Raw genomic sequence first — 121,896 nt, forward strand, 5'->3', positions numbered from 1 at the left:
TTTGAAATTGAGCTGAATAGTTAATGACTGTTAGTGTGAAGGAACAGTTAGGGAAGGACAGGAACAGGGCATAGCACTAGAAGCAGCAGTTGCAGCGCATCACAAACCTAGCTGGATATGGTCTAAGGGTAAAGAAAAAAGTTTGTTAGTAGACTTATTTCTGCTTGGAGAGGATATAAAAAGAGCATTCATAGTTATAAGAGCGATCCCTAAAGGTCACTCAAAACTTTTCACTCCAGACAGCTGCTGGAGCTTTGTGAGAGCTAGTTTTAGCAGCTGAAGTGAGACTTACAGCTCCTTTCTCACTTTCTTCACAGCTTTTTCTCAAATGTTTCTAAGTCTCACTGTTGCAATAATACAGAGATTTCACAGTTATCAGATCCAGCCCAGAGCTCTCATTGATCACTGCTTAAGAACACTGCAGGGAGTGCGACATACGACTTGTTTTCTTCCTTGCACAAAGCATTTCTTGCATGGTGGTCCATGACCCTGGAGACTAGACTCAGCACTAATTCCTTCTGTTTCTCTCTCTCTTTGTTTTATTTTTTATTTTTCTCTGAACTCTAGAAAGATATCTTCATTTTACACCTCCTAAACGTCAAGTCAGAACCTCTTTTCCAAGTAGCATTTCCAGGTTGCAGCAGCTGAGGAACAAGCTGGTCTTCCCTGTTTGTACTAGGTTTTGATTTGTTCATCATTTTCCTTTGAATGTGCAAATGTCTGTATTTCTTTTATCTTTTAACATATTATTTCATGGACATATTTTACATAAGTTATTACCCTGATGCTTTGTTTGGTTGCCTTGTCGCAGAGAATCTGCAAACACAATGGCAAAGACTCCTGAGGAATGTCTTTGACAAAGGAAGAATTCCTGAGTGGCACAAACCATTCTCTTTCATTCCTTGAGTGCTCCTGTTCTGAATATTTCCAGTGCAAAGGGAACGCAAACCTATTAGTTCTGTGATTCAGCTATTCTGACTTCCGGAGCGGCTTTATTTCATAACACATTTCTACTTTTACTTAGGAATTTGCAGCCTAGAAGTATAATTAAATGGCTGTCCTTCCCTTTCCAGGTACACCCCCTTAATGGATTTTTATTCAGTGTAATAGTTTGACACCATATTTTTTTCAGCTGAAGCTCATGACAGATCATCAGGTAGAGTGTAGTGGTACCGTACGTAATGGTTAAAAGGAGTTTCTGAAGGAATAAAGAAGGAAAATCAGACCTAAGTGGATTCATAAATGAATCTGCTAGGATACTGAGCATTTTATGTTGTCTGAAGATTCAGGGTAAAGTGTAGTTGCATTCATTTTGTATACTTGCATTGACTGATCTAGATTGATCAATATGTTACCATAGACAGTCTAGTGTGTAGTTGTGTTTGCAACTGCAAGCTATACACTAGAACATAAAGGGTGAAAGATCATACAGAAAACATTAAATGTCTGTATGGGAACCTAGTAAGCTGCATCATTTAGACTAATGTGCTAGTTACCCTGTAGAAAATTACTTGTGCCAATATAAAATCGAAGAGGCTAGGATTGTTTCCTATAGACAAGATGCTAAAAAAGAACTGCAACAATGAAATTAAAAAAGGTTCAGAGAGGGTAGTGCAGTGCGGAAACATTCATGAAATTTCACGAAAGCAGATTCAAAACTGATAGAAAGAAATATCAACATAATATGTGGTTGGGAACTCCAGCATTTAAGTCATGGAAGACAGAAATACAGCGAGAGTGGAAAAGGAATTGGATGTTTTAGGTAACAAAATAATGCAGAATTATTTCATTTAAGTGAAAGTCTTGGATGTTTATGTATGTATGATTTTGTTCCTTGTTTTGAAACTGCTGAGAGAGCATTTCAAGCAATACTTCCAACTATTCATTATTTATGACTTTGTGTTAGTTCATGACCTCACAGGTAAAGCTTCCGTAAGCTTTGGGAGGGGGAAAGCAGTGGCATTTCCTGTAGGTGCGCAGACATTTCTGGGCTGAACTTCTCTGAGTATTTATGATTCTGATAACTTTGCAGAATCTATGTGTAGCTAATGTATTCTAGTTGGCTTAACTGTGTATAAGACTTCTTAATTTTTTATTTTTATTTTTTAAATCTTTCGAACTTGTTTCTGCTGCTTATGGCTGAGGTTGCACTACATTCCTTGCAGGGATACCTTTTGGAAATTGAGCTGGAATTAGTGATAGCAGACTGAGAGACCCGGGTTTTATTCTTCCTGTCCTTAGGCAGGAGGTTTGAAGTAGTGGAAAACTAATAAAGGCAGAACAAAGAAGCCATATGTTGTAAGGCAGAGTAGAGGAGATTCAAAAATACTTTCAACAGGAGGAGAGAAGATAGAGGATTGCTTATATGATGGGAGGAGGTTTTGGTGATGAAGGTCAAAGACAGCGAGCTAAGCTGAGCTGAAACAATTCCGTCAGAGTACAAATCCTGTAGCAGTCTAGGTGGTTTCACATCCTCTGGGGAGTTGCTAAAAAATCCTGTAGTGTAGCAAGTAAAGGTGAATGGGTTTTGAATCTTACATGAAGCCTTATTTATATATCTGGCTGGTTACACATGCAAGGCCATTCAAAGGAGTAAAATGGCCCAGAGGAAAATATTCCAGTTTCTTCCACAGGAACAGGCTTTTGGAAGACAGTTAGCTGCAAGTTCAAAGATCTTTGTGGAATGACATCTCAGAGAAGAATCCATGCCATGGAAACAAAAAGGTGAATACCACAGAGTAGCCTACCCTACACCTTGGGAGTCTTAAAGTGTTTACTACTCATAATCTGAGAAATTCAACTATGTTACAGAGACAGTCCTTCAGGTTTTCATGAGTGCCAATGTAAATGTTCACTTTACTGGCATTTTGTTTAGAGAAATATTAATAAAAAGAATTACAAACAGGCACTACTAGTGTATAACTTTTATTAAACTGCTTGTGAATAATCTTTAGAAGTGTGTTTTATGCTACAGTGCCTTAGCAAAAATCTGTATTTTGGAGACTTTTGCTTACTGTTTAATATGTACTGGAACTTTGCCTACAGCTTAGCTTTGCCATCCTTAATATCACTACTGACTCCCTTATCTTTCCTAATTTGAATCTCTTACAATGGAGAGAAGTATTTTGAATGTGTACTCTGACTGTGGGAGTTATAGAAAGGCTGCAGTATAGGAGCCTGTCAAAGCCTAGGTAGCCTTGCAGACTTATCTCTTACTATTTTTAAAGGATTCACCTATCAGCTTCCGTTGTAAGTGTGCAGCGTTCATGTCTGCAATGTGTTCATATTGAGCTACTTATGTTACAACTAAGATGTCATAATTCCGTAAGCCTACAAGCTCCGCAGTCATTGAGATAGGAGAGATTCAGGTTGTGATTTTCCCAGAGGTACTGACCTTTCTTTGGGGCTGTCTGTGCTTTTCTTCAGCAGCTGTTAATATCTAATGGAATGATTTATTCAGTTGCTCTGTAGGCAACTTCTGGTCAACTTCCCTTATTGCATGCATCTTTTATGAGGCCTGTTGTAGGCCAAGAAATTGTAGTCGTGAACTATTTTTGACGTGTACTCATTACTGGGAATTGTATGCATCCTGGTGATCTATTCAGCATCTTAAATGATGTAGCATTGTTAATTCCATGTTGCTTTCTATAGAAAAATACTTGTTGTCTCATGAATACAAGAGATCAGCATGGCATGACTAAGATCTTTCACCTGACAGCAGGACCAATACCATGGAAGAGTCTGGTTTTCAAGGCACTATCTCTGCTTTAGCAAATCTAAATTTTTTTCATCACCAAACAAAGTATTGATTTTAGATAATTCTTCAGGGATGATACTGTAGTCTTGAAATTACAAGCAGATAACTTCTATTCTCAGTCCTACAGATCCTGCAGGATATTTTGACATATTTGACATATTAAGCTAATCCTACCAGAGTAATTCATCTCTTCAGTCAAATAAATCTTTTTCATAAGGTGGACAAAATTTGCTTGTATAATTACCTTGCAATTGATTTTTCTAGGCATTTTCAAAATATGGTTTCAGGATCTTCTGGGGGTAACCCAGTAAAAATATTCAAATGAACAACATCTGTAAGAATACTTAATGAAGACTAAGAGACCAACATAATGGCCTGTCTTAAACATCTCTCAGATATAATCGTTACTGTATTTAGCAAGTGAGTGGATCTGGGCTAAATTACTGTCTGTTAAAGCTGTAATTTCAGTGGGATTTCTGCAGATTTATACAGATTGTGATGTGAAAACAGTTTTTGCCAGCTGATACTAATAGAGATATATTGAACTGTGGGAATGTTCTGCATTCATTTACATGTGAATGATTTTTTTTTTTAATCTATGCATTTTCTCATTCACCTTACAAAACATGGAATTAGTTTTTCAAGCATGTGTTTGGACTAAAACATGAAAAAGAAAGATGTGTTGTCAGACCATTTGCTACATTATACTTTTCTTTCTAATAACCCATTTTGACAGTAATCCTATACGTTGGATTATTTTATAATCTAATCACCTTAAAAAGGTTTTCTGTTACTTAACAGGAAAGCTGGAAAAAGAACTGAGTTTGGCTGTAATATTTTAATATATCCTTTCTCTTACAGAGATTAATATTTAGATGTAGATAAGGATTTCCATGCCTTATTATTTTCTTTAAGTTAATGCTTTTCCATTTGAGATGTGCAAACAGTATTGAAGTAAAGCAAGATACCCTAAGGGTTGTATAGTTACTTCCAGTGAAGAGTGAGCTGTAGAAACTGACGATTCAATTTAAACAGATGAGAAAGGCAGATTTCTAGGAGAGATCTGTTTTTTTTCTCTGGTGAGCTTGTAAGAAAACGTTGAGGAGTTTTTAGAAAAATAAAAAGGGTTTAGAAAAAGAAAAAAAAAAAAAAAAAAAAGGAACTATGCACTTTTGAAATCAATGTTGTTTATGTAATTGTACGATTCCTGATGGTGTATTCATCAGCCTACAAGTGATCAGCCTCTCTCCTATTCCTCTATTTGGTCTCATGTCCCTGCCATGCCCCTGGTAACGTGCAGTCTGCTGTGGGTTCTATTATGGGGCCAAACGCAGGGTGCTTCTGCAGTGTAACATACAAGAATGGTTTAAAACACTGACTGCTAATATACTGTGGGAAAAGGGATGAGGAGAAAACACAAGGTTTAGTATTTTTGCAGTTTTCCCAAAATGATTATGAACAAGGCCATAGTTCAAAAAGGGTTTAGTAGCCATCGAGCATCAGCTTGAGAGGTTTTGGTGTAAAAAGTATTGCTTATTCATAAACTCACAATGAAGGTATTCAGCAAATAGGTTTTGAAAACATACAGTTATTGTCTTGTTTCTCTGGTGAGCTAGCAAGAGAATTATGAAAATACAGAATTGAGTCTGTGATGCACAAAGATTTTCTGTGTTGCCAGTGAGAGTCATAGAAGCCTTTTTTTTTTTTTTTTGTCGTCACCATATAACAAGCACCACTTCTTCCAAGCTGTGTAATCTACAAAACCGTTTCATTATTCCATTTTTTAAAATGGTTTTTTTTTTTATTGTTGTTACAATTAATTGTGTGTGGAATACAGAAAAGCTCTTCTTCTTGTGTCTAAGAATTAATATTACAAGAAAATCTGCTGCTTGGGACTTTGAATAACTAAATTTGGTTCTCTATCTTTCCCAATAGTTCTTGTAAGAAAAAATCTATAGGGAAATTGTGTGCTTCAGTAATTAATTGCTAAGAGCTGATAATTTGGGCAAAAGGGTCTCTGAAATATGCGCACCTAATTTTTAAAATACTTTTGTGTGAAATATTGGTCTTTTGGATCTGTGACTGATAGTTTCTGTATCAGTTGGTGGTTTGAACCCAACCTTACTTATAAATTTACAGATAGAAACTGACTTAATGTTAGTTAGTGCCTTCATCTAGCACCAAGTGTAATTTTTTTTTTTTCTTCATGTATACTCACCTTTAAATCATGTTTGAATGTTAGAAGAGAAAATGGAAATAAACCATCACTTCTCTAATTCTCACATGAATCTTAGGTAAAAGAGCAAAGGAAAAAGATTCACAATAGAGAATCTGATTACAAGGTCTGGTTTAGATTGCTGCTTAAGCAGGAAATGATCAATCTTGGCAGTCTCTACTGTGGAGCAAAACAGTGAAGAAAGTTGATGCTTCAGGTAGACATGAGGAAAAAAAAAAAAAGGACCTAGAAAATAGGATATTGCAGACATATTTCATTTTGGCAGAGCCTGAGAAATTGGTTATCTTTACCACTATTGTATGAACAATTACTTATCATCTGTTCTGAAGAAAAACAGAGGTTAATTCTCTAACCAATAGGCTTAAAACGAAGCCAGTGATTTGGGAATTGAGTGTTAGAATGAAATATATCTAGACTGCTCATTCTGTACCCAAAAAAGCATCATTTTTAGGGGAAAAATCATGTACTTGTTATTAGAAGTCAGAAGTTTGGAAAGCCCTCTGGGGTTGCAGTCATTTAGTCGTGCCTAATCTGAGTTAGTCCTTACTGTTGAAGGGACTCTCAGAATGAAATGACACAATTAGGAATTTATTGGAGATTAATATATCTTGCTCTCTGTGCTTTTAAGAAAAAAATATGGTGGTGTGCAGGCTACTCTTGATTATTATGCAGTGTTCTGTTGCTGTAGACTATGGAAACTCTAGGCAATAAGGGATAGTCAGTGACTCCCCATCACTCCGGGCCAACTCTGTGCTACTTGCTGGTTCTCTGCGAACAGTGGGAGATGTCAAAGTTTTGGTACTCTAGGACTACACATTTTTTCTGTTTTCATCACATGTGAAGGTTGAAGCTGTTTATATCCAAAACTAGCTGATGAGCAATGTTGTGAACGTGTTGCTAGAAGGGCAAGCTTCTTAATGATCTGACACCAAGAAAGGTGTACCTGAACTGCACCTGGAAATGTAACTGTAAAAAATATATATTTTTTTGTCTTGATGATACTAACTACTGATAAGAACCCCACTTTGATATGCTGTGCTTATTTCATAATTTGGTTCTGAATGCAATCTTGTCAGAAATGCTTCTTTTAATCTATACTGGATGAAAGCGTTGATTTGTATTGGTCACTTCACATACCCTATGTGAAAATGTGGCAATTTTAGTGCTACCTTGACACTTTTGATCTCAAATATCCTTGTTTCATGTAAGAGAGTATTTTTAAGGAGCTATGGTTGTCATAGTATTTTGCAGAGACAACAGTTGTTGACATTCACGTTTTTCAGGAACCACCATTTTTCATCCTTATATGAAACACTAGAATGAATGGCTCTATTGCATTGTGCAGGGGTGCAGGTCTGAGATAAATCTCAGAAATGTGCACAGCCTCCTTTTACATGTAAAATGAGTGCTGAATGAACCTTGGGAAAGTCCCATCTTCATCAGCAGTCTCTCAAACTTTAAATACTCATCTGTCTCTTAATCTAGATGGAAGTGCTTTGTAGCTCTGCAGAGCAGATCTAAATTATCTTGCAACAGACTTTCTGCTTTCCTGTGAGATAACGGGGGGAAAAAACCAAAATGTGTGCTGAGGAGAAAGTGAAAGAAATGCTCTGAATTTCTGAGGTGAGCGGTGACATCCAAATTAACTTTCTTGGACTTCCCTAGTTTGAGTATAAAATACGCTCGCATCTTGTCAGCTAATGCCTTGGTGCCCACTCCTAAGGCCAGACTAACCCCTGTTACTCTACTGCAGCCTGTAAGCCTGAATTTTGTTTGCAAAATTGTTATAGTTAAATATTTTTTTTGCTAGAAAACATTATCTTTCAGAAAATTCAGAGCACAAACTTTCCACTTAAAGACCATCAGTCTGTGGCTTATCCCTCAAAGCCTTGGCTTTGATAGGAATCTGATGTACTTATTGTACTTCCTGAAACAGTCTTTGGTTGTGTCAGCATCACAAACAATGAAATTATTTTCAACAATGAAGTTATCAGTTTTACATTCCTTATTGTTTCTGTTTTCATGTTAAAAACCTCCATTTTTGCAGGTGTAGAAGTTTTTTCTCTTAATCCTCCACTTGTCAGTATTGCCTCCCTCGTACAGGGTAAAAGCTATTAATACTCATCAAAGTGCCCATATAATGTTACTTCTGCCTAGCCCAATATGTGTTTGAAATGTGTTCACATATAACAAGAGCATGACTTTTATTCACAGCATGAGCCTGGCAGGCTTTGATTAGTGTTTAATTTTTTTGCTTCCGATTTGTTTCTGCTTGTTTCATTAAGGTAATTGTGATTTACTAAAACTAAGGGAGACTATTGGCAAAGGTTATCCTCCTCTTACTATTTGAAATCTTTGGATTGATTGATGTGATTTGGTAGGAATTTTAGAGGGCCTAGACGTGGACGTGTCAATGCTTTGGAGCCATTGGTTACTGTATTCCCACTGTTGTCTTAATGGTGTTGCCTTGAGCTCTGTTACAACGGGACCAACTGCCTCTTTAAATAAAAAAGAAAAGTTCTTAAATTCAAATGAAACCATGCCAGCCTTTACAAGTTTCTCTGGGATTTTATGGCTTTATGTAGAACTCTTAAAACTGTGTCTTTGAGAAGCAGCTGCATTTGCCACACTTAGAAATCCTTCCTATAATTTCACTACTCTTGCCAAGCTAAAATAAAACACCTCTGGTGCTTCTTCTGAAACTTTCCACTCCAGATAAGGCCAATAAGTATTTTTGGAAGTGTTTCTTAGAAAGGTTGGTATAATTAGGCTTGCTTTCTTTTTTCCCCTCTCTGTTTATTTGTTTGGCAGAAGATCATTTTTTGACATTGATCTGAAAGGGCAGTATTCCATCTGGCCTATGTCAGCATTCACCACCCCTATCATCAATCTGCTCTTGAGAAACTGTCTTGTACTGAAAGTGAAAAATGAGCCTAATTCATCTCTATGTTTATAAATAGCTACTTTCCAAGCACTGAGTTGCATGTACAAGTACAACAGGTTCTTGCTTGAGGAACAGATTTATTTATCAGCTTTCTTTTCTTTTGCGAGCTCTTGTTGCTCTTGTTTGTTTGCTGTTAAGGCAGTTGTGTCCTTCACCAGGTGATGTGAGCCTGGCTGCTGGTGCAAGTGGAGCTGATGTGAAATGAATCCTTTTTCAGTTCTTCTTCTGCTCTGGCTGAAGTGAAAGGGAGGAGTAAGCCTCCTTCAGGCAGTATAAGAGAGCATATGTTACATGAAAGTTTGCCAGCAAGGGTCTTTCAAAGATAAAGGCTTCTAGTAGCATAGGCTCTGGGTAACAGCAAAAAATGCTTGTGCTGCTTGTTAGTAACAAGAAAACACTGTGAATCAAAAACCTCAAATTTGTATTTGCTATTTGTTGTCCGGGGCTGGCTTTTATGCAAGCCACACCATGACTCACAAGGTGCTGCCTGTTATGAATTGGGTAACGTACCATGTCATAGTTCTGGCTGGGTTTCCCTTAAGTGATGCTGTGGAGCGTATATTATAATATAAATGTATAAAAGAAGATACTTCTTTCACCCCCAAAATGGGTGAAAATGTATACAAATTGATAACTATTTTTGCTGCTGATGCCCCAGATAATTCACTAGCCTTCTGCCTGCCTCGGAGATTTCTGTATTCTACAAATTTACTTTGAAGCATTTGTACTTTGCTTTGTACAGCTTTCTTCCATGGCCCTCTTAAAATAACTCTTCTGAAAAAAAAAGACTAAATTATTCGGATAGAAGGGGAAGGAGGTAGCACTATAGGAATATGGCTTTGATTTCTCTACTCTGAAGTAGAAATGTGATTGGCTAGCTATTTCTTTCTTCCCCAGCTAGACAAAGAGAGGAAAACAAAGACAGGAAAATCTAATGAAAAAAGGAGAGTCTAGGTAATAGAGCAAATACTACTGAAATAGTAATGGACTTTGTACTGAACTTGATAGTTGCCTGAACACAGGTTTCCCAGCAAAAAGTTTCTCTGAAATGGTGTTTTGGATAGTAAAAGAGAATTATTTGCCTTATATCAATTTTCTTGGAAAAAAGATGTGGAAGGAGATAAATAGGTAATAATTTGGGACCAAGTAACTGCACCTCCATTTATGTTTCATTTCAGCAATTTGAAACAATTTCTCTTAGTCATAGCTGTAAGGAAAATTCAGACCTTTGATATGATGCCTGCTTGCAGATAGATAGAGGTACAGAATGTTAGTTGCCCAACCCTCGGTATTTTGGATCAGGGATTTTATCTGTGAAATCTGAGATTAGATTCAATTTTTTCAACAGACCTTAGAAAATTCTGAACAGGAAAAAAATCCAAGTTTTGTTTTGTTTTTTAACTTAACCAAGCAATACAGAGTTTCTTAACCTACCACCACAGTGAACTCTGAATTTTGTCTTTGCAAATTCAGGAATGTCCCATTATGTCATTTTTCCTCATCTTGTCCTCTATCCTAAGTTTTCTTCTCTCTCTTGCCTTTCCTTAATTTCTCTTTCACAGAGTCAGCTCATGCTCACCAGAACATATTGCAATGTGGCAGTGAGCAGGAAATGTGGTAGGCTAGGACAATTGTGCTGCACTGGAGAGAGGAATCAGCTGGGAAGACTTGACAGTTCAATTTGTTTTTCTGCAGAACTGAGTAAAGGTTATATTGAATAGTGCAAGACACTCATGTAAGCAGTTGGGTTTTCTGTTCTGAAATAACATTGCTGTTATCGAGCAATGAGTTCTCACAACACTGAATTACAACTCCTTTTCTAGGGCTGTCTATGCTTACTGTATACTGTAACATCTCCTTCTTACATGTTAGTCTTACTAGTTTATACTACGAGAATTAATAATGACACAACTTATATGTGTTCTTCGAAGTGGCATAATTTAAAAACACAAAAACAAAAGCAAAAAAACAATGGCTCTGATTTTTGTTAGCATTTGGATGGTTGAAGTCATGCCCAAGATTTGGTAACTCCTATAAATCTTGTTAAGTCTCTTTGACTTATTTATCTTGTAGCTGTGGCTTTGTTCTTTTCTTTGGTGAGCTATTTTCTGTATCGTGCACTCTGTGGTCTTGGCAGATTAATCCATTCAAAGAAGATATTCTATATTATGATTACAGCAGCTGCTCTGCAGATACCTGTTTGTCCTGGCCAAAGTGAAATCACCAGTCATGAGCGAGTAGCATCAAGTCTGGTTGTTTTATAGACAACATTAAGCTCTTTCATATTCAGTGGTTACGTGAATGATTGATAGACCTCATTATTTTGAGGAACTATTGCACTGTAATGTTTCCAGATGTTCTTCAGTGGAAACTTGTGTTATTACTATAGGGAAGTATCAATCAGTAAATAACCTATGTCACTTGTTGTCCTTCTATACAATCACAGTATTCTGATCTTATGGTTTAGCTTTATTTACAAAGGAATCATCAATTCAAGTAGATTATCTTTGTACATATTATTACACAGATCGGCAGAAGGACAGTTTGTGCGTGTAATATTATCAGTCACTCTGAACCAAGTGGTGTCAACTGTGACCAATACTCAGGTGAAGAGTCAGGAAAGAAAACTCAGATGTTGCAAAAAATATTTCTAATGAGTCAGTAGAGGATGCTAGTTCATCTGATGGAAAACTTTTGCTTCACGTTTTCCTAAGAGGCATTCAACTGTAAAGGGCTCTTCTTTCATGAAACAATTTTAGTTCTGTAACCAGAGGATGCAAGTCTGATTTCAGCAGCTTTTCTTATTTACTGGAGCTGGCTTCAGTACTGTGAGGGATTGTAATTTGATAGCTGGACTGTTCCAATGCAAACCAGGAAAAACTGATAGAGCGGTTACTCTCAGAATAAGAATCAGAGAGTTGGAGATTTTTACTGTTTGTGGGCTGTCCCAAATTAGTAGACACTTCTAGGCTATAATTGATTACATTAAAATCAGTTAAAACTATGGCTTTGCAATTTTTTTTTTAAATACACGTATAACATGTGACGCCAAACCTTAACAGTGATGTCTTCAAATTCATTTAAAATAAGGATAGGTAGCCCTTGCAATCTTTATGATAATCCCAATAGTTTTTATGGCTATCCCATTTGTTACAATACTCTGCAAGGCACGAAGAGGTATGTGTAAATATTGCTGGATACAGTATCTCTCTTGGGAGCTGCTTTGCAGTCTTCATTTGCCACTTGATTCTCTCTGAAATTTGCTCGTGTTTCAGTATTCTCTCTCAGCAGAACCAAGGGTAAATAGATATTTCTGTTCAGCATCTCTGGACTTGTATAGTATGTGTTGATGATTTGTTTTGGGAGTGAGACAAAGATCTTTCCAAGGAACACTGGATTTGTCCTAGATCTGGATTTTGGGTTGGATGGCTTTACCACCAGTGCATTACTGCTGGAGATGGATTTTTGGGCATCCTAAAATAAATAGTATTTGGTAGCTATTGAGATCTGTTGTGAGAGTCTCTAACCCAAGGAATCAATTAGTTGCAATTGCTAATCTGGATGATCTGACTGGTAGTTTTATCGAGAACAGGGTGAAGCTTTTTTAAAGCAACATGTTTTTTGTTAATTTCTTTTTCCATTTGCAGGTTTTTTATTATGATACTTAAAAACCCATATTTGTTGGTCTTGTTTGTATTTCTTCAACTTTATTAGCATAATTTTACTTGATAGTGCAATTTCTGACTAGAAGCAATCTTTTTGATCAATTTTTTTAACAGTCTTGTCAAATTTCCAAGTGTCTGAAATGAATACGGTGACTGTATTTATACATAGGCTTTTGGAAAGTCAATTTTCAATACTGATGTCTTAATCTCAAATGTATCTGTACTTTGGGGGATGCTGACAAGCAAAAGAATGACATAATGTAGTATCCAGGTGTAGCGGATATGGAGTGCACCTGCTATGAATGAACCTCGATGTATTTGAGTTCAGGGGCAAAAGGATATACCTTTGGCTGGAGAGCAACACACTTTAAATTCATCTAAAGACTGTTACTGGTGGGATGGTGAAAAAGAAGAATATTTGGTCTTCAAAAATTAGTTTCCATTCTATTTTTTTCATCACACTTAATGGTTTTCATTAAAAAAAGATGAAGGTTGCTGTTGACATTGATGCTATCACTTGAAATTTCTGGCTTGTGTTAAGATGTCATCTTGATTCATTTGGTGGAAAAATGACTGTCCTGCCATGTCTGCTCTTTTCTAACCTTCATCAGTTTGTCATTGGACTTGTCCATCAAATGTAGCATCTGTTATGTGAAAATTTCACAGACATAAGAATTGCTGCTAGAGGGAATTTACGTATGCACATGCTGGGAACTGAGACTAAATGTAAGCCTTGTATATTTGGACTCTGTTAAGTATGAATGTATGAAATCCTTGTTTTTTTTTCTGTTATTTTTTTAATGTTTATTTCAACACACAGAAAGTTGAGCTCCTTTGAGATACCGTTGTGATGAGAACAATGTGGTTCAGAACATCCGCAATTGAAATGGTCGAGGTGACCTTACCTATGGGACATCAGTCTGCATCATAAAAACATGGCAGCATCTGGAGTATTTGTTTTGCTGGATGTGTCTAGCTTTAGGAAAATTGAAAGATGTTCCAGAGGTTGAACTCAATGAGAAGTATTTTCATTAACAATAATCCCTGAACAAATATTTGTATATGGGCACAAACTACTTGAAACTCTATATAAATGTTCCTTCTCATGAGACCTTTTCCTTTCCATATTGCCTTTGAAGTTTCTTCATAAGTTTAGAACCGTGTTCACTCTGAACCAACTGGGGACAAATACTGATTTCATTTTTGCTGATTTACTAATATTGCTTTGAACGAAACTGATACATCATGGCTTTTTTGCAATAAACATTTTCCTAAGGTATTTCATGAGTTTCAAATGGGCTAAAGGCCAAAAATTGAATATGTGCACAAACAGCCCAATCAACTATTCAAATATGTCAGAACCTCACAGTGTTTTAGCTTGGAAAAAAAAAAAAAAAAAAACAAAAAAAAAACAGCAACAGTGTGGGCTGTTTCTCAGAAATAATAATAGATTTATAAAGTGCTTTGGTTTTCCCTGAGTTGATTTACATTTCTGTGATGAATCCTTCTGTTGTAGCCCTGCACTAGGTTAGCAGCCTTTAATTGCCTCTTGGGAAATTCTTTTCTGTTTGTTGCATTTGCTTTGATTATTTTAGAGAAAGCAAAGGGTTTTAACTTTCCTACCACTAGAATGTCCTTGGTTCTGACCTTGGTTTTCTTAGCTATCTTTTCCTTCTTATATTAACTTCCATATTCCCATCTTGTCACAATCTCTTTTGTCCTTGGCAGTGGCAATATCTTTTCTTTCAGGCATGCTGACCTCTCCCATTCCCTTTGAAGCACTTATGATCATATCCAAGAGCTGCATTCCAGCTGTGGCGCCTTCTGAGGTACTGAATATATTAAGATAAAAAGAAATAAGCTGAGCCGTATTAATAAGAAGCTTAAATGTTTATACAGGCATAAGCTTTGAGAAATTAGATACAAAAAATAAGGCTTTACCAGGAATGATCAAGTAGCTAAAGTGGAAACCCAAAGAATGATGTTCTTTTTTTCTAGTGCATTCTGTCAGTCCAGTCAGTGGTCATTTAACATTAAAGAAGTATTAAATACTTCTTCTGTGTAAGGACATTTGAAGGACAGTTTGCTTGTGGAACAAAGCATGTAGGGGCAACTTTTTGTACAATCTTAAAAACAGTGGGAGTTTTCTTTTTTTTCCTTTTCTTTTTCTCTGTTACATTTGGGTGGTATTACAGAAGGCTGTACTCTGTTCAGAATCATACCTGACTGTGAAATTGGTATAAATAGGGAATGGGAGACCCAGGAAGAGTGAAAATGAAAGCGTAGTTTAATAAGTTGGCAAATCCAGCTTCAGCGTATTTAGTACAGGCTTAAATATGTCTTTGGTAAATGCTATCAAGGATTAAACTGATAGACAATCATTTTGCACATTGAAATGTGTTTGGAGAGGAGAATGTTTTCTCTGATGTATGTCATAGCAGAATAGGTGTTGTCAGTCCTTCAGTACCCGTCTCAAAATGTGTATAATGAAGACTTTGGGTAACTTTTGTGAAAAGCTTTTTGCCCACTTTGGTGGTAGACCAAGTTTTTGCTTTTCTACAAACTGTTATTTTGTGGATCTGGTATAGAATGTAAGGGACTTGCAAACATTTGGATGCTCCTTGGGGAAGCACGGAGATTGCAGGTTCCTTGGGTCTATTATTGCTGACTTTTTGAGTCCTATTTATTATCATTTAATTAACAATAACACAGAGCAAGAGAGCTCAAAAATGCACAACTTCTCCCCCTGCTCCCTTCCCTCAACATTTTTTTATGTGTGCAGTATCCTGAATGGCTAACAGGAGGCTCATGAAGGCTCCATGGGCAATAATACTCAAGACTACTTTTTTGCAAAGCTGAGTGCAAAACAGATCTCTTTCTACAGTGTGGATAAAGGGCTTGTACAACAAGAACTGCTTCTGTGCCATGGCTGACTTTGCCTTCTTTGACCACCTTGGCAAGGTATCATCGTTAAGCATATGTGCATTTGTACCTGATTAAATCAGTCAAATGAGGTGTTTTTCTAACTCACTCAGTGGAATGAAAGTTACTTATATTCAAAGCTCTGCTTTGGGATTAATCTCACATGAAGTTAATAGGACCAACTCATATCCTTAAAGTTGCGTCTGTTTAAGTGTCTCAGTAAACTGAAAACTTTCAGTATTTCTGAAAGAGTTGGAATGGTTTTCAAATTGAAGTTTCTATGATTGCAATTGGTTCTGTTGTATTTTAACCCTACCAGGAGTGAACAAAAACAGAAATAGAGACTCCTCTGGAATTAATTTAGAGATGATAGGCATATCAATGGACATGCGAAAGTTGTATTGCAGCTGTTTGACTTGAGAGAAGATAATTTTCATTCTTGTTTTTCTGGGCATTGTATCTGCTGCTCAGAGGTACCCAACAAGATTTTATTCTTCTCAGAACATTTTTTTTTTCTGGTAGGTCAAGTAGGTGGTTACTAGGAATACTTCCTTCTGTAAGAAGGGTCATAAAATATACAAGCAAGGGCTGAAATTCATGCAGTGTATAGGCCAGTGTGTATGAACGTATATTTTAACTTCAGGTAGACCTCGTCTCAGGGATATGAACAATGCAAATGGACTGAACATTACATGAATTTTCACATAAATGGAGCATGAGAAAACAGATGATGGAAATAAGTAGAGAACATGAAACTTAATAAGAGATAGGTTTGCATATTGCAAAACAAGTTTATATGCTTTTTGTCCAAGAGATATGACTTCTTTTTCAATTCTGTTTTGGCCGCAAAGGATTTTGTGCTATGTAAGAATGAAGACCTTAGACTTCAAATGTTGCCTTCTTTATTTCATTAATGTTAATACAGGAAATCAAAAAAGATCACAAAAACACTATGTCTCATTATCAGGATGTTTCTTTTGATTCTGAACATGCCAGCAAAGAATGCTTGATCCAGCAACATCAAAAGATGAAGCCATTTGTGCTTAGTTGCTTTGCTTAGATTTTTTTTTCTTTTAGACAGAAGGTTTAGCTTTTTCTCCTGAACTCCAAAGCATGAGACTGTAAGTGTACATCTCTTTTTGCATCTGTATTTTTATGGGAATATCTTACTCAGAGCACAGCAGATGGACTCATTTTAGGCAAGATTCAGCATCTTCAGATGTTACGCTATTAATATATAGATACGTAGGGCTATACTTTTATTAATGAAAGGGAAAGGCTTTTAGGATGTTGATGCTTCCATACTAGGAAAAATAGCTATCAGCAGAGAGAGAGAGAGCTATCTTTTTTTATTTATATGAAAAATAACCATGAGGAATAGTTGCAGAATCAATTATTGACTGTTTTTGTTTAGCTACTGTATTACAAACTTCATCCAACTCACCATACGGATCATTTAAAATTGTTTTGATGATTCTAGCTGTGTAGAAGTTGTGAAAAAATCCCTGTTGGGTTTCAGTCGACGCACACTCTACTGCATTAAAACATAGAAGAAAATATTGTAACCAACGCATTCAAATCGTAGCAATGCTTATGTTTTACTTCAGACCAGAAACTGGTGACTGTCTTTCAAGTTTCAGTAAAAGTAACCTTGATTTTACTGTAGATACAATATATTAGGCTTTTGTATATATGTCATAACAGACCTGGGAAGTTTCATCGTGCAGATATTGTCAATAGATTGCAGTGAATTTGTGTTTTAGAAATGAACTGATAGAGTTCGGTAGCTTTAACTGCTGTATTAAAAGGTGTGCTACAGACTATGTGGCATATAAGCAAGCAGTAGTCTTACTGCAAAAGTATTTATTGTACAACACTATATAAATACTGAAAAGAGAATTTTTGTTTGCTTGATTTTGGACTTTGCTAAGCTTAAAACACTTCTGACAGGCTTACTGTATCTAGCCTTAAGTCAGTGACTGTGAACAGTACAGGGAGATACCTGAGAGCCAGTTAAACATGATGAAGTGTTGTTTTGCATATTTTGCCAGTTTGGAAGATATGTTTCACCTCTCGAAAGTTTTCCCATAATATTCCACATTTGATGACAAATCCAAGGTGACAGTTGGAAGGCTCTTTCTATTGTTTCATGCTTTCCTGTGTTTTTGGAGTGGATCAAGGTTGTAATGAATTCCAGAAAACCAAGAGAATTTCCATCATGCACAATATCCAAATGTGGATCTGTGCTCAACCAGAAATGCAATAATGGAATAGTCTGTGGAACTGAAGAGCATGGGGGATTCATAATAAGATATGGGCCCTCTTGTTCATCTTTTCAGATTTAGAGCAGGTGAGCAGCTAGTAGATTTTCCTCTTCATTCCTGGGTGGCCTTTGTGAAAAGTAGTTGCAATGAGCAAACATCCAAGTGGAGGGATAGAGGATCCATGTAATTGCAGACACGTGCTGCATGTTCTTCTGTAGGTGGACCTTGGAGTCACAGGTGGCTTTATAGGCTTGGTACTACTGTCCTGCACCATTTCTGCCAGAAATGGATGTTTAAGGAAGCTGCAAACCTTCTGTCACCCATATGGTTCATGCAGGGCTGGCTCCAGGTGCAATCAAGGTGAACAGTGAAATGATTGCCAGCAGCTCCAGCACATCTTACCAGCCCATGCCTTGTCCCTGGAAACTCTAAGGGTGGTGCCAGGGCATGTGGGAGGCAGGTATGGATGGGTACAGTGAGAGCAGTGTTTCCTTGGTGTTGCAGTTGCGTACAGCTTCCACCTCTCGTCATCTCAGCTCTACAGCATTCTTTGTCCCAAATTCCCCTGTTTTCTCCTTTGCCTTTCCCCTTTTTCTTTTCTTGCGGGTGCTTCCTGTGCTGATCGTTTGCTTTGCCTTTGTGTTTTTTAAATGACATTAAGAAATGAGATGCCCCATGGGCTCAAAAATAATGTTTATCCTGTTTCATGCAAATTTAATCATCTCCTGAGAAGAGAGTAGACCAGTGCTTTTATATAAAAATTCTAAAGAGCAAAATGCAGAATATTCATTGATTCAGTTAATTGATAATGTTAAAATGGTGGGCCACCATTTTTGTGCATCTCACATCTGTTGTTTTCTCATCTTCTAAGAAATAAGTGAAGATTTTCACCCCAGGCTGTGTTCATTTTTCCCTCAAGCAGTGCATTTGTGGTCTTCCTATTCTTCTGTTGCTGCATGAATATTTTTCAGATAATTTGTTCTTCCTCTTATGCAAAATATTTACAGGAACTGTGTGAATTAGTGTGAGATAGTGATGCTTTTACACATACTTCAGGCTGAAAACCTAAGTGAATTTGTCTGTGCTATGAATTTACAGCACGGTGTTCATTCCAGGAGGACCAGTATAGACAGAAGCTACCAAATAAGCACCTCCCTGGGGACTTGGGAGCTTAAAACAAAACGTGGTCATGTTATGATACTGTGCTAATAAATTTCACTTGTCACTAGAAGATTTTTTCAGGTGTTCTGGGCTGACTTAGCTCTACTTTCCTGAAACCAGCTCTTTTGCAGGGAGTTTGGGAAGATAAAATGTCACAGGGTAAAGCTAAAGGACGAACCCCAATATTTTAATTCATGCTTTTTTGAATAATCTTAGATTACTTTGTGCTTCTATGTGAAATAGGATTAAGTTCACGTGACTAAGTGGCTTGGATATCAAACTAGATAGGATCTGGTGCCTTGGCATTTTGAATTTACTAGGAATAAACAGTAAATTAAAAATTTTTGAGAGACATGTATGGGAGATGATAAAGGCAGTTCTGCAAAGAAAATGTTTGCCTGAGTCTCTATGCTGTCTTGTACAGTTGTGATTATTAGAAGTTGAACAGATTTCAACAAAATTTTAAGATATAAGCAGTTACCAATTGTATATATATATATATTTTTTATATATTATATATATATTTTTTTTCTTTCTGAGTTGTCTTGATAAGAAGCAGTAAATGTAAGTCAGGGTCATAAACTTCTTCTATTCTGGCACAGTGCAGCAGTGTGAGAGCAAATTTAAAAGAAAGTGTTAAGCTTTAAAGGTCTGGAGTTTGATGGGCTGTTATCTTTTATCCTTCCAGCACAAATCTTTATGCTGACTTCTCCTGTATCCCTCCATTCCCTAGGGGAACTTGGGTTCACTCACATGTTGCTGGACAACAGACAAAGAAGGTCTGTTCGACACGTGTAGAACAGATGCTCAGGGGAGAATGGGGGAATTTTCCAGCACAGTTACTGTAATATCACTTGCTGCTGTCTTGCTCCTGCATAAGCACTGCTGGGCTCTGTGGAGCTAGTCTTGGGGATTTTCCCATCTTGGAAACGGGCCACCCAGAGAGCAACCCTTGCAGACTTTTGCATATCAAAAAATAGTGTGGAGGATGTCACCTTCTTCCACACCAAGAGAGCACTTTGGGAGAAGAATAAAATAGATTGAAATGCTAAATGGCTGACTTCTCAGAGATACAGCTTAGATTATATGGGAGCGTGGGGTCAGGAGAAAACACTTGCCACTCATGTCCAAGAGTAACATGACCAGGCATCCCTCTTTGAACTCTGTGTTTGAGCAAGTTGTGGACAGCAGGAGGTGAGGAAGCACTATGAATCACACTTTCTTTTGAGGTAAGTAGGTATAGAACGTCTTGTAAAATAGACAGATGGAGCTAAAAGATATTCAAGAAACAGTAACCTCTTTTGGAAGCAGTTGATCCTGTGGAATAGGGGCATGGATAGGCACTATGGTTTATGGTATGATTCTCTTTAATGGACTTTCCTGCCAGGGTGGTCAAACAGTTTTAATTGGAACAGCAGCAGAAAAGACATGAGGAGAAATTATTCTGAGGCATAAGACATCAGCCAACTGCATTGAATATGTATTCTGTTGTTTTCAACAGCATGTGGGAGCTCAGCAAATAAGAACATGAGAGAGAATATGCCATTTCTAGTCAATGTGTAATGCTGGATTTCAGTCCAGCCTAGCTAAAGCAGCAAATGCTTGTTATGCTACAACTCGTCAGAGGATCAGAAATGAATCAAAATAAAAATACAGTCTACTGCTATGTATCATTGTTCCCTAGGCTCTGCAATGGCATCTGACCAATGGAGCAAACAATCACACTTCAAACCAGCCATGTGCTGGGCTGCTGCAGAACTGTGTGACTACTGAATGGCTTCATCACAGCACAACAGGGTTCGGTTACTGCTTACATAAATCAAACTTTGGGACCCCTGATTAGAATGAGGATTTGGGGACTCACTAAGCGCCTTTTCAGTTAGGGCAAATATTTCAAGTGGGGAAATGCTGGCTGCACAAAGTTCCCAGAACAGGGTGTTTGGTTTTTTTTTTCCCCAAATGCTGAAAATAGCAAAAACTTGTGCCTGGCCTTGACAGAAAACAGAAATATCATTGTGACATGTAGCAACGTGCCTGAAACTTTGCCATCCAGCCTCGATAGTGGTCCAGGCTGCTTTTCCTTTCTCTGAGGAAAGCTGTGCACAGCTGTATTTTTGTATGCATACAAATATATATGATAGGTCGATGAGTCTATTTTGTTCTCAAGAAGTGATGGAATGGTCTGCTCTGTAGAGTGTTTTGACTCCCCTAGGTCATCTTGGTTTGTGAATGTCAGGGGACTACCAAGATGTAGGCTAAGGCAGATGAAGCATTTCCTTGAGCATATTAGTTGCAGTGTGTGATTTTGGTTAGTTGTTTAAAACTGGAAGAAAAGCATTCAGAGCACTTTTCAGGTAGGCAGTATATTCCTAGGTGAAGAGTATGTAAACTGGCTGGAAAACATTACTTGTATTTTTCTTTGTCAGTTGTCCTACCCTTTTATTTTAGGTTGCTATGTGATATTGATTAAGGGGAGTAACTGTGATATTCTCAGTAGTTATATCAATTCCTCTCTGAGTTATCCCAGAAGATGATGTTGGATGCTTGTTCTGCTACCTCTGTTCTTATCTGCTGCCTTGTTACGTGTAGAGTTACAACAGTTGGCAGCTTCTGAAAGTAGGTACGATCTGGCCATCTTTTTCCAACAGGCTGGAAGGGATATTTGGTGGGATATCATCCCTCTTGTGTTCGATTATTATGCAGTATTGTATATGTATGTGATTATTATTATTATTATATTATTATTATCCTTACTAATGCGCCTTCAGTTCAGAATGAAGATTGGGGTCAGCTGTGCAGACAGAGATATCAGGTTAAAATTTTAGCTGTGCAAGTAACACAAACTAACCAGCTAGGTCAAAGTCATTATGTATCATAAACGGTGGAAGTTTCAAGAAATATGTTCTGTTTTTTCCTTCTTTTATCTGAGGATATTGAACCTACAGTGCTGAATGGGACAGATATTTAAGTAATTAGTTTGAAATGCTTTAACAGCTAGGCTCAAAGCAGCAGAGTTCCACTCTGTTTGAATGGTGTGATGGATGTTCAAAATGTAAGTTCCCTTTACACAAATCTAGTGTCTGAGCAACAAACCTGCTTCGAACACTGTGTTTTTAATGATCTTGATGATTTTTGTCAACATTAGGTCAAATTGTTTGTTTCAGAAATAAAGAAGTTAGTAATAATTTTTAAAATCTTTCCTAAACAAATTGCAAAAATGGTCTTCTAATGGAGCTGATAACAAGTAAGAGAGCAGGACTCGAATGTGTGTGGCAAAGAAAGCCAAGAGACTACTGGAAGGAAAAGTTCTAACATGACAATCTCCACTAAGATCAGTAATGGTGGGATGGTGGAAAAGTTAAATTTTGTAGAACATAAGTGTTCTTTATGGTGTGCAAATGTGTACATGTTTGAGTTGGAGAGGCTCTGGAACATATTTTCATAAAATCAATAATATGGTCAAGTGGCTTTATTTTTATGGTTTCCTGGGGCTATTGCTATTTTACAAAGATTAGTCCCAAGCTTCCTGTTTTTATTATTCACACCTTATATTGTGGTTTAGATTAAAGTACTCCTTCCTGGTTTTAGAAGACATTCACTTTGCTGTGGGGTTGCCTCCTTATATTGTTGCTCTATTAGATACCATGGTGAGTTTAATTTTGCGGAACAATAACCTGCAAATACAGGATTTTCTTTTTGTTAGTCTGACCTCTTGTTTAAACATGCATTCTGCTGCTGCTTTTTGTTTTTTAACATAATAGAATTATGGTGCTCATTATTTGTCTCGTTTGCTTTCAAAATAAAAGCTAATTTGGATTAGCTTTTTTTTTTTTATATAACCTGTTTTTGAGTTGGCAAATAAAATGCTTGCCCAGTTGTTACCAGACTAGCTGAATTTCAGCTGATTTGCTCAGTGCTTAAAGTTCCTCTGTGCAAGCAGCTTGGTTGCAATTCTAGTATCAACTTAATGCTATCCAGAATGGTTGTGCATTTAGATACCATATAATTTTGGTTAGAATGGATCACTTGGACCTGCTGCCTTTTTGGGTACGATGCTCCCATTTCATGCAATACAGTAAAAATATGCAAGTCACACAGCTGGGGTTCATATAGAGGATTCTGCATTGCCTTTGCTTTTATGGGATGTTTTTGAACTTCTCATAAGTGTAAGCCTCTCTCCCTTTTCCTGCACCCTGTGGTTGGACATTAATATATATTAAAATCTAGGAATTACTTCTAAAGTTATTTTTGAGTGTGTTGTGAATACATATCCCTTAGAGGAGATTTGGTATCCTCATGCTTTTGGTATTACTGCTTTGTTTCTCTTACTGAGACAGGAAAAAAAAATTTAAAAAGGGAGGGAAAAAAGTTCATTTGACCCTGAAATTCCAGATGCCTGAGATTAAAAGAAAGGGCTGGGTTATCCCATAATCTATGCTGGCACTATGGCTGCTAAGTAATTTAATGTGAACGCTGTGGAAATGATGATGTATGCCATCAATTGCTGTGAACACAGCTGTGTTTCATCAATCTCTGTTTTCCATAATGAGACAGAGAACTATCAATGACTCTTACACATTTGATGTCAGCATTTGGGTAGGTCTGAGGTTTAATTACTTTATGGGTTTTTGTTGCAGTCATCTTAGGTCCTCCAGTTTTCTTATTGTTTTTTGTTCAGTAGCAAGTGAGGCCTCATTTTAACAGCTAACAAAGAGAAATCTGAAATGAAAAAAATCTGCTTTGTTCATGGGAACTGAGATAGAAAGCGACAATATCCCACTTTTAGACTGACTTTGCTGTTCTGTCACAGTTAAATCCGTTCCCTTTCTGGCTGACAATATAACCCAAATCTGGGTTGCTCAAGCCATTGCACCCTTCCAAAATAATATTTGCTGTTATCCACATTAACTGTGGATTGCTACTGCTGTATTTTTCCCTCTGTTTCTCTCTGGCTTCTTTTCTTGTCCTAACGAATTTTTATTTATGTCCATCTCTTTTTGTTTTGAAATCGTATTCAGTTAAGTTCCAGCATTACCTTTTTCTTCCTTTTCTCCTAATCCTCACCTTGGGCTGTGGAGGAATGTTCACATGAGCATTAGCTCAGTGGTAATGGTGGCAAGGCTCAAATGGAAGTGTTTTGAGCTAAAGGAAAATCTCAGATGACATGGTTCTGTAGTCAGTGTATTGCATATTTCAAAGTCACAGAGCCAAGGTCAGTTTTGACTTACTGTAACTTATGTCATGGCTAGCACTACTGACTTGGGGCAAAAACTTAGTCTGAAAGACTGTGAGAGTGGATTCTGTAATACTCATGCTACTGGTTTCTGTAGGAGTTTCTGCAAGGCTGTTGTGTGGATACAATATACCACAGAGCATGCTAACAGAACTGGGCTGTAATCTAGATCAGGAAACAATTAATCTTTACTGCATAATTTAAGGTATTTTATGTACTTGTTATATAAATATTATAAATACATAAATATTATATTAAAATTATAAATATTATAAATACTATATACTTAGCTTATTATAGGCTAGCTCTGTTTATCATCTTTTCACACATTTGGGAGTAAAGCTGCCATACACTTCCCATAGCACCTTTGCGTTGTTCATTGTGAATGTAACAGAACTTCAAATCAAACTTACTTGAGGGAATTTGCGCTTTGTCACTGTGGCTTCATATTAAACTGCATAAGCTGTGTGGAATCTCCACATACGAGAGAAAAGGTGCAAACTATGTGCATGAATTTGTTCTCAGTTCAATATTAAGGATCCCTATCTAGACCTGCCTTTTTAGAAATTGGAAAGGTAATCCTCAGTTCATATTTAGACATTTTTAATGGAGTACAAGTACATTTTCTGCTACTCTGGTCATTCTTAATATCAATTCTGCTGTAGAAGTGAAAATTTCTGCCTCTGTTTTTTGACCCCTTCTTTAATCCTTTATCCTCTCAGTCCTGAAGTACCTAGTTTTGTCTACTACTTAAGGAACAAGTTCTTGTCATTTATAAATACTTTAGACTGGATGTTAGTCTCTATTGTTTGTTATATTCTGGTGCAAACCTAGTGAATTGTACTGGTAGGGTGATACAATGTTTATAAATACAGTCCAGGAATTATCAAAGTAAGCACTGTAATGTGGGTGACTTGGAAAGCATGCCAAATCATGGCAGCACATTGCTGAAAGAGTAGAGATGGGTATTTTCAATAATATCACATTTTGTAGCATGAATTATAGATTTGAAAAAAAGGAAATATTTATTTGTTCTCATATGTTTTTTATTTTAGTACCTTTTACTATTTTTTAGTATGGTGGGGCTATGGTCCAAACACTAGGTATAATTTTACCAAGCTCTTTAAAAATATGTGCCTCGAGAATAATTACTTCTGTTTGTCTTTTGCTGTGGCATAGATGCGTCTCCCCAAGTAAGCCCAGAAAGAGACACAGAAATCTCTATAATATACTTGGATTTGACTTGCAAGGAAAAGCCAGTTATTAAAAGAAATAGAAGAAAAATGAAAGAAAACCTGTGCCTTTATTGAAAAGAACAGTGGAGGGAAGAGAACGTTTATTTAATCTATTGATTTGCTGTGAAATAAAAGAGCAGATGTTTTCTGTTAGGCCCCTAGATAAAATTCAGTAGGCGCCACTAATACTTATGGGCTGGTGACTTCTGATAAGATTTTGAAAATTGATGTCTGTTCTATTGTTACCAAATGGATATGGCAAGTTACGCTGCTGCAAGTGCCTCACTTCATAGTACTTTCTTACAGAAATAATATCTCTTTTTCCTAACTGGTACAAAAGCAATAAATGTTTTCCCAACAGTTTTCAGCTCCAAAGACATGTCAACCATTAAGAATTTAAGGCATACAGGAGACAGTGGAAAACACAAAGCTCCTTTGTTATAGATCATCATCTTTTTGGAAGCCTAGAAAAAAAGGAAGTCTAATCTTTATTTGCCTTATTTCTATTTATCAGTCAACTCTTTGAATGTCTATCTCCATAATTACCTACAGAGGTGTTTAGGGAGATGTTACTGAACTATGGAGGTGTTGGAAGCAAGTCATTTTAACATTGACCTAGTTTATCCAACCAATTCTCCTTCAACAGATCCAAGTGTTAAACAGATTACCATGTAATGAAAGTTCAAAGGCTTCCCCAGAAAGTTCAGAAGGCTCTGTGATCGGGGGAAAAAGAAAACAATTTCTTGTTTGCCTTCTTGGAAACCACTTGAAGCAGTTTAATTCTTGAATTCAAACTGTCTCTCACTGCTTTCTGGGAGGCCTGAGCCAAGTTTGCTGTGGTCAATGCAGAGGCTTCTGGGTACCTTGTCAGCTTCCAAGCAAGGAGAGTGGAGAGTCCATGCAGAATTCCCTGTGAATGCAAGCAAGGTGCACATGACGTTCATGTCTTATGCATACATGTCCACTTGCTTATGTATATGTGTGTGTGTATACATATATTCCACATTTTTTGCCACTGAGTTCTTGCTTTAAATGTGAAAATCACCTCAGTTACTGCACTTCTAGGCAGATTCTTGCTGTTAGGTGACTGGAGACTTTTCTTCAGAATTCTCATACTAGGAAGGCCACAAGACTTTTGGATGATTTTTGGTGTGTTGCTTTTATGTATTTAAGTACATGTGTATGTGCACACGCGTAATGGTCACTACTTTGCCTTCCTGCTGTCCCTGCACTTTCTGGAAAGTGCAATCGACTGCATGGGGGGAGTATTTAAATTAATAGAAATGCAGGTTTAGAATCTCTATTTTCTTGATGGAGTTACTTTTAAGTCTGCTCTTTGCCTTTGTTTAGCTTTGCAGTGGCCTTTTTCATTCTTATTTTTTATTTCCTTCTCAGCAGCAGGGTTTTGTTTTGTTTTTTTTTTATACATTGTACATAAGGATAGCTCAAGTTTTGGTATCATACAGAAAGTCCTTATAGTAACCATGGTGCTCATCCTGTAAGAACTGCATTGCAATTCATACAGCTTGGACTCTACCCTTGGCAAGTGCCTTATGGGAGAAATACCTGGAGAAAACCTGGGCCTGAGGCTCTTGATGGGAGAAGTCCCTGGCTTAAATTGACTTACTTTTTAGAGTTGATTAAAGCAATAAAGAATTGGGGGAAAGACCGTAACATAATTGTGATATGATGCCTTAGGCATGAGCGAGTCAATGTTATTTATAAAGCCATAGTTTATGAAATGTCAGGCTAAAAATTATATGGGCCACCAGAATATTGCTTACTTATTAAAACAAGCCTCAAATATAAATCAATAGCAGTAGGCAATACAGATTTGTATTGAAGTGAGATTCATTGAAATACAAGTTAATTTATCAAAATTCTTTTACTTTCAAAGAATTTTAAATGTCTGATTATAATAATTTCCATGACGAGTAGTTGACTTTCAGCTGTTAGGATCCAAATCTTTAAAGATTTTTTTCTGAGTGCAAGTCAGTTAATGTGGGACAATACATTCTATTCTGCTTGAGAATGCTGTTGGATTTTTAACTAACATATGATCAACTTTTCTTGGACAGACATCTGTAGATTTCCACAGATTCTAATCATAGTCTTTTGTCAGTTTTACATGTGATCCCACGCTCAAATTGAAGCCATTCAGTTGGCCTGTTGTAGTCACTGAAATTAACAAATGATGAACAAATTATTCGTGTGCTCAATTTGGTACAAAATAGACATAAATATTTAAGGCTAGAAATTATTAAAATGATCTAGTTGGGCTCCTTGTACAGTTCAGGCATAATTTCTGTGATTTGTCAGGAGCTACCTGAGACACTTCTAAAGAATTTCCATTCTTGAATTAAAAGCTTCAAGTGATAGAGTCAATTATCAATTATCGATCAGCCTTATGTTGGCTGATTGAACGGCTAACCTTCACAGAGGAAAAATAATCTTCCAATTTCTCATCTGAATTTGTTCAAAATCTACCACTGGGCCTTATTTCAATAGCCTTTATCAATTTCCTTCTCAGGCATGCAAGGTCACACATCACACATTCCTGTCTAGTCTTGCTTTTGAAGAAAGAAAACAAATTTAGATGAGACCCAGCATCATTTTTGTGCTTTATAATCCCCTTCCGAATTTGCCACGCTTCAAATTTGTTTACTCTCTCTTCTAAATTAGGAGAAATGTGCTTTGTCTGGAGAGACAGCTTCCTGACAAGCCATAATGCGCAATGCTCAGAAGTATGAGCAGTTTGGTTCAGATAGGGACATAAAATTCCAGACGCATAAACAAACCTCATTCCAAACTCCTCGCACTATTAAAAATATGCAGTATCAGGCTAGACTTTCTGGACAGGAACTCCCTGATGCTGTTTGTTTCAGTATCTCCTATTCCATCTCTGCTGCAGCAAAATATATGGGAATGTCAGTTGCCACACAAACAAACCCTCATCTGCTTTTTCCTCATAGAAAGGAGACCTATGGTGCATGGCTTGCATGCTGTTGACATCCGTTTTCACTAATGGTGTTGAGACTGTAATGTTGAGCAAGGCTGGGCCTATGATGATAAGAGATTAAAAGAGAAACAAGGGGTTGTTTTAAGTGCTGGCTAGTTTGTGCTGATTTATGAACTCTTGCTTACAGCCTCCATCTTTGTCAATAGAGCAGTTTTGTATTGATGTGAAGTTGGCTGAATGACTTGGCTTTGGCCTGAAGCTAATCTAGGACGTATATAGAACATCATTTAAGTTCCAGTATGCAGCTCTCCTCATGTAGAAACCCCATCCACCTGTATGGCCCTTAGAGCTCCTTCCATAGGTTACGCATCAGCCATTCTTTACAGATTTGTACTAGAAACTAGCTCAACTGACTCAAATTTCCTACTAGGAATATAAATATGCTGTGACAAGAGGTGTTGATCTAACTTCTGTGGCAGTCAGCTAGGTCGTCTTACCATTGGATATCAATTAATTTATAAGCAATCGTCTTTAAAGATTTTACTCTGTTTATGCTCCCTGGTATGCCTTTGGAAAGATAGGTCTGTGATTCCTTCAGCTGCCACCAGATGCCAGTGTTTACTGCACACGAGTAGTAGTGCATCCAAGCCGGCAGCGTGGCAGAAGAACATCGGAGCTCTCATAGGACCTTCGTGGTGATAAGTTGGTTCCTCTTGTTTTGGATGAGAATTGGGCTTGCTGTGATGATCAAGCTGAGATAATATCCGAAATAAGAATAGCCTTCTGATGTGTTAGAAGTTAGCATCCTTCTGCACTCTTGCAGAGAGGAGGAATTGGAGAGCCCCATCCTCATCAAATGCAGTCAAGGAGAGCCAGGGATACATCAGGGTCCTGCCTGCTTTCTGAAAGCAGGAAAGCAGGTTTTGGGCATATTTGTTCCTTGTAAGATAGGCCAAAAAAAAAAAAGTAAGTTGGAATCAAAGAGCGAGACATGCAAGAGCTCTAAGAGAGCTTTGCAGTCTTAGAAATGCCAGCATTCAAAGCAACCAACTGGCTTGTTTAATGCATACCAGTTCAAAGAACTACAAAAACTAATAATTGCAGAATGATGACACTGTTGGGGAACTTAAAGATCCACTCGCCATGAAGTGCTTGTTTTCTCTTCATGAAGTTAAGTTTTAATGTAGCGTGCAAATAAACATTTATGGACAAAAAAAATGTAAGTGTAGTAAATGCCAACTATCTTTAGCCTGTGCATCTGAAAGGTGTTACATTTTATTCCTGAGGAGTGAATGTGTCTGACTTTGCAATGCTGTGTTCCCCAGTGCTAGTTTGGGAAAATGTACGTTGAGTTTCAGCCTATGATATGGAACCAGTAGGTGATCTTAAGATTTTTGGAATTTCATATTTCTTTAATTTTATACATGAGAAATTATATTCACTGTGGAAAAAAATCATATAATTGTGGTAGCAAAATCCTTACTCTACGACTATTTTTATTAAGAAAATGCTGTCTCTGACAGCCATTGTAATTAAGAAAGAATAGACAACAGAACTTAACCACAGAAGTAGTGAACTTATTAACTGAACTCTGTTCAACTTCCTTTTTAACTCTTGATCCATTTCTATATTTTGGTGAGCATATTCCTTGCAAGTTCAGATACAAAATCATGTAACTTCTTTGTGTATTGCCTAGGACTTCTGTTTTTTTAAAAAATCTCTGTTTATTTAGTATTCTTATAAGGAATATTATAGATCAAAAAATCAGAATACAGTTGCATTGTTGTTGCATAAAACAGGCAAAAGTAGGGATTTTCTTCTTCCTTATTTTCACTGAAGACTAATAATATGCAAACATGCAAAGTCCCAGTGCAAGCTAAACTCCTGTGCAACAAGTTGCTCTCATCAGCAGGGAAAGTCAATGATAGTTGTAAAACATTCATAGAAAGCATGCAGTCTGTGTGGAAATGCCAGCTTTATTCAGTCCCATTCCCATGTGTAACCCATGGTGGTATAAAATGTTACATGATATTTCATGCTGTGACACTTCCAAGTTTTTCTGTGTAGGAATATTACAGGATGGAAGCCTAAAGGAAGGATCAGTAGCTGTGACTGGGTGAAAGCATTACTGCATAGGAGTTATACACTGGGAATTTCCCTACATCAGCTGTCTTTCAAAATATAAGTCCACAGGCCAAGATTTCAAAAAGAACATAAAACTGTTAATTGTATTTATAGGTCTGGCTTAAGGGTGAACTGAAGTGCTAAAGTTCTACAGTCTTTTTTTTTTTTTTTTTTTTTTTTTTTTTTTGGAAAGCGAATCAGGTCGTTCATTCATTTTATTAATTTCAAAACCAGAAGACACTTTCCAAATACAATATTGAACCAATCTGTGATTAGTCATAATATCTTATGAGGAGAACATCCTTAGATATCCTTTCAGTCTTTTAACGCGAATCAGCACAATATTTGCTTTAGGATGCTGAATCAGTTTAAGGAAAATCATTAAGTACAAGGGAGAGCTAACTATTTTGGTACATTTCTTGTCATTGATTGTGAACCTGGGAAATTACTGGCTATCCTGCAGAATTGCCCTCTCAGGAGCCATTTATTTGCCCTGGTCTTTGAGCTCTTAGTAAACAGATGATACATTCCATTCTAACATATTCTTTAAATTAGTTACAGCTCACACTTGGAAAAAGAATATTTGCAACAGAACTTTTTTCTTTCTTGTTTCTTTCACTGATTTTTTTTTTTTTTTTTTTTTTTTTTTTTTGAGGCTTTGATTGAAAACTTCCACATTGTGCTTTTTGCATTGGCAATTTTAATTAACATTTGTATGTGATTAATGCAGCTATAAGTCCCAGGAGGATGATAAATAGAATCAGTACATTAATGCGTTTTCACAGGCACAAGGTCACCTGCAAGAATAAGCGCCATTAGAACATGAGCTGGAGCCATTGTTCTAAAATTTCTAAAGGGTACCTTTTCAGGCGGTGAGGCCATGGGAAGGGGCTTTTCATGCATGGTTTTAACATCCTGAGCTGAAGCTGAGGATCCAAGTTACTGTTTTTATGCTCTGCCATTGCTACTGCACTGAGCTTTGAAGTATCACATCTCGAAATACCACAAAGCTTTCCTATGCCAGCCCAGATTACTTATGGGAAAGGGATCAAATAAAAATAACATAGATAGTGCAGTTAGCAGCACTGACATCATCACTGGTCCCTTTTCAATTCTTCTGTCAGCTTTGATTCTCTTCTTTCACTTTATTATTTGGAAATGGTATTAAATGTTGGTAAGACAGCATATATTTCATGTCATCAAAGTGTTATCAGTCTCTCTTAAGCAAGTAGGCCTTTTCTGGGGGTACCTGATGTTAAATGCTTGTGATATGGTGGCGTGTAATGGCCTGGAAGATATTTCAAGTACTGCCGCTTTCCTGCTTTGCAGGATTGGGCAAGTGCAATGTCTTTCATCCCTCTCTCATGAGTGAACTGCAAATTAGATTCTGCATCTGAATAAAATCTTATTATTGGTGTGTTCGTCAAAGTGAAGGGTGTCATGGCTTTAAATTTCCAAGTTAAAATCTCATGGAAGATGAGAAGTTCAGGGATTTGGTTACTATTCCAGGTTCTCACTTGTTGTTTCTTCTTAATCAAAGTTGTGTTTCTTACATGGTGGAGATATAGCTGATGATCACAAGTTTAAGAGGGAAATATTAAGGAAAGAGACAATTATAATTTGTGTCCCTTTAGTAAGGCTGAAGATGTCTGTGCAATTTATGTTGGCTTAATCCTTTTCTATTTGCACAAATTTGCAATAGGATCAATGGACAGCAACTCTGATAGCATTCACCAGCAACTTTTATTACACTGCATCTCACAGATACCTCTGCCTTCATTTTAAACATCCTTTGAACTGGGCAAGAAATTTTTTTAAGGCCTGATATGAACACTGATGGGAAGCAATAGTATGAGTTTCAAGCCCTAATGTGAAACTTAGATCTAATAGCAGATACTAAGATAAGAAATTGTACGATTCTAAATGCAAAGCTATGCCTTTGGATTATTATTGACATATTTCTACCATGTTTTTTGAACACTAGTGCTATTTCTTGGAAATGAACAGTGGGAAATAATGGTTATTATATTTCTTAAGTCTTACCACACTGATAAAAGATCTGCATGTAGCATTGGAAGAAAATACATTAAGTCCAGTCCAACTACTTTAATATTGTATTTTCTATTCATTTTAAGATACAGAGATTTTTCATTTTTTTCCTGTTCAACCTTATTTTTGATTGTGAAGCACCTTTTTCCTTATATCTATAGAATTATCTTATGTCAGTGTTGTTTTTTTTTTTTTTAATTGAGTGTTAAGCTACCGCCTATGCAAGTCTCTTAGTACAAAGCAGCAACGGCAAATCTCAATAAATATGCTATAAAAATCCATTTTTTATGAAATAAGACACTTTTATTGAGAAATATCTGTCCCAAGACGGATTTTGATCAAGATAACAAAAAGCATGAACAGAAATTTATATGGGGAACAAAGTGTAAATTTTTGCCTGCAACTAGTTTTGAAAAGTTTGGGAATATGATGCCTGAGAAACCACCTCTTTCCTTTAGTGGGGTGACTTGCAGGTCTGAAAAGACCAAAAGCTGTCTTGGACACAGCAGTGTAGAGATCATCACACCTCTCAGCACCAGGTTCTTGTTTTATGTTAGAGCTATGTAATGTTTAAATAAAAACAAATTAAGTGTTAAGTAGAAAGTCTTCCTGCCTTAGTGCAAATAGCAACATACTCCTGGCATGACAATATAGCAGTTGTTTGCTCAGTGCTGGGGATGATCTCATAGTTGATTTAATCAAAAAGGGACATTCTCAGTTAGAGGGCCATAGCAATGGAAATTAAATCTTTTATCATTTCGCCAAAAACTTACTTTGTTGTCCTTTGGGTCACATTGCAAGGCTCATTTTGTTGCACTAGGATTTTCTGAGTGAGAAAATGAACAAAGTTTTGATTGTGGAGCCTCTGAAGGCTTTTCTCATACAGGCTGGGATGCATTAAAAAGAATGAGTGGACTGGTGTCACGATAATACATGCCTACTTTCTCCTTTGGCTGCCTGTGCTTTTTTCCGCTCCCTTTTCCCTCTTAAACATCTTAGCATTTATTTGAATAGTGAAAAAGAATAAGCAGCTGTGCTGTTTCCTACAGTGTATTTTGGAGTATATTCTGAAATACATTTTTATACAGGGTATATTTGGAGTATATGTAGTAAATGAAATTAATATTGTATTTATGTGGCTTGACTGTTATTTTTCTTTAAAGAGTTAACAAGTTCTCAGTAGATTATTTTTTTTAATATTAGAAAACCACAGAGGAGTCCACAAAGTCAAAAGCTATCTTATAAATATCTTTAATTCCTTCACTGATGGAATATAACTCACATAACTCACAAATACTGTGTGCTTTTAGAGCAACTGCTGTTAATGGGTAGGCTTTTCTAGTCATTTAAGAATGGAATAGTGAAACATGAAAGATACACGATGCTTGTGTCTTTTTCTTTAGAAGTAACAGAAGCATCTTATGATGCTTCTTGTAATGTACTTTTCAAGTCATATTCTGTTTATCTCTTCTAAGAAACAGATGAAATTCTATTAAGAAAAGGTTGTCTATAGAATTCTCTTTTAGATAAGATGGGTTAAGAGCCCAAGGTGTGCAGTTACTAGCAAAGAAATCGGTCTTGAGACATAACATGTGCTGCAGGAATTAAAAACAGCAATATTTGTTGTAGAAAATCCCTGCACTGAAGTCAAAGTCCTGTTTGCATCGTGTTCAATAGTAAAACTCCAACAGATTTTTGAAGGTGCTTTATCAGAGCTTTATCTCATAGCCCTTGGGGATGAATCTCCCTTAAAACAGTTTTTTTGTGCTTTTCTGCAAATGACCTTGTAACTTTCTTACACAACTTTATGGAATAGCAAAATATGATTTTTATTTTGCAAATGCTAACATAAAGCAGCACACTGTAGAAGTAATCTATATGAAATGTTTTATTTTGCTAGAATGTGCATTTCACCTCAATTTGATCCTTGGTGTCACACAGCAATTCAACAGATTTATGACTTCATTGAAAATTGTGTTGACATACCCTTGCACTTCTCAGCTCTTAGTGCAAGATCTGGGCCTGTGTCCAATACTTGATAACCAAGTTATCCACGGAGCGATGCAAAACTCATTTTGATTTACTGCAAGAGGGCATACATATGTCAATTAGTATAACTTAAAGGCCCATAGGCACTTGATCGAGTCAGACACTGCTTTTATGTCTGATGTGCAGGCCTAGGTGAATCTCATGATTCCTGGCACTCTTACTGCTGTCCATGGGATTCATCACCAGCACAGATCTCTGGAGCTTGTTTATGCTTTCAGGAGATGTAAAGTAAAAAAACCAAAACCAAAATCTGTTCGAAGAAACCACACTAAACTTCAGTTTCATGAGACACACAGCATCTTCATTCCTGTTGCCTGTACCTCCTGATACAAGTAGACCATGTTTCACTTTGAGAGAGTTGGGAGTGTAATTACATCCTGTGGGCATGCTTTTTCCCTTGAGAGCTGTGTTAGGAATGTATTAATATCTCTTTGATATGCAAGAGGAATGTGGAATGCGCATATTGACAGGGTTTTCTTAGCCCAAAAAGGAGGGCAAGTGAGGAGAGAAACTGGGCTGGTAGAGAGCCTCCTCAGGGGAGGCAGGAGTGCCAGGTTGGCACCGTGAGCCCCTGCTCTGTTTCCCTAGTGGCACCCCTACACAACCTTGTGTCCTATGTTTCCAACCTTTAGCCAATGCCACTAACTTTGGTATGAACTAGGGGGGCAGTTCTGGGTAAGTTGGAAGTGGAACTGGAAGATAGTTTCTTCATGAACTTGTAAGACACAGAAAGAACACGGGTATCTCTTCTATGCCTCTTTATGTAATTTTAGCTGTGATTTATGCTTTCACAATGGCATCTGTGAGGGAAAATGCTGAGTAAGCTGTGTCTGTTCAGCCTGGGGAAAAGAAGACTGAGAGGAGATCTGATTAATGTTTATAAATATCTAAAGGGAGGTGGGAGGCAAATGGATGAGGCCAGGCTCTTCTCAGTAGTGTACAGTGACAGGACAAGGAGTAATGGCCTAAAACCCGAATGTAGGAAGTTCCATATTACCATATGGAAGAACTTCTTTATGATAACGGTGATGGACCACCGATAGGCTGTGCGGAGAGGCTGTGGAGTCTCCTTCTATGGAGACTGGATGCCAACCTGTGCGACCCATTGTAGAGTACCTGTTTTAGCAGAGGATGTTGGACATGGTGATTTCTTGAGGTCCTTTCCAACCCCTGCAATTCTGTGATTTTCTGATTTCTCTAGTCCTGCTTGAAGCCCTGTGTGCTCTCACTAATTAAAGATGATACATTTCTCTGGCTTTTGCCTTTCCGACTTTTCAGGTTTCTTACATTGTGTGGCCTATGAATAAAGTTTATCAGCTCCACGTGCTTTTCTTTCTGCTAAATGAAGAAAAAAAAAAAAAAGGTGTATTAATATGCAGTTTGTACTCTTCAGTCACAAACCTGATTTGTTTTCTTTTTCCCTGAAACCCAGATTACTTCTTGTCGTTATCAGTATTGTTACGAAAAATAATTACCTTGCCCAGTGTCTTTGTTGTCCCTTTCTTCTTGGAACATTTATTTAACTCCATGGATAGCATTATAATTTAAGACATTATTAACAATTCTGGAAATATCTAATGAAGTGGAGGATCCTTGGGAGCTTCTCTCTCTCTCTCTCTCTACATATACATTGGTATGTATGTATTTCCAGTTAGTGAGGCATTAATAAAAACTCCTCGAATCCAGTGTCCCTTCTAGTCTGTCTCTCTCTTGGTGTCTTATGAAAATGTCAAGGGAGGTGGTATTGAAAGCTGTTCTCTGCTGAAACTGTATGATATTTACTGCATCTACCATTTGGCATGTATTTTGTTACAGGAGAGCATTTTGGTTGACTTGTACATATCTTTTAGGCTAGCGTAATTTTTCTTATGTAAAATACTAACATTTCCATTTAGTATTATTATACTCCTGAAAAAACCAAAAGCTCATGTTAAGCTTTCTGCTTCAAGCTTCTCAAGACCCTGTATTTGTACTAGTGCTCAATGTTTGCTTAGAAGTCCTGTTCAAGTACTGTGGTAATATGCTTCCTGTCATGTTCTTGGGTTGTAAGTTTGTTTAGTTTTAGTAGGGATTGATTTTGTTGCTCGTTAGTATATTGAAACCTTTTATTACTTACAGAGTTACACTTAAAAGTGACTCTAAGTTCTGAACAGGAAGACCTCAACACAGTGTATTTTCATTCTAGGTCATAAAAAAGGACAAAATTCTCCAAATTAAAAATTGTATGTGTGACGTTTGATCTTGCAGGAGAGTATCTTGATTCTTTTTAAATGTCTTTATTAGTCATAATTCAAAGCCTGAAATCCTTGCAAACATTCCATCATAAGCAAAATCCCATTGGTGTGCTTGGGAATTTTGCCATCAAAATGAACAAGCAATTATTTCAGGATTAATGTCTTATGACAACAGTTGAATGGCCACTCAAACAGTGCTATTCAGGTTGTCAGCTATGAGTTTCACTCCCTGCCAAAGTTGGAGAGCTGCCTGCAATTACTGCCACATAAAGAAGCTTGGCTAACTGTGGGCTGCTGAACACTCAAAAAATCCCATTAATTTAAGAGGGAATTGCTGCTCTTGTCCTTTCTCTGGACTAAGCTGTATATGTTTCAAGTTGGATTGCTCCACAGACCTGGTGAAGAATCTGGAGGGCATTTTCCTAGGCTGTTACTCAATGCTCTGCTCACAAATATGCAGAATTTTCCCAAAGGACTAAATGTCATTGGTAACATGACACACCCTCCCACCCTCCCATAAAGAGTAGTGAGTATTAAACACTTTCTAATTTGTTGTCTTATAGATCCTGAGCAGTGCATATTCACAAAACCATTGTGAAGCCATTATCCTATACCATTTCTCCCTAAGAGACCTTTGATGCTCTTGGTCCTATTCTGTGGCTCAGAAGTGTTATTCAAGTCATTACTTGGGCTTTGCAAAACCCACCCTCAGGCTTTTGACTTCTTTGAACGTGCCTCAGCTTTTCCAGTCTCCAAGCCCTTTCTTCATACTCTGTACCATGGAAGACTATTGTGAAATGCGTTTTCTGCATTCTTGCTCCTTTGAAGGCTTCCATATTGAAATGTTCTCCAGAATGCATTATTAAGGACAAAGTTCAAAAGTTATGAAAGCTCTGGTTTTGTAGACTTGAGGTGAAAACCAAGTAGGACCTTGAAAAGAATTGTCTTCCACAGAGTTTTTGAATTGATGGCTTTTGGGATTGGTTAGTCAAAAGGTTACATGGATATTTTAAGTGAAGTGTATGCCTCTCGTGACACTTTCAGCAAGTCACTTAAGAATAGTGTGTTTCCTATGCCGCCTCATTTTGGACATTTAGACAAATATGTTGTAGATATTCTTCTGAAAAACTGACATTCTGCACAGCTCCCGCTTGTTTGATCAGCCCTACTTTTGGCTTGGCAAGAGTGAGAAAAGGAGGATGATGGATGTGTGTGCGTGGGGGGGGGGGGGGGGGGGGGGGGGAGGGAGAAAAAGGTAACTGGGACATTTTGTAATGAGTAAGGAAGTGAGGCAATGGCTGAGGAAGAGGATCCTGCAACTTGACTACTCCTCTCCAGCTGGAAGGATCAAGGAAAAGACAGAGTTTAGCTTAATTGGAAAAAAAAGACTTGAGGACTGAGCTAGTTCTTCCCTGGTAAAGAATATAGGACATTTCCTGTTTATACCTTATGTTTTGTGTCTTTTTCCCTCTCTTCAAAAAGAAATCTACGCTGATTGAAAACAAAATTTACCTTAAAAATCTGATTTGGTAGAAGGATCTTTTGAACGAAAAATGTTGAAGCTGTTGGTGCCTTTCTCACTCTACATATTTAACAGTACAGGAGGCATGGCTATAAATGCTGGGCAGCTGGGAGCTGTTTGTTTTTGGAGAACTGGAAGCACTTTGAAAACTGCAGGAGTAGATATGTTTCTGAAGTTTTATTTCATTGTTTAGCTTTCTGTCATCCAGAAGTGCAGTGTTTACTTAAACGTTATACAAGCTCTGTGTCGTAAATTAACAAGTACTGTTGTAAATTAGGAGTCTTGGCTTTAAACTGTTGGACTTAATGTTGTAATTGAAAACAGCTCCAGAAATGCTCAGCTGTTGAGTCCTAACTTTATAGAAATACCTTGGTTGCAGAATGTGACGTTGCCAGAGAATTCTCAAAGTATGTTGAGCTAAACCTGAGGTGTATATTTGCACTTTTGTGATCAAAGAAAATCTATCACTTAAGTCTGAGGAATCCATGTACTCATGGGTTTGAAACTAAAAGTTCTCTCTTGTTATGCCGTAGACCCTGCGTGGCTCCTATGTAAGATTTTGTTATTAAACATATATGCAGTCCAAAGAATTAATTTTTAATTTATCTGGCATAATTAAGTCTGATTTTTCCTTCTGAAGGAAAATTTGTCCTTAGATAAGGAGGGATGTTTGACTGCAGTGTTATGGAAGTTAATCGGGTCATGCTAACAGTATTAACATTCATATTTCAGTCCATACATCACATTACATGAAAACACCATCACAAGAACGGATGGAAGCTCAGGGCAAGATAGGGGAAAACCAGGGGAGCTGGGGTACTTACAGCACTACCTAAGAGCAAAGGTATCCCAGAGGGATACTTTGTTTTGCAGATGAGATGTGGTGCAGTGGAAGAAGCACAGATTGGAACACCAACACCATTTCAAAGGGTACAACTGCAGGCAGAACTTAAAAGGTGGGAAGAAACAAAGTAGCACATAAAGTGAGGAAGGAAAGAAAAAAGGATCTGAGAAGGTATTAGCAGGTGAAAAAGTTTTGAATGTGCACTCTTCTCTGCATGCTGATCTCCTCTCTCTTCCCTTATAAAAAACAAGGTATGAATTTAATGCATATTTGATGGAGATATACAAGAAGATAGCAGAACATGAGGAATGGGAGTGGAAATTGATGGAGCAGCAGCAGGACAGACATTTACATATGCTAATCTTTACCACAGAGCAGGCTAGGTGTATCCTGTAAAGAAAAACTTCAAGTAAAAGGTGTGATTGTTTTAAATGATGTTGCCTCAATGGTCATTTTCTAGTCTGAACTCGTCACCAAATAGGTGGACGAAACTAGATTAGTTAAAAAAACTAAATCCTTCTCCTGAAAGGTTTCAAGTGTGGGCAGAAATCTTTTTTTTTCTTCATGGATCTTGCCTGGAAGAGGGCTTCTCTAGACATAAGATATGAAGAGAGCCAATAGCCAACTGTTAGTAAGGTTTAATTAATTGCTTTAGTGAGTAGAATTTGAGTTTTCCCTTGTCAGTTCTCTAGTGTACAGCTGAGAGTAATCCTCTTGTCTTAGGCATTAAGCACGAAGCATCAATTGATAACCAAGATACTTCAGAAAGTAAACAAATGTGTTCCTTGTTTCTCTCCACATTATGCTACAGTGTTAGTTTCTGAGGTTGCTGAGTATGGGGAAAAATGGCAGGAAAAGAAAAAAACATGTTTCTTCGTTTGGTTGTAGAGATGGCTCATATTTTTTTAACTCTGATTCCTGCAGAAAGGAGTCGCCACCATTGCATACTTCCTGTCATAAACTGGAGCAGAGCTCTGGGAAAAATTGTTGCTATTGCTAGCATTGCAACTTTACAAATCATAATTACTTTTTAGTTTCTTTTCTGATATTTGAAATTGCAGAGACAGTTGTTATTCTTCTGTTTGCATGTTAAAAACCTACCATTATACATATATATGTTGTAGAATATGCCATGTTACTCCTGGTGTTCCTCCTTCCTGTTAGGAAGGACAACATGCTCCCCAGATGTCTCCTGCCTTCCACTCTCTGAGAGCACTGTTCCCACCCCATATCTTGGAGCAGGATGTGGCTGAGGCCAAAACCACCAAGCTTGGAATTTCCCCATGGCTATTGTGTCCATCTCCTAATGATAACAGAAGAGAAGTGTTTATTTTGGCAGTTGCTTTTGTTAAGGACTGTTTTTTTTAAAGGTGAGCATTGTAGTGTAAACCCTACCATTCAGCCGTGAAAAGATGAGTCATGATTTGCTTGCTAAGCAACTTCTCACTTTGTTGGCCTTTACCAAGAGTGTCGTGTGTGTCAGGTATCTTTGGGAGAGTCCATGCAAGCTGCTTTACGCTGTTCTTTAATTTTATGTCGCAAATAAAATGCTTGCTAAACCGCACGTCTCTCTGTTAGAGCAAAGTTAGACATGGAATTGTGAGGTAGTATTTAAACAACTTGTTACTTTGAGTGAATTTGTTGGTGACTTCATTCCAGTGCCAAATCAATTCAGGACATCTGAAATGCTAGTCTTTGCATGTCAGCAGACCTTTTCACATTAACACAGAAGCCTTTGCAGTCTAAATTTAGCAAGTAAGAAGGAGAAAGCATTTTAAAGAAGATTAGAAGAAACCTACATGACTTTTTCCAGTCTCAATTTAATTAGGTTCCTTACTAAGAGAAATGATATAATTCTTGGCCTTGTTAAAAGCTTTTAAGTTCTAGTCAGTCAATCTACTTTAATAGCCAAGAATCAAAAAAGGTTAATGCTAAGTATTTAAATACTGCACTTATTGTTGGTAAAATTGTTCCTTCCCTACAACAGGCTTTAAAATTTTGAAGTTCTAGAGAAAAAGTACTATAGCTTCCTGAATAATGCACATCTAGTAGTCATCTTTCTTTCTCTGCTTCTTTAACGTATCAATGATTTTACTTAAGGGCCTAGAAAACAAACATACATTTTGTTTGTGCCAGGGAGAGCGGCAGAACGTACCTGAGCTAGAGGAAGCAGTCTAGCTATTGACGCATGGAGCCCTCCAGGAAGGGATTTACCCCCACAGTGCTGCAAGAATTTTGCACTCTCTTGCCTATACCCTCTGCTTAGCTTGTAATACAGTGCTAAATACCGACCTTATCCATTTCCGCTCTCTGTCAGGCTTTGTTTATGGCTCAGAAGCAACACATGGAGGGTGGAGGAGCTTACATTTCTTCATGCTTGTATTAACTATTGGCTGCTGATCAAGAAATATGTGAGCAACATTTATTAAATATGATCAATTGCAGACATGTATGTCCATGTCACTTCCACTAACATTTTTCCATTTAAACTTTTAATTCTCCCTCTTAGGACCTCAAAATAGTAATTTATCACAATCTGCTAGCATTTGAACGTTTCTGATGTTATAGGCAGAGATTTGTGCATGTCTGGAGCCTAGATGATCTCAGGCCAGGTCAGCAAATCCCAGTCTCCCACCTCCTTGAATGTGAACTTTGGGGACTATTTTTACAAAAGGCGCCATTCAGTTGTAAACCCCAACTCCATTTCAGGGTTAGAGGCTGGAATTTTTGGTTTTTTTTTGAACTGCGTAGTGTGCAGAGCATGTGGAAACTTGCACTGAGTAAGCCAGAGTGAAGGGCAAGAGAGGCCTCAAATCCAGTATGCAGAGTGCCGATCCAGCAAAGTCAGTTCTCTCTCTTGTGCCTATTTTATATTAACTTGAACCATATTATTCTTGGTGATTTGTTAAATTTGCATTAGAATTTGAGTCCAAAGCTGAAACTGTGGCCAGGCTAAAGTCATCTGGAGTTTTGCCTTTGACTTCAAAGAGTTCCGCTTCTTATCCGTATCTTCAATTGCATGAGTGATCTGAAGGAGGGCTTTTTCAGCTCCTCTGTAGAGACAGGTCTATTTGATGTACCGTGCTCTGCCATGGCAGAAGATTCTTTTCTTTCTGGGATTTCTATGCTCTTCTTGCTTATTCCTTGAAGTCATAAATCTCTGTTTAGGGCAACAAAATCCTCCACAACAGCTGGTATTGATTTTAAGGATGCTCCAGGTATACAAAAAAAGCTAGTGGAAGGAATATAAGTCCTGCTGGCCGGCATTTTTCCCTAGATATTAAAGAAAAGAGAAATTGATCTTTCTTCCTGTCATGCTTATTCAATAGGAGAAAAAGAATGTGAGACATCTCCCATTCCCAGAGTAGTGACCAGAGAGCCATCACTGCTGCATCCTGCAGTTCAAAAACCATTCTGAGGAATTAGGAGAGGTAGAATAGCAGAAGGATGCTGGACTCCCTTGAAGAATGACAGGGTAGGATCCCTTTCTTTGTGAGTTTAAGAAGTTGCTTATGGCAAATTTATGAACAGCGTCATCCCCCTGTAACCTCTGTAGCTCTAGTATCTAACTGCAAATAGGCAGGTTGCTCAAGTACTTTCCTTCTTCCTTCTTTCACTTCCCAAATTGTCCTGGAGGGCCTGGCTGTTCTCTTAGCTCAAATAATGTTTGACAGTTCTGTAATAAGACAAAGGACAACCTTCTTTTTATTTTTTTTTTGTCTTTTTTAATCCAGATAATTTAATACAATAAAGAAACAGAGACATCAAAGCAAAGAAACTATATACGTTGTACAAGGCATCAGGAATCTGTTCTCTTTTCAGAATTTTGACGTGCGCTATGTAGCATGGTTACAGCTATTAAGAAAACACAGATGTCTTTCCATGCAGTCCTCTTGCTATTTAAAACAATCATGTGAAATCTGTTTTGATGATGCACAGGGACACATACAGCTTTATTACTGGCTTTCAGTGAGAGTGGGTAGAATAAGCTGACCTTGTACTTTATTAGAGCAAGAGCTGGGCACCTAATGCTGAATGAGAGGCATAGATTAGATTTATGACATGGTACAAGTTTTGTGTATGTAGTCTGCTTTCTTGTTGGGTCTTCAGAGCTCTGCTTAACTTCTTCTGAAGCACATTTGAATATCTTTTATTGCCTGGGAGGGTGTTTTTGGAGACAAGTTTTACACCATAAGATTTTGGTAGGACTGTTATTGAGACTTAATAGGAAGATGCACAGGGTCTATTGTTATGGCCTAGAGAGCAGCCTTTGAGCCTGTGCTAGTGTGATCTCTAAGCAGAACAACAATTCCTGAAAGAAGTGATAGAAGGACAAAGATTATAACAATTGCTGTTCATGTCGCAGAAGATGTCTCTCTTACTGTCTTTATGGTGGTCCATAAATACCCCCAAGTCCCGCTCTACTACCTTCATGCAGTTAAAATACATTTGAATTGAAATGTAGGAGGCAACATGGCTGAATCACTGCCAGAGAAGGGGATGACGGCTAAGGACTGTCTTCTACTGGGACTCCAGCTGCAACCCTATCTCAGATTTGCAGTTACGATTGCTCTCTTCAAATGTATTGGTTGTGAGGAACAGAGCAATCTTCCTCAAGGCGTGTGAGCTGCAAGGCTTTGGTACCTCTGAAACCTACCTGTGAAATTCTTTAACTTGTGCATGGACAGCCAAAAGGAATGAACAGAAAAGCCATTCAAAGAAAAGTGCCAAGCTTCTTTTTGGAAGTTGGGTCTGTGTTAACTTAGTTACCAAGGTGATTATGCTTAACAGCTCAGAGGTTCTGACTATTATCAGCCCTGAAAGTATTTTACATCAGCACTGATAACAGGTGGTGATAACAGATAGCTAAATTAATGGTAAAGGAAAGGATTTAGATGGGAGAAGAGATTAATTGTAGTTGCTGTTTTATTTAGAAATCTATGGGTGAAGTATTTTGCCATTCTATGTTGCGTGATTGTAACTTTATTGGAAACTATCATTCTGAGTAAAGCAGAACACATTCTTCCCATTCTCTTCCCCTTTAAGGAAATGAGAAGAATGTATTTGCACAGAGAGGCTAATAATGAAATGATGAATTCCAAAGTTTTGCTTCTCACTAAGATGGGAAGGTGAGACAGCAAGCTTGATCTTAGAAATAAATGTACGTTTATGAATTCTATTTACATGTATCAGGTCAAGGCAACCTTGGCAAGATTTCCAAAAGCAGGTAGTTATCTACAGATTGTTAGCTTTCTAGAGTACCAATGGGAAAGTGGGCAGATGATTGTCAGTATGGAAGAGGTGGTCTTGCTTCCTCAGAAGTTATGCTCATTCCCCCAAATATAAATGTAGATATATGTCTCAATGTATAGCTTGAGCTTTACCTCTACATGAAAGCTGTGAAAACAAATGCTAATCAATTATTGGTTTTCTAATGTGAACAGTAAAAATTTGTTTGTTTTCCTTTGATTATGGTGCATGATGAACTCTCCAAAGAAAGGAGACCGTTTTTGGTAAGAATCAGACTTTCTTGGTAAATTATAGGTTTTGTTAATCTAAATAGATGAATAACTATTAGTTATTATTAGTAATAGAGTATTGGCTGAAGATCCAGGCTAGATATTGGGAGAAGAGATAGGCATCCACAAAAGACAAAACTGTGATATGTGACTGAAGGGTTATAAGCAAAGTAATAAAGTTGCTTTCATCTTTAATCTGTAGATGGATTCCTGAGATTAGTTCATGTTCTTTAAGCCAGTGAATTTCCCAGTGGAGTTTGATTTGTCTTGATCTGGTCCAGTCCAGGCATTGTTACTTAATTGTTTGCATATTCCAGAATGTCACTTGGATTACTAACCAGACTTTCTTATGCTGTCAGCCATAATTTTTCCCAGAATAACTACCTTGTTGTATCCAGATAAGCATCTTTACATAAAGATAATTTGTCTTTGCCCAGCAGGGAGAAATTCCAAATACTACTCCAGTTGGGATGACAAGGTTTTTGGACAGTAGTATTAACTCCTACATCAACTCCTCTGCAAAGAAAATAGATTTAAGTCAAAAACATATTTATAATCCAGCTGCTATTCCCAACAGAAAGAGAATCTTACAACAGATGCATCTCTTTAATTAGGTGACTCTATACAGTGAGGCTGAATTATATTTAAAGCACCAGCTGAGTGCACAGCCAAACCTATCATAGCTGAAGAAGAGCTTTATAGAAGTGTATAGGTCAAGAATTATTGGCTAGAAAACATTCCAAAGTCTGAAAATTGGAAAATACTTATGCTGTGCTGCTTTTTGCTTTTAAAGCTGATAGCTCCACAAAATAGTGCACGGCAACCACTTGTACCACATAACTTGAATACAACAGTGCCCTGTCTGTTAAGAAAAAAAAAAAAGAAAAAAGAAAAAAAATCAATTAACATTTCCAAAAGACACTTTATACCTTTCGGATGAGACTGACTTTCCAAATGTAATTTTCAATCTTTGTGTCAGCAGCTAAATTTTCTGATGTTATGTCACTTTCTGAGCTTATCTAGAGAAATGGGATTTATGATAAATGTGTTTATTTTTGTTATGTTGCTTTCAAAATAAATGTAGCGCATTTTTTGTTAATTTCAGAAAATAATAATCTTTTTCATAAAACAGGAGTCATATGTTCTGTGCATTTGTGACTTGCATGAAGTGAAGAGGATGCTTTATTGTTACCATTGGCAGTAGCTACTGCAATTGTTATTCATATGAATCAGTCTTTATTAGTACCCAACCAAATATTGTTTTTATGACAGAATCGATCTTATTAAGGATCTGGGTGTAATGATGGACAGAGGGACACAAATGTGCAAAAAGGAATTGTAGCAAGCTCTGATTAAATCCTGTGTTTGAATTCAGTTCTTTAAAATTTTAAGCATATGTTAAAAATTCATCTGTTTGAATGGTGAAGCCGCTGGCTGAGACCTGAATATCTAGCCAGGGGAAGAGCATTGCTTTGAAGAGGGAGCTGCCCATGTTGTGGCCCATGAAATATCTTGATGTCTTTGATGTAAGCTCACTGATGATACAAAATATTCATCAGCCCTGCGTTAACATGGTACAAACCTGCTGTGAATACTGTTTCCTCAACAGGCCTGACATTTGTTCAGCTAGCCGGGCTCTATTTCTGCATGGTAACTGTCTACAGGTGGACAAATGATCTAGTATTAAAGGGCACAAGACATAGTCTTGTCACAGGGGATGTTCAAAGGCATGAAGACGTTCCTCAGAGGCGATGTGCTTCAGTCTGCTTCTCCAGTGTGTCTGTACAGAGAACATAGCTGGTGGTACTGTGTTTGTTGGTACAGTTCTTACAGCTTCTAAATCGGTAGCATCCTGCACCTTTGTTTCTCAAGTTAGGAGGTTTTTGTCCCTTGGGATATGAAAACTCTTTCATAAGAGTTACTGAAACATTGAGTTTTGTTATTTAGCTCCTATGGAGCACTGGGACTTCTGTAGTCCCAACGTTTAGCTTTGTTTTAAATATTGCTCACTAGAGCAGATATTTATGTTGCCCAATTCAAGATACTGAATTATTTCATTTCCTGCCTTCAGTGCAGAGACTCATGGAGAACTACAGGATTCAGGAGACTCGAGCTCAAAATGCTTGTAGTACCTTTGAGAGAAATAGTGCATAGTTGCGTATAGAGGCAACTCGAGTGAAACGGCGGTTCTTCACTTAGCAAGGTGCAATTGCTGTGTAGCTCACTAGGGGGCATGTGACAGTGCTGGATAATCGCAGCAATAAAGAAATTCTGATTTAAGAGAATAAACCTGATATAAATCAGGCATAAATGCATTTCACATAGGGAAATCATAGACTTGCTGTCTGCTTATTTCAAGTGCTGATTCGATTTAGAAAGGAAGTTTAGGCCTGTCTTTTAATATATGTATGGTGCCTTTACTGGCCAGCGGAGGCAGGGGTATGCTCTGTAATAGACTGACTGAATTAATTGTATCCAGTTCTTTGTTCTTTTTTTTTTTTTTTTTTTTTTAATATTTTTAGGGGGAGGGAAATGCAAATACCATACTGATCCCCTTTCTTATGGAAGCTGCCAGAATAAGCAACTCAGATATTCCCTATAAATATTTCAGAATATCTAGCATTTCTAGTTGTAACCACTTAATCTTGTACACATGTTAAAGGAAATCAATTTTTAAAAACAATTTATTTCAGATTTTATTTTCTGTAGGCAATAGAAACTAGAGGATCTGGTTATTTTTAATAAATAAACTATTTCTTTACCTTGGAGCTTCAAAATATAGAGGCATTTGGGTCAGTTGTTTTCATCTGCTGTATAAACAAGAGCTAAATCTCCTGAATTTCCTAAATATTTCCAGTTGCTTTCAATTTAGGGAGTTAAAAAAAGGCATAATCGAAGTAAGTCTAATAGAACTGGTTTCCTCCCTCTCTTGTATCTTGTATCATGCCTGAGTGCAAAGCCATTTGTCCTTTACAGCTGTGACTGTTTCCTGTCTTCTCTAGTGAGAGGATTTAGGTGTTGCACTGGTAGGTTAAAGACAATAAATGTGACAGAAGACATTGCTTTGAAAGTCTTGTGTCAAGTCTGGACTTCACCTAGATTTTTATTTCAATCTCTTTCCAATGCAAACAGAACTTGGTTGAGCAGTAGTTTGTATTTTTCCAAACCATCACTCTTCATCCACTCTTCCAAACCATCACTCTTTCTCCCTCTGAGAGCTACATCTGGAAGATAACAGGAAAAAAAAGGTCCAGCAATTCTTGGGCCTAGCAGTGAGGAGCACAGCAGAGGGACTGTGTAATGTCATTACTGTAACTACATTGGAGAACTGTAGGTTTTATGGGAGAAAAATTGAGTGCATCTGTGCAGATAATTTTAAGAACAAGGGGAGGTAAAAAGCTGGATTTTGGATTGTAATGACTAAAATCAGAAGAGGTTAAAATCCTTCCTTGAGGTTCTGTTTTACTACAGTGCCTATAAAAAGCCTCTGAAAGATGAGACGGTTGAGGCAGAGGAGACTAGATAACACTATGGCTTTAATTACTGAGCAAAGATGCAAAACATGAACACATGAAAACTAAACAGAAATTGACAATGTGCTCCTCCCTTGCCCTTCATGCGTGGTTTTAAGCTGTCTCCTGCCTGGGCTACAAACCCAAGTGCTGTCTGTGCCGCAGCCTACAGCCTGTGTTCCAGAGAGGGGCTTTGAAATGGAGCATGAGAACCAGGCTGGAGCCTGTGACAGCCCAGGTGGGGCAACTGTCAGCCCAGGGAAAGCCACAAAGTCATCCAAACAGTGGGCAGCCTGACCTTCAGCTTTCTTGCACCCAGGCAACTCTGTAGATGTCCTATCCATGGAGGTGCTCAAGGCTGGGGGGAGAACCAGTCTACAGCAGGGGATTGGAGCTCAGTGACCTTTAAGGTCCCTTTCAACCTAAGCCATTCAATGAACTCACTTAAAGAGCTTCCAGTGCTACCACCTGTTGGCTTAGCCATGCCTACAATCCAGGGAAGGGACCTGCTGCAGCCAGGTGAGGTAACAGCAGCATTAAATAAAAATATGCTCTAGAAGAGGGGGACAGGCTTCACAGAACCTCTATGAAGCTCATTTATACGTTATTAAATGTCCCCGGGTGCCTTCTGCCTCTGTCTGCACACATTTCAATATCACACTGCAAGGAAAACAGTTACATTGATGAGGGGCTGGTGCCAGCTACCCCCCTGAATTAACCTGTGTTCTGATTCAGAAAATACAAGCTGTTCAGCTGTCATTTAAAAAAAAAAAGAAAAAAAAAGAAAAAAAAAAAAAAGAAAAGAAAGAAAGAAGGAAAAAGGAAGGGTGGAGGGGAGGAGACGGTTGGCTCTTTACTGAAGAAAACTAAACAAGATGTATCAAACAATTTTTTCCAATATTGTTTCCCTTATTAAAGAACAACCCCATTCTGCCTCTGCCATGAAGATTTGGATGGTGGGTTGAGATCACACTGAAAGTCAGGGTGGCCTACATCAGAAAAGTTGCATTTCACAGAACATTTGCTATTGATATGTTGGGAAAGTGTCAGACTTGCGGGAGGACTGGAGAGTATTTGCATGATACATTAATAAGAAACAGTTTAGTATACTAGATTACTAAAGCATGGTTAATTTTGAAGCCAAAACCCACACATTCTTAACTTTGTTTCCCAGCTTAGGAGCCAGTATACTCATGTATTGTACAGGAACTGGAGCGTTATTCTTTGAAAGCACACCCAGCATTCAGAAAATCCAAAACTGAGCTAATAGCACAGTATACAGGCATTGCACAGGATGTTATTTTAAGCTGCGATGCAGTAATGTCACTACACTTGATATCTTTATTTGCAGCACGTGTGTTTTGAGAAAACAGGTTACGTATGTTCTTGTTCCATGTGTCCTGTGAAATGGAGATAGTTTTACGTGTCTTGGGAAGCTCGTATCTGACAAGCAGCAGGAGGTATGCAAAGCAAATCCAAGAGGTTTTAAAAGAGGCAGGGATGCACACTACTTGTCTTTGGTTTTGAGGGGAAGCTACTTTTTGAGAAGGCTCTCCTCATCTCAGGAACACTTTGACAAGTTACTTTCTGAACTGCAAAGTTTAACTCAGTTCAGCTGCATTTGCATTGCAACATAAGCGCTACCATGCTTGGCTTCTGAAAGTGTTAACCATTATCCCCTGCCTTGAATTGAACAGTGAACCTATAGGGAAAAAAAATGATGTGTATCTAGAGCCAATTTTCAAGTTAGTATTAGCAAAGTATTCCCTGTTCCTAAAATCACATCGAGAATTACAGATAGAAAACATTAAATATCTAATATTTAATAGCCTCTAATATCTTGATTAATTTTTTTTTTCTGGGAGGAATTTTCTGTCTTGGGTGGGTAGCAGCATTCGCCTTGCAGTTGGTTTCATGTGAATTGGGAAGGGTAATTTCCACAAAGATGCTTCCTATTCCTCCCCCAGTGGTGCTGTCATCTGTAAACCAGTACAGGTGGAGATAGCAAAAATGACATGTAGTTAGATAATAAGTCTGTTAGAAACAAACAAACAAAACCACAGATTTTCTAGCAGTAACTCCCTATCACTTTCTTCATGAAGAACCATGTGCCACTCAGTTTTAGGTGAAGTATTATGGTACTGTATTGTACAAACATTCTGGTGATGCATGGAGGCATGACTAGGGTTTTTTTTCATTAAATTTATGTGGAATTGGAAAATTAACATCAGAAATAATACCTTATTTGAATAAGAAGCCATATGTAGAAGCTGGCACTTAATTTTTCTTTCCTCTTTACCTCCTTTCTATTTCAATATTGTAGACTATTTATTGTGATTTTGTGAAAATCCCTTGCTAAAAAAAGATTAAGAACATTCTTGCGTGGCATCAGAGAAAACTAATTTTTAATGTAAAATTAGGAGGATGGTATGGGCCAGACATTAAGTGTGGGGTGAAAGAAGTAATGTATTTCTTGCATACAGGCAGTGAGAACCAAGTTTAAGCAGATACCTAGAAGTAAAAGATGTGAGATTGCTAAATGAAAGTGAAATGTTTAAAGTTGATGAGTCTGATTACTGAAAAAAAAGAATCAGTATAGTGAGTTGCATGTTCGAAACCTCAAGGTGGTAAAAACTACTAGAAAACATCCACAGAAATCCCTAGATTATGGTTTAATTTACTTCTTCCTGTTTGTTCTCCTCACGCTTTTGCTCTTCCATGTTAGTTTTTGCTCTGTTCCCCATCATGTGAGTTCTGTGTTAATCATTCATCCTCTCTTTGATTCCTGGTACTTCTGCAGGTTTCAAAACTGCTGTTGAACTGGGCAGTCTGAGTCCTTTCAGTACCTACTATGTCAGGACGTATGCTAATGTTGGGAACTATGAACTAATATCTCATGTCTCTAGGGAGCCCAAAGAGAACTTGTCTGGGCTGAAGGAATCAGAAATATGAAATGAAAATCATCCTAAAACCTAACATTTCAAAATTTCCATTAATCCATTATGTTTTGCTTTCAAAAAATGGAAAATCTAATTCCAAGATGCACATAGTTTTCTACATACAAACTAGCATTTCATCTAGGTTATACATGTAAATAAAATTGCAACTTTTTTCTAAAACATAAAAAGCAAAGGTCAAATGATGGAAATAAGGGGAAAAACATGTAAGTCTGTTTGTTCTACATTTCTTGGCAACCAGTACACTCAGTATTCTGGTACTTGTTACACAGAAAAATAAAGCTGCCTATTATGGATACTAGCAAAAAAGGCAGAAGGACTAGTTCTGTTCTTCCTGTAACAGCATCAGTGTCCACTGACTTAAATGAGAAGCTCATTTAGGAGGATACTTTGCGTCACTACTTAAGGTACAGGTACTAAATGATTCTGATTAGGCTCAGAGGATTTATATGCTAAGTAAGGCTGGCAAAAAAAAAAAAAAAAAAAGTCCCAGTAACTCTTTCAGCTGAAAGAATCTGGGACACAGCAGGTCCTGGAACACGAGAGCCAAACTTTGGGATGGAAGCTTAGGTTGTTTACACAAAACAATGTGGGTTGAGCCCTTTGGTTCAACATGAGTTTGTGGGCATGGTGGTGAAGGGTTGATGGTTGGAGTAGAGGATCTCAGTGGTCTTTTCCAACCTTAATGATTCTATGATTTTCTTTTTTTCTGTCCACTTTCACCGACAGACAGCAAAGAGAGGGGTTACCTATGGCACTGACAGTAAGTGCTTTTCTCTGCTATAAATGAGGGAAATGCTTATTCATTCTTTCCCCATTTTTGTGGAAATTGCACATAGAATGTTATTTTTCTTCAAGCATCGCATCTCCTGGAAAAAGCATACATTTATGAGTGATAGGAAGCAGTCCTTATGTTGGCATTTCAAAGGAAAAAAACTTCTTCAACAGAAAAAAAAAATCAGAATAGAAACAATCCCAGCTCATAAGTGGTCACTATCAGATTCTTTTTTTCTTTCTAATCAAGTAGAGTCATGTCAGGCTGTTAGTAGGACAGAATGTGATTTAATGCTATTTAATGAACTGATAACCCACTGTAAATTCTTGTATTGCGGATGAGGATTTTTTGATTGTGTCATATTATAATTTCCTTCTACAGCAATAAACTAAAAACAAAACAAACAAACAACAACAACAAAAAAAAAAAACAAAATGAAACAACAAAAAAAAACACAACCCAATAACTGTGGGAGTTTTCTCTAGAAGAGCATCTCTGACTTCGAGTTGTTTTCTTGAATAAAGGCAGGGAATAACATTGAGCAATCTTACAGAGATGTAACCTTCCTCAGCTCCCTCTTAGGCAAAGCAGAGGCTACTCTTCTTCTGAAAGTTAGATTTTATTTTACAGTCTGTAGATGTAACATTCTAGCTTCAGAAGCGTTTGCTCAAGTCAGGTTTTTAAAGCAAAGCAAATGATATTGTTACTCTTACAGTTTTGTATGCTTTTTTGCTTGGCATAGAGACTGCTTTTATCGGAAAGCACAGAATAGATGTAATAAATAGCAATCAGTTTTTTCATTGCATATTATAGCTAAGGTTCCACAATTGTTTCCATTCTAACTCCCTTTTCAGCCTTTTCTGCTGTTTTCATTCCTGAGAAGGGAATTCTCCTCACAGTTATTTTTCTTTGGAAAATTTGAGTAACTTGGCTCCAATATTGCAAAGAATATTGCAAAGAAAATGAGTGTACATGAACTTGATAATTGCTTTTATTGTTTTAACAGCTTCAATATATGCAGCTGGGAGAAGGATGCTGAAATTTCAGCTGCTGCCATATCAAGTCAACCATCTTCCATTGTTTAGTTCAGTTAGGTAGCAAAAGTTTTTTGGCAAAAATAATTAAGTAACTTAGAGTAGTTTTAATTAACTGGTTAATATGTTTGACAACATTAGTCAGTGGTTGTTATTTTCACTGGTCTGGGAGTCTTTCCCTTTGCTTTTGTCATTCTCTCCAGGAGTGGGCATTTCCCCTATGAAGGGTAAATGGTCATCAGAGTAGCTGATTGAAATCCCGAGCTGTGAGTGACTGTGCCAGTTGCATACTGTGTAGTTAATTAACTGCAACACCATTCTGGAGTGTTTTAAGGAAGAAAAGAAGCTATTTATGAGGGATAACAATAACATTCAGTACTCATCTTTTCGGAAAAAATGATCAGCAGGACAAAAAATCATAAATATTTCAAAACAGTTTTATTGCATCATTTGCCTCCCTCCTGCTCATGAGCAGCATAGCATTAGGATTTAGAACCTCTCAGGGCTGAGGTTGTGCTTTCTGCTCTGGCTGCTGCTAAGGCTGCGTTGCAGCTCAGTGAGGCCATGCAGCACTTCCATGAGTGGCTGGGCTGTCCAAAAACTCCCGGGACTCTGGCATCTCAGGGCCATGCCCGCTGCCCTAGGGAGCCTGTTCCATGCCAACCACCTTCTGGTGGAGAGCTTTTCCCTAACCCCCACCTGACCCTCCTCTGACACAGCTCCATGCTGGTCTCCTTGGTCCTGTTGCTGTCCCTTGTGAGGGGCTGCAGCTGTCATGAGTCCTCCCCTTAGCCTCCTCTCCTCTGGACTGCACAAACCAAGTGACCTTAGCTGCTCCTCATACGTCCTGCCCTCTAAAATACTGGTGGGAACACAGATTTAGTTCTAAAGAACGGTTCCCCTGCTGCTAATATGGAAATACCACCTGCAGAGAAGGGTTTTGTGGTGGCCATAGACTGCATTACTGTGGATTTCTGAAGCTGGCACCCATCTGTTTTTCTTTCGGGAATTGCACACCCCAACCCATCTTCTGGGCACTTTGCTGGGGCTGCAGTCCTAGGACATGAAGCATTTGGTGGGAAAGGGCCCCTCTTGTTATTTGTCCCCATTTGATATCCAGTACCTGCACTCTCCTGACCCTGTACCCCAGTGTAAAGCCTTCCCCATGGGAGGAAAGAGTTGCTTGCTGGAGTTTGATTTGAGCTGAATAGTGGTGAAGAAATAAAGGTGGTGAAGAAATAAAGAGGCAAATCCCAAAGGTGTCCCACAGAGAGATGGAGGACAGAGGAGAGGAAGGAACTCCTTAAATGTGCTTTTTAGAATAAAATGTACTGTTGTGCTGCAGTCTTAGAAAAACTGGCTATCACTTGATTGTCTTGATTGCATATTTTTAGTAAGAAATTAAATAAAGCACAGAGTAGGCCCCAGGGGCAGAGCTAAGGGAAATCACAGCCAAGCTGTGAGAGTTGCTGTAAGGGGCAATGGAAATTCAGTGCAGCTGGTGAAACAAAAAAATAATAACAAAAAAACAATACACCTCTATGTTAGAGAATGTCCTTCATACAAGAAGTATCCCAAAATGCTTTAAATAAAATTAAAAACAGATTTAATTTGAAGAACAGGTAATTTTGTTTATTTAAGAGAAAGGAAAATATAGGACGTTAGTCTGAACTAAAGCTGGTATGAATCAAAAACAGTTCAATTGAAGTCAAGGGACCTAAAATATAGTTGCTGTAAAATATACAGGATTATAATCTGGCCTGTCATAGTTGGTGTTTATAATGGACTATTTTGGCCCTTTGAAGGAGGTCTAGTGAAGGATCTCCCCATTTTATTGTGTTGCATTTTCTTCCTTAAATTGAATATATTAATTTCTTATGTTCCATTATTTCTTGCTTTTATCTTCACTTCTTCTAGACTCTGCATTTTCCAAACAATTCATCTTAAAAATAGTTTCAGAGGCAAAAGGAGAAAAGAAATTCAAGGGGGGGAGGGGGGCAGGGTGAGAAAAAAGGAAAAGAAAAAAGATTGCTCTTCTTTTCCATCAAATCCCATCATCTGCCTCCCAAAAATGAAAAAGGAAGAAGAAAGACTGCAATGAATCTAATTGAACTCCTTGGCAAAACATATAAAGAGGCAGACACAGCTTCATACAGAAAAATAAAGAGTTAGTAGAAAAGCAGTTAAAATATTAATAATTCTCAATGAAAGTATCAACATATTGAAATACTTCATTGGCCTTTTTTGATTTTGGCAAGAGTTAGTAGTGAGCCTGGAAAAATTCTATGAAAATCTTTGTTTGTTTAAGGCCACTCATTTTTTTCCATTAAATTTGTAAGTGTAATTAAAAGAAACACCAAAGCATATGTAAAATAGAAATGTATGTTTGGAGCACTTAATCCTCCAACTTTTGTTCAGGGTATGAATGCCTGTTTTGGATCTAATTTCAAACTTTACTCTGTTGTCTCTCCTCCTTAAAGATGCAAATAAGACAAAAGAAAATCCTACTTTTTTATACAATGTATGTTAATTTAGCCTAAGAGAGGTATAAATGCATAATTACATATTGAAATACTTCTAACAATTACCTGTAATTGTTGATTTCATCAGTACTGTGGCTCAGTGAGGCAGTTCTCAATATTTGCAGCTGGATGTTCACTGGTTGTTAATGAATGTTTGTGTTAATGGATTCTAGGCACTGGAGGTGCCACCTCATGAGGACAGCTTATGCCAACCAGCCACCTGCACTCCTCTGGGGTGGGACCTGGACTCTCCTGCGGGTGCAATGTGTGTTTGGTGGCCATAAGCACACAAGTTCTCTGAATCACAGGGTCTGGCTGAGAGGTGCTGAGATGGTGGTGTCTTGCTACCTGCAAACCCAAGAAGTCTCATGATTGTATAGGTAATAGAGCAGGCTTGCTCTCTGTAATGCAGTACTAGATGATCTCTCATGTTACTCTAATGACTGTCTTGTATGTTACATAGCATTTGGCACTGAGTGTCATTTTCAGGGTAATGATTCTTCCATCGTTCCGTACAGTTTGCTGCTAGATATGGATTTGAGCAAAAGATTATATTGCTCACAAGCATTTACCCGATGCCTTTGTTTCAGATGGAACAGAGCTTTTTCTTCAGAGTGTCTGGTATGATGTTGTGTTTTGGTTCTAGGAGAAGAACAGTGTTGATAACACACTGATATTGGTTCTAGGAGAAGAACAGTGTTGATAACACACTGATATTTATAGTTGCTGCTAAGCAGTGTTGTACAGAGCCAAGGCCATTCTCAACAAAGGGCCCAAGTTGCTGGGAGGGATCAGAATCAGGATGGCTGACTTAAACTGACCAAAGGGATAATTCCATACTGTATGACATCACGAGAAATAAGTTTTGAAGGGGGTGGGAGTTCATCTTGCTCTCTCCCACTGCTTAGGTGGCAAGCTGGGCATTGATCAAGGGGTGGTGAGCAATTGCTTGTGCATCGCTTGTTACATACTTTCATGTATATATATATTTGTCATAATTACTATCCTTTTCTCTTAGTAAATATTAAGTCTTAGTAAACAATATTATCTCAAACCAAAAGTTCTACTTCATATATATATATATATATATATTTAAATTCTCTCCCCCATCTTACTGGGAAGAGGAAGAGTGAGAGAAAGCTCACTCTTTGAGTGTGGTGCTGAGTCACCTACCAGGTTATACCCCAGCAATCAACCACACAGACACAAATACCTGGTCTTTAGCTGCTCCAAATTGGCCACTCAAACTTAGTGGAGGATTTGATGGCAGACTCTCTTTCTGCCTAATTTTCATCAGTAGGTCAGCCTCTGCATTGTGTGTTTCATTTTGTTAAAGGTATGAGGTTTTGTAGTTGGTTCCTCTGGTAGATCCTGCATGGTACTTACATGCATTAGAAGCTGTTTGTACCTTTGAAATTCTAGATTGTAGTGCCTCCATATGTCCAAAAATTACAGATGCTTCTTGGTATTTTTGCATCTATACAATTTTTTTTTTTTTTTTTTTTTAGTTGATACTGTGAGGTAGTTCTGTGTCTTTAAAAAACCTAAGAACTGCTGCAGTGAGGAGTATAGGAAATCCACAATGAAGTTTGGGAATCTGCATTTGACCAGTTTGAAGCTCGGGCCGAATGCTGATTAAAAGCAAAAATCAAAATATCACATACCCTATTTCTCTACAAGTATTATCTATTCTTTGCACAAATACTGTGGAGACAAACAAGTCTTATAGTCACCTTCAGGCTTTTGTGAAAGAAGGAAAGAGAAAGAGGAAAAGACTTCCCCCAAAACATAGGTTTAGAGTCCTGAGCCTTCTGACTGTGCAGCTTGTTGCTCAGCAGATGCCTTGCAGTGAGGTGGGTTGCTGCTGCCTCTGGATTCAGCTGTTGGGACAGCAAAGCCAAGTCTGTTCCTGTTTCTTTAGAAATGCTGCAAGCTGTCTTCCCATCAGAGCAGCAAGTTACAAGATAGGTCTTGCTCTGTTGGAAGGATACCTGCTAATTTTAAATTAATATCTTTAAAGTCATTTGAATCCAGATGACTTATTAACTTCATCCTTAACTGAATCCAGAGTGATTAAAAAAAGTGAGTTTGGGTATCTGTCTTTGAATGTCTGGAAAGCTTTGAGCTGTCTTCCACATTGTCTTCACATTTTTGAGGAATCTGAATTTACGGGGACTTTCTTATTTACTTCAAGGAAGTTTGAATGCAACTTGCTTCTTATATTTATTATGTAATTTTATTATATTACTAATAGATATTTAATTCAGACACAATCCGCTTACAGCCTGGCCCTTTTACATGCTACGTGCCTCTCTTCAGTACCACACATGTCCATGTATTTCAAGAAGAGCTGGATGATACTTGCATGAGGTCATCGTATTGTGTTTCTTATTGTCATGGATTCTCGTTGTGTGTCTCATCCGCTTATTTTACCTTCTTTGTAATCCTCCCTTATTCAAGGCGACTTTGGTGGTCAGTGCTCCATTGCTGACTTATAAATTTCTGTTGCTTCCTCTGTAAAACAAGCACAGGCAGATTTCTTTTTTTTTTTTCTTTTTTCTTAAGATGTGCTATATCACAGCCAAAGCACAGATACAACATGTGGTCTTACAACACCCAATGAACCAAAACCTGCAGGTGTTATATGAATTTGGTACCATATATGAAGCGGGGCAGATTAGCACTAAGCCTCTGTTGTGACTTATGTGGAGAACATGATGAAGAGATATGAATTGTAACTTGTGTTATTCCCAGCAAGAACACAAAACGTGACTATGTCAGCCAGTGATAATAGGAAGAGGAAATTCAGGATTGACTTCTTATTAGAAATCAGGGAGCTGTCACTGGTTTATGTTTCCCCATTCAGCTTGGGCCTGTGTGAACAGGTGGGTGAGCAACTTCCTCCCTTGCGTGAGGATGCCCGTGCACACAGGCACATACACTGCTCATACATGTCCAAGTTGGCTGTTTGTGCTTTTACAGATTTGTTTGTGTGTTGATTGCTGTCAGCTTCCAAGAAAATTGCCTGCCAGAGCCTTTCCTGCCATTCTGCTAGCTGCTTGCACTGGCTTTGGGGCTTGAGAGGGGCGAGGGCTTGGTGACAAAAGTCAAGTCTGAAGCAGTCAAAAAGGACTGGCTTTTATTACTGTCTTGTGAGATTGCAAACTGCTTTCTGGTCTTCTTGAAACATTTCCTTGTAAATGTCATCAGGAGTTACTTATTTTACTTAGTTTTTCATTCCTTACCCCTTACATGAAGCTGAGTACAAGAAAAATTGAAATGAATTATTGAAATGAAATTAAAATGAAATTTTTAGTCTGAAATTTTAACGTGCTTGGCACAAGCAGGCTGCCTTGTGGATCCCAGGAAGGAAAAAGCAGCAATAAGAGCCAGTGAGCAGCTGTTGGATTTCCCTATAGGTGCAAGGGGATCGCTGGGCAGCCTGAGTGCCCAAAAGCCTCTGCCCCCAGCCTCATGGCTCTGCCACGGGTGGGGTGGAGGAGCAGAAAGAGGAGGAGGAAGAGGAGGAGGAGGAGGAGACATGGTGCTTTCGCTCCCGCTGACTGCATGGGCTGGGGCAAAAGACAGAAAAAAAGGAGGAGGGGAATAAAAAGTAAAGAGAAGGGGGAGAGAGAGAGAGAGTGAAAGAAAACGAAGCCCAGCTTCTGCCGGTGCTGCTTGGATTGGATCTGGTTTGAGTTTCCTCTCTGCTGGCTTATGCAGCAGGAGAGGAGGAGTGGGGGAAGTAACTTGCTCGCCGCCCTTCCTCTGGAGCTGAACAAACGTGCTGGGGACTGTGCCGGCGGCAGCTGCCCGGCTGCACTGCCTTGCAGCCTGTTGCTCTGAGTTACTAGAAAACTGCTTGGACTTCTCAAGAACCTGGAGGAGAAAGCCACCACTTTACAGACCCGCTTAGTTGCTCAGTGTCTGTAGACTTGACACGTTTTTGTTTTTGTTTTTCCTAGGGAATTCTTTTTTTTTTACTACTTTTCTCCCGTCTTTCTCAGAACAGCAGCTCCTTGAGTGTGTGGCACTGAAATCTGTTGCCTTATTAACAACACTGGGAGATATTTTTTCCAAACGTTTCCCCCCCCTCTTTTCCTTAAAAAAGAAAAAAAAAAAATCAAAATCGAAGGAAAAAATATAAGCCTTCTGGGGGGAGGGGAGATGATCGTGCTGATGTGGAATAAGTGCTCCTGCTGCCTCCTCTTACTAGCCGCGGTCCTGATCATGGAGAGCTCCCAGCTAGACAGCTCCAGCTCCAAGGTGAACTCCATCAAGTCCACCCTGATGGGGGAGGCTCCAACTCAGGCAACCAACAGATCCGCAGGCATCCACCAGGGACTGAAGCTTGCTAGCAGTAAGAAGGGGAAAATGCTAGAGCAGATAAGAAAACCTCCCAAGCACTATCACCGGCAAGGAGAGGTAGGACATTGCTTCATTGCTCAAGTGTCTGTCCGTCTGCGTGCTATATGCAAAGAACTGCTAGTCTCCCTCTCAAGTTGCTTCCAAAGCTTTGCTGTGTTGCATTAACTTTTTCAGGGTTGTCTGGCACGAGATAATATTAAAATAGGTGTTACGAACTGTGAGAGTAGTCATTGGAAGGTCTTAAACCTTTAATTTTTATCTGTAGGATCAGTAACTGATGAAAGAAAGAGTAATCCAATGAAAATCATCATCAGTATCTCTTTGTCTGCCTACAGCTAGAAGTAAAGGAAGAAACTTCTTGTTAACTCTCAGACAATAAATGAATAGAATTTTAAATAGATGAGGAAAATCTGAATACAAGGTGAAAAGATGTTTCTAGTGGTGAAGCAAATTTGCTTCTAAAAAATCTTACCTAGTAAGTTAATCTAAGTTAATCTCTGATATCTTTCCCTGTGGTGAGAATGAACAGGCATTCTGTTCCGGTAGCATGGCTTAGGGCATGTTCATGTGCTTATTATGATAGAAAATAAATTCTAGGTTTCTTGTGCAGTATACACTCCATTGGTTGTGGAAGTTTTGTTTAGTTACAACGAATTCGGATAGGTGGTGAATTGTGGTCTTGAATACAAAGTTTGAGTGTAAGGAAAAATAAAAGATTATAGCAACTATATGGAAAAAAAGCAAAACCAAAATTGGACTTGGTTGTGAATTATACTGTCTCTTTCCTCCTAAGCCTACCTGAAAATAGGAGAGCCTGATAGAAAACATTCTTTATTCCTGATAAACTAAAAAGCAGTATTTTAAACTGTCAATCCTTATTGATCCTCTAGTTCTCTTCCATCAAGCCTCAGTTTGGATGGTGTGAATGTTACTCATTTGTGGTGTTGAAGGAGTTAGACTTCTCCAGAAAATACAGTTTTTATACTATTGGGTATTATTAGTACCTCAAAATACAGCTGCTTTTCATAAGCAACAAACAGTGTGGCAGCAAGAAAGCTGCCAGCATTCAGGACTAAAAAGGCAAAATACTCAGTGCCCGAAGGGTCTCTGTCTTGCCTACATTTTCCTTAAAACAGCAGAGAAGCTGAAAATTCAAATGACCCACTGAATTTGTTACATTTCATATCAGCTTCCTAATAATTAAACGTTAGCATTTGGTTCTGTATGCAGGCATAATAATAATGATGGTAGTTTTTGTTTTCAAACATGGTAAATTTGTTTTTAAACTACTCTGAGCTTTCTTTTCCCTAGCCACTCAATTGTTTTATAATTCACCCAGAATTTGGTTGCATTTCCTTACCTCTGAGCAAAGTTTAGTAACAGATGCTGTGCTCAAGTTTCATATTACTGAAGTACTGCACTTTTTCCTTGTGCAGATTGTAATAAATATCATGCTAAATCACCTTGAGGAAATACAGGAGCATGGTATGCTTTCTTTTACGTTTGCCTTGTTTTTTCTTTAGTGTGTATTCACCAGAAGTCAGTACATAGGGCCATTTTCCAACTGAGCGTTACCTGTCTCATGTGTTTCAGTGCAGATCCTTGTGGGGCTGTGCTGTGCAGCCCACTTGCAATTTTGCCTTTTGGAGAAGTCTTGCCGTCTTTCTCTGAATGCACCATCCTAATTTCTGGAGTGTATATTTATCGCAATGATGAGGATGATTGGGTGTAATTTACCTAGCTTCTGGAAAATAGGGTGCACTGACCACAAGTTACATTTGGAAGGTTTTGCCCATGTAAACATGAATTGTTTGCCATAGATTTCTAGCTACTGGCAACCCAACTCTCAAGGTGTATGTCAAGCAGGAGAAAGCATTTTAAGTGTCTGTAATCCTGGAAGAGGTGGCACACGCATTAAGATATCCTGTATGTAGCACTTGCCGTGAGTTTACCTGAGGAAGCCTCTCTGTGCTCTTCCTCAAGCGACTCGCTGAGGATTGGTGGCTGTGGCTCCTCAGGGAGTGAAACCTCAGCTCCTGTCAGGGCTGTTGATCACGATTCCTTTCTCTCTACCTGGGACTGTCCCTGGGAGCTGCGTGCTCTCACACTGCTGTACATCATGAAAATGACTCAGATTTACTAGCAGTAATTGGAGGTATTATTTCTGATCCTCCACCCTGAGGCAAAACAATTAACATAGAATTGCTGCAGAAGGAAAAAAGAAAAAGTTACTCTTGCTACAAGACTTTATTGTTGGTGTTGCTTCTAGTTGCCGGGTTGGTAAGCCGCTGCATTCTTTACGGTGGTTTGACACATGGTTTCAACCAGGACATGACATTGTAATAATTGCTGTAAATTACTCTTTTATTAGATTGGTTATTGATTTGTTTAGGTTATGGGACTTTGCATGGAAATTTTGCGTGCCATTTGCCAAAAGAATAGAGATGTGTATGCCTTTCTTTCTAAAACAATCCTTTGCATCAATGGAATTTATAATACGTTGAAAATGGAAATATCTTTCATATTTTGGTAATGTGATTTGAGTAATTTGCACAACTAGGAAATAATTTTACTAAGGAGTAGGGTTATGAATCTTGAATAGATTTTGCAAGGGCTGCTGTGACAGCTCTGAGGTGTGCAGTAACCTATCTGCTGATACCTGCAGTGGAAATCAGAGGACTGCCACCAAAACTGCTGGGAGCTCTACCAGCCAGCAACCTATTTGGTAGACCAACACGCTTGCAGAGGGTTTCTTCAATACATTAATTCTCAGGACTAGGAGCAACTTGGGAGTCTTTAATCAGCTATAAATCAACAGATACAATAGTTCATGGCTTATCTGAAGTGTTGATGTATTTCAGCTGGTGGTTACAGTGCATCTACCCAGAAAAGGAAGATCCTGTGCTTTGCTGTCAGGCAAAGTTCCAGTTCAAATTAAAGAAATTACTTTTTGTGAACAAAGTAAGCTGATTTGGCTTGCTGGAGAGACTGTCAGTTCAAGCGTGGATCTTACTATGACTTGTCTTTTTATGTCTTTCTAAGGAATATTATTTATTTTCTGTTCTTATTCCCTTTGCTGCCTTGGATCAGTAGAGAATGAGTACTGACATGCTAAATTGGTGAGACTTCACTGTCATTGCTATTCTTCATTTTCACTCCCGTTTTCCCCTTTCTGCAGACTGTTAATGTTTTCCCATTTTCACAGGGAATCACAAGGTGGCTATAGCATGTGCACAAGAGAAAAGTATGCTCAGAGTGTACAGAGCATGTGAGATTGTTACTTTTCAGAGCGCTCAGTTCTGTATGCTGTCTGCCACCAGTTTCCTTTCACAACTTGATTTAGAGGAATGACTTTTGGGAGCAGCCAACATTTTGGTAGTTAGCCACTTCTAGAAAGTTGTCAGGGATATATTGGATACATCATTTTTCTCAATAAATAAAATGCAGTGAATAGAGCCATAAATAAAAGAGATTAGCAGTGTTACTTTTTCTGCATGTTAGATACAGCTTTCACTGCATTAGCAGGAAAGCTCTTCTGTGTCATCGTTCTGCTACAGTGACACAACCTGAAAGGGAAATGCCCATATATCATAATTAGGATTGCAAGTCATAACTGTTCATAGATTTCTTTATGGTGGCACTGTAGCAATTTCAGTTCAACACATTTCAGATTTCTTCCCTCCGGATGGTGTTCCCTCTCTCCTCCTCCCTAGATCAGCACTGGGTTTTCCTCCTCCATCACAGTGATGTGGTAGGCTGAGAGCTACTGAGCTCCATTTCCAGCCATTTCCCTTCTTCAACCTGTAGGTTCCATGGCCTTCTACCTTTCCCAAGCCCTGGCTGAAAGCCATTCTTGCATTTCTCTTCCTGGCAGGTTGCATCTCCCATTTCCCCCACCACTAGCTTGTTGGGTTTGTGCCTCCTACCAGGACGGGCCCTCCCACTTCCTCACATGCACAGCGGGAGCAGCAGCAGTGAGGGAAGAAGTGGGACAGCCAGGAAAGGAGATGGGTATGTCTGCAGAGTGGGTGAGAGAGAATGAGGTTTGGAACAGAGAAAAAGGAGAGAAAAGCTGGGACGAGTTATAACACTACAGAGGCATGACGGACAGATACCAGCGAAGTCTTTGTGTTTCAGATGTGCTTGGCTTAATTTGATTTATCTTTTTTTTTTTTTACTCTTGTGCTAAGAGACTTAAACCCACAGAGACCAAAGCATAAAGGCATTAATCAAAATGGCTACACTGACACTGACCTCATCTCTATCAATACACAGACATGCATGCACTTCTTAAACAGGATGTAGTTACCCACAAGGACTTGCTAGAAAATGCTTGGATGGTGCTTTGTAGCAAGTAAAACAGCATGAAATTTAGTAATTGACTTCAGTGCCCTGAGAATGTTACAGAAGAATGTACCAAAGACACCAAAAATGCAACCACAATATCTTGAATAGCTAGCAACCAAGACAGTATGAATTATTTCTCCATTGAATTAAAAATAAATTGATTACAATACCTAGAAGTTACATCCAGCAACAATCCAAAAATGAAAAAGAAAAAAGACCAGGAAAAAAACCCAAACCAAAAAAAGCACAGGATTGCTAAATCTGCAGAGGTCACTAGAGAATGTATTCTTTGCTCTTCTTTGTGGAATCTGGGAGACACTGGCTTACTGGCAGCAGTCTTGCTAAATAGTTGAGTGGCTTGTCTCTTGATTGCAAAAATGGGATGTGGAGTATTAGCTCCTTCCCGGGTTATGCTTTGGTGCCCACTTTAATTTGTTGTTATTATTTGACTTCTTAATACAGAACAAAAGCGCCTATAAAGCAGCTTTTCTAGAGCTACTTTCTACTAATGTTGCAGTAGCGCTGAGAAAAATGTCTCGGGCTCTGATGCAGTGCCTGGTGTGCAAATACTTAGGGAAATTTAGTTTCTGTCTGGAAAATCTGTCAAGGTCTGAGGACAACACAAAAGATGAGGAAGCTCGATTACATTTTTCCCTCAGAAAAATGACTCTGATTAGCACACTGTTTGATTAACTGATGCTTTGCAGATGCTAGTATAGCACAAGCTTAATTTTGTCCTTAATTATCTCAACACTGGCTATGTCTTGCAAGCACTTTGTATCTCATGGCTTCTCAGCTGAGTCCTATCCTTCCACAGTTGTACACGTGCATCACTCTAGAAATGCTGTTTTGATGTAATTTAACTCCACAAAGGAGTCTCATGAAGTTCCTGCTTCTGTTTGTTTGCATGGCTCTCTTCAGCTCTGTAGTTCTTGTTAGACTGTATCCAAAAAACCTCTTTTATTATACACGTAGAAATGTTGATTTGCGGAGCACCTTCAAAGCAGAGACCTTTCCTTCTCACCTGGGCTGGAGGTTGCAGCCAGCAGCGTGCCCCACCTTGGCCTGTCAGTGCATGGTGCCGACAGGGTCTGCATGGCAGCCACCAGATGTAGGTAACAGGTCCAAGAATGTCAAGGTTTGTGTGATGTTTTGCAATGAGGAAGAACAGCAGGGACTGCCTCCATGCTTTAGCTCCACTGGTACAGCTCCGTGTGCATTTTGATTCTGCTTTGGATAACTGAGGGTTGACACTTCGAAAATCCTTGTCTTTCAACTGTGAGTTACACTGCATTTCTGGTGTCTCTAAGTTGAAACCAACTTCTGTGAGATTCACGTCCATGGATGTGAATGGCCTATACAAAAGCCAGGAAGAGCAGATTCATTTTGTATATTTTTTTTTAAGTGAACTTTGTTTGAAAAATTATTTTAGAGAACATATACATTCATCTGTTCTCTTTTGATCAAGTGTAAGATGTGCAAACCCAAACCATCACTTTCCTTCAGTACGATTCCTTTTTTGATTGAATTACAAATTTACTTTCATAAAAAGCATCATGAAAAAGGCAATTTTCAAGTTGTAATGAAGGTAGGTGAATGTGTGGGATTTGCAAACTGCAGAATAATCTGCTTTTGAAAAAACCACAAAAAGTAGAGAGAGAAAGAGCATGAAAGTATACGTCTTGTTGTGCTAAATGATGAAAGCACAGCAGTTTTCAAATGAAATAATCAGTTTTATTCATTAAAGCTAGTTTTCTCGCGATTGACTCTAAATACATATATGATATATACTCTTGTGTTTGCACAGAAACAGAACTCAGTTTATGAAATGGATGGATATAAACACACAGAAGGAGCGTGGAGTTCACTCATTCAGCATCTATTTTATTCTTACTTTAAAAAAAAAAAAAAAAAAAAAAAAAAAAAAAAAAAAAACTGGGGCAATGCTACCAAAAAAGAAAAAAAGAAAAAAAAAAAATTAAGGGTTGTTTTTTTTCCCCCCTCAAAGTACATAAGCACATGGTTCAGCCCCTTGGGACTTTCTTAAAGCTAAGCTTTGATATGATTGAATTTTCATATGCGCAGTAATGAATCTTGGAGACATGCATCTTGCACATATGCAGTGCAAATGGCACTGCTTTAGTGATTTTAGCAGTAAGCGAAGGTGGACTGCTCTGCACATGCTCGAGAATGAGGTGTTGCTTCGCTATGCAAGCTCTCTGCCTCATTCTCTGTGCATCATGTAAGTGTGAACCAGGCTGTGCATGCCTCTAAAGCGTACTCATAGGCCAGGGAGTGAGAGGACAGGGCTCAGTTCTGCGCATTTTGGCAGCTCTCATGGAGGGAAGCAGAGACTTGCTGTCAGTGCGATCTCTTTCTGCAAGTCTAAAATGACGACAATGGGATCTGTTAAAAGGAACTGCAAACAGAACATGTCTGTGTTGCTGTGGCAAATGTTTATTCCTAGAATCTCAACCTTAAGTAGAAAGATAGAAATTTCTCTGAAAGTAATGCATCTCATGAGAAAAAAAACAATTCCTTTTTTCCTTTTTTTTTTTTTTTTTTTTTTTTTTTTTCCCCTCCAAAGAACAGAGTTGTTTTTGGATGCTCTTTATTGTGTGTTCCTACACAAAATGGTGAATCTCTTCAGGACAGCCTGTAGAGATGCTGAAGTTTGGTATTTTGGCATAAGAGGGCTCTGGAAGGGGAGAGAGAGCAAGTCATTTGTAAAGCCACTAATAGAAATGAAACTAGTGTAACTAATCTGTTTGGAGTTAATTGAGTTCAATTCATGTTCAGAAGTGTCAGAAAGTTTTAATCTGTATCAAAAAAACGTAGTGACAGATGTGCGGCCATCTTGTACTTAGTCTTTTTGCTTTCATATTCTTTCATCCCCTCCTTTTAATTTGGTGGGGGTTTTTTTTGTTGGTTGGTTTTCTTCTCTCTCAATAGAGCTCTGTTGTTTCACAGAGGACACCATGGTGCTCCAGGTGGCCAGTGTCAAGTATTCAAGTCAGTTCATAGATATCTAAAAGTCCTTTTCAATTGGAGCTAGGCTCCCATCTCACGTAGCTTAGTGAGGTTGTTTCCTGAAGTTGCAAATAAAAGCAGCTTTTGAGGGCTTTCTAATGCTCTAAGTTCTAAGAAATACTCCATCTGATCCTGTGATGGTTAGATTTTCTGGTGGGCCGCAGTGCCTTCTGTGATTTTCTTACTGTGGGTCTGTTCATGTGAAGCATAACACAGTAGTACTCTTGCTCATACTGTGGAATTGTAGAATAGCTTGGGTTGGAAAGGACCTCAAGGATCATCAAGTCCCAGCTCCCCTACCACAGGCAGGGTATACGATCTCTGTTCATAGCAAGTTTTTACAGAGTATAGATTTGAAGTAGGAAAACCTCTGTCCAACATGATGCAGAGCTGCAAGCAAAAGGTGGTGTTAGGGAACTTTGGGCTTGGCATGCATTTTATCTCCTCAGTGTGTCTTCAGCAGCATCTGGGTTAAAAGCGGCTAAATGTTCTCTTGACCTAAGCTGGCAGGGCCAGCACAGACTTGCCTTTCTTGTTTGTTTCTTCTTTTTAGGGTTGAAAAAGCAAAAGAGCAGAGCCTTCCACCCTTCTGGTTCGTAGCGAACTTGCTTAGGACACCCTCTTGTTTTTTGTGATAAAAATAAAAGTTTATCCACTTCTCTACATTGGGGCATTAGGTTGCACAGGATACAGAGACTGAGCTGTGAGTCACCTATGTCTCTTTGATAGGCGGAGTGTGGGGTGGGAACTTTTCTTCCTTCTCAAGCATTGTCTCCCTGTTGCTCTTCAGGAGGGAGGGAGGGGAAGAGGAGCTGTGAAATGACCATCTCCTCATTAGGGGTGGGGAGAACAATTACATTCCTTACCAAAGAAGGAGTTCCAGATTGTGATTTGATGGTTAACATACAACATTCACATGAGAGAGAGAGAGTACAGTGAGTAACATGAAGGGATAACAATAACAAAAGAAACAGGGAGGGAGAAAAAAGCTGGCTGTCATCTACCAGGGAACAGGGTGACTGTTGAGCAGACCAGCAAAGGTGGCACAGCTGGTATGTTTACTGATGATAAATTTGGCAGTGTTTCCAGAGATAAATACTATGGCATCATTATTGTACAATCAAGTACACGTGAAGACATCAGGTGTTTCACTCTTTTGGCATAGTCTGCAAATTTTATCAGACTTATAATTCTGAAATACGAGTTTTTCATCCCTTCAGGTAGTAATAATGATGCCATCTGACCTACCAAACCAACCATATTGTGTGATGTGTGAGCTAAACACTGCAGATTACTCAGTGAGGCTGAAGTTGTTCTTCTAGACCTTCTCGGTTCCTGTTACTCCCAACCAAACTAAATTTGCAGTGTATATTACTCATAATAAAGTAGTTCAACCAGATATTGCGGCGGAAGCTCTTGTGGGTCAGTATTTGAGAATGGAAATGCTGGAAGCTGTGGGAGGACTGGGGGAAACAGGAGGTTGCCATCTGTTTTCTATACCTTCTCCTGGGTGGAGGCAAGTGCTGGTGCTGCCACGTGACTTTTTAGGAACAATGAGGAAAAACATCCATCCAAAGGTAGGCCAACCAGTCTGTATTTTGGTGGAGAGGCTATACTGCTTAACAGCTTAAAATGTTTTTGCAATTGTTTGAATAAATACAGGGCTTTTTAAATGCTCTTCAGGAATGCTTTTAAACTTCTGTACTTAGTTTTGTCCCCATTGCTATCTTCCAGACACCCCATTCCTCACTGAGGAAATGATTTTTTAACAACAAGAATCCTCTGGAAATTACTTTCCGAGGGGGTCCTCGCCACAGCAGCTGCAAAACATTGCAATTGAACTTTAGTCTCGGTTGTTTTTAAAGGATAAGTGAAAAAGTGAATACTAGTATTATAGCTCTAATTCTAGCTTAAAGAGAGTATTTATTAAGTATCAAATTGTAGTGTGTGGTGTTGTCTAACCAGAAGATTAAGCTTTTCTCTGTGAAGATAAATTTCTCTTAGACTTTGGACCTGTGCTTAAGTTAAAATAGACTGAGTCCTGTGGTCAGGCCAACTTGGGGATTTCTTCCTTTTGAGACCTCAACTTGGAGCTTGGACAGCAGGAGCAGTGCAGGCAGCTGAGAAGAGATTTCGCGGCTTGGCAGTCTTGCCGATCTACTCCCCACTATGTAAATGAGTTTCCAGGGGGCGTTTTCTGAGTGAGCTGGTTTTGAGCAGCAGTGTGGCTCTAGCATCGTTCAGGTTATGTTAATTGGCATTTTTGGCACAGTTTTCCAAGTAAGGAACACGGAGTACAGGGAGCCAAAGGAAGGATGCAGCAAAACCTTGGGATGATGCAAGCTGCCTTCTTGCATCTTTGAGCAGGATTTGCTGCCTGGTCTGGAGCTGCAGGTCTGCTCGCCTTCCCCACAGCCTCTCTGTTCCCACACTGGAGCCAGGAGAAGAAATAAGACTCTGTCCCTTTGTTGCTCTAGGGAAGAGACTAGAATATGTGACAAATAGGAAGTTCTAATTTTTTGTATAGTATAAACACGTAAAATAAGCTAAGTGGTGCAAAATTTTTATAAAGGTCTCGTGCAGGAATTTTCAGCTTTATTAACCTATTTGTTTACCTGTATGCATCTTGGTGTAAGCATTGACTAAACAGCAGTGGTAGACAGATCATAAGCTGAAAGGCAACACTGTTATGGTTAGTGTGTGTGTAAAATTTTTTTTTACCTTTGGATGTTATTCAAAGTGTAGGAAGATTGACTGGCTGGAGTGCTGAAGAAAGGATAGGCTGCTTGAAAGAATGAGTTTGAAAGTCAAAGTTTCATGATTAACTTTTCCTAATTTTCCCTCCTGATTTTGCTAACCTGAGGAGCATGTATCTGGCCCAGTGCTTGGATTTGATAAAGCCATCCAGACTTTGGATGGCTTCATGAAAAAATATTTGTAGAATTTTTCAAGACTTTAATGCATGGAGACACTTGATAGGCAGACGTTCATTTGAAATACAAGTGGTGATTTCTATTACCAGTGCCACTTCAATGAACTCAGGTTACAGAGAGTTTAAATCCCAGAGTGCAAACTAGAGACACCCCTAGTACCTGAGAGAGCAGATTTTTTAATGAGCTTCACGGGTCAAGTTCTCTCCTGGCTCAGACCTTAATGTCGCTGCTGTAGGTTTGGGTTTACTTCTGTTTATTGCGGTCACAAGGACAGCGCTTTTTCTTAAACACTGTGCTGTTAAGTTTATCAGTGCAGGATAGATAAGAAAGCCTTTATTACAGGGACACATGTGCATCACAGGTGTGAAGGGAACTCTTAAACTGTTTATGAGCACACAAAGCCCCACGAACAAAGAGGGCAGAAAAGAATGTTGTCATTTTAAGGAAAAATATGTTTTAAGGCCCCGTTAAAAATAAAGCCAAAAAGGAATAGCAAATAGACTGCAGATTGTCTGTGGAGCAGGAATTAGCACTCCAAAAATCTTTCATTTTTCATAAACAGGCTTGTATCACAGACAGGACAGACTAGCCAAGGTACCATTCTACGCTGGACGGGGTGTCTACTTTCAGGTGCTTATCTCAAAGAGTTACTTACAAAATCTTCTTCTGGTAGAACCAGATCGAGAGTAGGATAATACAGTTTTAGCTTTGTTTTAAAGGTTTGGGATAAATAGAAGCCAGTGTATTCATTGTATAAGCGGATATGAGAGTGATGTAGGAGTTCCAGGAGTGCAATTGTCACTGGCCTTGCTGGGATTTACACTGTTTCTCACATGTAATGCTGTGGCCTATTTTACAGCTGAAAGGTGAACAGAAGGGTCAAGGATGGGAAAAGCAAAACCAAACTGTTTATCATCTGTAACAGCTATGTGATGTTACCTTCAGTTATTCAGGAATAGATTTCTGGTCCACTGTGGGGAAGTTCCACAGTGGGGACTGTTCAGTAATCAAGGCAGTGATGTAATTCAGTTCCATCCAACACTGCTTCCCAGTGGATGCACCAGAAAAATGTGGCCACGGGGACAAGCTCACACTGCCCAGAAATGCCATGCGAATGCTCCAGCCTTTGTAAGATGTGCTGTCATTGCCTGTCTTTGCCAATTGGTGAACCACGCTTTTGTGGAAAACCACCTCAGAGCTTAGCTCTTAGTTTACAGATAGGATGAATTTCAAGGGGATTTGCGTACCAAACTCCACTGACTGTTTTGAGGGAATTAGTTTGTGTATACCTTTAGGGAGTGGGGTCATGGCCTTTCCAGACAGGAGAGAAATTCAGCTCAGAGGAAATGGTTAGGCTGAGACTCCCTCACTGCAAAGTGTACTCGTGGAGAAGCTCTGTCTGTCATCACTTATGTGCGATAATCAGAATTTGGTCACTGGAATGCTTTGTTGTAAATATTACTACATAAAAAGTTAAGTGTATGTTTTCTCCTTAACGATGAAATAATGATATGAAAGACGAGTGGCATATGTCTATCTAATGTACTAGACACTGTTCATCTGACCATTCTGTAGAGATGTCTACAGCATAGAATAACCCTTTTCTGAAAACAGTGTAATTTGGCTTTGGTGTAAAACTGGTCGAGGATGCAAAGATGTTGCAAGCAGAGCTGTAGAGTTTCTCCTTAATGAGCCTCTTCCTGACCCACCCTATGTAAAGCAGTTGACACATCATGTGTTGTGCAGCTGGGGATGGCTACCCTGGTGCATGCATCTGACACAGGAACGTATTGACTTCGGCCTTTTGGAGGCACCGGACTCATGCTGTTCTGCAGGGATGTGCCTCGCACATTTCCCAGATACCGTGTATGTCGTGGTGGGTAGGAGCAAAAGCTGAAGTGGAATTCACTAACTCAGATTTAGATGATTCTGTGAAAACAGATTGCACAACTGACACTGACACTTCGTTTCTGGATTTGATTTCCTCTCTTTCTCTGGTTCAACCTCCAGTGCTCCTTCTGGTTGCATTTCTGGCTGTATTGTATTCTCTACTGGTCAGTACTTGGTCTCAATTTCTGTGTATTGTTTTGCTTCTGAATTTTATTTTTTTTCCCTGACATACAAGTCTTTTGAGATGCAGCACTTAAATTTGAGGTTTTACCCCTCAACTGAAGGGAAGTCGAGCTTGTAGGAGAGCTGAAGGTGGTGGTGGGCAGAATGTCCCTGGGGACAATCCATGCTGCTGAAGTGGCATAAGCATACAGGACGAGCCCTGAGGGCGACTTGCAGTGCTGTTGGTCATACAACACATGTCTGTGTTACCACAGGACAGGGAGCTCAGATGCTCCTGGGACTGCTGGTTTCACTGGAAGTCTTTGTGCTTGTAGGCTGGGAAAGCTTAGTAAAATTTCGTATTGCTTTTACTTTTGATCCCCTCCTATCCAGAATGACCACATTGGCAGGAAATTAACGTAAATTGTAGCTGCGAGAAGACATTTTGTGAACATTTGCTTCTTCTATAGTTGATTTTCACAGTATGTTTCACCTGAATATTTTCCGGAAGAAGAAACCTCAAATACTCTACTGTCCTGCTAACATGTGTGAGGCTGAGGCTCTCCTCTTCCTTCCCGACTGCCTCCTAAAATGCTCTCTTATTACTGAGCCTTAATCGTATTTGTAAAGATAACATGAAGGTTAATGTTTCAAAAGAGCTCTCTTACCAGGCTAATGACAGATCAAACTCAAATGATGCTGTTTCTGGTAAGCAGTTTGCCATTGCTCTTCTAATACATGTGTGAACAGAGCTCCAGCTTAAGTATAAAAGCTTTAAAGAAACTGAATTGCCAAGGGATAACCCCTTTCACAATAGATTAGAATATCTAATAAGAAATAAGGGGACAGAAAAAAAATAAGCAGGTCTTAATGGCCAGTTTTTGTGATGCAGGGAGGATGTAAGTGGAGTTTCATACAAATATTGGAGTCTGATGCTGTTCAACATATTGGAAATTTATCTGGAAAGCAGAATTAGTGAGGCACATAAGTTTTTAATGAAATGTATCCAGAACGATAAGAACTGAAATGGACCACAAAGGGTTGCAGTAAAATTCAGTATGCTGAGCATCTGGGACATAAAACCACAGGTAAAATTCCCTTTCTGTAGGTATGAAGTAATATGTATGGATAACGTGACAATAGTTAGGCACACATAGTGATAACTTCTTAAGTAGACTCACTGTAGATATCACAAAGCAGCAGCAAAGGGAGACAGGAAAAGAAAAAAAAAATCCAAGCAGAATATCAGGAGCTGAGAACAAAAAAGGTCATTTTATACTACTTTTAAGTTAAATGTATTGCTCATCGTGAGTAACTGTGCATTTCTGTAAAAAGGATATAAGGAAGATGGGATTGGAAGGGAAAGATGTGGAAGTGATCAGAGCAGAACTGCTTTGACACAGAAGAAATCAAATGGAATGCATCACACAGTTTGGGAAAGAGATTCCCATGGGAGAAGAGGAATGGTATAGAAAAGGTGAGTGGGGAGCAATCCCTCATTCTTTTCCTAAAAGAACCAAGAGCAGACAGTGTGCAATTATCAGACAGCCTGAACTGCTATTTCACATGATACAGCTCATTGCCCCATGATGCTGTGGGAGCCATATGGAACTGTTCAAACAGAAGTGAGACAAATGCAGGGAAGAGAAATTGCACTGGTAGGTACTAAACACAGTGGCAAATTATCAGGAATTTATTATCAACATCATAAATCACTATCATCAATTCATATCTTATCAGTGTCATAAATAATGCAGCTTGTTACCCAGTTAATCAAGTAGCACAAGCATATGTGGTTTGATGTAGGCATTCACGTTGCCTCGTTTACCTCGGTTGTGATGCATACATAGATATTAGTTGGGGAAATGCTGTGCTGAGCTTGTGGTCCAGGACAGTGCCCATTGAAATCGGTGTGAATAATCCCATGGACTTCAGAGTGGGTTTTTCATTCAGGGAGACTTCTGGACTAAACATTAAATATTCCAGTGAGATCACTGCAGTGAATGGAAAACATGACTTAATGAAAAGGAAACGGGAAAAAAAAGAAGAAATAGACAAAGAGGCTTAGGACAGATTTACAAAGTATGTAGCACACATAAGTGGGGGTAAACTTTTCAAACAATTTTGCTACTATTTGGTCAGCTGAGGGAAGTAAACATTTGCAAAAAGGGCTCTCATTTTCGTGCCATTTACCACTGAGAGTGAAGGTTCTGGGTTGGGAATGGCTTTCCTTTGTTACTTCCTGAAGTGCTTTTTTGCTTTTCTGTTAAATTATTATTATAGGTAGGGAGAATCTTCATAGTTTATAGAAACTTCATAAATACATATCGTAGTTTTGTGGGGATGTTTGAAGACAGGGATGCCCTCCACATCAGGGAAAAGTGGGAATTCACATAGCCTGAAAATACTGTTTCCTCTGCCACTCCCCCCAGATGCAGTCTCCTGTTACCAGCTCCAGTTTAATGAATTGTTAGTATTAAAAACAAAACAAACAGCAACAACAAAAATGCACCGGAAAACTCTTTTGATCTCCTCTTCCAGCTGCAAGCTCCCAACCAGTCAAGAGTCATGGTTAATACATGTGTTTAAAATACTTGCTTCTTCAAACGCAGTTCCCACCACCCACACTTAATAAGTAGACTGGCAGAGTCGCTGCCTCTCTGCTGTACTTGAGAGCAAGATGTGATCTCCTGTGACTCATGATTGACGTTATGGGTCCTTTAACGTTTGTGGCACAGATGGTATGTGTATTCAGATAGCTGCAACCAAGTCCAGTCAGCTCCCTTCTTTAAAGCAGAGTTAGAAGCAACTTGATATCCTGTGTTTGGCTGCTTGTAAAAATCTCATATTTTAACACCTTTTTTTTTTTTTTGGCTTTTGAAAATCTGCCTGCTTACCTAGCTGTCATAGATATCTAGAAAACAATACTTATGAGGAGCACCTGAAGGAACTGGGGCTCAGGAGAGACCCCATCGATCCCTTCAACTACCTGAAAAGAGGTTGCACTGAGGTGGGTGTTGGTCTCTTCTCTCAGGTAACTAGTGAGAGCACACGAGGCAGTGGACTCCAGTTGCTCCCAGGGAAGCTTAGATTGGATGCTGGGAATATTGTCTTCATGGTAAGGTTTGGAACAGGCTGCCGGCAGAGGTGGTGGAGTCCCCCATCCCTGAAGGCATTTATGAGATATGCGAATGTGATATTTAGGGACATGTTTTAGCAGTGGACTTGTAGTGTTATGTAGATGGTTGGATTTGATGATCGAGTCTTTTCAAACTGAACTGATTCGCTGTTCTAGTCCATTGTCTACGTCATTTCTCAAGTCAAGCATTTTCAAAAATAAGTCTAATCCTCTACATTTTTCCTTCAGGACAGGGATATCATGCTATTGTAAGATGATATATTTAAAACAAAGAATTGTTGTTAAAGAGAGTGTGGGCAGATATCACACAAAGAAATTCAAGGAAAAAGTTGTATTGGTACTGGGCATCTGATAGCCATTATCTCCTCTATATGGAAGGGCTTGCAAATAGAGAAGTTCCCGAGTCCCCTCTACCTGGTGCAATGTCAGCAACCCAAAGCAATACAGATGTGCATAACTTCATAATAAAAATAGTGGTTTGCTACTTGCGTCTTGTCACCACAGCATTGCTATTGCTGTTGGAAATGCACTGGTGAGAGTAACACAGATTTGGAGTTTTGGAGATTGTTTTCTTTTTGCAGTGACATTTCTTTGCTTAAGAAAAAAAGCCACCTGAATTTCCCCAGTGTGCAGAAATGCTCTTTTCTGAGATAAATACATACTTTTAGGAACTCAAAACATTCGGAGGATGATGACTTAGATGACAATTTACATAATTTACGGAGTGTTTTCAGGGAGGAAGGACACAGATGAAATTAATACAGAATGATGTCATTTGTCAAAAAATCCAGTAGGAAGCACAGTGGTTGAAAATGATATTGTGAAATACACAGTAGTTTTCCTAAACTTACCTTGAAAATAATTGTTTTTAGAGGTACATATCTAACACATCTAGTTTCAGAACTCTAATGTTTAAAAAAAAAATATTCCGGTTCCAGTGTTGCTGGAAGCTTCAAAACTTGAGCGAGTGCAGTTAATTGTTAAGTAGAAACAAAAAAAAATATGTAATGGAAACAGCAAGATTTCATTGAGACTGCTTCACTTCCCTGTAAAAATTCTCGGGATAAAAAGCTCTTTTATTTCTAATCCTACACCAACAATAAAAAAGTGCTGTATTCACAGTTTTTTTTTACCGATTCTAAGAAACTTTCTCCTTCATTGCGATTTATTGCAGCTAGGAGAAGTTTAGCTTTGGGAACCTATATTTGCTCTTTTATTAGCAGGCTGTCGTTGGATTCATCCTTCTCAGCTTTCGCATTGGAGTGTTTAGTTCCTCCTTATCTATCTCTTGGCAGTGTTGTAGTTTGTTTCTGCAAACTCCTTAGCATACAGGAACCTAAGTTCGCAGGACTCCAAATTAGACTGCAGCTCAATTTATCTGACAGGCTTTTGAAGCTGGGGCTGTGATTCCTGGTTCATTTTGATATGTATCAACCATTTAACCTCCCGTCTCTACTTGTACTTGCTGACAAGGTGCTTTCTAGGCAGCAGAAGCCAGTCAGCCATCAGATCAGAAGCATGTGGTGCCCCTCGAGCAAACATTTTCCACCAACGTTTTGAAGAGAAAAAAATCTAAATAAATAACCTCCAAGGTTGAAAAGGGCCTATTCACCAAACGTTGGTAAAGTAATTCCACAGTAAAAATAAATGTTCAGTGAAGTGATCTTTCATTTGAAAATTGGATCCAGATTTTACAAACTGAGAGGGGTGAATGACTGTGTCAAATGTAGGGCAATGCAGTTTGTCTACAAAGTGTGTTGCCATGAAGTACTCGTGTTCTGCTTATGGAGAAATGCAATCTGGCAAAAGTAATGAGTTTATCAGCAAACTGTTGACATCACAGTACCATGAACTCCATCCCTCATGTAATATGTATATTCCTGTGTACGTACCCTTCCCTGGCTAGTTCAGAGTGATACAGTTTATGAGAGATGCATTTGGCAACGTATGGTTTTGAAAATAAAGATTTCTGTTCTTTGAAGAAAGATGGTAAAGACATTATCCATTGAAGGTAACAAAAGCTGAGCACCAAATGAGACTCATGAAAATCAGGCATTTAGTCCCTGCACAAAAAAAAAGTCAGTATTCATTCTTATTACTGGTAAAAGCACAGCAACTTTTTCTATATGCCTGTGGAAGAGTAGTTAGATGTTTGGAGTGATTCTGAGTCAAGTTTCTTGAAAAATGGCATCAATCAACTTCTGCATGTGTCATTTCTCAAAGTGTAAATTTAGTCATTTCACAAGATGAGTAAGAAGATGATTTCATCTGCTGGAGATGAACCCTTCCCTAGGATAAAGCTGTGAAATTTTGATGGTTCAGTCATCACTGGTAATAATAATTCTGTGATTGTCTTCTAGTTGAGAACTTTAATGGTGCTGCAAAAAGCCCAAAGGGATTTCCATTACTGTATCTGGATGCAGGTTAGCTGGAGTCATCAGTGTGGGGAAATGGTTACTGTATTAAGAAAATTAAGAACTCTGCTGATTCTGAATAGATCTGATGAGACATTTTAACGTAATCCCTTACACCACTAACCTGATTTCAAGTAGAGAGACTAATTAAGACTGAGACTTCTTTTGCAAAACCATTGTTCCTTAAAAACAAAACAAAAAAGTTGCTACTCATCCTAAAAGCACATTTTAAGGATAAAAAAAGGTTGTTAGTGTGATGCGAAAAAGGGAATAAATGCATTTGCCATCCTCTTCCTAACACTTTCATCTTTTGCCATCTCTCCTGGGTTTGTGGACTAAGATTGTCTGGCTTCTGTAAGGCAGCTTCCCTGATGTAGTGTCTTCAAAGCAACAGGCACCTTGTCATTTTCTTATGGAATGTCCTCTGAGAGAAAGGGGATTCTCCTTGCATTAAGCCTTTGAGGAAAATCAGGTTCAATAAAGGAATTTGCTGAGCACTGTTGAAAGGGGATGTGATTTCTGTAGAATTGAAGCTTGTCGTGCTGCCTTCTGTTTTAGAGGAAAGTTAACTCAGGTGAGACTGAAGAAGGCTAAATATACATATGCTCCAGCCCCAAATCTGCTGAAATTAGACCAAATTTGACTGATCTCAATGTGCAGGAACTGCTTTGACATTGATTAAGGCATTCCAAAATAAATAACTGTAGTAATCATAATGTAACGTTGCCGTTCTACATCTATGCAAGAAATACAATATGACTACTTGGTGTAACTTGACATCTGCCTGTGGAAATCAGTGGGTGACTGCCAATTTCCAAAAACAGAAAATCTGGCCCTGCAAATAATTTTATCTTCCTTTAATTTCTGTTGTTCCCAAACTACGATGCCACAGACCAAACCTGCATAAACTATTTCCTCATGCAAGTGTGTATCTTGGCAGATGTGGTACAGAACAGTCAGGGATACCAGACAGCCTTCAGTAAGTGCTTTTTGAAAGCTCTGTGGGCCTGGAATGTGCCATGCCAAATGTATGTTGTCTCCTCAGCTTTGATGCCAAATTTTAAAGAATGGCTTTAAATGCTAGTTTGCTTGTTTAGCTCTTTCTCAGTGATGCTGTTGTGTTATTTCTGACTCAAAAGAATGCATTGGAAAATGTAGTGGTTGGTCAAATGGAATTATTTGAAAGAAATGTCCATTTGTCATGTGGTGTTGAGACCCACAGGGTAAACCTATTTGTGCAGTGTGACATCAGTTGGTTTTCAAACTAAATCAAGGAGATACGTATCGACACAGCTATTTTTGTGACATTGAGGGGGGATAAATATGTGTAAAGGAACAGCTTTTTAATATTCTTTCAGGAGAATCTAAATCCCATATTTTCCATCAACATGAATGCGGTTCCATTTGAATGCTAAACCAGAAAGGTTTATAGTGCATGTGGTACCTATTTGAATTTTTAAAATGTCTAATTTCTGCTGTGGAAATGGAGGCCAGGTTGAGTTATTTATTGTGGGATGCAGAAGGAAATTGTGACCCTTTGCAGGGACACGTTAGGATCCTTGTGCTATTCAGCCAGTTTTCTCCTGTCACACCTACTTAAATTTTCAAAAAGACGCTTTAATGTATTGAGTGTGCTCTGGATCTTACTAGTTCCTGAGTGCTTATGACAGCTCTCAGAGATTGCTGGTGGCTCCCAGTAGATTGTAATTCTAGAAACAGGAGCCTGATGCTAAGCATCACCACCTGTTCCCCATTATTTTCCTTCAGAAGAAAACAATGCAAGGATAAAATTACATACTAATGGAACCCATTTTCACTAAATAGGTACATTTGGTCACATGTAATGTGGTGGCCCATAAAAGAAAAAAGAAAATAGTAAGCTCCTTTCAAAAGAGAGATACAAATAAAATTTAAATGAAGAGTTTCCTAACTATGTTAACCAAACCCAATTCTTACATGGCAAGTATGCCAATATCTGGTATGTAAGTACATACAGATCCTTTGTTGGAATAGCTGTGTTTTCAATTTTGTTTCTTGACATATCCTAAAAGGCTTTGGACTTCATTCTTTGTAAATCCACTACAAAGCTAATTTTGAACCCTTCTGGCATTTACACTGGAGTCCCTATTCCTAGTCTGCTTAGGACAACACAGGTCTAGTCTGAAACTATTGAAAGAAATTACAAGTACAAATGATGTTGCTATAAAGATACTTGCAAATTATGTGTTCTTTGTGGCATTTTGTTGTTACTCATCATACAGCAGTGTGATCCACCATGTTATCTCTCCACTATATGCTCATATAGATTCAGAGAAGTGAAGACATTTTAAAAAAGAAATCATCAGTTAGCTGCATTCACGCTTTAGCATGTGCACATAGGATAGATGGTATGCTTTTTCAAGCACAAAAGCTTGAAATCCTGAATGTGGTAGCATGATAGCCTGGCAGAACCTGTGATATCCCGATGTGTGTTAGGTAGGATTTTCTAGAAGAAAGTGTTGGTTATGGATGTCAACCACTCTCTGAAGAGCACCCAAATCTCATTCTTAGCACTTTTTATTGTAGTTTGCCCTTTTGCTAATGGGCTATTCTTGAGGCTTTTATAGAAAAGAAGATTCTTTCTTTATTTGTTTGTTAAATGTTGTTTCTTGCTTGTGTTTTTTGGTGATTCTCAGAGTTTACATCAACCGCTCAGTTCTAAACTCTTGGGTAATGTTTCAATTTAATGTTAAAAAGTGGTGGAGCTTTTGGAAGTAACATTTGTTGCCTGAAGTGTTGTTAGTTTCTGACTTTTGGAAACAAGATTCCCTTCCTCTCTTCAAATTCGGTAGTAAAGGAAGAGCTGAAAGCAGAAGGCAAAGCGAACCAGCACCTTTCTCAGCTGGGCTTGACTTACAGATCTGAAGGTATTTTCTGTCTTCCCACCAGGAGCCAGATATTCAGAGCCATAATTGAGGGAATGTGGGAGTTTTGGGCTAGAGTAAGTTTTGTGGCTGCACAGAGCAATCTAAATCTTAGCTGTAATTATGTATGAAGAAAGGCTCGGGATCAAAAAGTAGTGGGCTTTATTCTCTCAGATGTGTTTGTTCTACAAGTACTGAACTGAGATCTTAACTCTGAAACTGAAAAAGGTTTTGCTCAAAGCATGCAGAAAAGAGAGTAGATTTATGGAGTGCTGTACAGCTGCTATTTCTGAATGCAGTAATGGTTTTAAAAATATTTTTAGAGTTGCAAACGTGTTTAATGACTTAAATATTTATAAGCTTGGTTAGCCTATAAAAGTAGGTTGTTTAAGCTTTGCAAGAGTTTTGTACTGGAAGTACAAAATTGACTTTTTGAAGGCATTGTCAGATTTTGGCTGGGAAAGACCCTTTGTTGGCCAGCCACAAAACTGCCGTTCTGCAGGTTTCTGCACCAGTGTGTTGGGTTTTTTTCCATAGAAGATAATAGTAGCACTGGATTGCACATCTAAAAGACAGCCCTCTCAGAGCGGGAGTCTGCACCAGAGCAACCAGTGCTGTACAAATAGCTTTGCAGTTATTCATGTAGCGTGCTAATGAAAACAATGATCTGGGAGAGTCATGAACAGAGTTCTGCCTAATGGAGCCTCATTAAAACAACAGTTTGCTGCTTTTCTTTTGAACTTTTCAAAAGCCTTTCTTGAGTTACACCCGATAAGAATGATAAGGGTACTACTGCACGTTCCTTGGCAAATCTGTAGCATGCAGGCATTTTCCATTCAGCTGAGTGTGTGTGTGTATTTACATGAAAGACAGGCCTAAGACAGACTCTCATTTCGAAACCATATGTACTTTGACTTGGAGACTTTAAGATAATTAACTTGAATCTTTTGGTATATGGTAAACAACTGTGGCTTAGCCCTGAGTAAAAAGAAGCTGGCACTGAAAAGAAACAAGGAAAGAAGGTCAGCAAAGGTTTGTGTAGGTAGCTCAAAGAGGCATCAGGGGATCTCTTTTCTTTAGTTTGCTCCTAGCACGCAGTCCCTTCTGGCCATTAGTCTACAAACTGCTGGGTTTTCTTGGTATAATTGATTGTAGCACTGCTGCTAATGCTGACATTTGAGTGTCTCCAATTGCACTTCATTTTGCAATTTTTTGTTACTAGATCTTGAAAAATTGGAAGAGAAATATTGAGTTCAATGACTTTGAAGGTGTGTGTAGACAGACTTTGTTCTGTTTCTAAGGAAAAGTGGTCTAACTGCATTAGTGTGATTTTCTTCCTTTATTTCTCCAAATCTCATGATCAAGCATGGTTAATCTTGTCAATATTAACTGGGAGAAAATATGAAAATATTTGGAGAGGAATGTTTTGGAGAAGAGCATTTATTTTCTCTAAAAATTTTCTAGAAAACTGTCATAAAAGCAATGTAGTAGTATTTGCATGTTCAGTTAACGTTTTACAGTACACAGAAGCCTAACTGATGATCAGTACTTGTATTGTAGGATTTACTGAGGGACTTCTCCCTGTGTCTACGCTGATAACAGGGACTGCGATGCTCTTTTACAAATTCAATCTGTAGGCCTCAGCATGTTTGCATTGGTTTACTTGAAAAAGAGATCTTTTCCACTGAATAAACCTAGACAAACTTATTTAAATTATATCAAATCTTAGTAAGTACACTATGTACTATCTACAAGTTAGGTTAAGTTTTAAGTAATTGGTAAATATCAATTCATATGTCTTTTTGCCTATTGTTTTTAGCTCAGCTAGAGCTTGACGCCCTCAAATAACAACTTTGGTACATCATCTAAATTACCAGGAAATGTAATGATAGGACAAGGAATATCTAGTTTAGATTAGATACAAAGAAGAAATTCTTCACCATGAGGCCACGGCCAGAGAGGCTCCGTCGAGAAGCCGTGGATGCACCATTACTGGAGTCAAGGCCAGGCTGGATGGCAGCAGGATCTGGTAGGGGGCACACAGCCCATGGCAGGAGTTCGGACTAGATGGTCCTTAAGGTCCCTTCCAACCCAAATGATTCTGTGATTCTATGAATTATAACGATGAAGATGTTTTTCCTTTAGGGACAAAGCATGTCTTTTCACAGTATGTATTTTGACTGTCAGCCCTTTAAGGCGGAACACTGTCTTGTCGCTCAGCAGCGTTCTGAAAATGTCATGTTTAAATGAGGTTCTGTTGATTAAAATGAGAAAGGTGCACCAAAGGGACCAAGAGCAGGTTTTCAGGAATAAAACCAGAGCTTGCAATGCATTATGACAGTATGCATGCAAATTTGTAACAGCATAACTTCAGCAAGGCCCCAGATAGCCCAGGTGCTGGAAAGTGATTTACAGGAGAGTTCAGAGCAGCAGCTTCCCACTGCGGGAAATGGGATTCTGCAGCAGCCTTCAGCTCCCCTGGGACGAAGGGAGTTATTCCTGCCTTTGTTAGCTTAAGCATCTGCACTCCAAAGGAGAATTAGCACCTGTAAAGCAGGATGCAGTAGAAGCTGATAAATTTGTTGCCACTGTTACTACGAATAGCAATGAAAATACCATTTCAGTTTTTCTAGGGAGAGAACTTTCTACTCTTTCTCATCTGGACAGGATTCAAAATGCTATGTTGCAGCAGCAACTGATTTAGAAGATGCTCTAACATTTTAACGGTGATGCTTTGTTATGTTAGAACTATGGCCTTGTTTTCCTTCTTGGGAAAATATCTAAAGCCAATAGGAATTGTTCCTGTTTCAGAACTGAGTGGTTGACACGAAAGGTTGCAATGTCTGAGTTTTGGTGGGATTTTTTTTTGTTCTTGTTTTGTTTTTCATAGGACTTGTAAACGTTGAGATGAATTGAGAATCTTGCAAATATGGAGAGCTGCCTAGTGGGTTTTGCTCTTTCCTCAGAGGTGTGCAGTCCATCAGTGTAAGTGCAGGCTCAGTGCAAGTGGAGAGAAATCCTTGAGCCTGAGGGCTCTTCAGAGCATAATTCCAGAACGTGGTTCAAAGGGCACCTTGCCATGGAGATGTGTGGGCCCACCAGTACCATGTGCAATGCATTTTGTACAGCCCTGTCTCCTGGAGAACTTGAAGAGCAGGAAAATGAAAGGGAATTGCTTTATATAGAAAAATACCTTTCTTGTAACTGAGAAAAGCCATCTAGCATTACTTCATTACTTTTTAGCAATGAAATACCTTTCGTTCACATCGGTCTGGTCTGCTTTTCTGCCTCCTTGCAATGTAACAATAATCCATTGCTTAAGAGGTACATCATGCTTTGTGTATAGTAAGCTATTGCAAATATTCGTTTTCTTACAGGCAGAAACAAAAAAGAACATTGAGCACTTCAATAGCTTCATTGCTGCTAGATGACCTAGACATCTATGACTCTGGACCTAGACATAAATATTTTTACCTATCAATTAAATCTTCTTATTCCCTCTTCCCTCTTCTTCATCTGGGATTGCATGCAAAATACAAGGCAAACAATAAATCATATCTCCTTTAAATCTATTAACAAACACTAACAAATAAAGTAAATGAGGAAATCTTCCTTTGTCATATCACATGGTCAACAGTTGCTTTCAGAGTAGAACTTAAGGAAAGCTGTGCTCTAAGAAATGTATGGCAGCTGTTGAATAGGCTGAGTATGTTCAACTGTAAAATATGCTTCAGGTAATCAATTTATTTATATACAGTATACTTCATGAGTGAGACCTGAAAGTAGGAATGTATTTTTTTATATTTGACTGGGTGGTTGTCCTGATCTGTACTTGTACCCTATGTAAAGAGGATAATTGTCAAAGGCACGGAGTCGCTTATATTTGGTGCATCTGAAAGGAAGGGTACAAGTTCAGAAAAAGGAAAATAATCTTATTGTTAACTGCACAGTGGCTGAAAAACAGTTACCTGTGTAATGTGGACTTCTTATGTGGGCTTCGCACAGCAAAGTCATTTAACTTCCTCTATTCTCTTTCTATCTGTGTAAAAGAAAAAGGGGAAAAAATAGCAAACAAAACCAACTCTCGTCAAGTAGAGTAGCAGTTAAAAAACTGACCACACAATTACAGGGAGGCACAGCATCTACACTCTGCCTCTGGGCAGCGCTGTCATGCAAACAAAGCCAACCAGAGGTATTCAGGAATGGGCTGACTATGTTTGCCTTCCGGGGCATCTAAATGTGAGAAATGCTTGCCAACAAAGTGTTCTCCTGGAGAACCCAGATCCTTCAGAATAAAAGCTGTCAAGAAGGTAGTGCAATTTAACCATGATTCCTGTTACTTTGGCTTTCCTAACAATTATCAGTTATATGTGGAACTTTTCATTACAATAGAGTTGCATGAACAAAAAAAGTAGTATCAGGTTGCTGTGTCTGGCTTAGCTTCAGAAGTGGAAGTACAGTAATGGGATAAATGAAAGGCCACCCACTGTAAAGTGCGGGTGACCAGTATAAGGAAAAAACAAATCTTGCATGGATATTTATTCCAAAGGCTGTTACAGGGAAACTGTTCTCAGACTGATGTTGTGCCAAGCACAGGGGATTAAGCTTTTTAATGACTTTGTTGATTAACTTCCAAGACATCTAGGAACAAGGAAGAGATTCCATAGCTCCACATAAAGAATATTATTTTCAGACCAGAAAAGTGTGCTTTAAAAGATGTATTTTCAGAAGGTACGGTAAAATGTAGCAGGGAGGAGGATAAATAGAATTCTTAGCTGCAGAATCAGCTTATTCTGAGGATGGGGACCAGATCTGATCTATATATAGTTAATCTGCAAGCAAGAAGAGGGTGTAGCCAGAGTACGATGTCTGGAATGAAAGATGGTCCCTCAGTGGCTATTGCAGACTGAAACTTTGAGCAGCCCCTACTCGCTCAGGGGCTGCAGACATCAGTGCAGTCTGAGCCACCCTGTTCTTGCCTCCTGGACCGCATGTGCTCAGCTCTGTCTTCTGAGAATTGGGGCCTGGGTTTGTTTGAATTAATAGTGAAGTCATTACACTATGTAAATATGTTAGTGTTCATCTGGTTTTACTCACAAGTTATTCTTGCCTTGCTGTGTTGTTCATGTTTTCTTGTTTGTGCAAAATTAGCTAGGAGCATTTTAAAAGAACAGGAAAAAAAAATGGTAAATAGTGTTGAAACCTTGATTGCTAAGCTTTTTACCACAGGCTGAAGTTGGGTCGGCAGCTCTAAGTTAATCATATAATAAGAGCACGATGACTTTTTAATGACACTGTCTGTCAGGGTCCTTTCCTTTTCTGCTGTCTCTGTCTTCCTCTGAGTAGAGTGTGATAATTTGCCTTAATAGTCTCATATTACAATTTTTGCTTTTACTGTAGCTGAGAAGTCAAGCAGGCAACAGTGCATGTCCAACCACAGACAGACGTTGCCTGAGCTGCAGGGTTCTGTGTCCAAGCCCTTCCTCAGGGCAGCTGCTCCATTGCAGGTGGTCCCCCTGTGCATGGGCACTGCTGGCCCCCTGTACATGCACAACTGCTGCTGCAGCAGGCCAGGGTGAGGAGCTGTGGCTCTCATAGTGTATGTTTTCCTGCAGTTGCACTGAGAAGAATGGGATCCGGTGCCATAGTCTGTGCTGATATTAAAGCTGGGCTAGCTTGCTTTGATGCCTGATTTCCATTCTTCATAGTTGCTTTGGAGTTGGAGATGCTTGGCTTGGTCCCTCTCATTTTACCCCTCCCCCTCCAAAAGAGTGGTCACAACTATCACACTGCAGAGGGTTTCATGTAGAGTAGGAAGAGACAGAGCAGAGGTGTTTTGAATCTCAGATGACAGTGGTTTTTGATGTGTAGAGAAAGAACTGAGATAGAAAGAAAGGCATATGAGCCAGGTGTTCCCACATAAACGACCATCAGGGAGAGGATTAATAATGCTGACATTCAGTATCAATTCAGATTGCAGTCAGCAGTCTGCTGAAGTGGAGACTGCGGTTCATCCCTCTCAGACATTCAGCATCTGGCTGTCTCTCCAGCTGACATGAACTCATGTTTTCTTCAGTGCTGTCCTTATAAATAGGAGGACTAGAGAAACTGCATTTTGAAAACTGGTGTCTTAAATGCTGTGCATTCTGCAATGTAAAGTGTATTCTGCAAGGAGTACCTATGAATAATTTCCAGGGTGAGGACTGCAGACATTGCACAAGTGTTCCTAACTTGGAAGCATTCTGTCTCCAGACTTCAAAGCAGACAAATGGAATTTTTGCACTGATTTCAGTATGACAGGGTTTCCCTCTTTTTCTAGACTTTGTGAAAGTTTAAAAGCAAAGGAAGTTCATTTCCTCAGTAGCAGTTCTATAGAAGGTAAAATCTCATCTTTCTCGCTGAACGTATGCTTGCACAGAGATGATTCCCAGCAAAAGCTCCACCTTGAAAGTGCATCATGACCTGGGGACATTCAGACCCAGGTGCTCAAAAACAGCAACTTGCTGCCAGTTCCCAGCAATGTTATTCTACTCCCAACCGCAATATCTGAATATCTACCTGTTGTTTAACGCCTGGTGCTTTCTGTGCTGGAGGATCAGCTTGCTGTTTCCATCTGGTAATATGTCTGGATAAAATAACCCATACTTCTAGAATTAATAGATTCAGAGGGAAAGCTCTTTTTGGCAACCCACTGTTCATCCATAGCAGTAAACATGCTGATCAAAAAGCCTGAAGAATCCTACTCTGAAACAGATGATAAATAGCCAATTAGAGACAAAACTAAAAAGCAAAATCATCAGAAAAGGGGTGGGGAAAAGGCAGAGATAAAAGGCCAAGAACAGTCTGCTGAAAAGGTTGGACATAGAACAAAGCGTGTGTTAACAAACCTTTATTCTTCAAGCAATCTTTGGTGATGCACTCAAAAATGACATAAAATCAAGATCTAGAGTTTTCCTGTCACACTGATTTATCACTACATTGTTGGCTTCAAAGATTACCTAATGTTGTTTTGATGCTCTCTGCTGTAACACTACTGCTGGTTGTTTGCTAGGCAGCATGAATCATGCAGTGACAATGCCCGTAAAATGGGGAGTCAAACTGACCCCAAACTTTTGAACCTTCTTTTAATCATGTCTTTTGTAAGGTACCAATCAAGATTCGTGTTTGCAACATAGGATGCTCCTGGTCTCTCCAAATGTTGAGATGGAAGTGCTGCTAGGTAATCCCAAGGTCATGAAACATGAGAAGGAGGGAAAACTTGAGCACATGTATGCAGTGTGCGCAGTGCAGGGGAAATGCAGTATGTTTTCTCTGAAATGGGATGATTCAGTAAAGTGACACCAATATGATTCTGAGGTCAATAATTTTCTTAAAGGTGTGATAGAACAGGAAGACCCATAGCTGTGCTGCATTGGGAACTACGATACATAGATATACTATATGCTGGTGTTAGTTTTATGTTGTTCTGTGTCATAAAAACATACATACAAATACATTTTGGGTATAGTGTGCTTGCCTTTAAGTTACTTGAAAATACAGCTCATTCCATGCTTGCAGAACAGGAGGTTGTTTTCCACGACGTTTTGATGAGATTGAGGAAAGCCTGAGTCAGGACCCACGTGAGTCCTGCAGCCTTGCCTGTTCAGAGAGACCTTGCTGAGGTTTGTTTTAGGGTTGTTAAGATCTGAGTTTTCTTTGGCTCTAGTACATCATGAGAGCTGGACTACTGCATGTTCTTCCCCTGGTGGTCTAGAAGTAGATTGAGTATTACTTTCAAACACGAATATTTATTGTCTTAATAATGCAGGCTTCTGGGGCCATTAGCCACACAGTTGGAAGGAATGATCTTTGGAGGCTGCAGCATACACATCCATGATGTAGCACTATGTCAGTCTGTGAATCAGACCTTTTAAGTTGAAGAGTTAAAAATAAGTTATTGCTAAAAGAAAGTGTCTGTGCTTAATCTAGCAGCAGAAGATGGTGCTTTTCTCTCTTTAGCTCTGGCAGAGAAATGGGTCAGATATGTTTATTGTTTTAACAAGAAAGAGGCTTGGTAAGAAAAACTGAATTGTTAAGCTTATCATGGCAGCTCAACGGAGTAAATTTGTTTCATTGCAACTACAGAGAGTTTTACTTTCAGGAACAATCTGTGCCCTAGCAGTCACAGGGAGTTGAGAGTTTCTGGTGAGATCAGTCTGAGTCAGGATCCATGTCTGGAGCTGTCTGAGAGCACAGCGTGATTTCCTCCATGGGATAAATTAACTGCGGCATTCTGCTTGTGCACAGTGAGATCCCTCACTATCATCTATGCTTGTGTAGAGCTAAGAATAGAAAATAGCAACATCAGCAGTGCTGTGGGAAAACTGTACTACTCCAGATGGCTGCTGATAAGCTCTTTTGTCATGTGGGATTAAAAACAAAATAGTACTAAATGACAATCATTTCCCATCCGCATCTTAATTTAAATGCTCACTTCACTGCTAGGAGAAAGAGGAGCGAAGTTTGTCAGTTAGACATGGATTGTCTGAATATGTTTGAGAAAGCAGTTCAGTTGTCTTGTAGGAGAAAAAAAAGGCTATAGGAGAAGAGAGTTTTCTTTGTTAGTTATTTTTTTCTTCCATTTTTCTTTATCCAATTTATGTGGTTTTGAGTGAAGTGTTCTTATTTCCATTGTTGCAAAGGTTTGTGTCCTGTGAGATCCCATTAGGTCCTCTCACTGATTTTCACAGGTAGAATCTTCACTCCTCCTCTAAATTGGCTATTGGGAACAATCCTATGTGTGACATATTTATCTAGCTCTACAGGCGACATGTGATGTGTGCATCTGTCCCATCAATGTAAATCTGGTAAAAGACAAAATGATGTTGAGATCCCCACTCAGGATCAGGTCTAACCAGTGAGTCATTCAACAAATTGCATTCTTTGTAAATGTTCTTGACTGTGGGCCATTTCGTTAAAGCTTTGGATTAACTAATTCTTCAAAGAGAGAGAAAAGCAAAAGCAGACCCAGCACCCCTGTGGCTATTTCATGTGTTGACTCTTCAAGGACAAAGTCCTTGATCAGAAGGAGAGTTCTTCTCCTTGTCCTGCTTTGGGCAGGGCAGAGGTGATCACCAGGATTGAGCCAGTTGGTTGCTACATCATGCCTGATGACTGTGGGATATTAAGCAATGTGCTTAGTCCTGAGACTATGACCAACAAGCTCTATTGTTCATCTTGTAGCTGGAGGGAGGAAACGTTGTTCTCCCCTCTATAGCTCAGGCCCGTTGTGATCAACCAGCTAGCATGCTGGCTGTAGAGAGGTTGGCTTCCACTCACTTTGCAGTCATTATTTTAAATTTTATAAAAATAATGCGAATAGGGAAAACAACCTTGTCTTCATTAGGAAAAGTGAGTAATAGACCAAGTTGCAGTACCAGTTGCTGGTAAACTGTCTCATGGTGTGTGAATCTAGGTGAGCTAAAAACAGATTATTTATTTATTTTTAACAGCAGAAAAAGGCATTTATGGATATAGAATGTGTATGGATCTAGCATGTCTCTAGAATACCTCCAGGGGTGGTGACTCCACCACTTCCCTTGTAGCCCCTTCCTTTTGTGAGACTTCTCGAGTGCTGCTCATCATCCATAGAAAAAGAGTACTGAGCAACCTCCTTGCTTCTGCTTCTGCTGGAACCGGTAGTAGCCATGATCATCTGTCAGGACTGACTCTGCACGTGGACTTTATGATATTTAAAACACAAGCAAAAAGTGAGGTGCTTCTGGGCAAGTCTGTAGCGATATCTGTTTTACTGTATCACTTTTTTAGGCACAGCTATTCTCAGTGTTGGAGGTAGATCTGAAGCCAGCAGTGTTTAGGACTACTTGTGCTGGATAAGTGATGACACAGCTTAGGTGAAAATGCCAGTTGCTCTTCCTGTTTTCTTCTGACATATCTTGATAGTACAGTGTGGAGTAGCTTTAGCATGAAAACAAATGAGATCTCATAATACGAGCAAATGAGAGCCTGGTGACTAAGGCGCTGGCTGGGAATACTGTTTTCAAATATATACTGGAGGCCAAGCTGAAATTCAAACCCTTATCTCCCACAGCTCAGTAAAGTGCTTGCCATCAGACTATTCACTCACCCTTCAGCACATTACAGCATCTGTCTTCCTCCCTTGTGCTTCTGCATTATGTTTTGTAGTGCCAGACAGAGAGACTGGGGCTGATTGACTCCACAGCACAATGGTTCCAGCACTCGTGCTATTTGAGCTTGTGGTGAAACTCTGTGGTTCAGGGTGACCACATTGCAAGAGAGTAAATGACTCCAGGAAAACTATCAAGAAAGCCTCATTGCCAGTTAGCTGAGAAAAGGTGCTATATTAGATCTCTGGCAAAAGGAGAAGGCAAAGGTAAAAATAAACCTCACTTCTGTACACTGCAAAAGAAAGGAATGGCATTAGGTGGATATGAAAGCTAGACAGTCACTCCTTTCCTCAACCTCACTGTGAATTTAATGCAAAAAAAATAAGTGCCTTAGTCGTAGTCCTGGAAGGATTGGAAAAAACAAAACAAAACAGTTTTTTCCTTCTATTATCTGCATCATTTTCTATAGTTCTATAGTGTGCTTTTGCTCTTTAGAGTGTAAATTCAGGAAGGACAGGAATGGAGTTTCATATTCCCTCTTTGTTAAAGAGAAAAGATTTATGTTTGTGTGCTGCTTAAACCTAGCTGGCAAAGGTTAGCTTTGGTCAATAGATGTAGAGTGAACATCTTGGCTCAGAAAGAGCAGCACCATTTCAGTATCTGTCTTCTATAGAAGAATACAAAACTAATTGGAATGACTGAGGAGAAAGCGTCTTACTTCTTCAATGCTCTTCATCAGAGTAAACAATCTGAAAATATGAATATCACTGGCAAATGTAGGTTATCCCATGCTACAACAACATGACTGCCTGTAATCTGGGCTAAAAAAATAAATAAGATTGCTTAAATGCAGCTTCAGGGAGTGCTGCATATTTTATCTCAGTTTCATCTGGTTTCCCATAATATCAAAGCCATGTTTAGTGAATAGAGATTTACGACCCGAAAATGATATGTATAGCTGAAGAATGTGAAAGGATGAAGTGCCTTGTAGAATTAGTTATCATTGCTAGGGAAGTAGAGCTGGTTTACAGCTTGCTTTTTCCCTCTCCATCTGGGACTGATTTGGGTCTTTGCATTGCGTATAGGAAATGTTCTCTGCTATTCTCTCAATGTAAAGACTGTGTTTTAGGCTCTGAGGTAGGAAACTCTGAAAACCTTGAGTTGTCCACGAACAACTGTTAGTATATGCTTTTCTACAAATATACTTTCTTATTCCTGTATTTTAAAATATATATACTTATTTATACAAAGATGCTCAACTACTACTGACAATGAGACAAATATGAACATGTTTTCCCTGCTGTTAGCCAAGACTAGGTACTATGTTTTGTTTTTTGTATTTCAGTGAATACTGCGGAGATAGATTAATTGTATCGCAGAAGGCATGAGTTATTTCTAATGAATGTCTACTGATTAGGAGACAAGGCTGTGCAGGCATTTTTATTTAAAGCTCCCCATGACTGATAACTAGGATATCAAATAGATGGTGGTTTTGGAAGAAAGATCAAGGCAATTGATGGCATCAGGCAATTTGCAAGAAGGTTTTTCATGGAGCTGGCTGGCAGCTGGTTGTTTAGAGTTTTGAATAGACTTGACAGTTTTGTCCAGGCTACGTGTAACACAAGACAATTTGTGGGTATGCTGCAGTCATTTCCCTTGGGTAGGTAAATGTTTTGGATTACTTTTTAATTTCAGAAATGTCATCTTTGCTTAGGCCAGGGCTCGAGAGTTAGACTTGAGGAGGAGTTGTGTCTCTTATCTCAGCAATTTTTAAAGCGTCTTATGTAACTTCTGCCATTCCTAAAGATTGAGTTGAAATCTAGCAATTAGGTGTATCATTTAAATGTCACTCAGCCTAACAGCCAAAAGTAAAACAGACAGTAGATATGGTATGCAAGATATTCATTAGCACCATTTAGGATCAGCTTTTTTTAAAAAAGCTATTTGAGGAACCAAAGAAAACTGCAAGTAGGTTTGTTGCTGACAAGTTGCAGGTGTATGCCACATGCCCATATTGGAAAAAAGATGTGGTTATGAAGGTCTTGATGACAGACAAGGATATAAAATGCCTTCATCTCCAGGTTACAGCTTGTTCATCTGTTTTTTATTTGCATTTTCCCCTGCTAGCAGTGTTAATATTTTCCAAACTCAGTAAAACCATGCACAGATCCATACAAAGTTTTTCTGAATTTTCTGTTATTTAGTTTAGTAGGGTTCTGATTCAACTATATTGTAATTATTCATTAGGATTAATTATTTCTTGCTGGGAAAAATGAGGAAAAGGACCAATAAGGTTGAAGGGAGAGCACTTTATCTAGGTCTGGTTTCCTAGAACAAGGGAAATCCAGTTATACCTTGAGTACCACAAAGGTGAGCATTTGCATTTGTCTCTTACCACTGCTCCTAGCTAAAAGATTTGACCTTCTTTGATGAATGAGGATGAACTTGAGAGGAAATGCTTACTCTTAAGGGAGAAAGCCTTTTACATATGTCAAGTTCTCCAAGCAGCTGTGCTCTCTATTCATTCTCCAAAGATGCATATATTCATAGGGCAGAAGTAATGGAACAGCAGCACTCTGGAAATAACCAGCCAGCTCTTTAGTTACTGTAAAATAAATTTTGAAAAAGAAGACAATTAATGAAATCATATGGAAAACGGCATGGTTCTGCCCAGCTAAAGGCACTCGTGTTTTTATCTGACCTCTTGTTTCTTCTACAGTTTTCAAGAGAATAGCAAAAAGACGGAGAAACAGGCTGTCCTCCATCTAAAAGAACATTTTTCATAGCAAATTCTCAACATCGTCCAAGTTTTTCTTTTCTGAGAGCAGTATAATCAAGACTTGATTAAAAAATATTTTAAAAGTAATCATTCTACATTGAAAATTGAGATTTTTGTTTGTGTTGAATACATAATTGCAGTAGTCATTTTGAAAACAGCAAAAGCAACACTTTGATTTGTTTAAAATGCTGGAGAAAATCAGCTGAGGAGGTGTAAACATTTTCCAGAAAATGCCTCATTCTCATCTTTTTATCTAAACAAATTTCCTCAAGGATAATTTTGAGAAATGGAAAAAGATCTATGATTGGGCATTTTAATTAAAGATTTTAATTAATTAATTAATTAATTTTAATTAAATTTTTAATTTTTAATTAAAAAGATCTATAAAATGATATTTTATAATTAATATAATAATATATTATAATTATATATATTATATATAATATAATATATAATATATAATATAATATACATATTATAATTAATATAATAATTAATATTAATTATGATAAATGATAAAATAATTTAATTAATTAAAATTAATTAAAATGCCCATTATTATGCTCATAATTAAAATTAGATGCAGACAGCGCATTTGAAGCTATGTGGGATTCAGCAAAAGGGATCCTGGAAAATGGTGGTGTCGTTACGTCTCTTTCAAGCATTATGTTTTCTTTTGTAGGAATACTTACTGACCTTTCTCTTGCTAATGGGAGAATACAGTTCCTTCATATCTTCTTTTTAGGAATCAGTCAATTTTTCTACAGGATAATGTTGGTTTGTCTGTGTCTGTGCTTTCAGGCAATTATATGTCCAAGAGATTTTGTGTTGTATACCATAGTCTGTGATATATATATTAGGGATGTTGTTCAGCAGTTGGTAAGTTAAGGAGAATAGTACGTACTTAAATGAAGTAAAGGCTATCAAAGCTAAATGCTGATTAGAGATGGTTGTTCACTTCCAAAGAGTCTGAATGGTACGGGTTGGAGTGGAATGGTACAATCATGAAGAAGCTTGCACCGGTCTGGTGAAGATGTGGACTGCCTCAAAATTCATAGGCTGGCACAACATGGTAATTGCTTTAAGTTGTGCCAAGGGAGGTCCAGGTTAAATATCAAGAAAAATTTCATCTCAAAAGAGTGGCGAGATATTGGCACAGGCTGCCCAGAGAGGTGGTGGAGTCACTGTCCCTGGAAGGTGTACAAGGAGATGTGGCACTGAGAGACATGGTTTAGTGGCATGGTGGTGATGGGCTGGTGGTTGATCTTTACCAACCTTTGTAATTCTATCTTCACTGTGAGAATGTGAATTTCTTATCCTATCTGGCACTTGTCAAAGAAAAATGCCTCCTTGGAGTTCCGATCTAAACGTAAAAGTTACCTGTTGCAGATGTGCTTTCAGTGACTGAGAGGAGTCACTCTGGCTCTGTTTCCCTTCATTGTGGAATTTTATACTCTTGTCTATGAATGAGAGACCCACGTATCCTGAAACACACAAAAATATAAGTTCTGTTGTGACAGCATATATTTAAGGCAAGAAAAGATGAAAGCACGAAAGGAATGGGTTGTAGTTTTGTCATTCTTGAGGCAGTGATCCAGCTCCACCAGCAGCTTGAGCCCAAGGACAAGGCTGCTGTAAAGATAACTGCATCTCTTAGCTTAGTGAATGGTAACTCACCTGTATGTTTCTATGTTTCTTCAACTTTTTTTTTTTTAAATGTACTATGTGCATGTCTTATACTGCACACAGTATATATGCTGTGTCACTGCAAACTTTTTACTTTATCCTCCAGATCTATCCTTGCACCAATGACAAGGAATGTGAAGTTGGGCGGTACTGTCACAGTCCTCATCAAGCATCATCTGCCTGCATGTTGTGCCGGAGGAAGAAGAAACGGTGCCACAGAGATGGCATGTGCTGCCCGGGGAATCGCTGCAACAACGGTACGTCACTCATTTCTTGTTTTCCCTCAAAAAAAAAAATCAGCATTTTGACAGTTCTACTGAAAATAGATTTTCCGAGTGTTCTCAGCAGAGGTATTTTTCCTTGTGACTGCATTTCCTTTTCTAAACCAAGATAAAATCCCTTCAGATATTGAAAATAACATACTCTATAAGCTCTACTTGTCCTCCCCATTTTTCTTTGGCTTAGAAAAGTTGTTGAATGATCTTTTTCTTCTGTTTCTAAAAAACAAATAAGATCTTATTTTCAAAACTGCATAAGTAAGCAGTCTAATCAGTCTGTATAAAAGTTATCTATCCATTGTGTTGTTGGACAAGGGAAATTTGGTGCCGAACTAGCCAAGTAGAAATATCAGCTACGTGAGAGTGAAATTAGAGTGACTGGATTCGTGGCTTTCATATTAATGTAGAACTGGATGGTGCTAGGCTTGGAAGGAGAGGCAAGGAGAGGAGAGGAGGGAAAGGAGAATCGGCTCCAACAGACAGTGCGTTGTGAGCCAGAATCCAAGAGCTGTGCCATGCTAGAGGCTGTTCAGTCTCCCCTGCTTCTTTTGCCTTCCTCCTCTCCCTGAAACAGACCCATACCTGAAGTCATCGTTATCATTTCCTCTACTTCATTAGCAATTAATTGTTTTTAATGTATCTATCTTTAAAACTTTTCTCCACTTTCTTTAATAGTATTTTTATGATTAAGGCCTCCTTATTACTAGACTTTTTCCTCTTTTGTTGTAGAGAAACCCCCCAAATGACGAAGCCACAGACAGAAAGAAATCAGAGCATTTTTCCAGCACTATTTTCCGTGTTGCTCAATTCTCTGGAAATCTGCAAAGAGCCCATATCCTTAAGGAAGCAAAATAGACCCAGTGAATCCCCGAGTTACTCCCTCTTGAAGTTTCTGTTGTAATTGTACTATTTGCATTCCCATACTCTTTTCCTGAGACCTGAGGAGATGTCTCCAAGACAGTCTCCAGGAGGTCAGACTGCAAGACTCTGTGATAGGGAGTGAAGTGCAGCTGTAGTGAAGACAGGCTAGGGATCAGTGACAGAGCCAAAAGTCACCGAAGCTGAGCCCAACACCCCCCTCACTTTAATGGTCTCAATACTGATCCTGGCCCAAGTATGTTCCTCGGCTTCTTCTCCTCTTGCTGAAATCTACAACTGACTGACTTTTCCTCGCAGGTATTTGCGTACCAGTAACTGAAAACATCCTCACACCTCACATCCCTGCACTAGAGGGGCCACGCAACAAGAACAGTCATTATGCTAGCAAGGATTTGGGATGGCAAAACTTAGGGAGGGCGCAGTCCAAGCTGTCACACATTAAAGGTAAGATCACATTTGCACTTCACCATTCTGCTATCAGTAACATTACGCTATTTAAATACAGCAGCACACACCAGCAATACATAGTAATTTCAGAGGTTGTGAATCTCTATTAAGAGAATTCAGAGCACAATTCTAAAAGCGAGGTAATACTGACCACCACTTTCCTCTGATTGAAATAGCATCTGCTTTCTTCCCTGTGTTAGAGGGGAATGAAAATTCACTTTTCAGTTGTACAAGACTGTGCACATCCTCCTCTTGTGAGAGCAATGTCATTATGCATTTGTCATTTTGTCTACAAACCTGTAGCTGAATTTCTCTTTACTAAGTCTTCTGGCAGTTCTTAACAGTTACTTTTCTGAACCTCCCAACCTTCCTAATTCATCTCTTTTCTTGTGTTTATGTCCTTCAAAAAAGCCACAGATGGAAATGTCATCTCTCCTTTTTCTGAGCTTCATTTGCAGCTCAGAATTTGTCCTTTTCCATTTTCCCCTGAGGTAAAACAGTTTGATTGTTCTTTTTAGGACATGAAGGCGATCCCTGCCTGCGGTCATCAGACTGTATTGAGGGATACTGCTGTGCTCGCCATTTCTGGACCAAAATTTGCAAGCCTGTATTGCATCAGGGGGAGGTGTGCACCAAGCAGCGCAAGAAAGGCTCCCATGGACTAGAGATTTTCCAGAGATGTGACTGTGCCAAAGGGCTGTCTTGCAAAGTATGGAAAGATGCAACCTCTTCTTCTAAATCAAGACTTCACGTGTGTCAGAAAATCTGAAGGGTAGATAGTACTAAGTATTAAGTGACTGGTTTTCTGTATTTAATGTGTTACAGTATGCTGGGAAATGAGGACTGCATGTGAAAGAGGAATGGCTAAATTAACAAGGTAGGAGTAGAAAAAAGTCACATCAAATGCATTTCTTTTTAAGCTGGTGGAAAACACCGGAGCAGCCAGAGATTTCCCACTGTGCAGTAAATAACTGTAAATAACTCGTACAGTCTGTGGGAAATGCTAATATGCAAATAAGTACAGTGGAAATTTAATGCCATTTACCTTGCTGTGTTGTCCCATGATGTTCCAGGGGCCAGTATAAGGGCTGCAGTGATTTTCCACCGTGGCAATGCCTGCTAAATAAATTGTATACATTGTACTCCTATAGGAAGCTGTGCATTCCAGGAAGACTTGTCTGTCAACACATTATCAGTGACTAAAATATTATACATTGCAGGTGCGAGGGATGGAAATACAGTTACTGTGAATCTCCATACACTTGTCATGCAGGGCTGACGCTTCAGCAAAGAAAGCATGCTTGCAGGACTGCTACGAGAGTCCTGAATTTTGTAGGCCCTCACAAAAAGGTGAGAACTTGCCACCTCATCATTTCAAGACAGCAAGCAGTTTCTCTAATCAGAGTCATTTAAACAGGGTTTTCTTTCTATATTTAGGCGAACTGAAATGCTTTATGTAGTTCAATGTCATAGTAGGGCACTTAATCGCTTGTATTTGTCTCGGTTTACTGCTAGTGTACATTGGATTGAACAGATGGAACAAATACATGCATGCTGAATCCAGAATTATATACAGGCAGTTGCTCATTAGACCTAACTATTCTTTCTTTTCCTAAACATACCTGCATTATAGACATTTCCAAAGAGATAGTGGAGTGTTGAATATCTAACTAATATCTTAGTGTTAGAAATTCAACACTAAGAGATACGAAATTGTGCCAGAAGATGTAGGCGCTTGTTGGGGAATTTAGATTGTACTGCTATAAACTCAAAGTTTTACTTTTCAGTAGTAGCAATGGGCTACAGTTTGCTATTAATGCTAAATCTGATTGCATTCTGCAAATGGATTTCTTTTTTAGCGGTAGCAAAGAAAAAGTTGGCACTTCCTCTCCTGCAGAAAACAATGCAAGAAAATATGGTAGAGCCACAAAAGACTTATTATGCATCATGTGATGATGCAGCATACCAGTTTCTGGCATGTATCTAACATGAACTCGATCTCTTCTAAAGGGATCTTCTCCGGATTTTTCTGTCAGGAATTCTGGAAGTACCTGGACTATGGAAACAACTCTGTGTTGTTTGTGTAGCAGTTAGAAGTTGAAGGATGGAGATTATCCTTTTTTTTCCTCACAGTTCTTTTTAAACTTTTGTCCATTTTACTTGTTCACAAGTAATTCTTGTGTATAGATGTTGATAAAGAGTCTGATATTTCTTTTAAGAAGTCTGGTTCTATAACTGACCTACTGCTAATCTGTAATTACCCATTTGTAATTTACTTAGTTTCACATTTTGTAACACACAAGACTTTTCTGTTTCATCAGTTCTGAACATATATACACCAATACGTAGTTTTGAGACCATGTCATCCTGTACCTAAAACACTTTTTCCACTGATACATCTCTACCAGTGGTTGTTTTAAAGTTACACCTTATGCACCCACTGAGGCTTAGATTTCCTAATAAGAATACATTGCCTTTAGACTTAAGAGTCTAAAAAAGAGAAAGGAAAGAAAATTAAGAGTAATTCACAAGTCTCTTACCTTACTGGAGTTATTTTTTAATTGCCATAAGGGGTTCTGGGGTTTTTTAACAGTCTCAGTTAGACTTCAGTCTCACAGTCCTATCAGCTCCGCTTTGGTTATTTCAAAGGAGTTCTTGTACCTAAAACAGGAATAAGGTTCAGAAATAGCATAATTTCAAGATATTGAAAAAGCGCAGGAACCAAATCTGTGTTATTTACACTGACAGCACATGCTCAGCAGAGGAGCTCTGTTGCCTTCATTGCAATTATGTGTACAAGAAAGTGTAATCCAAATGGAGCTGTGGGGTCGCAGAAATGGGCTCAGCAATTTTGAGCTTTTATCATTAGCTTGACCCTCTCCCTTTTCCTCTTACAAAACACAGTTATGTGTGATAATTTATTTACAGGAAATGTTTAATGAGATGTATTTTCTTATAGAGATATTTCTTACAAAAAGCTTTGTAGCAAAGTATATTTGCAGCCTGTTGACTTTTAATGTAGAAAAATGTATAATAAGATTAAATATATTAAATGTCCTTTCCCATTTCTCCACAAATCTTTTACCCATATTCTTTTATTTACCTGCTGCTTCAGAAGATGAGTTCTTTCTGTCTGGAAGGATGTGTGTGCTTTGGCTGTAGAAGTAAGAGCATCCGCTCACCTCATGGCACCATGTAGGCTGAATTGTGGTCAAACACATAAAGGCCAGGTTACAATGATCACACTTCATTTCCACCTAAACATTTGAGTATAAGATTTGAAAGTAATGCATCTGGATGCACTCCTTCAACTGGGCTTAAAAAGGAAAGAGCTCAGACACAGTCCCCAGAGCAGTACAAATCTGAGACTCACAGTGGGTACGTCCGACATTAAAATTACAATGGCATTTTGCTGTACGTTACAGCATACAAATACATTGCGGCAAGATAAAAGCACTAGCAAATCTGAAATGGTAGATAAGTAGTATTCAGCTCTAATAACATGAAATAATCCATACAACCCAACTGGAAGCATCGCTACAAGAAACAGCCAAGTTTTGAGCCCAGGAAAACCCTTCCAGGTCTCAATAACTATTGCCAAAAAAAAGCTGTGGTTATTGAGCAATGGTCTCAATATTCTTGTTACTTGTTTCTGGGAATCCTTTGCTCAAACAGATGTACACTTGGAGAATGAAATGGTCCCCAGGTAGCATTAGTGTTTGTAAAAAATAATAAGGTTTTGCTACTGTTGCTTACAGTCTTTGGTGGGTAGTCTTCCTTTGACCATATTAACACTTACAGCAAACAGCACCGTACTAAGAAAGTTGTGAGCGTCTTCAGATCCCAGTGACTTCAATGGAGATTGAGACAGCCAAAGCCTTCAGAGATTTAATCTGGGAACAAAAACAATAGGCACAGGCGGCTCATTGCACACCACAAATACTGAGCAACATAGCTGAACTGAATGGCATGCAAGCAGTTTCGCAAGGCTGAATGTTGAGTGTTTAGAAGCTACTCTGTTAACGTTTTGGGGAAACATACATCAGTTTAAGAATAAAAGAACAGCTAAATTTAGAGATAATTGCTCTCACTCCCTGTTGCACTCATCAAAGGAATTAAGAACGGCTTTGGCTTCGTAACATTTTAGAAATCTGCTGTCATGACACAAGTACTGAAGAGATTACTGCTGAACAATTCAAATACTCTTCCTATTAGCCTAGAATAGCCTCAGCAATGCAACATCTATTTGGAAATACTCACTAACTTTCCAAAAACAATGGATTTCTACTCCATAGCAGCGCATATTTGATACACAATATATATGTGGGCGCATCTCTGTTACTGTACAATTTGCTTTGTCTTATGTTGTTTGCAATCCATAGTATTTATAATTTAAAACTTTTTTTTAATTAAAGCAGTTATTAAAATAGATTCATGTACTTATTTTCAACAGTGTACACCCAGCATCTGACGCTAAAACACATTTCACTGGAATTCATCACATCTTCTGTTTTCTGACCTCTCTGCTCTATGTCTTAATTTAAAAAAACAGTAAAGAAAAACAATAAGACACATAAACCTTCTTGAACAGGAGAACAAGAGGATGAGGAAAAGACATTCCTCAACTTTTCCTAGTCAAGAACCTGCCTGCCTGTTCTTCTTAATTTCACAAACCTGCATCCTCACCCCAATCAAAAAGTTAAATTCAATCAAAGAAAATTTTTTGTCATCCCTTCTTGTTCCCTTTCTTTCTAGGAAAGTCACTTACTTAAAAAAATGGCATCCTGAACTTGAAATCCAGCAGAAACACAGATATTCTAAGCTAAGGCTATCAAAAATCATTCACTCTAAGAGAGTTTTATAGACAGTAAGACTTCATTAAAAACAATTTTAAAAAAAATGGTAAGCCGTTCTGAAAATAACCATCCACACTGGGGAAAGTAAAATAAATGCACAAAGCTAACCTCATATTGAATCCATGACAAAGCGAATGCAAGTTCTTTTAGTTGGTTGGGACTTTTTTTTTTTTTTTTTCGCATTGGCAGAGTTTCACTCAATTCAGAGCTGTCATTAAGTCTGATTTAAGATCAAACTAAGAAAGAAAAGTTGTTACGCTTTCTTACCTTGCTCACCAGTCTGATGCACAGCATCTACCTGAAGCTGCAGGAAACAACAGTGACAGAAAGAGTTAATTCAGAAGGTCTGTACTCTCCCATTTAAATTAATGTTTTGCTATGCATTGAACAGAACCTTTTTGCTCAGATGCCCTATTTTCTAATGCTATTTTTAACATGTTCACGGCTACCAAAGAGTGCCTACAGTTTGATGTTATTCACAAGGCTTTGGATGTGTCACCAGCCCTCAGAACGTTGTGCAGACACCACTGCCACAGCTAGCAGCCTGCCCGTGGCTAGGGATCTGAATGGAAGAGCAGACAAAAGCAGGAGACGGCTGCGCTGCAGAACTCCAGCTGGTCCCAGAGCTGTTATTGTGACCACCACTGATGGGATTGACCCGGATGGATATCCAGCACTGGATGGATCTCATTGCAAACTTGTTTATCCTGGCAGCTCCCTGTTTTTTTTGGAATTGCTCATTGTTATAGCATGAGTGTCAATTACTTATTTACAAATGTCTGGTACCAATAAACTCTTTGTTTTTCTACAGTACCGGCTTGCAGCTTGATTTAGAAGTGGTTTGCTGCATGCCAGGTTCCTGAACTGGAGGAAAGCTTTTAGAGGAAGTTAACATTTTAAGAAGCATGTACTTTTTTTCTTTCTTCCTTTTTTTCTTTTCAGGAAAATTCTATTTAAAAAAGGAGTAGTAGGAGATTTACACAAGAAGTTTTCCTGACACACATCTTAGTATTTCAGACCTTGGCAAACCTCCTAGTGTAATTCTTTGCTGCTGTTATCAAACCTGGTGGTTGAACAGCGGTCAACAAATCAGAAATGCTGTGTGATTGCTACAGCATATACATGCTTGATTTCTGTTGCTTACAAGCTATTCTTTGTTTCTGAGAATATGCTATTCATCAACATTCACTCTATAGGGTTGAAAAGCTTTTTTTCTTTTAAATCAAGTATTAACCAAACATTCAATAATTCAGTGGAAGTATAAGCCTAGATCTCCAAATCTCTTTCCTTCATTATAGTAATTTTTAACAGTCATAAAAATACGTATACACGCGTACAAATAATGAATGACAAGGTTCTGCAAGAAATTTGCAAGGAAGTTTGGAATGTGCCACATTAATGAATCCAGTGACTTCCCAAAGCTTTAGAAAAATGCACCTGCAAATAATTTGGAGAGCATCTTCTCTCTCTACCCAAGCAGTTATGGATGTTGTAAGAAATGGCTTTTCAGAGCAACGGATGACGATAAAAGAAAATCCTTATGAACATTCATTCTCTCAAAGGAACATCAACTCTTCTGTTTCAAAGGATGTTTAACTGTGCTATGCATACAATAAACACACTTTCAAAAACCAGATGAAATCAAAAGAAAATTTCCCTCTAAAGTTTAATGCTGAAAACTAAAATTGACTCATGACAGAGTGCAACTGTTCAGCATTTGCTTTGTATTTTCCAGAGTCTATCCTAATGACTCAAAGTAAAAGCGCATGGGTGCTTTAGTATGTAGCATTATCCATCTGAACGCCTGAATGACACCAACACTAAAAATATCACCAAGGTAAGCAGTCCACAACTGTATTACTTTCAGGGTTTACAGCAACACAAGTTCACCTAGGCTGTGCTGTGATGATCACTTGAAAACAAGCAGTTATTTGGAAAGAAAAAAACAAACAGAAAAGGCAGTTCCCATCACATCTGATCTCTTAGCCATATAATTTATGTTTTGAAGGTCATTATAACCACTGGTGAAAATCCTTCTCAAAGTAAGTCAAAAAAAGAAAAATAAGCTCACATGAAGAAATCTTTTTTTGCATGCAAACATTGTAAAAAAATGTAGAATTACTTAAATTGTATCTTACCTTTAGTAAGGGTCATCTTCTCTATTACTGTCTTCCCGACAAGAGCAAAGAGATTCACTGTATTTAATGGACTCCTCTGCTGGCAAAAGGAAACGCCAAAGTAATTTTTACATGTCCAAAACACAAAACAGGGAGGTAATTTTCCTACAGGACTTCAATTACAATTCTCTTCTTGGATATCATTTCACATTTTTGCTTATAAAAAAATCTGCTAGGGTTTGCAGAATTGATTCCACCTCTGTTAAACAGAAGTAATTACAGGAAATATAGAAGAAAAATCAGATCCTTTTTTTCTAATTTCTAGCGAGCACTAACAAATTGATTACACAAATGGCCACAGAAATGTGAGATGAACTTTGGAAGAAGTTGAAATAAATGTTAAAATTCCTGTTTCCTTAAGCACAGCCCAAGCATTTCCTACATCTCTGTGAAACATGAATGCTCTTAGTGTATGGAGCCTGACTTACCAGTGATCCAATAGACAGAAAATCCTATAGAATTCAGTGGGATGGCTGAAGTGTGGCACTTGTGTAATGTTATCATTCAGTGCCCTTGTGTCACACATGGCATGAATCATCGCCCCTGAAAAACAAAAGCAAAATCAGAAAATGTTCTGTAGAACTGAAAAGGCTTTGGAGATCAGCAGTGAGAACAGTTGCAGGAAAAGAGCTGCACAAGAAGTTAGGAGGTTTGGGCCTGGGGGTTGAGGGTTTATCAGCTGTTTGAGGAAGAAAATGACTGTGAAGATAAAGTGCTATAATATAATTATAGGTTGTGAGAGGGTAACCTCATACAAGAATTCAAAATTCTGAGTATCAGCAGGCAATCTTAGGTTATCGTGCTGTTTCTGTGCTTGGAAAGCTACTGTATTTCAGCCACTTAGCTATTCTAAACACAGTCATGAGCATGCACTTACAGCACAGTTTGCGTGTGAGTTCTAACAGTAGTTCCTCATGGTAATCTCAGTCTGAACTCACCAAGACAGGAGGTGTCTTGATCCTTGCTTACACACATCTGGCTTATCCCCACATGCTTTTATCTAGACTTTTTTTTTTTTTGCCAGATTAAGGAGACACCTAGTAACTACTAGTTTCTCTTTGTTAAGGTACTTCAACATGGAAAACTGCATCTCGATCTCCTTAACGGTCTTTGCATTACAGTCCTTTTCGCTGGGAGCACATATCAGCATTAAAGGACAGCTGGAGAGTTGATGGGTGGTTTTGACATCTGTACTGAAGGCACCAGAGGCTTTTGCGTCTTGGGAAATCGGTGAGACTGCTTGTCACTTTGAGATAATCGTGGTAACTGCTAAAATGATCATCAGTTAAATACTTGTGTCAGCACGGCTGACATTTAGACTGCTGCCTGTGGATACACCCAGATAAAAGTGGCAGCGTAGAGATCATCAGAACTACAGCTGGTAGGAAAATCTGTGCAGAAGACTTTTAAAATTATTTGCGTTCACTACTTTCCATTTGGTGAGAAGACACTCGGTAGTATTGACAGTATTGACTAAGTAGTATTGACAGTATTTCATGTTAGGTCAACTCTAGATAAAAATAGATTTTATACGAATAATGTGTTCATAACCTGTGCTGCATTTTTTTTTCCTCCAAAATAATAATACTAAGGCCTTTATATTTAGAAAATTTCCTTAGGACATAGAAAAAAATGTAGAATCTGGTTCTCTTTGCCTAAGTCCCCATCACAGAAATGTTTTTGTTATACGGGTAACACCGGCAATGGGAAATGGAGCACAACTTCTGTTCAACCCTGGTCACTTCAGGGTCAAATACATTATCTCTAGAAGCAGTAGTTTTGGCACCTGGAGCACCATGGTGTCCTCTGTAAAACAACAGAGTTCTGCTGAGAGAGAAGAAAACCAACCAACAACAACAAACCCCACCAAATTAAAAGGAGGGGATGAAAGAATATGAAAGCAAAAAGACTAAGTACAGGACAGCAGCACATCTGTCGCTACCTTTTTTTGATACAGATTAAATCTTTCTGACACTTCTGAACATGAATTAAACTCAATTAATTCCAAACAGATTAGTTACACTAGTTTCATTTCTATTAGTGGATTGGGAATTTGAATTTGAAGTTTAACTGCATTTTCACAATTATTATTTGTAATGCTTCAAAAACGCATAGTTACCTAATAAGGGATTTAGTCAAAGAGGAGACCTGACACAGGATTCCTTTCAGCTAATTCTAACTGTATGAAAGTTATATGTCCCAACAAAACTAGCCACAGAGACAAAAGGTGCTAAGAAAATGCTTTACCTGCCCCACGGTAAAGGCTGCTGCTATAGATGTCTGTTTGTTCCGTGTCTCTGTTTCCCCACTGAGTAGAGGTAGAGCAGTGACACCTATTTTACACCAGATATTGAGTTTTCAAATGGGTAAAGCCAGGGAATATGAATTGTGCTGCATAGAAGTGAGGGGTTTTAAGCAGTATGTGGAGGACAGTAGGAAATAAGAGAGGGTGAAATACTGCCTAAGTTTTCACTTTTCAATTAATCCTTTCTGGAAGAGACTCCTGTAAACAATCAGGGCATCCACAAGCATCTCTGACAGCAGCACTAGAATGGACTTATTGCCTTGTTTGACCTATTCCCTTCCTTAATCTGCAGTCACTTATCTGTACTTGAAGTCTAAATCTTTGGTGCTGGGACTGACTTTTACTTTTGTGTTTGTACAACATTCAGTATAACAGCACTGTGGTCCACTATGAAAACTCTACTATCTTTACTATTTTTACTACCATATGTAATTGCAAACAAATATATCAGATGGGATATACTCTGTTCATGATTCCTTAAACACAACGTAAGGAAAACACTGTCCTGCCTCACACTACAGCAGTTTTCATTTTGTGGTACGTGAAACCCCTGTGACTGGGGAACTTAAGACAGAAAACATGCCTGTTGCCAGTTGAAAATAAAATAACTAGTTTGCAAATCAAAAAGAGGCAAAAAAAAAAATACTGTTCTAAGCCAAGAGTGAAAAAAACTCATACTCTGTGTAAACGTGAGGCTGTTAAAAGCTCTGGGAAGTAATTTTAACTTTTCAGCAAGAATATCAATCAAGCTGTAGCTATCTCAGAAGATACACACCATGCAAATCCATGCAAGATGATGCAAACAAGTCCTGCAGTTTCCTCCCAGAAAGGCACGATGGCTGGTTCTACAGCTGTGTGTTTCCACGTACAACAATCTTGTCTTTACACTTGACATCACTTTTGATGACTGCAAAAATTCCAATTATCTGCTCTTCCCGACCCATGAAGAACAGAGGACTTGGGTACACAGGGATTATGAACTGCTCCTAAAGCAACATGGTAATTGAAATTCCATTTCTCAGATACGCAAGGCAAACAAGCAGTAGATAGGCCTTCCAGTTAGCTTTTTAAAAAAATAAATGAATAAATGAGGCATGACAGTCATATGCTAAACTCATTTTTCAATCCCATTTTTTAATAATTGCCTGGAAAATGCAGCAACCTAACCCCAGCCATTGGAAGGATGACTCTAGGGCTGTGAATTAAAAACAGCCTGCTAGGGGGGACGAAGACAGGTGCAGGCTTTGGCCAGCCAGCTACAGCGGTGGAGCTGATTGTGAGAAGGGTTGAGACAAGGCCATTAACTGGGATTGGGGAAGAACAGGACACTGTGACAAGACAATTTTAAATCCTCTGACCTTTCACCTGAAGAACCCTGGCCCAAGTCCAGCCATGACCAAGGGGACTCCAGCTTGTCCTGATGATGTGATGGCAAAATACTCTGTCCTCGAGATGGTTGGTGGTCTTGGACTTCTTCCCAGAGAAGCAGAGTTTCCAGCTTTGCTTAACTTTGGTCCAACTGGCAGCCCTTGTTTTTCTATAATGAGGCCCAAGGCGGAAATGTGCTAGAGAGATGCATTCTTTCTTTCCTTCTGACAGGTGCCTCCAGTGTGGTTCTTTGCACTCCAGTGCAGCAACATAAGCTGGGGCCACAAACATCACCAAGTGAGGTGGCAAGGCACGGCCACGGCATGGCCCCTGAGGAGGGGTCTCCTCAGGAAAGGAAAAGAGCATGTGCTTCCACACTCTTCCTAAAAATAGTGTACAAATTTGAGTGCCAGGGAAGTGGTCACATTCCCAAGCTGATAGAGTTCAGGGGCGTCTGGACACTGCTCTCAGCAATAGGGTTTTAAATTTAGTGGTTTCTCCTACCAATTCTCCTCTGCAGAGCCAGGAGTTGGACATAATGTTCCTTGTAGATCCCTTCCAACTCAGGATATTCTATGATTCTATGAAAACTCCCAACCAGGCTCTCAGGAGCATGATATGTCCATGCTCAGAAAGATTGTGTGGCATAGTTTACAGCCAACACAGTGCAACCCTCAAGGAGATGTGGTGCTTTTAAAATCTAAAAATTAGTTTTTAAAAAGTTGCTTTGCCACAGGACAGTCTTCTTCCCAGTGCTTGGCTTTTTTGTGGTTGCAAGGGAAGGGAGGCTCAGACTTTTGAACAGGGAAGACTGCTGACAGGAATCTCCTAGGAAGTCAGATTGTGTCTGCCCACCTACTATTTTCTGTTTGCAGGTGTTTACTCACTGAGCATAGTGTTCTGGGATAAATGCTGGATCAAAATCTGCATGAACAGTAATAGGAGACTGCGTTTAGACAGGGAAAGACGGCCACTTTACATAATATAAAAACATTTCTTTTGAATGTTCAAGACAACTCATAGCAGGAAGAGAAATATTTCTATTACTTAGCAATTCTCAGACAAGGCAGGTTCTTAGCCATAAGCTAAAGCTACGTATCCAGCAATCAAATATTTGTATTCAGATCTTACTAAAAAGTCTCCAATCTCTAAATTCATGTAACGTTGTGTACCAAACACAACTACTGCAGTTTTCCCTATATATGCAGTAAGTTGAACTAATCTTGTCTCTGAATAAGATCATATTACAGTGATTATGATAATCAAATTGAATTTATAATTGTAGGAAAATAAACAAAATTCCCTGTATTCTTTCCTACACGATGAACATTTGCTAGGAAGAAAGAATCTAAATGCAGGGATATATATTCAGAAGTCCTAAGCTGCCAGCTTTGCAGTGTAGGACATTTTTAATTTGTCATTTGTGTAATAATAGATAAAAAAAGACAAAACCGGCAAGATCTTTAGAGAAGTTGACTTCTTCTCATCTTTCCTGCATTTTCTGATAAACTTTTCAGTAATTCTCATTAAATAAGTTCTTCTTATGACTGCTGGAATACTTGTTTCAGTTCCAACACTTGTATCCTTCGCAACATTAGCAAACAAACTTTCAGCAAAAAATCCTAGCAATAAACTTCTAGTGCACTGCATAGAAAAAGAGTCTACTTACTTTTGCAGTGCTTATAAACCCTGCACACCATGCAACTCCATTTACTCAAATGCAACAAACTTTTTTTTCCTTATGCTTAAAAGCTTCCATCTTGCTCTCTCAAGCAGTGAGAACAGCTTCCTGAGGGGTCAGACAGAGCCCATTCCCCTGCCTTGCAGCAAGTATACACGCACTCAGGCATCCCAAAGGCAAAAGTCAGAGGTGATTTCCTCTGATCCAAGCTTGTTTAGCCCTCACTTCCCTGTCCCTTCACCTCTGCTTCACCCCCCAGCTGTCCTTATCTTCCTCTCTTCCCCTTTTCTGTTTTCCATAGATTTCTGCTTTTTCTTCTATTCCCAAAGTAACAATCCTCTGCCAAAAACAGAGAATTAGAGTGTCATCTTTCATCACAACATTGATAATTACGTTCTACCTCTCTCCGTTTCCTTTGCATTTTGTGTATTTATACCACATCTTTTTACGATGGAGATTCTCTCTTACTGTACCAGTATTACAGCGTCCAGCAAACCAGGCCTGGCTTTGGTTGGTGTCTCTTAAATAACACAAAATCAAATCTCTGCAAGAAGAAAAGCAGCCTTTCCATGGGCTTCTGGGAGTGATGAGATGCTTTTTTCAATCTGAACTTTGATACAAAGTACCACAGTCTCACAACATAGAAGCTTTATCTCACTAGCCATTTGACTTATATGTGTTAGACACTTATACTCTCGGACGAGCCTGTAATTCTTTGTCATAGCCTAATAAGATGCTTCTATTTCTAACTTTTTTTTTTCCTTTGAATTTCTCCTTATTGTTCAGATAGTACACCTACAAAATTTAGCTTTTTACAAATCCAGAAAATAGAACACAATCCGGACACCCGTTTGTCTCAAACTCCCACATTTTTATGCTCAACACAATTTTTAAACTGATTACACCAAAATTGAGAGCTTTTGCCTACAAAGTCAGCAGAGTCCGTCATGTAGTTGGAGAAATTTCTGTTCTGTGTTCAGATGTTTACAAGTTAAAAAAAAAAAAGAAAGAAAGAAAGAAAGAAAGATTCACAATGACAAATTAGACAGTATGAGAAGAACACAGCATTGTGGAAATCTGGAAAATCTCCTTCAGCAAAGCTATTAAACAAGCTCCCAACAGTGTTTGTCAGGTTTTGCAACGTTCTTACCCACTGGATTTCTGAACAGGCACTCATGGCTTTCCATGGCTTCCCCTTGCACCAACAGTCATTCCTCTGCACGTTCTTATGCAGCAAAGACCGAGGCAAGTCTTCGTGCGGCTCCATCATTCGGTGACCGTGCCTTCCCTTAGTCATGACCAAAACATGCAGCAGAACCCTCTCCCGCCAGATTGCAATCTGCCTCCTCAGATCTTCTGGTTTCTTGATTTACCCTTCCCTGGACTCTCTCCTTCGCCCTTCTATAGACACGGTCCCTTTGTTATTACCTGCAATAGCCACAAGCCCTGTGGGTTTTATTCTCTTGGCCTGGTTTCAAGTTTCAGTGCTTCCCTCACTTTTCGCCCTCCATGTGCTAATTAGTGGTTCCCTAGCGAGGTCCGGGATCTAGATGCCTGTTTAACTTCTGTCCTCAGCATTTCAAAGATATTAGTCAGGGCCTGGATTGTGGCCATTAGAATACTACTATTGTAAGGCAAACAGTTACTCCCATATATTCTTCACCCCCTGCATCTGGAAGACAAATAATGAGTCCCCCGGTGTATAGTTTATTCTCATCCCATATCAATTTTGGTTATAATGATAAGCTAATAGTTGCTTCCTGGCAGCATAGTGATGCATGGTAAGGTACCACAAGAGCAGCAAGGATATATCCTGAGATGAGGAGGATGGCAGAGTTGTGCCTTTGCACACATTGCCACATTCTGAACTTTCTCTCCAATTAAGAAGCCTGCTCATTGTCACTCTAATGAGTTACTCATTGTATTAGCTGTAAAAGAAATACTTGATCCAGGCCAAATTATTGTCAATGCAAACTTCTATGAGTAAAAACCTATTAAATCCCCAGGTGATCGTGCCTTTAGCTGCCTTGCTATAAATACATGTCAGTGCTGTTAAGTAGTCCAACTGTTAAACTCATCTGCAAGTACTGTGCCTTAAGCTCATCACTGCTAATTCATTCAGGCTCTTCTTCATTTTAAATAATTTCAAGTTTCTTCTCTCTTGGGTGAGGAAATTCTTAGTTTACAAACTATTTGTGCAATTTGTGGGAAGAGTAGAAGACAACACAAGCTTGCAGAAGACAGCAATAGTCAAAGAAAACTTGAAAACAATTTGCAGCTCTCCTCTCAGTCTCAGGCATCAGATACCGGCGTCTATCGATTTACTCAAATTATCTTTCAGCAATGTCTCTTTCCTAAAGTATTTTCAATATTCTCTGATCATTAATCACAGCACTTCGCTTTTGTCTGTGCAAATGTTAGTGTTTTCCTTTATTTTGACTTGTCTCTTTGCTTACCTCCATTGAAGTTCATTGAATACTTGCTTTTTGCACTGTACTGTGCTCACCTTTAGAACATATGAACTATTTAAACAGAACTGATGTTTAATAAACTATAGACTATTCTAACCATATAAATTTTGATAAGTACTCAACACAACTTTAGGCTGTTCTCTTCGTATTTGTTTACCTAGCAAGCCTACCCTCATAAGTGCAAGTCAGCTTATTGTTTCATCACTGTAATATCTAACTGAGGTCCGGTATACTTTAATGGTCATCAGCATCATCCCAAAAAACAGTGAATATATGAGAAGAAGATAGATGCTTCTTCTAATGACCATAATAAAGAAGACTAATTTACAGACTGGAAATATTTGTTAGCATGATTGACTATGATGTAATAGATGATATATCTCCTGCCATATGCCAAAGAAAGCCTCTTGTCTTGCTTTAAAATAAAGGATATAGCACTAGCCCAAACGGATTGAGAAAAGACCAAGGATGGAATTATGCGGGAAAGAGAAAATATTACAGCACAAGAGGACTGTAATTTAATTGAGAAAGAAAGACAAGACAGAAGCAAAGGAAAGTTCTAAGTAAAGAAAATTTTTCTATGGCAACAAGAGGTGTGTCTGCTTAGTCTTCATACACACATACATTATGTAGTCTGGATCAAGAGTAAGCTTTTGAAGCACTTACCATGCTTCAGTTCATATCCAAGAGCAACCTCAGAATATGCAAACTGGACTCCTTCTGGATGAAGCCAAAGCAGCAGATGTGCTCCAGCTGCTAATGGGCAGTAAGTCAATAGGAGCAAATTAGAGCTTGCCTAAAGTAACTCCTCACTGTCTAAAACTGGTCCTCAGAACCACTGTTCTACAAGTCAACTCCTACTGGATCACTACTTGGCAGTGCAGAAAGAAACAGGGATGAGAAAAACCATGCAAGGGACTAAGATCAAATTCAGTTCATTTCAAATTGGTTACCCAAGAGGCACTGTTCATTTTCACTACTTCAAGGATGAATACATATCCACAAAGGAAGCACACCTTTTCATGAAGCCAAAGAAAATACCAGCGTGCATTTAAGTATGATGTAGATTTACAGTAATTTTGGTGAATAAAATATGAGTACCAAACTTTTCTGAACTGAACCTTCTAAGCAGTAACTCAATTTTCACAATTTGTTTTTCCATTAAAAAATGGAATATTTCTTGTTTTTAGTTTTTAAATCTTTGTCATCCAGTTGAAAAGAAAAACAAATGCAAAATTTTAGAGAGGGAAAAATCATAGGCTTACGTAAGCAAGTGAAAGTTTCGCCACTGACTTTAATGGGGCCAGAACTTCACCCAGAGTGTTTGTACTGACTTTGAAATACACGGGCAAGGTTTCTTTTGCGCTACAAAATGTTTTGTTGAAGCGATTATAGCAATAGTATTGACCACTGAAAGGAATATGCATTGTTCTGCTTGGTCAGCTGTGTTATTTCAAGAAGTACCTTCATCATCACTGAATTTTTGTGTAATTTAATCTTACCTCATTACTACGTACTAAATATCTTCTTCCTTCTTCTTGTACTTCATGGGTCTTTCTTCTTGATCTTGTTTTGATTAGCCAATACTTTCGTCCTCCATCAAGTGCCTAAAAATGAATACAAAAAGAGCTGTCAAACATAGGATCAGGTCTTATAATATCAAATGGTATTTCTGACTACATCTATAATTATTATGATAATTATATATCATACAATCTTTTTATCTTATTTCATGCCAACATAACACAATAAATATTTCCTTTGATTGCAGCGGGAATTAATCCTGTATTAGAATAATATTTCTTCACAGATAACGTGCTCATTTTTTTGCTATGATTCAATACTGGGAACTGGTTTTGGTGAAAATTATAAAATAAAACAAACAAACAAACAAACAAATGTAATCGCATCTCATATTTCAGGAAGATGCAAGATAAAGATTTATGCCTTGAAATATTCAAATTGAAATTACTGTCATATCTCATTACTAGAAAATATTCAAGAAAAGAAAAGCAGTGGGAGCATCACAGCACAGCCGAAAAGTTTTGCTGGGAAAGTTTTGCAGAAAAGAAAGTTGTTTCAAGGAGATTTGAATGACAAAGGCAGGTCTTTTGTGTTTGAGAAACTGAAAGTGCTAGGCATTCTGTGGGATAGCACCGTAAAGATGTTAAGCTATAAAAGAAAGAACAAAAAAGTCAGAAAAGTTACTGGAGAAGGCCAAGAGGGAAAACAGAATGACGACTCTCTATGGATATGAGAGCTCAAGCTCCTTGAAGTGTACAGGAGATTAGCTTAACCTCCATGTAAGTGAAGCACAGATTGAAGCCCCGTCATTTATATGCCCTGGCATTAGGTCAGCAGAAATAATGCCCATAACTTCTGTGTCCTCAGGATTTCCACTAATGTCTCTGCATGATAAACCCAACGATAAATTTAGCTCTAGGGGTAAACTAGACGCAAACACACAAGCAAACATAATCCAGTACTAAACCTGATGCTTATCTGTGCTGATTTACTACACATTCATAGGTCCACCAGTTGCAGACTCAAGGCCTTCGGATCAGAAATATTAGAGGACTCCATACTTCCTATAGGCATCTGCAGAAGTGCTTACACATTAGGAAGCTAGGCTCCTGACAGCCCCGGGAGCGAACTCAGCCCTTGCTTCAGGTGGTCTGAATCATTCCCTGGCAGGTCCCCTGTCTCTGCAGGAAGCACCAGCACCAAGGCTCAACAGCCCCTGCATTGCATCCTTGGACAGCCAGAGAGGTAGGAGAGCATCACACGTCTTCTCAGGTTTTGCTGAATGCCTTCACTTTTACTCTGAAGACTACTTTCTCACTCTCACACCATAAAATTAAAATGCACTATTGTAGAAACCTACATAAATTAATTTAATACGGAAGAGAACTGAAGTCAGCGCTCAATTATATGCTTCGAGCGTTATGTACTTTAGGCACTGAGCACAGAACAACTCCGACACAAGCATTTCATTGGATTTCCTCCCCTAAGGAGCAGATTCGCTCTCTCTCTACTCCCCTCAAACGGATGTAGCAATGAAATAAACTAACCCCAGCCAGAAAATGCAGATGTGCTGCTCTGCGTGCTATTGACACCCAACGCTGCATCCACCGATTTTGGAGCCAGAAATGTCCACCACACCCAAGCCATCTCTGAAGAATTAGACAACTATGCCCTTTCTCCAGCAAATAAAACATGTAAAAATTCTAGGGCTTATTTACTGCATCCATGCAAAGCTTTCTCTTTTCTTCCCTATCAGCCTCTTTACCTGAATTAAGCCCCTGTTGAACATCATTTCAAGTAAAAAAACTTTCACAGACACATTCTTTCCAAACATTAAACTTAGGCTATTGCATAGTTTGTCTTCTGTTTTACACACTAATCGTCTTAGAGAATGAAAAAAACAAAACAAAAAAAAAAACCAAAAACCCACACAATAGATGTGGAGTAAGGAATACTAAAAAAATACAAAGCTACTTCCAGAAAAATAAGGAACCATTTCTTGAAGTACAAGTCCAGCCACTCCTCTTTGCTCCTTTGTCCTCCCTGCCTGCCTCTGTCTCACGGCCGTGCACTGCTCTTTGGGTAAATCGCAAGGATTTATACAGAATAAAGAGCAGTTATTCTCACTGACAGTCCCGTATGAAGCCAGAAACTGGGAGTAAATGTGGTCAGGCCCTTTGGGAAAAAGGCCAACAGGATTCCAGGGTATTTTTTCTTTCAGCGCTAAGCAATCTATAGGGAATCAAAATTTATCATTACACTGGACTAATGCTTGAACGTATCAACTTTTTCCTTCCAGGAATTTTGGTCCATGTAAAAATACAGACTAAACATATTTTTATATGCTTTGCTTTTGCTACAGGCATTCAAATATGGTCATAAGAGAATGACTACAAGTAAATACGCACGGATATATGAGCAGGAGTATATTAGACACAAACTGCATTCTAAAAAAATTTTTTTTCTAACTATACTTAATAGGGCATGAACTTGAACTTATTGAAAAGATATTTACATATTTATCGTTTGCAAGCAGTATTATAAAATGAATTCAACTTTCTTTATAAAAACTTTAATTATTCAGCTATAGCATTCTGTGAAATCAGACCTTACAGAGGCACATGGAAAAATCAAGTTTCTGTCTACAGCCACACGCATGGTCAAAAAGCTAGAATTTAAAAATGTGGCTTCATTAGTAATAAAATAACGTAATGGTGATGGATAGCCTGGAGACAGAAGCTGAACATTTGTTAAAGCATCCAGAAAACAACCACAACAACCCCACAAACACACACGTTCCTTCCCATGGTAAAGCACTCAGTTCTCCTTCAGCTGCCTCTCCAACCTTTTTTTCCCCAAACAATAAAACTTTCCTTAATGACTGAATTGCTGGAAACATGGAAACCCACAAACAGCCCATAGATTCTCAGTAACAAAATCGATAGCCACAAATTCTCTCAAGTTTTCAAAAGCTTGTCCCAAACCAAAGGCTGGTCATTTACTTGTCATTCGGCATCGATCCAGCAAAGCACTTACGCATATAGTTAACTCTAAGCACATGAGCAACCCCATCCATTTCAGTGGGACCTCTCACAAGTTTGATGTTAAGCAAGGGCAAAAGTGACTTGCTGGAACACTGCCACTGAACAGAAAGCCCTTACCAGAAAGGCTGAATATTTCCATGCACATAGTGCCTGGCCCCTTTTGTGTGAATGGCTACTTAAAGATAATGATCACAAGAACCTCTGTTATTTCAGGTACAGTAGGGGATGGAAGACTTTTTGATGAACATAAGAGAAAACAATCATCTGTCCATCCAAATGGGTATGACAGCCACTATCAGGTGTTGTTTCTGTGTTTCCTAGGACAACCAAAATAACACTACTGCGTTGCCACGGCAACACAAATATATTATATCACAATGCTAAATACATTCACAGTATGCAACAAGAAAAATGCCTTATTTATAGTAACTTAACAGATGAAATATCCTTATTCAGCTCAAGAACAGCTCAAAATCTTTCTTCCTGGCAACCTGCATACTAAATCAATCTAGAATTTATTCTTGTCTGTCCCTGAACAGTGCATCACCACAATTCTACTTCACATCAGTGAAGCAACTCACAACCTGCCAGGTTTTGTATCGCCTGATTAATTATGGGTATCAGTCAGAAATGGCCTTCTTCCCTTGCTTGCGTGTGGCTTGAAAACAATTTTCTGACCTGGTCATTGCTTGTTGTTTGATAAATGTATCATACTGTGTATGGACAAGAAACAAAGCCTGAAATTGGTGGCTCATTGCCTGCATAAGGTCTTTCCATCAAATAGCTGCTGGTCAGATATTCTTTCCAGTCTGGGATAACACATTTCCTATTTTCTACTGTAGGAGAAAAGTCAGTCCACTGTCTCCTACCACTGTGTTTCAGCTAGATCCTGCTTGATGGCACTGCACCATGGTCCTTCACTGACCTGCAGGTTTGCAGATCAGGTAGCTGAGAAGCAGCCTCCACTACAGACAGCCTTTTAAGAATACAAGGAACTAATGCAGAATAACAATTTTTTCTCCTGAGCTATGATTTGAACCACTTCTTGTTTCCACAGTCTGTTGTTTGGTTTTGGTATAAGTCTGAAGAACTTTCCGCTTCATTTAAAAACACTGAGAATGAGAACTTAGGTTCTAATAATAATTTACGTTGACTAAGATGCAAACAATTCTACAAGTCTAGCTGTGGACAAGTGCATTAAGTATAGCAGCAATAGAGAAACACAACTTCAAGTTCCTGCTGCCAAAAATGATTTTGCCCTTATGTTAGAAGTGCATTTGTTCCAAAAGCTCTTGTACGCATCACCCTGTGCAGTCTAGTACTCCACACAGTCACAGGTAACAATGAGATAGGCAGTAAGCATTTAGAAAACATACTGATCTTCTGATCGCTTCTTAATGGAACTGACCTGTGGGACAGGGCTACCTCACGCCTGAGCTTCCTGGGATGAAGCCTCTTACCACACAGGGAACTTCAGATATTTGCTTCGGGCTTGCAGATATCTGGCAAGCTGGTCTGAAGTCCAGGGTGTTGGCTGTCAGACTCGGTCATTAAAAAAAAAGGAAAAGCCATCACTGTCCACATACAGGCCAACACCATGGCTCAGGCACAGGGAACCAGCAACATTCAAGGAGTGAGGCATGCATCAGGTGTGCTACGTTTCTTTGCTACACCAAAACCAACCCACACAGCAGTGTAACAGATTCAGCACAGGCTGGATTTGATGGACTCACCAAGACCACCGATTCACGCTGCAAAGTCTACATCATGCATCTGCAGTATTTGATGTACATCAGATACACAGAGTTGGCTATTCATGGCCCACCACAAACACACACATTTCTGTTCAAAAAGCTTCGGAATGAGATATAAAATCATTATATATCACAGAGTATTACAGCCAAAACTGCCACTCCCTCAGTCCCACACAAAGATGGCAGTACCTGAATGGGCTGGGAGTGGAAGAAATTATTTTCCCTACAAAAACACAGAGCTGCATGATGAATCCTTGATTCTGTTACTCCATAATCTGTGAAGAGCAGCAGAAGTTGTGTTCAAAACCACCAGTCCACCCACTGGTCAATGTATGCTCCAAAAGGACTTGATAAAGACTGGACCAAAATCATCCTTGCTTTAACGAATTTATAGCCAGCATTTTGCCAAAGGGAATCAATTCTACATAGCTGCACTCTTGTTTTTACTATTTGAAAAAAAGGTCAGCCTCAAGCAATAGCAAAACCTAAACAGAACTGGTGGGACAATGTGGCAAAGGTTGCCTGGCTGACCTATCTGTGAAATATAATTATTTCAATTTTTGATGAGAAAAGAGAGATCAGGGTCACAGATACAAGTATTTACAAATGCAAGCTATTATCTTAAGAACTCTGGGATTTAGCTGGGGAAAAATACATTTACTGGAATGAACACTGACAAGTAAAATATTTAATCCCCAAAGTTTTATTTCTCCTAAACATAAAATAATATTGCTTTGAATGGTCCATAAATAACATTAATGGGGAGATTTTGAATGGAAAATCTCTAATGATATATGAGAGAGGACTTACATAGGTTTAACTGGGCTCTTTCTCAAACTTGGCAACCGTGTTATAAAAGGTTTTGTTTTTTTAAAGGAACATTACAGTATGTTATCTGCTTTGGATCAAGTCCTAAAGATGATTTTTGTTCCAAATTTGCAAATGCCTCCAATGCAGAAGCAACAACGGGAAATATATTTGTTACTGCATTTTACAACGTTAGAGAACAGAGGTGTTTTTAGAGCTCTGTGTTGTGATGTGAGCTGTCTATATATGCCACTAGATGATTATGCTAAGCCTCATTTGTGCTTAAACATAATGTGCATAAAGGAAGGCTTCCTAACAAAGTCATGTCTGCATAGCTTCTATGAATATACATTAAAAAGCCAAATAGATTAAACGTTGTTTTTTCCTTCTCAATTTTCTAATGCAGTGCTATTTAAAAAAAAAAAAAAAAAAAAAAAAAAGTTTGAGATAGGTTAAGTGCAATCAATCCCATTTCTGCAAGTTAAAAAACAGAAGCAGAAAGATGGGCAAGCTGTGTAAATAAGCATATGAATGTTTTTTCCCTAGTTGAGGCCTTTCTAGTCCTCAGGTTCACGCCTAAAGCAATGCAGCAATAGCAATACTGGGACATAAACCACAGGTCAAAAAAACAAGCTCATGTAAATCGACGATGTTCCCCAGCATGAGAATTTGAAGCAAAGTAGTAAATCCAGCAATGATGAATCATCAGTGTGGAATCAGTTCAGGATTGGAAACTGAAATGAAATTGTTGTTGAGGTAGTAGAAAAGGTGTGAACCACTGTCTTAAATATCACACAAGGGATTTATATGATAAAGAATTTAGTGACTCATTTGCACAACATAAACATGCATTAATCTAGGCTGCATGCTGAACAATTTTGAACTTAATAAAAGAAGCGATTGCTGAACTATGATATATGTATGCCATATCTTCTCATTTCAAAAAATAAAATCGTATCCAGTGTATTAGACAATCTAGGAAAAGTATGCACAGTATTAGTTACAAATTCAGATCTCTCTACATAAGAAGAGAATTGTTCAAGAGTGTAATTATGAGAAATGTTGATTTTGTGTAACCAAAAACAATAAATTACCCAAATTACTTAGATTTGTACTCAGCAAGCATTAGTTCATATGTCAAAAGCAAGATTTTACAGTAAGCCAACTATTAAGATGCCTTACGTAAGCATTAGTAAGACATATTGGTGGAGAAAATTCAGTAAGATTATTGGCCTGTTATAAAAGTTCTCAGTTACCTAGATTTTAGAAAGAATACTTCATAAACATTTCAACATTGTGAATAAAAATTAGGAAATAATCCACAAGCAGCAAATGCCTTGTTTTATCTTCCTATAACATTCAGAGTTCATTCTCTTCAAACTTGTAGATTTTGTACTGGATTTTTTTCCAAAAAGACTTACATGTTCTAAATGGCTCCTACAGCATGACTCTCCAAATTGTGCACTACTCACTTCATGAGCACTTGTGAGCAATAGTAGCAGTTCTTACATATAAAAGCAGCAGCACATAAGCAGATCCAATCTACCCATGGTAAAGGCATAGTAACAAAGACATCGATTTAAGAATACAAGCCTATCCACGGTGGCTTAAAAAAGAAAACAGTTTAATTCTGTACAAAACCATAAAGTTTTGAGGTTGTATTCAGTACACTCTGTAGCCTGAGATTAGAGTTTGCCTAAAAACTGCAGTTCTGAAGGTCTTACACATGAATTGATATTGTTCTGAAATAAATACAAAATGGTAACTGTGTGGATTTACAAACAGAAAACGGCTACGTTGAGGACAATGACCATCTTCAAAGAATGGCCTGTCTGTTCTCCATTAAGGTTTCTCGTAACACCAAGAATTTTAGCCTGTAAGTAACAGTCATGATGTAATAAACTTAGAGAAAGCACATAGGTAAACCAGTTAAAACCACTTCCCATGGATGATATTTTGGGTGAAATATTGAAATAAAGGATTTTAGAGCAGTATCTCTGACAGCTGAAAATAATACTAATCTTGAGCACAGTACTCTACAGCAACCAAGTATGGATATCACATTAAGCACAGAATTGATCCTTTCAAAATACTAGAAATGAGGTCTATATATAGAATTTAGCTGACAGTTTTCACAAGCAGGAAAACATCGCATTTGTATGCAAATCAAATCACTGTGTACAGAAGACATTCCATAACAGGAATCTGCCAACCAGCTCAAATCAGATCATGCTTTGCTTTTATGATATAGAAAATTTCCATCTACTGATCAGCTAGATATATTCTTTTTCTATTTCAATGTAATTAATCTACAGAATGAAAAGAAAGAATGAAAAGCAATTTGCTAGAACTTTTCTAACAGACACTATAAAACAAAATAACTTCGACGTAGCTGTTATTTCCGTTTCTCCATAGACTGAAAAAAAGTGGAAAAAAATAGGCCTTAATGACAACTGTTAGGTATCATTTACCATTTCATATTCACATATAATTTTCACTACACAAGATTTTTATCAGTTTGTGACCTTTGCATAATAGAGACTCAAACAGCCTAAAGAATCTAAAAACAGCTCTCAGAAGCTGAGTTTGAGGTATTGGAAATGTATACTACATATCTTCCATTAAGAAAGAAACAATCTCTATGCAAGTTTTAAATATTCTTATCGCTTATTAATCTACTTTTCACTTTTAACTTTTTTTTTTTTTTTTTTTTTTTTTTAACCTCCATCACAGTTCTTCTATTGATACTGCTGTGTAATGATTGCTTTGCTTTCAGATAAAGGAAAGAATTAAGCATTCTCAGAAAGTCTACATCTCTACATCGATAAAGCAGGCATACAATTCCTCTCCTCCAAAAACAGAGTCTGCAAAGCCACTTAAATTAATTTAGAGAGGGAGTTACATACGTTAATGCTGAAGAGAATATTTGAGAGAGAATCAGAGCATGAGATTCACATTTTTAGGACAGAGAATAAAGAATGTGGAGAAAAAAAGAACATGAGCATGGAGA

General features: G+C 38.6%; 1 protein-coding gene across 2 annotated transcripts; it reads left to right on the forward strand.

Moving 5' to 3' along the window:
- Window positions 1-59,124: 59,124 nt before the first annotated feature.
- On the forward strand, window positions 59,125-100,703 carry DKK2 (dickkopf WNT signaling pathway inhibitor 2). 2 transcript variants are annotated; one of them, XM_048942479.1, is made up of 5 exons: window positions 59,125-59,942; window positions 95,402-95,552; window positions 96,750-96,896; window positions 97,418-97,608; window positions 97,725-100,703. In XM_048942479.1, the coding sequence occupies exons 1-5, from the start codon at window positions 59,685-59,687 to the stop codon at window positions 97,737-97,739; spliced, it is 762 nt and encodes a 253-aa protein (XP_048798436.1). In that variant the 5' UTR covers window positions 59,125-59,684; the 3' UTR covers window positions 97,740-100,703. The 2 variants fall into 2 exon arrangements, with proteins under 2 accessions (XP_048798436.1, XP_048798435.1); XM_048942478.1 differs by having other exon boundaries at window positions 97,418-100,703.
- The last annotated feature ends 21,193 nt before the right edge of the window (window positions 100,704-121,896 follow it).

Source organism: Lagopus muta, chromosome 4, assembly GCF_023343835.1.
Source record: "Lagopus muta isolate bLagMut1 chromosome 4, bLagMut1 primary, whole genome shotgun sequence".
In the NCBI taxonomy this organism is placed as follows: domain Eukaryota; kingdom Metazoa; phylum Chordata; class Aves; order Galliformes; family Phasianidae; genus Lagopus; species Lagopus muta.

Bases quoted from the DNA above. Each gene is read 5' to 3' on its own strand.
- DKK2 (XM_048942478.1), top strand. From the start codon at position 59,685: ATGATCGTGCTGATGTGGAATAAGTGCTCCTGCTGCCTCCTCTTACTA. The intron at 59,943-95,401 runs GTAGGACATTGC...TTTATCCTCCAG, and splicing joins ACTATCACCGGCAAGGAGAG to ATCTATCCTTGCACCAATGA. The intron at 95,553-96,749 runs GTACGTCACTCA...TTTTCCTCGCAG, and splicing joins GGGGAATCGCTGCAACAACG to GTATTTGCGTACCAGTAACT.